Source organism: Monodon monoceros, unplaced genomic scaffold (genome assembly GCF_005190385.1).
Source record: "Monodon monoceros isolate NGI ecotype Baffin Bay Population unplaced genomic scaffold, NGI_Narwhal_1 Super_Scaffold_16, whole genome shotgun sequence".
Lineage (NCBI taxonomy): Eukaryota > Metazoa > Chordata > Mammalia > Artiodactyla > Monodontidae > Monodon > Monodon monoceros.
Window position 1 is genome coordinate 90785855 of NW_021703772.1, and position 144179 is coordinate 90930033.

The following is a 144179-nucleotide window of genomic DNA, read 5'->3' on the forward strand; positions in this document are numbered from 1 at the left end:
TCCCACACCGCCATCTTGACTCCGCCCTCTATTCTTCATCTTTAATTCCACTCCTCACCTCCCACATCCAGCCCAGCAGCAAGTCTTTTTTTTTTTTTAACATCTTTATTGGAGTATAATTGCTTTCAGTGGTTTGTTAGTTTCTGCTTCATAACAAAGTGTATCAGCTATACATATGCATATATCCCCATATCTCCTCCCTCTTGCATCTCCCTCCCACCCTACCTTATCCCATCCCTCTACATGGTCACAAAGCACCAAGCTGATCTCCCTGTGCTATCCAGCTGCTTCCCACTAGCTATCTATTTTACATTTGGTAGTATATATAAGTCCATGCCACTTTCTCACTTTGTCCCAGCTTACCCTTCCCCCTCCCCGTGTCCTCAAGTCCATTCTCTATGTCTGTGTCTTTATTCCTGTCCTGCCCCTAGGTTCTTCAGAACCTTTTTTTCTTTCTTTTTTTTTAGATTCCATATATATGTGTTAGCATACAGTATTTGTTTTTCCCTTTCTCACTTACTTCCCTCTGTATGACAGACTCTACGTCCATCCACCTCACTACAAATAACTCAATTTTGTTTATTTTTCTGGCTGAGTAATATTCCATTGTATATATGTGCCACATCTTCTTTATCCATTCATCTGTTAATGGACACTTAGGTTGCTTCCATGTCCTGGCTATTGTAAATAGTGCTGCAATGAACATTGTGGTACATGACTCTTTTCGAATTATGGTTTTCTCAGGGTATATGCTTGGTAGTGGGATTGCTGGGTCGTATGGTTGTTCCATTTTTAGTTTTTTAAGGAAACTCCATACTATTCTCCATAATGGCTGTATCAATTTATATTCCCACCAACAGTGCAACAACAGTGCAAGAGAGTTCCCTTTTCTTCACACCTTTTCCAGCATTTATTGTTTGTAGATTTTTTGATGATGGCCATTCTGACTGGTGTGAGGTGAAACCTCATTGTAGTTTTGAATTGCATTTCTTTAATAGTTAGTGATGTTGAGCATCCTTTCATGCATTTGTTGGCAATCTGTATATCTTCTTTGGAGAAATGTCTATTTAGGTCTTCTGCCCATTTTTGGATTGGGTTGTTTGTTTTTTGATATTGAGTTGCATGAGCTGCTTATAAATTAATCCTTTGTCAGTTGCTTCATTTGCAAATATTTCCTCCCACTCTGAGGGTTGTCTTTTGGTCTTGTTTATGGTTTGCTTTGCTGTGCAAAAGCTTTGAAGTTTCATTAGGTCCCATTTGTTTATTTTTGTTTTTATTTCCATTTCTCTAGGAGGTGGGTTAAAAAGGATCTTGCTGTGATTTATGTCATAGAGTGTCTGCCTATGTTTTACTCTAAGAGTTTTATATTGTCTGACCTTACATTTAGGTCTTTAATCCATTTTGAGTTTATTTTTGTGTATGGTCTTAGGGAGTGCTCTAATTTCATTCTTTTACATGTAGCTGTCCAGTTTTCTCAGTATCGCTTCTTGAAGAGATTGTCTTTTCTCCATTGTATATTCTTGCCTCCTTTTTGAAAAATAAGCTGACCATATGTGTGTGAGTTTATCTCTGGGCTTTCTATCCTGTTCCATTTATCTATATTTCTGTTTTTGTGCCAGTACCATACTGTTTTGTTTACTGTAGCCTTGTAGTATAGCCTGAAGTCCAGGAGCCTGATTCCTCCAGCTCCATTTTTCTTCTCAAGATGCTTTGGCTATTCATTGTCTTTTGTGTTTCCATGCAAATTTTGAAATTTTTGGTTCTAGTTCTGTGAAAAATGCCATTGGTAGTTTGATAGGGATTACCCTGAATCTGTAGGTTGCTTTGGGTAGTATAGTTATTTTCACAATGTTGATTCTTCTAATCCAAGAACATGGTATATCTCTCCTTCTGTTTGTATCATGTTTAATTTCTTTCATCAGTGTCTTATAGTTTTCTCAAATCAATAGAATTAGAAATGAAAAAGGAGAAGTAACAACTGACACTGCAGTAATACAAAGGATCAGGTAAGATTACTACAAGCAACTATGTGCCAATAAAATGGACAACTTGGAAGAAATGGACAAATTCTTAGAAAAGCACAACCTTCCAATACTGAACCAGGAATAAACAGAAAATATAAACAGACCAATCACAAGCACTGAAATTGAGACTGTGATTAAAAATCTTCCAGCAGGTCTTTTTGTTACAAACTCCAAATGCAGCTGGAATCTATATAATTCCCTCGAACACCACTGCATCACCCAAAGAAAAACAACACAGTAGGGACTTCCCTCATGGCTCAGTGATTAAGAATCTGCCTGCCAATGTGGGGGACATGGGTTTGAGCCCTGGTTTGGGAAGATCCCACATGCTGCAGAGCAACTAAGCCTGTGCGCCACAACTACTGAGCCTGCACTGTGGAGCCCGTGGCTACAATTACTGAAACCTGTGTACCTAGAGCCCATGCTCTGCAACAAGAGAGGCCACTGCCATAAGAAGCCCATGCACCATAATGAAGAGTATCCCCTGCTCACTAGAACTAGAGAAAGACCACAGCGTGCAGCAACCAAGACCCAATGCAGCCATAAATAAATAAATAAATTTATTAAACACACACACACACACACACACACACAGAGTAGCTATTATCCCTCATATCTTTTCCTTTATCTCCACAGAATGAGGTACCTCTATGCACCATTTGTTTTTCCAAGGTTTACACTTCAATACACTCAATAACAAAACTCTATCCAATCCTTTCTTTCCTGTTTTGTAACCTTATTTTGGGGGAAATAATTGCATTAGAAACATCTCAAAATTTACCCTGAAAAATCACATTTACACAAAGATTTGTTTCAAAAAGCATAAGAAACTATAAACATACGTGTACTACAACTGTCTTATACCCAATTTATGTATGCTTGATCTAATTTCTAATTCCTGTGGTTGCAAGTTTGTTATATTTAGAGTAAGCTATTCAGGCATATTTTATGGAAATTTGCCACAAAAATCTTTTGCTATCTGTTTCAGTATTTAACTTTTCAAGATTTGTTATCAAAATATATACCTCGGAAAATTTAATTTCAAACATTGGACTTAAACTGTATTGAACTTGTTTTGTTTGGACATAGTTTACTCTTCTTGTTATTATATTGGCATGTTACAATTAATGGCCTATTTGAAATTCCATTAAATGCTCTAGCATTAGAGGTTCATAACTGCAGCATAAAAAATTTTCTCCAGACTGAAACTTGTTATACAAGTCTCAGCCTAGAACCAATTAAAAAAATTAGTCATTAAATAGCTTGTCTTTGAATGCAGACTTGTCATTTTCAATTCTTTGACTAAGCCATTTAGACCGGTCTATACTCTTCTGTGCTGATGCTCTAAAAATTGTTTTTGAAGTGTTCATAGGAATAGTGATGAGACACATGAAGAAGAATATTTCTCAGTTTAGTCTGGGGAATGGAGTGGCTTCCCATGCCCTCTTCAATGTCCAGTGTCCTTCAGTCCAAGTATCCTTCTGGCTCACGATTTCTATCATGTAGACCTTTATTCCTCTTCCAAGGTTGCCTGTTTATGCAGGATGGAGTGTGGAATCTTAGTCAGACGCTCAATGATTTCTCCTGTTTTCAGCCCCACATTAACCTTCCATGTTTAGGGGTACCTGGTCCCACAAATTTGAGTTTCGTTGGGGTTCTACAATGAAAATCAGGTTGCTTCCTGCTTAGGCAGATGAAATAATACTGAAGAGCATCGTTACTTGAGTCCATCTTGTGTGCCATTCGCTGTCTTTTTAATCTTAGATCAGTCACTCCAATTTGAGCCTCAGTCTCCTCATCTATAACAAAGGGATGGCAAACTGCAATAGGGTTTTTGTGAGAATCAAGTGAGTTAATGAGGATAAAGTTAAAAACGTAACAGAAGAATGGATTGGGCAGGACATGATAGGTCACTGTAAAGAGTTGGCTTTTACTCTGAGTGAAATGGAGAATCACTGCAACGTTTTGAGTGGAGGAGTGAAATGATCAGATTTATTAAAAAAAAATAGAGGTTTTTGCCATTAGAATTTTCTGGCAGATTGAATGTCTTACAGATTAAAAGGGAAGAGTTAACGTTGATTCAAAGGATTTTAGCCTGAGCAGTGATGGAGTTTCCATCAAGTGAGACAGGGAAAGATATGGGTGGATTGGGTTTGGAGTAAAGGGAGATCAGGAGTTGTGTTTTGGTTTTCTATTGGACATCTAGAAAAAGTGTTGGGGAGTGAGTTGTGGGCAGGAATTGTAAATTTGAGAGTCTTTGTATAGAGGCTGGGTTTAAAGCCATGAGAAGGGATTAGATCAACAATGCAGTGAGTATAAATAGAGTGCCAGGGACTGAGCCTCGGGACAGTCCACCAAGAGCTCAGGGTGAGGGAGAGAATTGGAGACTGAGAAGGGGTGCTCAGTAGAGTGTGAGGAATCCAAAGGAGTTGGTGTCCTGGAAGGCAAATGAAGAAAGTGGTTAGAGGAGAAGGGAGGATTAACCATGTTCAATGTGGCTGATAAGATTAGGACTGAGAATTGACTGTTGGATTTAAACAGTGAAGGTCCCTGGCAATGACAAGCGTAATTCTCAAGAGGATTTGGGGAAAACTAAATGAAGTGGTTTTAAATGACAACAGAAGGAGAGGAATTGGAGACAGCAAGGTAGATAACTCTGTAAAGGAATTTTTCTGAAAAGCAAATAAAAGAAGTGGGGTGGTAGCTTGTAAGTATTGGAGGCAAGATCTGTATTATTACTATTTTTTTAAGAAAAGAGAAACAGTGGCTTATTTTTATGCTATGGGAATCAGCCTCTGTGCTCTAGAATGCTATAGTCTAATTCTAGATGCAGACTCTTTACATACAATAGCTAATAAATGAAATCTGTGGTCACAGCTGTGTTACCGTGTTTGTGAGAGAAAAGCGTTTGTAAGCACAAAGCATAATGGTTAAGTGCATATATAAAGTTTTCTAGTCAAAATGCCTAGCTTCAAGTTCCAACATACATATACTATATAATATAGCAATTATATAACATATATATATATGTAAAATTATTGCCTACTTAAGAGAGTTTTGGTGAGGATGCCTTCAGTCCACTGATATTTATTGAATGCCTGATATATTCTAGGCACCCTTCTAGGTGCTGTGGATATAAGCACTGAACAAAAAAGAGATAATAAATGCTCATGCTTTTTCGTAATGCCTGACACAGAAAGTATTCAGTAAACATATGTGCTTCTCATTATTATTTTCATTGATATTATCATCATCATTCTTATCAGCACCAATACCGACTAAGAAATATCTGGAGAGGGACCAAGGTCATGAAATACTTGGAAATATGGAATACAATAAATGCTTGAAAGAACAGTGAAAATATAAAGAGAAAAGGGCACAGAAGGAATCCGTTTTTTGAAGATCAGAACTAGGAACAGAAGGTAGAAGGAGGGATATTATGGCTTGATCTAAAAGTTTAGGAGATATAAATCTCCTAAATTCAATAGTATGGCTAACTGTGGGAGGGTGATTAGCTCTCACAGGTGCTATTCAGGCAGCAGTCTCAGGAATGTTGTATTGGGTATTTCGACTCGGCTGTGATATGTTAGGCTTGGGAGTTTCTAAGATCACTTATGGATCTAAAATGTAAGAATTCTATAAAAGTTCTATAGATGTAAATAATTTGTCCTGCTTGGAATTTTTTTTTTTTTTTTTTTTTTTGCGGTACGCGGGCCTCTCACTGTTGTGGCTTCTCCTGTTGCGGAGCACAGGCTCCGGACGCGCAGGCTCAGCGGCCATGGTTCACGGGCCCAGCCACTCCGCGGCATGTGGTATCTTCCCGGACCGGGGCACGAACCTGTGTCCCCTGCATCGGCAGGCGGACTCTCAACCACTGCGCCACCAGGGAAGCCCCCTGCTTGGAATTTTGACTCTTGTGTTCTTAAGTGAGTCATTTAAGCTCTTTGGGTGTTAGTTTTGGGTCTCATCTGTAAAAAGATGAGACCACTGACAATGACCTCTAATACCCTTTTAGCTCTAAAAACGCTGAGACTAATGAATGAAAGCCATCTGAGAAACTTTTCCCACTTGTTTTCAGTGTTTGTTTTTCTTGGAGCTAGGAATGTGGAGAATTCTGGTCTGTGCATGGTATATAATTCTATAATCCTTTTCTTTTTCCATTTGACTTTAAATATTAAAAAATACATGAATTATATTGGAAAGAAACTTTGTTTTGCAAACAAGCAGAGATGGCTCAGTAAATAAAAACTTTATTTCAGAGAGAATAACGTGCAGTTTAGGTAAAATCACTTATTCTTGGCTCTGAAACCTAAGTTATGAACTGAACAAAATTGCAAACAATTATTGCTGTGAGAAACAGCTCCTGTTTGTAGATCTTAGGATGTTGACTCTGATCTGCACTGAGGGCTGGTTCTGTGGTGCCTGGGAGAAATATTGAGAAGAAGACAACCTTTGCTAGCATTTGTAGTTCTTTCCTTTTACATCTTTTTTTTTCCTCCAGTGCTCCATCTTTCTTCCTCTTTCCTTATTTTCCTGTGCCTTTTTTTTTTTTTCCTTTCTAAATCAGCAGTTATTTGAGTGTCTATTATATGCTCAGCATAACTGATGTAGCATGGAGGCAAGGGAGTACAAGGAAGTGTAAGACTTTGCCCCTCAGTTTCAGGCATTTGTAGATTATTTAAGGAAGGAAGGAAGAAAGGAAAATACAATAAACTAAGCTCTTACAATGACCTTGCATAGTATTAAGTGCTGAGAAGACAAAGATTCATGCTTTCAAATGGTGTATAGTCTGGTGTTTGACAGACATTACTCATTTAATCCCCTCAACAACCCTTTGAGATACTTAGCCTATCCTCATTTTGCATATCAGAAGTTAAGAAATTTGTGTGTTTGAATCTAAAGCCGTATTTCTTATTCCTATATTGTGCTGCCTTGTAGGAGCAACAGAATATAATTGGACCAGGTGCACTGTGGAGTGGAGTTGGCTGTATTTATAACAGGCATCTGAGGAAAGGAAAAGATGCTACAGGTTGTTGGAAAGATGATGAAGACTTTATGGAGAGGTGGGGACTTGAGTCATTTTCCCCATTCATTTTTTTGTTTTTTGATGTGGACCATTTTTAAAGTCTTTATTGAATTTGTTACAATATTGCTTCTATTTTATGTTTTTAGGTTTTTTGACCACGAAGCATGTGGGATCTTAACTCCCCAACCAGGGATCGAACCACACCGCCTGCACTGGAAGGTGAAGTCCCAACCACTGTACCGCCAGGGAAGTCCCACCCATTCATTCTTTAATGAAATATTTATTAGGGACTTTATTGCCAATCACAGTGCTATATCTGGCTTAGCTGTTTGTGACACACAAATTTTAAAAAAGGTTGATGACTACAGACAAAATTATAACCAAAATTTTGTGTAATATGTTACATAGGGCACAAAAACCATATTTCATAATATCGAATATTTTTATTTTCCCAAGTTCAACTGACTTAAGTTAATTTCAATTTTTTGAATGAAGAGAACCTCTAAGATCTTACAAAAAGTCAACCAAGATTCCTGCTTTATATTTGGTTTTCATTTAAAATGAACATTTAACGCAATGTTCCCCAAATTTAGTCGGAGTGAAGTAATCACTTGGGGTACTTCTTAAACTTAGGGATTCCAGAAAAATCTGGAAATCCATATTTTTAACAATGGCCACAGTTTATTTTTATCATCAGCAAGTTTGGGAATCACTAATTTAGCCCAAAGCCACTTGAAATTTAACCTTTGATTTCTTGATAATCAACTCAGACTTGCACAGTCCAAGTTGGTTTGACACACACCTGCAGACGTTTGTCAGATCAGTGGGCCAGAGGGACTTGAAATTGGCCTTAAGTTTTGATGGGAAAAAAGCATTCCAAACCAGAGTTAGGTGAACAGAATTTGAGGTAATTAATTTTTTTTTTTTTTTTTTTTTTCGGTACGTGGGCCTCTCACTGTTGTGGCCTCTCCCGTTGCGGAGCACAGGCTCTGGACGCGCAGGCTCAGTGGCCATGGCTCACGGGCCCAGCTGCTCCGTGGCATGTGGGATCTTCCCGGACCGGGGCACGAACCCGTGTCCCCTGCATCGGCAGGCGGACTCTCAACCACTGCGCCACCAGGGAAGCCCGAGGTAATTAATTTTTAACATATTAATGAAGGGAAAAAATACCCTCAAATCAGTGCCAATTCAAAATTCCTAAGATTAAGCTTTTGAGGGAAGAGAATCAGATGGTGTAGGTAAAAAGATGGTGGCAGTATCATTCATTTTAGTTTTATACACAGATATTTGAAGCAAATCAAATATGATAGGAAAGACGGAATCTGGTTTTTAGGAAAAGATTATTGTTTTGTTTTCAGTTTTAACAGAGTTCAAGGTTGAATAGCAAGGGGTGACCAAGAATTTTAGTGACAAAGTTTTCAGATACTGGAGGAGGGATAGTAAGAAAAAGAATCTGTTTTGCATGTAAAATGCCTGATAAATATTTCTTAATGGTGATTATGATAAGCTTTCTCAAAACCTGAACTTTTTTTTTTTTTTGATTAGGCAACTCAGGATTGGCTTGTGGTACAGGGAAAAAAAGGTACTTTAGCTTTTCAGTCCTTAGTGGTAAAGACTAATGTGATCTGTCCCAGATGTTAATCAATATGCTTAAGTTTGGGTTAACTTACTGTGTGATTTTGAGAAAATTACTTAACTGTTCTGCTTTTCATTTAATCTCTGTCAAAGGAACCTAACAACACATACTCTATGAATCTTATTAGATTATTGTGAGGGTCAAATAAGATAATGGGTGTAAATACAAAGAGTTACTAAACTCCACTGATAATCAAAAATTCTGTGTACTTTGTCTCAAAATGGTCTGAAAAATCATTACTCTGCACTGTTTAAAAGGAGTATTTGATCAGGGAACCTAAGTCAGCCAAAGGAAAGGCCTTGAGATCCATCCAGGGCCCACATTCTCTCAGGTGACACAGTTGTAAGTTCACATCATCCCCAGAAATCATTTCAACATCAGAGAACACAAGAACAGTGGTACGGGAGCTGCTCGTAAACCTCCTTGTTTCCTGCTGTGCTTGTTGAGCAGGTCACTGTGTCCCGCTGGCCACTTCACATTGGGCCTGTAACTCAGCAGCCAGCTTGTGTTCCTTCCTCATTTAAATCCTGTTACTCACTTGGAATGCCAAGTGGGAAAATGCTGGCAATGCAAAGGTTAATAGAAGCACTGACAAAACCCTAATTGCCTCGCGCAGTATCTCTATAATTGTGGCTAGCACTCATCTCAGTTTCTCATACTCGTTCAGCCCATTGAGATCTGCCTCAAGCTGAGGATGAAAAGGGGGCCTCTGGAGTCGGCTGAATGAGCAGGGTCTGATAGAGTTATCAGGCTTTTGCAGATAGGATGCCCTGCCGCTGTTGGATGTGTTGTCATAATCAGTGTGTAGGCAAAACACCTGGACTTCTGCAAGAACCACCACTCCCCTTCCCACCTTGATTCTGTACTGGTGCCTAGTCCTTTCGCTGACTGGGAGGGACAGATGAAACTGAAAGGAATAAAGGTGCCAGTCTGAACTGGTCCTCAGATGCTTGACTGAACGTTTCCCATTAGGTCATTGTTTACCCTCATTTGAATATATGTTTATTTTCATACTTAGGGAGGCTTGGAAACATGCCCAACTCATCTACAGCAACTGACTGTAGCATTTGAAGCCCAAACATGCTGAGGCTTGTTGAGTGTAATTGGCCCGTGCTACATAGTGATGGCTTTGGGAGGGTGGAGATGCTAATGTTGCAACTTTGGGATATCAAGTCAGCTAATTTAACGAGGACCCAGACTCCTTATTATCAAGAGGCTAATGATATTGACCACCACCATTGTTTATCTCATTGTTAGCACTGAAATTTTACCTAAATATGGTGCTAATTAGACCAAAGTTGTTGGGTCAATTTGTGGAGGTGGAAAGATTGGCCTTGCATTTTTTAATTTTAATTTTCATACTCTGTGTGTTTGGTTCTGGTTAAAGATTTCATGGAGGTACATGTTTGGGAAATTACCTGTCATCTCTCTACCTATCTATCTATCTATCAGTTTATTTGGTTTGCCTAAGCCAGGTATGACACTATAGGTATGACACTACTATGCATATGGTTGGTGATATTTGTACTCAGTATTTTTACCCTGAATCTGGGTAGGTCATGGAGCTAACATTTTTCAGATGAAGCTGTGTATATACATAGACACTTCTGAAACTTTGTATTGATTTCCAAGGCAAAGGCCTTCACCAGCTTTTACAAAGGAATGTCTGAGGCAGAGCACAGAGTTGCTTTTGGCTCCTAGTCACGTATTGGAGAACTTTCGGTCCTTTCATTTTGTTTCCCAGCAGAATCCAATACACTCAAGATCCACACTTCTCTCATTCAGTCTGACTCTTTACACTGATGGTTGAATACGTTACCCATTTTCAGTAGCATTTTTGTTTGAAAGAGGCGGTATGGAGAGGGACGAGTTGATCTTGACACACTAGAATGAGTACTAAAAATGACAGAATTCCAGTGATTGGTGGCAAGGATACTTTCAGAGAAAGGGCCCTTCATAATGAGCATCAATTCTCTAATCAGCTTTGGGAAAGAGGCCCCTACTCTGGACCGTGACTGTAACAACCTGAGTCATGGGAATGAGTGGATGTATGAGTGTATGGTTTGTGTACTGGGGGAGACGAAGCACATGCAGAAGAAATAGTTACTGAAAATTAAAACAGCTCTATAAAACATTGTGAGGGATGACATAAGTGAAGCAGCCCTCTGAAAAAATGAATGATGTGCCAATGGCGGACGTGGAGATCGGCTGTAGCATTCTCACACGGCTAATAATAGCAATAATAAAAATAAAGATAAGCATTTACTGAGCTTTTATTAAGTGCAGGAGCTGTCTTAAGTGCTTCATTGAGTTATAAGTCCTTGAAACCACCCAGTGAAATAGATACAATTCTTATTTCCATTTAGATGGTGAACTGGGGCATAGGGAACCCACATAAAGTGTTTGACTAGTAAGTTGTTCAAGTTGTGTCAAATCCAGCTGATTCTCATGCCCAAACCTGAGTGTTAGATTTTTTTTTTTTTTTTTTTGCGGTACGCAGGCCTCTCACTGTTGTGGCCTCTCCCGTTGTGGAGCACAGGCTCCGGACGCACAGGTCCAGCGGCCATGGCTCACGGGCCCAGCCGCTCTGCGGCATGTGGGATCTTCCCAGACCAGGGCGCGAACCCGTGTCCCCTGCATCGGCAGGTGGACTCTCAACCACTGCGCCACCAGGGAAGCCCCAGAGTGTTCTTTAATTTTCATTCTCTTCTCAGAAAATTTTATAGGTCTTTTTAAGTCAAGGAAGGAAAAATGGCTAATGTCAGTATTGGGTAAGATAATGAGAAAAACGTTATTTTTAATACCCCAAAAAAGAAATTTTAAAGAAAGCACTGAATAAAATAAGTATAAGGCTCTACTTAGAAAGTCCTTGTTGATCTCTACATTTCCAGAGCAAAAACCATTACGTGAGTTTTAATCAAGAATATTATATATTTACTTCTTTGAACTTTATGTGTAAACTTATTCTTAAGAGTCTTTAAAATTCTGAGACTGTGAGGCTCTTCTGGGAACTGGATCCTTTTCCCTTACTGAATTTCAGTCTTGTACAGGGCTGGCCTTTTGAGGGAGTGGGAGAATGACTGACTCCCCAGCATGAGGAAGTGGGCTGCAGTGGACAGATTGGCATTGGATGCCTGGGTTCAATTCCCAGCTCTGCCTTTCCCATCTGTGTGTGATCTGGGCAAATCAAATTGCTTAAATTCTCTAAAGCAGTGATTCTCAAACTTTAGCACACTTGTTAAAACTCAAGAGTGCTGGGCATCTCCCCAGAGTATATCTGCAGTGGGACCACAAATTGGCCCTGGTGATACTAACACAGTCCAGGACCATACTTTGAGAAACGCCACAGTAATTCTCAGTGTTCTCATCTTTAAAGTGGGGACAATAGTATCTCCCTCACTGGACTGTTGTAGGGTTTGAAGACAGAACCTTAAGCTGACTTTCTTACCTGTGCATGTACACCCCACACTATGATCACCAGTTTGTTTAGTGCAGTTTGTTTGTTAAATCCACCATTCAAATTTTCCATTTGGATTGTTAAGAGGACATAGATAATTTAAGGTCTCTTAAAACATTTCAGGTACCAGATTTGTGGAGTTAACCTGCAAAAATCATAAGCATTGGGCTTCCCTGGTGGCACAGTGGTTGAGAGTCCGCCTGCCGATGCAGGGGATGCGGGTTCGTGCCCCGGTCCGGGAAGATCCCACGTGCTGCGGAGCGGCTGGGCCCATGAGCCTGCGCGTCCGGAGCCTGTGCTCCACAGCGGGAGAGGCCACAACAGTGAGAGGCCCGCGTACTGCAAAAAAAAAAAAAAAAAGATAAGCATCTGAGGAGGAGGGAGAACAGAATCAGAGATGGGTGCTTATTCAGTGTAGGGTGAAAGCTGGAACAAACCTTCCTCCCCTGCTGCGGACCATTGGGGAAGGTCTCTCCTGATATTCAGTATGTTCTAATGACTTATTAATTCGTTCACTTAGCGCTCACTGACTGTGCATTTCTTTGTCCCTGTGTTGTGCTGGATTCCTAAAATACAAGGATAAGAAAGATAGGATTCCTGGCCTCAAGAAACTTTAAAAACCCTTTGAATCTTTGTTTCCAGGCTAAATCCCGGGTCATCCACCGTGATTTTAGCGTATTTATTATTTTATAAGATTCACTAAATCAGTCAACTGTCCACATATATTGAACAGCACATTGTTCTCTGCCCTTCATTAGGTTTTGTGGATGGTACAAGGAAAGTGCAGTAAGGATCTCTGAGCTCAAAGAGCTGAGAGCTTATTAACCAATGTATACTTAAATATACACTGCCAGTGCTAAATTGCATATATTAACTAAAAGTTAATGAATGGTCAGAGAGGGAAGCCTAAGGAAGATTTCCTTGTGACTGAAAGTGCTTCCATCATGTGATGGGCCCCCTCCGCCCTACAATTCAGAGATGATTTAAGATTGAGTCATTAGAACTATGACTTTTAACCTCAATCCAAACTTGCAGTCTAACTGAAATCTAAAAATTGCTGAAGTATATGGCAAAGAGCAATTTGTTTGGTTTTTCCCCTATGAGTACTATTTTACACTTCTACGTTTATTTTTTGGGTTCTGGAAATTCCAATTCATCATGGCATTTACTGACCATACACATGAGGCTCTCTAAGTTTGTTTCTTGGCTCTGAATTTTAAAAGTGACTCTATCCAAAGTTGGAGAAAATCTTTACTTGTAACTAGCACTGCACATCAGAGAAAATGAGTGTACAAAGCTTTTTGTAGAGTTTAATTTTGGTCATAAAATCCTCTCAGTGAATCTCTGGATATTTAATAAAATGTAGCATCCTTCATAGGTAGTTGTGATATTATTGACATAAACATATCATTAATGTGTTCATTCAGTAGATGGGTACTTAACATCTATTATGTTTCAGCAGTCATAGAGATGGTTTTGTACTGATTTTTGCACATATTCTAGCTTGATCCCACTAGAATTGAGACTCATGTTTTAAATTTTCAGTTGGAACTTAAGAGACGAGCAAAAGGCACAAAACAGGAGATCTATCGTAAGTAAAACTAAATCTTCTAGGGACTTCCCTGGCAGTCCACTGGTAAAGACTCTGCACTTCTACTGCAGGGAACACAGGTTTGATCCCTGGTCAGGGAACTAAGATCCCACATGCTGCATGGAGCAGCCTAAAACAAAAAACAGAAAACTAAATCTTCTATAATAAACTAAATATAATTATATTTAATTATAGAAATATATAATATATGAATTATATTTATGTACAAATTATATATAACTAATATATTTTAATTTTAAAAGAATCATTACATTTATATAATTTAATATAGTATATTTATATAACATGTGATTATAATTTATATATTTATATATTATATATAATATATACATTTAATCATATGAAATTTATATATCATTATATATTCTATATTACATAATTATATTATATTTATATTGTATAAATTTATATATGATACAAATATTATAATTTTAATATAATATATTATATAATAATTATATAAATTACAATTACAAATAATGTAAAATATAATGTATTGTATAAGTTATAGTTATAATAAATATAAATATGATCATAAATCTGTCAGGCATTTTTGTTAATTGCTGATGTTGGTTTGAAAATTTATATAAATTATATATAACTTATGTCATATATATTTTATATTTTAAAATTGACTATATATTAAAAAATTGACTATATATTATATTGACTATATAATATATTAAATGTATATAATTTAATATGATATATTTATATAATTTATAATTTATATGTGATATATAATTATAATCATAATATTTATACTGTGGACAAAGAATGTCTTCTGCCATTCCAGTAAACAAAGGATGTTGTGGCCATAAAACTGTCAGCCACTGCAGCCACCCCCAGTGGTGCACCCTGAGGGGAATTCAGGAAGGAGAAAAACAAGATATTGGCCTTAGATAGTTAAGGTGCATCTCAAAGGAATGATTTCAATAAGCCCAGACTCTTGCATCTTCCCATATACAGAAAAGCAGTAAAATCATTAAGATGTTAGTTTTTGTGATTAGCAGTAATCTTTTGATGTTAGACTACATTTGTTTGGTTTTTTTCCAGCAAAAACTCCTCTATATCCCAGCTCCTCCCTTACCTCTTTGGAACAGTCCCTCAGGTATCTGAGAGGCTTCCTTTCCAGACTATAATCCTCAGTAATGCCCTGAATAAGACATAATTCTCAATTTTTAGGTTGTGCACTTGTTTTCAGTCAACAATATATAATTATTTACATATTATATACTATTTATATTTATATTACTGGTGCCAGAATCTTGGCTCTCTGTGCATCAATGCCAAATAGAAATATGGAGACAGAGTTATGGAGGAGAAAGAAAGAGTGGCTTTATTTCTTTGCCAGGCAGAGAGGGAACACAGCAGGCTAGCACCTCAAGAACTGTACCCCGTCACTGGGGAATAGGGAGAGGTTATATAGTCATGGGTAGTGGTCAGAGGTTTGTGATAAGGATCAGGGCAGTAACAGTCTTGCATTCTTCTTTCTTCTGCAAAGTTTCAAAAGGGTGGGGTTGCTGACAGGATTAGGTTGTGTGCAGGGTCTCAGGTGGTCTGGTTTCCTAATCTTGATGAGCTTCTCTGGTCCCTTTAATCTTGCCGCTGGTGGTTTCCTGGCTGCTCCTCCCTTGATTAGCAATTGTTCAAATCTGCTCTTTGGAACTCAGGGAAGGTCATGGAGGCTGGAGTCTTGCCTGCAAGAAACAGGGGACAATAAAAACCTCCATGTCGGGCTTCTCTGGTGGCGCAGCGGTTGAGAGTCCGCCTGCCGATGCACGGGATGCGGGTTTGTGCCCTGGTCCGGGAAGATCCCACATGCCGCGGAGTGGCTGGGCCCGTGAGCCATGGCCGCTGAGCCTGTGCGTACGGAGCCTGTGCTCCGCAACGGGAGAGGCCACAACAGTGAGAGGCCCGTGTACCGCAAAAAAAAAAAAAAAACCTCCATGTCCAGGAGCCCCACAGGGCCCTGCTCAGCATCATTATTTTATGATTTATATTGTTATACATTTAGATATAATTTATCTATGATAAATATAAATATAATCATAAGTCTTATGTCAGGCATTTTTTTTTTTGGTTAGAATATTCAAACCTGAAAGGGGAAAATAGTCAGGGGAAGAGTTGAGTGAAGCTAGATTATATTCCAGACCTGAAACTCTATGACCCCTTATGGATGGTTAAAAGATTACTAGCTAAGGAAGGAATATCATTTTTGTTAAAGGTCTTAAAAGTCCTTCTGAGTTTGTTTAATCTTCACTGCTTCATTTGCACTAGCTTTTTCTTTGTTTTGTTTTGTTTGTTAGTTCCTTTAGGAAACTATATTTACATGCTAGAAGAAATAGTCAGATTATGCTAGAAGTGAGTGCAAAGGTACAGTTCTTACTCTGATACCAGTTCAGCTTCTGATGTCAGATGGGAACCAGGAAGGACAGGAATAAGGAGGAGGTCCAAAATTGGGTGGTCTCCTATTTAGGGGTTCTTTGAGCATAATGGGTCAGTATGATAAATGAAGGTCCTGGGGAAACAGGAGAGTTAAGAAAGGATTGCCAATTGTAAAAAGAATTCAGACTAACCCTTTGATAGTTCTGCCTGGGGCGGTTCCTGTTCTCAGTAACTTACCCAGTTGAGTAATAGGTAACACCCTTAAACTTGAGGTCACACATTGTTTTCAAAATATAATTAAGAGCTTTTTAAAGTATTTCTGAAGATTTCACTCTAAAATTTTTGGATAAATTCCACTCAATTAATATTTGACTTATTTACTTAGAACAAAGGGAGAAAAATAAAGCCAATTTTTCTTTTTCTTGTTTTTAAATTTTATTTATTTATTTTTGGCTGCATTTGGTCTCCATTGCTGCGCCCATGGGCTTTCTGTAGTTGCAGTGAGCGGGGGCTACTCTTTGTTGCAGTGTGCCGGCTTCTCATTGTGGTGGCTTCTCTTGTTGCGTAGCATGGGCTTTAGGCACGGGCTTCAGTAGTTGCAGCATGTGGGCTCAGTAGTTGTGGCCCACAGGCTCTAGAGCGCAGGCTCAGTAGTTGTGGTGCACGGGCTTAGTTGCTCCGTGACACGTGGGATCTTCCCGGACCAGGGGTTGAATCCCCTGCATTGGCAGGTGGATTCTTAACCACTGTGCCACCAGGGAAGTCCCACCAACAATTCTTTTTGATATGTGCTTCTTTCCTTAAAGTTAATTCTGGATGCTTTAATCCAATCAGATTTTCATCAGGGAGCCACACCCTAAACCTGTTCTCCCTCTGCCTTATGTCCAACCAAAAGGATTTTTGTTTGCTCTTTTAATTGGTTCAGAAGTTTGAAAATGAGGTAACATTACTTTATAACATGTTTCATGTGTACAACATTATATTTTGACTTCTGTACACATTACAGTGTGCTCACCACCAAAACTCTAGTTTCCATCTGTCATCACACAGTTGATCTCCTGTACCCACCCCCGGTAACCAGTACTCTGTTCTCTGTAGCTACCTGTTTGTTACTGTTTGGTTTATTTATTTTATTTTGTTTGTTTGTTTGTCTTGCCTTGGATTTGCAAATGTAAAAGTATTATCTGCAATAAGTCAGATTGTACTCCATCACTTCAGTAATATGACTTCTATTTGTAGTCTTCATATACATTCTCTCCTTGGGGGTGTGTGTGTGTGTGCGTGCGTGTGTGTGTGTGTGTGTGTGTACGCACATGTGTGTGTATGTTAGGAATACGTAGGATGCTCTAAAATGTCGGACCTAGGGGGAGGCCTGGACTCTTTGGGGAGGAGAGTGTGAAATAGTAAGGTCCTTCGTAACATTAGTGCCCATTTTGAAGGCATTGGGTGATGGGCCTTTTAGGTGTGACTTTGTGGGGTTTTAGCATGTTGGCCAGAACCATCACTAATGTCTTTAAATTTCAAAAGAAGTATGGCAAGTGCTATAGACTGTGTGCCTCCCAAATTGATATGTTGAAACCTAATCCCCAGTGTCAGGCTGTTTGGAGGTAGAGCCTTTGGGAGGTGATTAGATCATGAGGGCAGAGCGCTTGTGAATGGGATTAGTGCCCTTATGAAGAAGCCTTAGAGAACTTCCTCACCTGTTCTGCCTTGTGAGCACAAGGGCTGTCTATGAACCAGGAAGCAGGTTCTCACCAGACACTGATGTGCTGGTGCCTTGAATCTTAGGCTTCCCAGCCTCCAGAACTATGAGAAATAAATGTCTGTTGTTTATAATCCACCCAGTCTGTGGTATTTTGTTATAGCGGCCCAAATGGACTGAGATAGCAGGTCTAAGGAAAACCCCTTTCCTTACCTAGTAGCCATTCCTCCTCTAAACCGTCCCCCTCACCCCTAACCCTGCACACTGCTGCTTGCCTTGTCATGGCTTCTTTTATCCTTCAAGGTTGTGACCAATGTCTATTCAAGTTTAAATCTAAGTACTGAGTAACAATGCTGAAACCCAGAAGACCTAACAAAAGGTTTGTTCTAGGCTTCAAGTCCTAGGAATTATTTTGAGTTCATTCTTTTGATGGAACCATAACCCACTTAGCTGGATTTTAAGCATCACCTATTTTTCCAACTAAGTTTCTAATGTTAATGATATTTCCAGAACACCCCAGGTCACATACAGCAAAGGATTAAAAAAAAAAAAAAAAAAGAAAGGAGTAAGAGGAACACTTCCACATTGCAAGATGGTGACATGGACCCCTGCTTAATCAAATTCCCAGGTAGGGACTTCCCTGGTGGCGCAGTGGTTAAGAATCCATCTGCCAATGCAGGGGACATGGGTTCAAGCCCTGGTCCGGGAAGATCCCACATGCTGTGGAGCAGCTACGCCCATGTGCCACAACTACTGAGCCTGCACTCTAGAGCCTGTGAGCCACAACTACTGATCCTGCGTGCCACAACTACTGAAGCCCGCACACCTAGAGCCCGTGCTCCACAACAAGAGAAGCCACTGCAATGAGAAGCACGTACACTGCAATGAAGAGTAGCCCCCACTTGCCGCAACTAGAGAAAGCCTGTGTGCAGCAATGAAGACCCAACACAGCCAAAAATAAATAAATAAATTTATTTTAAAAAAAAATTCCCAGCTAATCATAAATACCAAGGTCATCTGAACAAATTATTTGCTTTTGCATACTGAAACTCTGGTTTAAATTCCCAAGCCTCCATAACTTTAAAATCAATAAACATTTATTATTGTTCCTATTTGTTCCTCTGAATAAATCACTGTGTAATTTTACCTCTTAATTCTCAAAGGTATAATATAAAAATATTGATTTTAATAGGTTTTTGTGCTACTAAAAGGATATGTAATTTATACACACACGACCCTTTAGCACAATGCCTAAGGCATTGATATCACGGCTACAAGTAATGCTTGAAAACTTTTCTTTTTAAAAATCTTTTATTGAAGTACAACAGTCATACAGAAATGTGCACACAAATTATAAGTTTACAACTTGATGGATTTGTGCAAAGTGAACACATCTGTATATTCAGTCTCTGGATTAAGAAATAATAGAATATACCAGCCCCCTGAAAGCTTCCTTCTTCTCCTCTCCCAGTCAGTATCCCCTGAAAAAGATGACCACAATTTGTTTTCTAACACCATCAATTAATTTGGCCTGGGATTGAACTTTACATAAGTTGAATCCCACAATCGGAAAATTTCTGTGCCTGCTTTTAAATAAAAATGAGCAAGAAAGCCGTCAACGTTATCTTTAAGCAATTCATTCACATTTTTGCATTTAGTAATAATTTTTTCATTGCTGTGTAATATGCCTTTGTATGAATGTCACAATGACTTTATTCATTTTCTCTTGATGACATTTGTTTCCAGGTTTTAGCTTTTATGAATAGTGGTTATGAGCATTCTTAGGCATGACTTTTGATGATGCATGCATGACACATGCATGCTTTCATAACTGTGAATTGCTGCTAGGTCAGAATGTGCCCGTGTCCAGCTTTAGCTGATACAGCCAAACTCTTTTCTTAAGTCAGTATCAGTTTATACTCCTAGTAGCATCTTGTTTACTACCTTAAGCACTTCGTCAACACTTGTTTTTTGCCATCTTCGTAGGTTTAACCATTCTGGTGTACCTGGTCAAGTCTTCTCATTTTTTCTATTAGGATGTTTGTCTTTTCTTTTTGGCTGCGCTGTGCGGCATGCAGGATCTCAGTTCCCTGACCAGGGATTGAACCTGTGCCCCCTGCAGTGGAAGCGTAGGGTCTTAACCACTGGACCGCCAGGGAAGTCCCAGGATGTTTGTCTTTTAAGAAAAATTGATTTATATGGTTTTTTTTTTAAATGTCTAGGTTTGAATCTTTTATATATCTTACAAATATTTTCTCCAACTCTATGGGTTACCTTTTCTCTCTTTTAATGATTTTTTTGATGAACAGAAATTCTTAATTTTAATATGCTGTAATATATCCACTTTTCCTTTACTAGTGTTTTTTTTGTTTTCCTGTTTAAGACATCTTTGCCTGACCCAAGGTGATGAAGATATTCTCTAATATTTTCTTTTAGGTGTGAGATAGCTTTACTTCTTAAAAATAATTTTCTTACTAAGTACAGTAAAAGAATACAGTTAACTGTCATTGCTGTCTTTCATTTTTGTCCTTCTTAAGCAGTTGCAATTAACTTATGTATTTGCATTGTTATGCAATGCAATGTTTCTTGAAATGTTTCTTGAAATGCTGCCTACAGGAGAACAGGGAAGCTGATCTCAAGTAGCTTCACATCTAAGAGGGAGACAATATGTGTAAGTAAATGACTGTATAAAGTTAGAAAGGGATAAAAGGAATGAAAGATACAGATAAGAAAACATGGGATATATATATATATATCCCATGGGATAAGAATATATACATGTTCTTTTTTTTAGGTGGGTGGCAAGGAAGGCTGTATGGAAGAGATGGCATTTAAGCTAAACCTGGCAGTATGGATGGAATTTGGACATGATGAGGTAGAGTAAAGGTATTTCAGAGAGCAAGCACAGAACGAACAAATGACTAGAATTAAAAAGATGTGGTTTATTTGTATATATGTGAAAAGGTAGGAGTAATTTAACCAGATAGTTTATATAAACTATGACTAAAAAAATTACTGACCTTGACCATTGAAAAGCAAATACAACAGAAACCATACACGTAAATGAATGTCATGTCTTACAAAGTAGTTGTATTAATTAGCACATTCAAGTTATATTAACAGAAACCAAATCTAGCCAGTTTAAGCTCAAAGAGAAATAGGGTTAAGTGGGCATTTCATGGAATCTAAGGGTAGGGGAGCAGCTAGGCTTTGGGAACCAGTAGGAGCTAAAGGCTAGAGCACCATAGTAACCGAGGTAATTTTTTTCTCTCCTGATTTATCAGTTCGGCCTCTCAGAGCCTACCCGTTTCATTTTGTCCTCTTGCTGAAGAATGGTGTCTTGGTTGGCTCGGACTGCTACAACAAATATACCATAGACTGGGTGGCTTATAAACAACAGAGGTTTATTTCTCACAGTTCCGAGGCTGGAATTCCAGATATGGGTGCTGGCATGGTTGAGTTCTGATGAGGACCCTCTTTCGGTTTTAGACTGCTGACTTCTCATTGTGTCCTCACTTGGCAGAAAGAGAAATGAGAAAGCTCTCTGGAGTGTTTTTTTTTTTTAATAAGGACAATAATCTCATTCATGGGGGCTAAACCCTTATGATCTAATTACCTCCCAAAGGGTCCACCTCCTAATATCATCACATACTGTATTGGGTTAGGATTTCAACATGTGAATTTGGCAGGGGGCGGCGGGGGACAAACATTCTGTCCATAATAAATGACTTCCCTGCTTCGCAGGGCAGATATTAGAAAATAGATTCTAAGAGGTCTGAAGTAGATCTCCTCCATTCAAGAAATCAGACAGAAGTACCTGGAATCTCAATTTCCCTAAAGAAGGGCTCATTGGCTCAGTTTAGGTCAAATGCCCCTTCCTGGTCCAATCAGTTATGACCAGGCAGGGCATAGGATGCATGTGGTAGGAAGCATCACATTGGCTACTGTGATTCCCTGGAGTCTTCCCATTATAACTAAAGGGATTTGAGGCTGGGGAGGGAGTTCACAGAAAAGTGGAAAGTGGGTTGTTTAATTAGTTCAGGAGGTGTCACCCCAGAAGGCTGTGGTGATAGCTAGCAAGAGGGTAGAATATTGAGGATGATTTATTGAGCATGTATAGCAGGCCAAGTCCTTGTTTTGTTTTTTAACTTTTCTATTTTGCAGTGATTATAGATTTACAGAATAGTTGTACAGATAGTACACAGAACTCCTGAATAATGTTCATCCAGCTTCTCCTAATAGTAACATCTTACATAACCATGGCACATTTACCAAAACTAAGAATGAACATTGTACACTATTATCTAAACTGTAGACTTTACACCAGCATTCCACTAATTTCACCAGCGTTCCACTAATGTCCTTTTTCTGTTCTAGGATCCAATCCAGATACGAGACATTGCACTTAGTCATCACGTTGTCATAGTCTTTTCCAACCGATGACAGATTCTTAGTCTTCTCTTATTCTTTGTTATCTTGACACTTTTCAAGTGTACTGGTCAGGTATTTTTAGAATGTCCTTCAATTTGAGTTTAATCTGATGTTTTCTCATGATTAGATTGGGGTTATGGGTGGGAAGAATACTACAGAGCTGATATGTCCTTTTTTTTCACGTCATGTCATGTTATCAACGGTACATGATCTCAGCATAACTTACAACTGGGGTGTAAACCTTAATCACTTGGTTAAGGCGGTGTCTGCTAGGGTTCTTCACTGAAAAGTTACTATACATTTGTAAACAAATGCTAAAATCACCCTTGTAATTCATAAATATTTGGGGGGCAATACTTTGAGGGTAAGGAAATATCTGCTTACTCCATAAAGTTTCCCCCATCAGTTTGAGCATTCACCTACAGATCTTGCCTGCAGCAGGTGTTGCTGTGTCTAAATGGTGATGTTATATTCCCCTCATTCCTTCTCTATTTATCCGTTGGAATTCTTTTGTAAAGGACATTTCTTCTCCCAAATTTATTTATGGATTCAATCATCTGTGTAAATCATTTTGGGCTCATGGATATTTACTTTATTTTGGGGGGTCATAATCTAATACTAACTTTTTTGTTGTGCTGTTGCAGCTCTGGCCATTTAGAGCTCTTTCAGGTTGGCTTTCATGTCCTTTTGCCATGTAGTCATCCTTTATTATTTTTTAAAAAAGCACTTTCACATGGTCAGATTTATCTGTATTTTCCCTGCTCCCATTCTAGTATCCTCCATTTCTTCAGGGAATCTTAGTTCCTTTTATTGGAAAATGGTATTTAGAAACTCAGATCTGAACGCTAGGTGTGCTGATGGCTACTAGGAAATATCTGTATGTATGTTAAACTATGTATACACATATTTCTGTAGTTATTCTCATATCTATCTGCAAATATATTAAAATAAACATGAATTCATACTGATATCTCTGACTCCAGTCCAGTAACACAAGATTAGTTTTTGCCTTCCCCTCTTACGTATTTGTAATTTCATTCTCCAACAGTGAGGAAAGCCCCACCAGGTGCTTTTTCTGTGATGTTGTATTAAATTGCTCAGCTATGCTATGAGGGTTATCTCAATCTGCAGACAAGTGATTGTCTGCAGGCACAAAGAAAGCAAATGGTGGAGCCAGTGGATTCAAAGTTATCTAAGTGTCATGCTTATACATTGACTTATGGTTAAGCCTATATGCTTAATATGATAAAACTATCCTTGCACAAAGTATTTTTAAAGCTAGTCTATTTTTAATATAGCAGCTTTTTTGAGATAAAATTCAAATCCTATAAAACTCTCCAATTTAAACTGTACAATTCATTTCTTTTTAGTATATTCACAGAATTGTGCAACCATCAACACTATCTAATTTTAGAACATTTTCATCACTCTCCCTCCAAAAAAATCCATAGCCATTTGCACTAACTGTCCATTACGCCTTAACCTCCAGACCATGGCAAACACTAATCTACTTCATGCCTCTATAGATTTACCATTTGGGGACATTTCAAATAAATGGAATCATACAATATGTGGTCTTTTGTGACTGGCTTTTTAACTTAGCATAACGTTTTCAAGGTTCATACACATCATAGCAAGTGTCAGTACTTAATTTCTTTTTTTAAAATGTATTTTCTATTTTTAGGTTCACAGAAGAGTTGAATAGAAACTACAGAGAATTCTCATATGCCTCCTACTCCAACACATGCACAGCCTCTGTCACTCTCAACATCCTACATCAGAGTGTTACGTTTGTTACAATTTATGAACCTACATTGACATCATTATCATCCAAAATCTATAGCTTACATTTGGGTTCACCCTTGGTGCTGTATACTTTACAGGTTTTGACAAATATATAATGACATGTATCCACCATCATAGTATTATACAGAATGGTTTTACTGCCCTAGAAATCCTCTGTGCTCTGCCTATTCACCTATCGTTCCCCCAGATCTTGGCAACCACTGATCTTTTTACTGTCTCCATCGTTTTGTCTTTTCCAGAATGTCTTATAGTTGGAATTGGGTAACATGAAGTCTTCTCAGATTGGTTTCTTTCATTCAGTAGTGTGCATTTGAGTTTCCTCCATATGTTTTCATGGCCTGATAGCTTATTACTTTTTTGTGCTGAATAATATTTCATGTCTGGATGTACCACTCACCTACTGAAGGACATTCTGGTTGCTTTCAAGCTTTATCAATTAAGAATAAAGCTGCCATAGAGCACCTAAATATATAAAGCAAATATTAGTGAACATAAGGGGAGAAATTGACAATTATGCAATGTAAGTGGGAGGTTAAAGATGGCTGTTCAGAGTCTTTTGTGTTTCTATATAAATTTTAGAATTATTTGCAAGGAACACAACAATGACAGAGAGAGCCAGAATTCTGCCTTCATACACTAACGGAAGAGACCATTGTGTAAACAAGGAAATAAAAATAATTTTGGGGAGTGTTAAGTGCTCAGAAGAAAATCATAGAGCAGTGTAGGGGCATAGGGGATGGTGAGGCCTGGGAACTCAGTTTCAGGTAGGATGGTCAGCAAAGTACTCTCTGGGAGAGATATTAAGCAGAGATTGAAAGAGGGACGGAATGCCCTCAGGAAGAGTTGGGGAAAGACAAGTCCATATAGAAATGCCCAGTGGGTCGACTTGGCTTTCCTGAGGTACCATTAGAAAGTTGAAGCTGCTAGAGAATAGAGAACAAGAGGAAGAGCTGTGGGAGCTGGGATCAGAGAGGTGATTAGTATCTGTAATTACTTAGGGGGGTTCACCTAAATTTTATACATTCTCACAGTAATCTATATGAATAAGTGAAATCGCTGAACAATTGCATATTTTTGTTTGAGATTAGAGACTCATTTTGAAATCAGCATATCCTTTCTGTTCTTCGTAAACCTGTGTGCCAGTCTCAACTTACTCTTTGCCTTGCATACCTCACTTATTCTCCTGGAGTCTCAGAGACAATTTTCTTTACATTTATGCAGAACTTGATACTATTTGCTCTAAGTTCAAAATTCATTGTAACCCACACATGAAAAAAAGTCTATTTCTAATCCCATAGTTGCTTACACAAAACTGACTGATAGAACTGGAAAGGTCCTCTATGTAGATTGATACAAGTTGTGACTTTCTTACACGATCATCTGCTGTTAAAATTAGTCTCATTATTTTAAATTTATACATAATAAAAGTGACACACTTTGCTCTCCCCAAAATAGCACCACATTGGGAATTGGAAGATAGGAGTTCCAGTTTACCCACCACCACAGACTAACTCTGTGGTCTTGAGTAGCTCTTAATCTTCTTAGGACCAATTTCTAGTAATCGATTAAAAGAAAATGTCAGGAATGTTTTTAGAAGGATTAAATTATCATTATCATCCCCAGCACCAGTTATAATATTTGGCACATGGTAGATAATCAATATTTTAATGAAAGAATGTATTCAATAATATTGCTTCTCAAGGGTGCAGTTAAATGCCTCATTAGACAACGTACTGAGTGATCATGACATTTTCTTCCCTAGGGTGTTTGAAGGAGGAAGGAAGGACCAGAATGGTGTGGTTGACTCAACAAACATTAATTAAGCCTTCATATGTGCCAAGCTCTATACTAGGTACTGGAATTCCAGGAAGAAGTAAGAAGAATCTTTGCTCACAGGTATTTGTGTTTGGACCCATATATGGAAACCAACTACCTATTTATTGATAAGTTTTCTGTTCTTCATATATTCTGTAAAATGTTAGGACTATTCAGAATCATCTGTATCACTGGCCTTTGAATTCAGATAAACCTAATAACTCTATGATCAGTTGGGTTTTAGTTTAAAGTATTTCTCTTCTGTTTTTTTTTTTTTTTTTTTTTAGTATTTCTCTTCTTAATTCAATAAAGCCAGATTTGCAATGCATGAAGATCAGGATCTTCATTGGAATTATCTGAGAGTTTTTTAAAAAAATAAATTTATTTATTGGCTGCATTGGGTCTTTGTTGCTGTGCGTGGGCTTTCTCTAGTTGCGGCGAGTGGGGGCTACTCTACGTTGTGGCATGCGGTTGCGGTGACTTCTCTTATTGCAGAGCACAGGCTCTAGGTGCGTCAGTTTCAGTAGTTCTGCCACGTGGGCTCAGTAGTTGTTGCTCGCAGGCTGTGGAGCACAGGCTCAGTAGTTGTGGTGCATGGGCTTAGTTGCTCTGCGGCATGTGGGATCTTCCCGGACCAAGGCTTTTAAACATCACCAATTCCTGAACCTCATCCTGAGAGATTCTGATTTAATTGATCTGATATGGGCCTGAGTCTCCAGTAGGATGATCATTGATGATCCTCAACAAGCCCCCGATGTTAAATGCAGCATATTCTACGTAGGTACTTGTGGGTTTTTTGGGGAGGGAAGGTCTCTATTTTAAATCAGATATTCAAAGGGGGCCGTGAAATCCTCTAGGAACGTTACAAGAACCACTGCCCAATAGTGTAAAAACACATGGAACACTGTGTTTGGATAAGAAAGTGCCGGGTGCTTGGGAAGAAAGTGCTTGATGTCTCTCTAAAAACCAGTCTGATCAGAGTTTGGAAGGTGGTTCTTGACACTCCAGAAGAAATTTGAGAGTGCCTCCTACTTCTTCCCACTATGTTTCTAAGAATGACTCCACCGCAGAGGAAGGTGAATATGAAAGGCTGCAATATATCCAAGCGTCTTTCTTTTCTGGAAGTGAGTCATTACAGTTTCTTCTTACTGCACTTTCTGTTCCTTCAGAATTTAAAACTTTTTTTCACTTCCTGTGTTTTGAACGTTTGCCATACACTTATTGTTGTTTGACATTATAGTTACGTGTATTTGTTTCTTTGCTTATTGTCTGTTTTCCTCAGTAGACAAGCACCATGTAGCCTAGGATGGTATCTTATTACACTTACTTTAGTTTTCACTGGTGCTGCTTAGGACAGTGCCTGACATGTATTAGATGCTCATGAAATGTTTGCCAGATGAACTGTGAATCCTTGTTCAGTGTCATTTGCTGCTCTCCACTTCCTCACTTGGCTCTGGGGAAATTCTTGCAATGTCCTGTCACTGTTCCCACTCATGGATATTTCTGGCTGAGAATTCCAACAGAAGGGATATTTCAGAATATGGAATAAGCAGATAAATATATATAGCAGCACAACTGGCACATGGTCATGGTTGATTCCAAGGCATATATAGTTAGGTCTGGCATGCTTCCTAAATGATTGATTGCTTGGTTAACTGAATGACAGAGAATGCTTGACTTTTTTCCCGGGAATTTATGTATAATGGCTGGTGGGAAGCACAGGGAAGTTCAGTAGGAAAACCCAAAAATCATTCACATGGGAGTCCACATACTTGAGATCTAGATTTTGCTCTGTTGCTGTGAAACCTGGGAGCAATCAGTCTATCTCTGAGTGAGTGAGTTGAACCAGCTGATTTATAAGATCCTTTCCATATTTAATTTTTTTGTGATTCCAGCCATGTTTGCTTCCCAAAGCAAGGAAAGATATAATAAATACTGGGGATTGACATAGAGTTCACATCTTTTGGAAACCTTTATAATAGTAACAGAGAGCAAAGGAATTTAGCTTACTGTGATTGGGCTCATTTATAAGCGATGTATGAGAGTCTTTTATGATTTAGTCTTTAAACTACACAGCCCTTTTGATAGACTGAGTTTCTATTTTCTTATAATTCCTAAACTATGTCCAGCCCTCTCTGGGATGTTGTGCAAATTAACTCTTTTGTCTTGATACAGTTTGATTCATCCTCCTTGAAAGAGTGGAGCTAGGTGTTCTTTTGCCCTTTCATAGGTTGTCATGCTGCTCTGAGCTTACCCGTATTCTAACACGACCCACAGCACTTTCCACAATGTACTATTTCCCACTGGAGAGACTAGGAGTGCCTAGGGGAATGCATAGTAAGTACTCAGCCCACAGTAGCTGTTCCTTCAATTTTGGTTACATGAATGAATAACTGAATGGAGCATTTTTCTATGGTTACAGTTAAATAAATTAATAAATCAAAATTTCCCCTAATTTATTGATATTGGAATAAAGGTTGATTTTGTAATAACACTATTAACAGTGGGATTTTTATTTTTGAAACCCCACTCCCCATGATCATCAAAACTTGACACTGGGGCCTCCCTGGTGGCGCAGTGGTTGAGAGTCCGCCTGCTGATGCAGGGGACACGGGTTCGTGCCCCGGTCCGGGAAGATCCCACATGTCACGGAGCGGCTGGACCCGTGAGCCATGGCCGCTGAGCCTGTGCGTCCGGAGCCTGTGCTCCACAACGGGAGAGGCCACAGCAGTGAGAGGCCCGCGTACCACAAAAAAAAATAAAAAGAAAAAAACAAACAAAAAAACTTGACACTGAGGTTCAAATGGCAGCTGAACCATATGGTATGATTTTATACTTCCACGTAAAAGCACATTACAGTGTCAGGTAAACATCTCACCAAATGTTAAATAGAAGAAGCCTTGAATATAACTTGGTCATTTCGGTGGTAAGGAAACATAAGCCCAGTAATTAAGGTAATTTGCCCAAAGTTCCTGATAGGGAATCCACAAATCTGAGACCATAACCCAAGCTTTCTCATTTCCGTCTTGTCCTTTAACCCTACTGCACGCACAGTATCTACTGCCTGTGCTTGGATTCCAAACGAAATAGGAAATTCCTGTTGCTTTTCCTCGTTCTCTACAGACTGGCCACATGTGGGGAATTTAACACGTTCAAGAGTGTCCTCTCCTTTATGTGCCTCACAGTATTTCCGTGCAGTTCCCTTGCTGCCCTAGGCTTCCTCCCTCACCTCTTGCCCTCTTTGTACAGTCTCTGAATGGACCTGCAATTCAGGAGCTGACAGGGAGTGTGAAAGGAGTGGAAAGGCAGCTGATGGAGTGGAGGACGGAGGGGATCAGGGAGTCTGGAAACCAGCTGGAGGCAGCCACAACCTGGTGGCCTAAGCCTGCAGATGTACATCCTCACGCATATGCTCATATGGCAATAGCATAGCACAGTTGCAGAGCCCTTTGCAGTCATCTCACGAGAGATGTACTATAGGGTGCGAGGTAGCCTGGGTTTAAGTGTTGGAATTACTAGTGTAATGATTTATTGTAAGTAATCTACTGTGAAACAATTGTGACTTTTTGACAGGCTATTTAACCTCTCTAAAGTTCAGTTTCTTGATGTATAGAATGAAGTGGATGGGTTTCCTAGAGCTGCTGTAAAAAAAGTACCAGAGACTGGGTGGGTTAAACAACAGACATTTATTTTCTCGCAGTTCTGGGAGCTGGAAGTCCAAGATCAATGTGTTGGCAGGGTTGGTTTCTTCTTATGAGACCTCTCTCTTTAGCTTGCAGATGGCCGTCTTTTCCCTCTGTCCAGAGATAATTTTTCTGCTGTGTGTGCATGTCTGTGTCCAAATTTCTTCTTCCTACACGGACATCAGCCATATTAGATTATGAACCACTCTAAAGACCTCATTTTAACTTAATTACCACTTTAAAGACCTTATAACTAAATATTACCTTGTGAGGACTTCAACATATAAAATTTGGAGGGACACAGTTCAGCCTATAACAGAGAGTATATCTTATAACCTTCTTAAGGTTGAAGATCCAATGAGTTTCTATATACAGAGTGCTTTTCAAAATATAATTTTCTATATAAATGAAGAGCCTGGCATTTGGCAATAGGAATGTTTAAATCCTTATTTTTAGAACTCACAAGCTGGATGGTTCTAGTGGCCATGTAAATGTTCACTTTCATGGATTTGTTACAGGGTGGTGATGTTTAAACATCTATATTAACACACTTCTATATATTATGACATTTATTTTTTCTTTCTCAGTATTTTATACACCTCCTTTTTTTCTCCATCTTTCACCACTCCAACCTGTCCCCTGATGTGGGTTGCATAAGGTTGACAGAGTAGGAGTGGGAAGTGTGTAGACACAGATGGGATCTCCCTGCATTTTGCCACCCTAGTTGCAGAGAGCAAGTGAGTACACACAAGGTCTAGGCAGAAAGCACCTTGACAACCCCACAGACATCTCTGTCCCCAGTGCAGCATGGAAACAGCAGCAGAGAGAGTTACAAGACCTTCAGGGTGAAGTGGACAAACATGAGGGATGTCGCTGCGGAAACCTTGTGGTCTGAATACCAGGAACCAGACAGAATGAAAGGTGTCTCAGAATTGCTATGTGGACAGTGGACATCTAGGACTGTATCACAGCAGGAAACAGCTGGCACTATCACAACAGGATAATTTGAGGAGGGATTGTTTACAAGAGGAGTGATTACAAAGGTGTGGGCACAGGGTAGAGTGCAGGAACCCGGGGCTCACAGCTGCGGAGCTGTTATCACTGCTGGGCCCGATGGGATGAAGAGAGGGCAAGATTCTAGAAACTAGAAGAAAACAGAGCACAGAAAGAAGGCTGATTCCATCTGGAAGCCAGAGGGAAGAGAACCTTGTTCATGTGCTCCATTCAGTTTAGGCTGAGGAGACTGGAGATGGGTGGAGAATGAATCTGGAGGGGGCAAATGGAAGATTTTGGGGGGTGCAACTCCAGTTTCTTGGCACTACATGTGGCTCTAGAACTTTGCCATAATCCTGGGGAAAGGGAGGAGTGTGGACACACACTGGTTAATGTTGAATTTCCACCGTTATGGCAGGATGCAAACTTGAAAGAGAAAGTCAGCTGAATTACAGAAAAAGACATATGTTACACTTCTTGTAAAACATAAGTTTTGGACCGAGAATTGTATTCACCACATAAAATCCGTAAGTCCAGTGTTATATATACCATATATATGTGTACACACACACACACACAGAGAGAGAGAGAGAATACATGGGTTTTATCTCCACCAAATGACAATGGAAATAACATTTACACTGGGGTATAAAATAGACGAAAAAGTCTGGCAAAGAAAAAGGAAGACTGAAATGAGTAAGAAATCAGTAGGAGTGCATTAAGTCAGAAATGTCAAGCAAGGAACGAGGAAATGGAATTTGACATGGCAGGAGCCACTGGTATTAGGAGCAGGAGACTTCCTGATTGACAGCAGGCCTTTCCAGGCAGCAGCAGAGCAACTCCTCGCCCTCGTCCAGGATGAGGCCAGGAGAGGGTGCAGCACTCAGCCACCCAAGGAGAAGATGAGAAGCGGGGTCTGCGTCTCTCTGAGACAGAGAGAAGCCTCATTTTCCAATTTCTCGTTCTCCCTTCCAGTGACTTTGCAGGCTGGCTGTGCCTTTATTCCTCACAGTAGTCTCCTATTTTAACCTAATTTGAGTGGGGCTCAGTTCCACGAGTGTCTATCATAAATTTTACGATTTTTTTTTTGTAGCTTATTTAAGTTTTTGGAACTTAACCCCCATTCTTCATCATACAGAAAGTGAAATCTAAAAATTGAGACAAATTTATCTGACTGATCATTCAGTCACTTCATGTTGGAAACTGTCATAATCAGGATTCTTTTACCTTCTTCTTTCACCTGGGTTGAGGCTCTCAGGGCCGTAAGCTTTGATCACTGGTGGCATTAGTAAAGAGGGAATGTCCATTGTCAGTATTCTGTTTCACATTGAACTTGCATCCTTTAAGTTATATCTAGTATTACCTGGTCCTAATGTTGTCCTCATTAACCCTGGTGATCTGTTGAGATGTCGCATCCTCATCTAACCTGTTGTGGGACAGTCACACCCTTTGTTTCAGGGTTCCCTCATCTCAGCCATGAGAGTGTTTCCTTCTCATCACTTCAACTTCACATGCACTTTTATTCTTGAAAAGTATAAAAGCTCCAAATTATAGTCTATGCTCTAGTCTGCAATTATGAAAATAATATTATTCCAGGAAAGGAATGATCAAGAGAGAGAGGGAGAGAGAGAAAGAGAGAGAGATTGATTCTTTCCAACTAAGGGTATTTTTCAACAAACATGATTTTTGATTCAGAGTGACCTAGATTCAAACTCTATCTGTTTTGGCTACTTATCGATTATACAGTGGTGGGCAGTTTAGTTAACATTGCCCAATGTGTTTCCATAACTGCAAAGTTAGGAGAGAATGTCTATCTCATGGGGTTTTGAGAGGACAAAAGGACCTGGAACCCTGTAAGCCCTTGGTAAATGTTACCTCTCTTCTACCTCATTCCATTAGTGATGTAGGTTTATTGTGGGCAAAGTGAGAGGAAGGGACTGATGGTGAATTAAAATGTGGAAAATTTGTTTTCTGTTACTCTCTATCCTCCTTTGTGCATCCTTCTTTCTTGTCTTGGAAATCTCCACAGCCCAGTAGGTAAGGGAGACAATCTGGGGAGGGTTGCAGAGGGATCTTTAATTGTGACTCTTCTTCCAAAAGCAGACCAGGTACAATGGATAATATCTTTGATACATTTTAGTGCTTTGTAAAATTAAACTTTATTATGTATGAAAGTTTTATACATCATAAAGGAGACACTGTGAGTCGATGAGAAAGAGAACAATCATTTTATAAATCTTATTTGGGCAATTGTTTAGCTACTTGGAGAAAAACTCAACTTGGATTCTCATTGAACAGCATAAACCAAAATATCAGGATTAAAAAGGTAACTGAACAATGTCAAACTTAATAGACTTAAAAGAAATAAAAGGTAATTATTTTCCAATTTCTAGATAAGGGAGGAATAATTCATAAAGAAAAAGAATAATAGTTTTGACTATAGAAAAATATAAAATTTCTCAAAATCAGGAGTATTATGAACAAGTTTAAAACTAGAGAAACTAAGTTATTTAACTACGTATATGACAAATTATTAATAACTTTAATATTTAAAGCAGTTATATAAGTTGATAGGACTCCAACATGTACAAAAGACATGGACAGATAACTTATTTAAAAGGTACAAATGATTAATATATGCTTAAAAATGTATAATGTTACTAAATGCTCAAAAATTAAAGGTAAAATGAGGTAACATTTTCATCTATTGAGTTATACAATATGAGAACACCCAGTGTTGCTGAGGATCACTTCTCGTATAACACTGGTGAAAGCTTCCATTGGTGTGCCACTTTGGAGAGTAATCTGACAATATTATGAAAAACCTTATAAATGCTTAGATTGTTTAACCAAGAAACCCAATCCCAGGGCATATATGATAATACAATGTTTTGAAATTTAAAAAAACTTTATTATAATAATAGCTTTAATTCATTAATAGCTTACCATGTGACAGGCTTTACTTACGTCGTATAATTCACTTTTCAGCAAAGCTCCTAAGTAGCTGAGCCAGGATTTGAACTTACATCTGCATGCTTCAAATTCTGATTGGACTCTTCATTACAATTTTATTCTACTCATAGATATCTTTCATGATATAATTGGAAATACTTTAAATCTATTAATAATGTAATATTGTTAATTTTCTTATTAATTAATTTTCATAGTAAAATAAACTATGGTGGACCCACTCTATATATTGCCATGCAGCTAGAGATGGCATGGAAACTGCATTTTCTTTTTTCTAAAATTTTTTTATTGAAGTATAGTTCATGTACAATATCGTGTAAGTTTCGGGTGTACAGCACAGCAATTCAGCTATACATATATACTATATATATATATATAACATATGTGTGTGTGTATATATATATATATATATATATATATTCTTTTTCAGATTCTTTTCCCTTATAGGTGGAAAGTGCTTATTCTTAATAATTTCAAGTGAAAATAGTGTAAAACAAATTTGTGTATTTCTAAGATTGTAACTATTTAAAGAAGATAGATACAAGGAAGGAATACAAGTTAATAGTAGTTGCTTTGATTTGTGAGACTGTACTGGTCCATTTTGTCTCTGAACTTTTTCGGGCTTTTCAAATTTTTGCAATCAGAATCAATTATCTTATGCTCAGGAAAAAGTAAATTTGAGTTAAAACGTTTGTGGAAGCTTTTATGCTCTCAGGACATAATTGGGAATGTATTGTCTTCATTAGGTTAAATGCTTAGCTGGTCGCCAAAAGAAAAATGCTATAAAGATCGACAAATTCAATGAGAAGAGGCAATGGTTCTGAGGTTAGGTTATTATTAAAATGTGTAATTAGACAAAATTTGTTAGTGTCATGTAAATAAACAAGAATATCTGTATCAGTATTACAGAATGAAAACATATGACTTACCTCTTGAAAATACAGGTAAGGGATTGAGAAACAAGTTATAAATCTAACAGTTAAGTCTCCAACATAATCAGAAAACAGTTTGTCTTAGTAATGACTTGCCCTGTGAGTATATATGACGTCTAGGAAATTAAATATCTCAACAAATTGATTGAGAGTTTCCTTTGTAGACTTACATGGCAACACAAGGATAAATATTTTTTAGGTGCTATCATTAAAATCTGCTTAACCTGATTTTTTTCGGAAAAAAAATAGAATAAAGTTCTATCTTTTTTGAGCTCCATGTATTAGCTTTAGAAAATAGCTTTACCATAACACATGTAGAACAAAAACAGTGATTTTATAATTATTTTTAACCCGTATCCCCTGCACTGGCAGGCTTATTCTTAATCACTGTGCCACCAGGGAAGTCCCAACAATATATATTATATACCAAAGACTCAGAAATATTTGTTCACTAAAGTAATCTATTAACTTAATCATTTAAAGCATATTATAAAGCATATTTTGTTTTATTCTTACATCTTTCTTTCCTTTTGTTTATTTCAGGGTTTTTTGTTTTTTTCTTTTTGCTTCTTGAGTTAAGCACTTGATTCATATATTTTATTTTATTTTATTTTTTAATATTTATTTACCTTTTGACTGCGTCAGGTCTTAGTTGCAGCACGTGGGATCTTTCATTGCTGCACCCCGGCTCTTCTTTGCGGTGCATGGGCTTCTCTCTAGTTGTGGTGTGAGGGCTCCAGAGTAGGTGGCCTCAGTAGTTGCAGCACGTGGGCTTAGTTGCCCTGTGGCATGGGGGAATCTTAGTTCCCTGGCCAGGGGTTGAACCAGTATCCCCTGCATTGCAAGACCAATTCTTAACTGCTGGACCACCAGGGAAGTCCTGATGCATATATTTTAAATCTTTATTGTTTTTCAATCAATGCCTTAAGGTTATAAATTTCCTTCTAAAAAACTTTTGAGTTGTATCCCACAAGCTCTAAAATGATGTGATTCATTACCACATAGTTCTAAATATTTTGACTTTTGCATTGGGATTTCATGCTTAATCCAGAAATTACTGAAGATATTTTAAGAAGTATTGTATGACACTGTGTGTTCCCAAAGGACCATAGCTAATTCATCTCTTAGATATAACATGTCATGGCATACAATGGTTATTCCATAAAAGCTGGTTTATTCAGTGAATTGAATTTTTTTTCAAAATCACTCAGACTATGGCAGAAATGAAGCTAAAATATGTATCTCTTAACTTTCTTAGTCGGGTTTATTGAGGTATGATTTATATACAGTAAAATTCACCCTGTTTATGAACTTGATGAGTGTATACAGACGTGTAACCACTGCTACAATTAAGATTTAGAAGAGTTACATCCCCCCCAAATTCCTTTGCGCCTTCTTCTCCCTCAAGGCAACCAGTGAGCTCTCTTTTTGTCACTATAATTTTGCCCTTCTAGAATATCATATGAATAGAAGCATATAGTATATAGCCTTTTGTGTCTGCCTTCTTTCACTTACTGCATTTGTGATCCCTTCATGTTGTTGTGCTTAATAGTAGGTTATTCCTTTTTATTGGTGAGTAGTATTCCACTGAATGCCTATCATATAGTTTGTCATCCATTCACCAGCTGATGGACGTTTAGGTTATTTCCCTTTAAGTTGTTAGCAATTTTATGAATTGCTAGGTTGTTTTAGCAAATTTATGAACAAGACTGCTATAAACGTTTATGTATAGGTTTTGTGAGGACGTAAGCTTTCATTTCTTTTAGACACATACCTAGGAGTGATATTGCTGGCTGTTCTGATTGTTGTATGTTGTTGGTGGCAGTTAGGGGAGGTAGAGGAGGACAATGTAGTTTCTCTGCTGTCCTGGTGCGAAAGAGAGTTTCCTGGCCCTTGCCAACAGAGACAGCACACCTCTAATGGCATTAATATAGGATTCTGGGGCTGGCTGTCCTCCAGGGGTAGAGGATTTTTTCTTCTACATTCTTCTGTCAGCAATGGGTCTTCACCTCTGCTCTTCTCACAGCAGCTTCAGGCTTTTGCTATTTGTGAGAGGATGGTCTGGGCCAGGTGCCTGGAGTTCATGCTTTCCCCATAGCAGCAGCTGTTTCTCTCCTGCTGGCCCGCACCCCCCCAGGGGGACTCTCTCAGGGTGTCCACTGTGCCCTCATATTTGTCCTGAGCACCTGCTGGAATTTATGGGAAAGAACCTGGAGTAAGTATTAACACCTCTTGTGTCTGGGGCTGCCAGGGTGCTTCTATCCTGTCATACTACCCACACTTAGCCCTTTACTGGCTCTTTAAAGGGTCAGTTGATTTTTTTCTTACTCAGTTGCATGGCGGCCAGTGCCTTTTCTCCCACGTTCTGTTACCTGTGAGCTAGTCCACTGGTGCTTGATTTAATTCAATTTCTTTCAAATATAAAATTCAGTTAAAAGCAATTCCACACAGTTTAATTTCCTGTACGATAATTACTGTGGATTTCCTATTGGGGCATCCATGGAAGAGAAGTTAGATGATAGAGGAGGAGCAAAGTCTGAATCCAAAGAAATGTGCTTCTCAAACTAGTCTCCCACACGCCCATAAAACAATGGGGTTTTGCTACAAAATTTCACTAGGTTGGTATGTTCCCAAATACTCAGAAAATAGTTACGTTTGTGAGTAGAATTTTCTGAATTCTAAGTTTTTACCTCATAATTTGTTATTATGGTAAAACCTTGGCAACTGCTGCGGATTGTTTGCTCAGTGGCTCATGCAGCTGGGTAAACAATGAGCATGAAAATGGCAAATTGGACAGCCAATCAAGCTCTTTCATCACATCATAAAGTAATTGGGTTCATCTTATATGGTTTCAACTTAACAAAATGTTTTCCTGAAAACTTTTGTGTGTTTTGGGAATGCGGAGACCTATATCATTTTAGAGATTAAAAGAATTTGCATTGCCTACAGGAACTCAGAGTAGTCTTGTGGAGAAATACTGCAAAGCAAAGGAGAGGATGTAGCCAAAAATTAGGGTCAGCAAAAGATCTTTGATTCCAATTGCATGTTATTTCTGTTACTGTGTAAATTTTTACTGCGTGTTATTTCAAGTCATTTGAAAAGCCAAGATTTCAACCAAATCTATTTGAAGACCTACAGGGAAGACATGTCGATCCTAAATTACAAACCTTGTACCTAATTTTGAGGGGGTGGGGTGTCACATTTTAATTCATGCTAACTTTTATCTTGGAGAGGGTGTGGGAAGGCTTCCACACTGATTTGAAAACAGCTGAAACATATCCAGAAGAATTTTCAACTTTTGTAAAATTCAGTGAGTGAAATACATAATTCTGCAAGACATCGGGTCTGTACGTATTAGAGTTGAAGGCATTCTGGGACATAAGATCCCTCTCCAAAGCTGGAGTTGATTTATATATTACTTTTATGTTTAAACATATACAATATAAATATAAATTGGTTGGTACCCATATTATTTTATAGTAATATTTTCTGCTAGAAAATGTGTTTCTAGTTTATAAAATGGAGCTAAATATATCAATTTTGTGGCGTTCAATGAAGAGTGCTATGATTTCCAAGCAATTGCTCACCTGTCTAATGACCTCTAATGACCTCACCTGTTTGAGTTGGCTTTAGGGAGTTTTCACATGACTTACTTTGGATGTTGGGGCATAGTCTTGAATTTGGCCCTGAGAAGTGATCCTGCTTAATTTCTTCGTCTGTGCAATGGGAGTGATAATAGTGCCTCGTTCGTAGGATTATTATGAGGATTCAACTTAACTTGTAAACTGCTTGTTTCAATGCCTTCATTTAGAGTTTAGCTGTTATTAATATTTGAAGCATAGAAGTGGTCGTGGGCTTGTTTCGCAGGCCCTGTAAAAAAAGCTATGCATCATTGTAGAGATACCTCCATTTAAAATGGAGGAAACAAGAGTTATAATATTCCATGGCTTATTAACTTACAGCATCTATCGTGAGGATCAACTGAGATAATGCTCATTTTTCTATATTGCAACTTTAAAATACTTTACACACATATTGTTTTGGGGCTGCAAAATTAACATCCATTCACACCAAGAAAGAAACTGTTATTTTATACACTCATTACTGTAAGAGAAACTGTCAAGTTTTATTTTATTATATATTTTTTACTGTTTTATTCTCCTAGGTTTCATTTTTTTTTAAAATAATAGCTTTTCTAACCTTGAATAAGGTTGGTAAGAGATCTCTTTTCATAATGTCTTTCACATCTGACAAGCATGTGTATTAATGTGGGGTTTTAGGTCAGTTAAGATTGTATAGCAAACTCGGTCATTATGTAGCATCCCACACCCCAGAATTCCAAAATGGTCCTTCAGGTAGGCAAGCCTCCCTGCCCAGGGTGTGAGCCTGACTCTGCCAAGGGTTTTCTGTTATCATCTTTCTCTGTAGAACCAGAAGAGGGAGCACTGGTCTCTCTCTATCTAAACAATCATAGTAGCTTTTTAACATATGGTGGGCCTTTCATGATTAAATTTTTTTTTTAAAAAGATAGAGTTTGAATAAAGATGTAAAATTCAAAATATGAATGTCCATTAATTATCTTAATAATTCTGGCAAGTTTAACCGGATTCAAAGTGGAAATGTTCTTTTAAAGACTACACGTTTTCATGGAGTGAATCTGGGTGCTACTGAATAACTTTACCACAACATAATTTAGAATATATTAGTTGTTGGAAGTAGAGGGGAGGAGGAAGCTGACAATGAATGAAATCATTTAATAAATATTTATTGAGTACTTGCTATGTTTTGGATCATGAGCTAAATTATGGCGCTACTTAGATGAATCAGACTCAGTCTGAAGAGGCAGGCAGGGAGGAGAAGTTTGGGAAAAGTCACTTGAAGAAAATATTGTCTAATTTCTAAGTAAGAGGCTTAAAATAGAATGTTTGTTGAATGAATAAAAGAGGGACAATAGTAAGTATATTAATAATACAAAATTTAACATTTTAACATGGCACTCTAGAGTTATGGTGCTTCCACATGCATTACTGATGTAATTAGACTTAGTAGAGGTTTAAAGTTTCGCAAAGAGTAAGTTGCAAGCTAGGTCTCTGATTGCAAACTGTAGACCTTTTCACCATTGCTTTATTCTTACTATATAAGGTTTTTACAATTTGTCTTTTAAAAGTAAAAAATAGGGACTTCCCTGGTGGCACAGTGGTTAAAAATCCACCTGTCAATGCAGGGGACACAGGTTCGAGCCCTGGTCCAGGAAGATCCCACAGGCCACAGAGCAACTAAGCCCACGAGCCACAACTACTGAGCCCATGCGCCGCAACTACTGAAGCCCACACGCCAAGAGCCCGTGCTCCACAACAAGAGAAGCCACCACAATGAGAAGCTCGCACACCGCAAAGAAGAATAGCCCGCGCTCGCCGCAACTAGAGAAAGCCCACATACAGCAACGAAGACCCAATGCAGCCAAAAATAAATAAATTTATAATAAATAAATAAAAGTAAGGAATATCTGCTTGCAAATTAATTCTTATAAAATGAACATATTGCTTTAGTATTGGACAATAATCTCTTTCAGAAGTTATTTTCCCAATTAGTGGAAACTATTAAGTACTTATGCTTAGAAGATCGAGAAGGTTGACCAGGGGAAATATATCTATTTCCTGTAATAAAAAAGCCTACCAAGAGTTTCCTTATGGTCATTAGACAAATCTTAGTTGAAGGGAGCACAGGGTCATAACATTCAGAAAATTTCATATACTGAGAAGAAATGGTCCAAGAAATTTTAGTAGTAAGACTGATAGTTCAAATGGGATAATATACCATGTATATCTGTGTTCAAAAATTTTTTTAAAATTGGTTAGATTAGACAGTTTACCCAATATGCAGATCTAAGTTCTGGACCAGAAGAAAGTTACCTAAATAGTTAACTTTGAATTCATTAAACTTTGTGAATAAAGCAAGCTTTGGGATATTAAAGAAGTGAAGTAAATTGATATTATGATACATTTTGGAGGCAATAAATAGGCACCTGGATCTTTCAGACTTACTCTTACCAAGGATGGATAAGAACTCAAGATGGATCAAATGCAACTAAAGCATGTGAGGTTATGAGAATTTGATGTGGGAATAGAAAAACTACAGCTGACCCAGCTTTATGTTATTTTTTTTTAATGCTTTAGTGAATAATCTTTTATTTATTTATTTATTTATGGCTGCGTTGGGTCTTCATTGCTGCGCATGGGCTTTCTCTAGTTGCAGCAAGCGGGGGCTACCCTTTATTGTGGTGCACGGGCTTCTCACTGCGGTGGGTTCTCTTGTTGTGGAGCACAGACTCTAGGTGCGCGGGCTTCAGTAGTTGTGGCACATGAGCTCAGTAGTTGTGGCTCGTGGGCTCTAGACCACAGGCTCAGTAGTTGTGGCGCAATGGGCTTAGTTGCTCCGCGGCATGACCCAGCTTTATGTTAGATACAGGTTATTTCAATTTTACTTGAGACAGGACATGGACTTTCTTTTTCTTTTTTTTTTTTTGGCATAAAGCAATCATTTTATTATCTCTCTCAGTTCTGCTGGCTGCCTGGGCTCAGTTGGGAGGTTCTTGCTCAGGGTTTCCTTTTATTTTCTTAACATCTTCACCCATTTGTCCCACTCCCGCCCCACCTCCGGCCACCTCTGGCAACCACCAATCTGTTCTGTGTCTGTGAATTTGGTCTTTTTAGATCCTGCATAATAAGATCATACAGTATTTGTCTTTTACTGTTTGACTTATTTCACCTAGTATAATGCCCTCAAGGGCCATCTGTCTTGTCATAAATAGCAGGAGTTCCTTCCTTTTTATGGCTAAATTTTATATCTCTGTGTGTATATCTATATATGTATCTATCTAGTTATCTATCTATCTATCTCACATCTTCTTTATCTATTCAACTATCGACAGACACTTATATTGTTTCCATGTCTCAGTTATTGTAAATAATGCTGCAGTGAACACGGGTACACAGATATCTCTTTGAGACAGTGATTTTCATTTCCCTCCAGTATATGCCCAGAAGTGGGATTGCTGGATCATATGGTAATTCTGTTTTTAGTTTTTGAGGAATATCCATACTGTTTTCCATAGGGGTTGTACTCATTTACGTTTCCAGACCCTACCAATTTTTAACATACTTCAAACAATTAAATATTTTCTAAATGGGTATGGGTTATAACATACATGTGTATAATCACATAAGCTAATGTTCAGTAATCCCTGGGTTTCTGGATTATGGCCTTCTCATATGCTTCTGCCCCTCTCTGAGGGGTAGTATAATTCTTGCTTTATTTTTCTGTCCTGTCCCCCAGCTGCAGTGGGTTTTCACCAGGGCCCTAACATTATGGTTTTCATGCTCTTCGTCCTGCAGATTAGGCTTTCGTTTTGTAGGGAGACGGAGGTGATGGGTAGAGCCAGGATTCTGGCAGCAGCTACTGTTTCCTCGCATACCCAGCCTCCTAAGGAAAATTTTCTCAGGATTCTCCCTGATCTTCCCTGTGAGTGCCTGGTGGGGTTCATGGAGTCAAATCCTGCAAGAGGGTATGAAGGCCCCTTGTAGCTGAGATCCTTAGGGACTTGGCATTCTCATGCTAGCTCACCCTTATCCTCTAGCAATTTGTTAAAAAATTAGCTCCCTCTTCTTTCTGGCTAAGACGGTATCTAGTGTTGTCTGCCCCAGGTAAGCAAATACTTGGTCTTATTTCTCCCCAAAAGCACCCGTGTCTCCCCAGACTTAAGGTTATTTGGCGGCCCTGCAACCTCAGTTCTTTAATGGGTTCAAGAAAAGTCATCAATTGGCGGTTTGTACAGCGTTGTCCTTGCTACAAAGTTGAAGCAACACACTTCCGCTCTCTTTACGTCTCTGAGCTGAAAATCCTTATCTTGTTAATCATCATTTGTGCTCTTTTCTTGTCTTTATTCCCCACTACCATGTTTCTCAGAATTTACTGTGCATAAAGATCAGCTGAGAAGCACATTAATAATACATATTTCTGTGTCCCATCTCTAGAAATTGTGATTCAGTAGTCTGAGGTAGACCAAAGGAAGTTGAATGTTGAAAATGCTCCTCAGGGGGTCCCCGTGCTAATAAAGACTTTGAAAGGCAGTATCCTCTCAAAGGTAAACTTTCTCTGATTGTGTCCAGGTTGATGCCTTATATATGTTAGCCTCTCAATAAATATGTAAAACATGCATTGAATGTAAACTAGTTAGATAGGAGCAGAGGTGGGAAGAAACTTCTCTTGAATATCCTATCTTTTTCACATGTTTATGAAACCTAGCCATAATTCAAGGTTCAGTTGAAGTTCCAAATCTTCCCACCATCTTCTTGGAGTATATATAACATTGGAGGAGTTTGAGGGCAGTGAATCAATAAAACTGCTCTTAGCTCCTAGTTCTGTCAGTAACTAGTTGTGTGATTTGGCTAAGGCACTTAAGCTTTTCTGCAATTCATTTTTGTTTTTTTTTTTTGAATTTGATTAACAAGATATAAGAATGAAGTCGACTTGGATCATAAACATGAGCAATATAAAAATCCCTTGGAGAGGTGTTTATTTTTACCCATAATGTATGAATACTTGTATATACACACATACACACATTATACATATATACCTACCTGTATATATATACATATAAACCTGTATATATACACATACCTGCGTATATGTATGCACATACAGCACCTATGTGTATATATATAAATTGCAGATCTCAGTCCCTACAGCCTTGGAGATGTTGAATCAGTAATCTGAGGTATTTTTTTGTAACCTTCCCTAGATGATTCTAATGATCAGTCATGACTGGAAACCACTGGACTAGATGCTTTCTAAATTCTCAAGTCCAAACAGCTGTCTCCCTCAATGGAACTCCCTCTGATGGTCATATACCACCAGAGAGTTGTGACTAAAAATATAATACATTACATTTCAGTTTTTATTTGTATTATCAAATTAAAAATTCCTAGTACATTAGAGTATACTTGATGATAGATACTATGTGTTATCCTTTTCTCTTGAATAGACTTTCTAGTACAGTTTATAGAATACTGCAAGCAAATTAGTAAATTTTTGTTGATTGATTGATTGATTGAAAGTAGCCAGAAATCTGAAGTCAGAGAGGGAAGGGTGGGAGACATAGAGAGATTGGTAGGAAGACACAGCTGTCTTGGGCTTAGCTGTGTGAATAGCATATCTCGGCAGAAGGGTTTTAAATAGATTGGATAGGTGACAAAGGAGAACTGGGAGAGAAGAAGATGGCAGTAGTCAGGGTAACTAAGCAGTTGATGACACCTTAGTTGGGAGTTTCCAAAATGCGGAGGAGGAAATGACACGTGAGCATGTGAGGGAAGAGCATACAAGAGGAAGGGAGAACTAATGAGGGGAGGCAGCTGCATGTCTAAGGGCTAAGGATAGTTTTCAGACAGATAGAAAGTCTAAAGTTCAGGAAGGGACAAATATGTGTAGCACAATGGCTTCAGAAAGCTTTAATTCTTGGAGATAAAAAGTCGAGTTTTACATGGAGGGCAGCTGCCCTGGAGATCAGCAGCCATCTTTGTGAAAGTGAGAGATGAACTTCTGTGATTTGGGAATCAATGGCATAGCCCAATCTTATCCTATTCTCACTGATAAAAAACCTTAATAGAGTTTATATGGGATGTTATTTGATTAATCCTGATGCATGTCAGTTTGAGTTAATAGTAAAATATAACCCCAGATGTCTAAATGGATTTACCTGTTGAGTGAATTTGTGTAATTCTTTGATTGTTTGAAGAACACTTGCTCAGAATGAAAAGGTGAAGTTTTAAATTTTGACTTAGTTATGAGAAGTAAATTCTGTTCTCATCAGGATAGTAAATGTTTACTATCAAGGAAGAAGGTGGGATTTTGATTTACTTCATTGATTCTGTTAGTGGAATAACTTCCAGGAAAGAAGTGTATCCCATTTGATATTTTAAAATATTTGTGACCTAATCCTGAGGTCTCACTGCAAGGACGGGAGTGAACAAAGATCAACGATTTTGAATGTTCTTGTCCAGAAACTATCATTGTGTCCATGTTTCCTTGCAAAGGAGAATCAGTGTTCAGTTGTTATGCCAAAGAAGAGCTGATCCCCCTTTTAAAAGGTATATTGTGTCATGTACTTGCAGCCCAAAGATGACTGATCCTCTGAAGAGAAGGTAGCCATCAAAGAAAACACAGCCACAGACTTAGAGAGTGCCTGTCTGAGAGGCAGAGGGCTGCAGTATTATAAAGCTGAGTGCAACAGAATACTCAAGGGAAGGCAAACCTTAACAACTATCCACTGATAAAGGTGGTGACTTTATTTTTTAAAATTTTTTCTTTTTAAAAATTAATTAATTAATATTATTATTATTTGTCTGTGTTGAGTCTTCAGTGCTGTGCACCAGCTTTTCTCTAGTTGCATCAAGCGGGGGCTACTCTTCGTTGCAGAGCGCAGGCTTCTCATTGCAGTGGCTTCTCTTATTGCAGAGCACGGGCTCTAGGTGTGCAGGCTTCAGTAGTTGTGGCACGCAGGTTCAGTAGTTGTGGCTTGCGGGCTCAGTAGTTGTGGCTCGTGGGCCCAGTAGTTGTGGCTCGTGGGCTCTAGAGCGCAGGCTCAGTAGTTGTGGCTCACGGGCTTAGTTGCTCCGCAGCATGTGAGATCTTCCCGGACCAGGGGATTAAACCTGTGTCCCCTTGCATTGGCAGGCGGATTCTTAACCACTGTGCCACCAGGGAAGCCCCGAAGGTGGTGACTTTAAATAGGTGCAGGAGCAGAGTTGTGGGACCCTTAAGGCAGAAGTACATGTCCCAGCATAGAAAATATGGAGCCTGGAGAGAGATGCTGTTCGGGCCATACCACTCCCTTAGCCTCCCGGTTCCAGGTTTATCACAAGTTCTATGTGAGATAAATAGGTTGTCAGAACCTCCTACGTATCCTTTCTAGTTCGTTGTATTTTAACATATATCTGGGTAGCATTACCAAGTATGGAATTCTTTGATCTCAGTAAATCCTTTTGTCATCTTCGTGAAGTTCTGAATAAAAGCACCTCTCCAGGTGCCATTAAATGTAGATACTGAAACAGAATAACATACTGAATACTCATGATCAAGAATGTAGTACTGAAGTCAGTACTGTAGAATAGACCTTGCTGTGTTGTTTGGCTGCCTAACAACCATCAACCATTCTTAATTTTCCCGTGACTTTTGGGGGAATTTCTTCTTTATATTTGTGGGCAATTTAAGTATGTCAGTCATGTGTCCTGCCCTGTCCTAACTGAAAGCCAGACTAGCTGATTGCTCTTACCTAGAACTTTTGGCTGACTGAGTCAAGAAAAAGGTTATTTGAAACTCATTCATTCCAGCATTCGGGCCCAGGAGTTGGTTGACTCACTGAGCTGTCTTGGTTTGTGATTCTGCCTGTTCTGTCTTGGAGGCTAGTTTCCTTTCCTTCCTCCCTCCATCCCTACTCCCTCCATCCCTATTCCTTCCTTCTTCCCTCCCTCCCTCCCTCCCTCCCTCCCTCCCTTCCTTCCTTCCTTTTCAAATAAAACTGTAATATTTTTAAGTGTACAGTGTGATTTGATATACGTGTGCATTGTGAAATGATTCCCACAATTGAGTTAATTAGCACATCCATCACCTCACACAGTGACTTTTTTTTTTTTTTTTGGTGAGAATGCATAAGATCTATTCTCTTGGAAAATTTCAAGTATACTGTACAGTATTACTAACTATAGCCACCTATAGTCACCATGCTATATAATAGATCCTCAGAACTTATTCATCTTATAACTTAAAGTTTGTATCCTTTTATCAACCTCAAGGCCTTTTCCAGTTTCCAGTTTCAACACCTGGTATCCCTTCAATAAATTATATTTTTATCAAAATTTATCTTTGATGTTTGAACTCTCTGCAAATATAGTGCAAATTCTTTTAGTAAACACAGTGAGAAAAACCAGATAACTAGCCCCAGAATTCTCAAGAGGAGAATAATTTATCTTAGGCAGTACTTCATATCATAAAAGGTCAACAGGTAAAAAAAAAAAGGAGGTAAATATTAGAGACAGTTTTGTTACTTGTGGGTCCTCTGGGTACCTGGTAATGTTAGTTCATTCAGGGTCAGCTCGTGTTTGGCCCATCCTTCTGTTGTCAGCTTGTGGGATCAAGTGCTGCAAATATTATCTGGGCAGATTCAATGAGCATTAGTTTACCTTTAGTCACACAGGTCATATAGACAAAGATGGAGCCAAGGTAGGTAAAACAAGGAGGAGCAGTCAGGCCCCATAGGCACACAGGCTGCAGAGCTCAGGCAGCAGGAAATACAGACTCAAGATATGAGAGTGGGTATTAAAAAGGGCAGGCACCCAGGTGCACAGGTGATATAGAATGTACTCAAGAGTCTAAGGCAGAGCATCCGAGCACCATGTGTTACACGTCTAGGGAAAGGTACAGAGGCTGGAGTGTCATTTCCTCCATCTGAATCCACATTCCTCTACTTATTAGTTCTGTGACCCAGGCAGGTTATATCAATGTAACCTCTCATCCCTCTGTGCCTCTGTTTCTTCATGCATAAAATAGGGACAATTGTAATACCTACCTTACAAGTGTTTACTGAGGATTAAATGAGTTAATACAGGTACAGTGCTTAGAATAGAGCTTGGTGCATAGTAAGTGTTTAATGCGTATCAGCTATTAAAAGGCATTGGTAAATATGATTGGGGTGCAACTGTGAGCTTCTCTTCAGGCGCTTGACCCCGAGTGCAGGTAGAAGGAACAAAGAGCACATAGGTGAAATCAGCAGGGAGTGGGTGAGGATCCAGGAATGCTCGCCTCCCAAATTCAAGACTGAATTTGGAGACAAATAAATGTGCCATAGTATACCCAGAAGGAAAACTTGCTAATAAGCCCACTTCAAAAAGACCTAGATATAATTCTCATTCTTTCCCTCCCCTTTTTCTATTAAAAAAATTCTGCTCCACTATAGAGGCAGGCAAATCTTTAACCTTTGTCCCCTCATCCATAAAATAGGCACTTTCTCTGTGCAAAATGAAATTATCTGTATGACAGCATTCTGCACAGTTATAGAAAGTTTGTATTATTCAGGATCCTTTCAGTTGCAAGTGATGGAAACTCAACTCAAACTAGCTAAGAAGTTAAGTGGAGTTAATTAGCTGATGAAACTGGACAGGATACTGGGTATTTCATGGACTGAAGGACAAGCTGTAGGAACCTGGTCCTTAGAGACTGGAACTAGGTACTCAAAGTGACCGGGATTTTTTTTTTTTTTTTTTTCTCTTAGACTACTTTGTGGCACAACTCTAGAAAGCACTGTTCACATGGTATTGCAGGGGAGTGGCCCTCCATCAGGAAGAAGGGCAAGTGAGGGGTGAATGGTTCCCTTTGGAGATGTGACAAGCTCTCTTCTCCCCTTGATTTTGCTTCTCTTTGCACCTTATTCTCTTCTGCACCAGGTAGGTTTCCTGCCCAAGTCTGGGAAATATGGCCACATGCAACTGTAGCTTGTATCCTTCCAACACTGTAACAGAAAGAAAACAAAACCTTCCTTTCAGTTTCAGTAGAAGGTTGCCAAGGAGGACTCTGATTGGCCCGGACTGGGTCACGTGCCTATTCTTGATCCACTGTGGCCTCGAGGATGGAGTCTTCCGATCGTAGGAGCACAGGTCAGGTGCTCACACTTACGAGTATGCACAGAGGGAGATGGGTGTGTGGAGGGAAGGTTTGTGATTGAAAGCCCAAAGAAGGGAAATATGAAAGGCAAGCTAGAGTTACCACAGTCCACCATAAACAAAAGCTTTATTATTTTATGATGTTTGAGATTATTCCCCACCCTTCCACCCTGCATTAATGTGAAGAGTGTGTTGAGCAGTAGTAGTAGTTATGTGCCTATGTGATACATATTAAGCCTAGATTTTCCTATTGGGAAAACAGACTTCTTGCTGAATTAAGATATTTCACTACAGCTGTACTATATTTCTTCACCATTACCCTTTTGGAGCACTCTGACACTGACATGAATGAGAAATTATTTTCCATATACTATCATCGTTTTTAACAGTTCTGAAAAGAGCTGGTAACTACTTCTGTTACTATAAGGGCAGTAGGTGAAAGCAGGAATTCAACGGGTTCATTCACATAGTAAGTCTCCTGAGTGTGCTCACAAATACCAAGAAGTCAGCGTGACTTCGGGAAGACAGCGTGTGTTTATCAGATATTCTTGCCCAGGCACATAAACAAATAGAACTGGGACTATGGAAATGATATGTAGATATGTTTCTGGAAATTTAAACAGAAGTAGTATTCAGTAAGCAAAAGACTTGCGTTGGGAATTGGTAACCCTTTGAGGGTCACTACAAAGATGAATAATAATGTATATAAAAACCAAAGGTGAACTTTGGTAGTCAATTCAAGTTTAATATAACAATAGAGAGTGCCTCCTCTTTCCCCCCAAATTTCTTTACTCATTCTTTCTAAATTTCTGTCTATTTTAAAGACCATTCTTTCTAGTCTATATATAACCTTATTTATTGATAGAGTTTTAGTCTTCATTTTCTTCACATCCAGAATTTTTGTTGCTAATATGATCCCCGCCTTATACAGAATAAGGAAGCTGATGCACAGAGAGGTTAAGTAACTTGACCAAGCTTGCAAAGCTCCTTAGTGGTAGAGCCAGAATATGGACCAAGGCAGGCTGGCTCTAGAGCACATGCTGTTTATTATTCCACTTCGGTGCATTTTCACTAAATTCAAGGTAAATGTTTGAAATCTGGTGTATTGTCAAATTCTCTTGCAGGAGAGCTTTTGTGTCATCAGGATCATTGTATTCAGCCACTTGTTAAACATTAGCAACGAGATTATAATTCTTTTGAACATAGATGTGCTCTGAATACAGGGATAATCTGAGTGCTAGAACCGTCTCATCTTCTTACTAGCTGTGTGAATACAGTACACTCAGATTCTTCACTTTCAATAAAGGGAACATACTAGCTGCTTGACACTCTTTGAAAATTATTGGGAGAAAATGAGACAGGAAGTGTGTTGTGAATCCAGGAAGCATGAAGAAAATTGCCGGCATGAAAATGAAGCAAACTGAAACCAACACCAGCTTCTCACGATCTTCTGTCATCTCATTTTCCCAGTTTTGTCCTAATTTAGATCATAAACTCTCCAGATCATAAAATTTTTTATTTTAATAAAAATACAAGAAGCAGCAGCAAAAGTTTGAAATTAAATCCACAGACCTAAGGTGAAAATTATATTGAGTTCCAACTTTAGTTCGTTATGGCAAAGTTAAGGGCATGGATTTATTTCCTTAATTTTCCTATAACTAGTGTAATGTGGCAATTAAGAGAATGTGGTCCAGAGTCATATTTCCTGGGTAACAATTCTGGCTTGGCCTCTTAACAATTATATACTGTTTTGAACACACTATATTTTATAGATTCCAAGAAACACAATACTGTACATTTTCACATCTCAGAAATTGAGATGACTCATACAAAGAACAGTATTTTATGGTCACCATTGGCCTCATGGCAGCTGAGACACAGCTGGCATTGCCTGAGCACAGACACGTACTTGGTCATTGCTGTTCACGTTGTCATCTCTTTACCGTAGTTATGGGCACTGGTGTTATTGCACATGCTGAGTTAATGTGCCTTTTAAGTTGTTTTCAGAAAGATTACACAATGCACTTGGCTTTAAGACAAAAAGTTACTGTATACACGAAAACAGAGCAGGGGGCTTAAATTTGATATTTGTGAAGCAAATATTCATCATGAAAGGAATGACCATCTTGCCAGGTTTTCTTCCAAAGAAAACAATCAAGTGCTTTATGATATCCAAAAGAGGAAGGTACCCACATGTAGCTGAAACTGTGTTTATTTGTTGCTGAGGTGCAGCAAAAGGATTACTTATCACACACCAAGTCATGCAGCTGAACTGCACACAGGAGAAATTCCAAATCCCTTGGAATACTGGGAAAAAATTGCAAAGCAGTTTTTGGTGGTATGATACAAGAGTGCTTTCAACAAGTATAAAAGACAAATTCCAAGTGACAAGAAAACATTACATCATACTTTATTTGGCAGCATTTTCCCTATTTTTTATTGGTATATTTTAAAAAATCGTAATGTGCTGATGGCCTCCTTGAGATGATGAAATATAGAATCTATCTCATAGGCTGTGTGAGGATTCAGTGAAATAACATAGGTAAAGGGTTATTGCTGTGTTTGACACACGATGTGTGTAATACACAGTTGCCATTTTATTAGCATCATCAAATGACAAAGGTCTTCCATCTTCGTATCTGCTCTCTAATAGATTAATGGGGATTGGAAACAATTCAAGAGGGATACATTCCATTCGAAAACATGGTTTTGTGATCTTGGGGAGACTGGGGAAAATTTAAAAGGTGATGCTGGGGGAGCTTCCCCGGTGGCGCAGTGGTTGAGAGTCCGCCTGCCGATGCAGGGGACGCGGGTTCGTGCCCCAGTCCGGGAAGATCCCACATACTGCGGAGCAGCTGGGCCCGTGAGCCATGGCCGCTGAGCCTGCGCATCCAGAGCCTGTGCTCCGCAACGGGGAGAGGCCACAGCAGTGAGAGGCCCGCGTACCGCAAAAAAAAAAAAAAAAAAAAAAAAAAAAAAAAGGTGATGTTGGGAATCCTGTCAGGTGCTTCGCAAGTCAAAATGATGAGTGAAGCAGAAGACTTTACAGCATGCCTGACACCGGGTTGCTTTTCTTGTCTTTGGAGGTTACTCCAGTGCTACCTTAAGAAATTGCTACCCAGAATCCTGATAGACACAGCTTCAGCTGTGTTTTCTGAGCCAAGAAGATTGGAGACATTTCTATGTACCACCTTGGTGTTTTTATTCAAAAAGTGTAGTGTAAATTTCAGTGTACCATTTCACACAAAAGATATTCATAGCTTTAGAATTTGTGATTTTAGCAGCTCTTTGGAACTGCAAGCACATTATAAGACTTTATTGAAAAGTCCTCAAGTAAACAAATGTGGGCCTCAGCTCAGTGAATTTACACAATGTTCAAGTACACAGCTGAATTCAACCTCTGAATTATAATTTTCATCTCACTGAAGCTCTTGCATTCCTCAAAACATAAAAGGAAGACTTTATAAAGTCATGAGTGACACTAATTGGGCTGTGAGTTTTTTTCAGGATCCATTTCCTGGTTAGAAAAATCAACATTTTGAGAGACTTTTTCCCAAAGTGTCTCTTAGATTGTGTTCAGACATCTTTATTAAAAGTTAATGCTTTTTTTTTTAACAGATTAACTTCTGAAGTTGGAAATATTTATTTGACTATATTTGACTTTTATTCATCAAGATAACTAAATATAGAAAAATGGAGTAAGTACAAACACACCAAGTTTCTCTCACACACATGTTTAAGTTACTTTTTGTGAAAGACAAGCAAAGATGATGTGTACCTGATCTTTACAACTTTTATTATTTTGAGAGGGCAAGATGATAACATATGATATTTGAGGTCTTAGGAGTGAAAATCTCTCTTATGGCCAGGGAATTATTGACAATTCAGTTCAAAAATAATTCTGGGCTTATTCATTTGGCCAAATTATTTTGTCTTGTTTTTGCATTATAATTGTGATTGCTGCACTCCAGTTTTTTTTTGGCCCTGAAAACTATCTAGAAATGCTTTGGCTAATGAGTACCGTAATAACAGTGTCATGAGATAATTGCTCGAGTAGTCAAGTTACCAGTCATGATACAGTGCCTCTGGACAAGTGGACTTTTGTGCATGTGATTGAAAGTTAATTTGGTGTGTTCATTTATTGATATTTTTAACAAAGTTATCCTTTAAAGTGGGAGGGGAGAAAAATGCTGCTCTGAGACGTCTTTGCTGGCTTAAATTTGTTTCTCCATGTCCAAGTAAGAACAGCCTTTTTTAGTAACGTATGTACTCAAGAAGAATCTTCCACTTTTCACATTCAGCTTGTTTTCCCCAAAGGGTCAGATAGATGAAAGAGGAATGGACATGATCGGTGAATATGGTTTAGATCTTCGAATTTATAGGGTCGACCAAGATGGAAGAACTTTCTTTTTTTTTTCATTTTTTACTTTTTCTGTATTTCGTTTAAGCAAAAAAAGTGGTACAAAACTCTATTCCATGATGGTAAAACTTTCTCCAAAATGTTGCCTTTCACTAATAAATATTTGATATGAAGTACTTTGACTAGTGTTAGATAAATCACAGAATGGAAGGGAATTTTAAGAAAACAACAATTCAAGTGTTATATGGTCTCTCTGTGTTTGATAGTCTACTCTATTTTTGGAAGTCCTTTTTTTTTTTTTTTTTTTTTTGCGGTACACGGGCCTCCCACTGTTGTGGCCTCTCCCGTTGCGGAGCACAGGCTCCGGACGCTCAGGCTCAGTGACCATGACTCACGGGCCTAGCCGCTCTGCGGCATGTGGGATCTTCCCGGACTGGGGCACGAACGCGTGTCCCCTGCATCGGCAGGCAGACTCTCAACCACTGCGGCACCAGGGAAGCCCATGGAAGTCCCTTTTAAGCTCTGGGAACGTAAAACAATTACCTTTCAAACCACTGAAGTGCAACCTGAATATAGTTAACACCTCATCTGGCTTCCAGGGTGTAAATTAACCTTGTCTACAGGCCATCAGGAACATTTAATTATCTTTATTTGTGAATCATCAACTTTCCAAAATTTGACTAACTGTGATAAAAGCAATGTAATAAAAATTCTTGAATGCAGTTAGGAAGCAAGGTATTATTTTCATGATTTTATTATAATATGCAATACGCTTTTCCTTGATCCCCAGATTGATTGGTTTCTGCGTTAATTCCTCTTTAGAAAAGCTCTCTAATAATATAAGGAATTAGTACTCACCCACCTACTGTCACTTCAAATGCACACACATTGACAGGAAATCTAGGGGCCCCAAAATATTCCCCATCAGTCCATAGGTCTTCTGCTGGGAAGGAGACAGCAGTGGGCACAGAAGAGCACATCTGGAAGGGAGATAGAGTCTCAAAGACTCTGCACAGGAATGTCCCACCAAGATAATTTTCTACTGGAATGCTTGAACAATACATGGATTTGACCTTAGAATAAAGATACGGTTAGCCCTCTCTATTAACTGAAATCAAAAATCTTTTTCTTTCTTTTCCTCCCTCCTCGTGCTTTCCCTTCTTCCTCTTTCTTTTCTCTGTTCATTCTTCATCTGTCTCTTTCTACTTTTGGTCTCCTTTCCTATCTTGGTCTTCTACTATCCCTCTTCCCCCATCCCCTCTCCATCACTCTCCCTTTGAGAGCACAGATAATCTCTGACACATTAGTGTAGACATAATCCCAATTCTCCATCTCTAGCCCTGATCTCTTTTCACCTCCAATCCACTATTACCTGCTGCCCACTGGACACTGGCAGCTATGGTCATTTAAATCCCATAGATTCCACTTGTTTTATGTTGAACTCATCTTCCCCTCATTCCTCAACCCAGCTTTTGATCCCCTCTTTCCTATTTCAGTGAATATCCTCACCAACCTTTCAGTTATCTAGGCCTCAATCCTTGCAGTAATCTTGGACTTCTTTGCCTTTTCTTCCTATGTCCAATTAGACATGAGTCCTCCTGACTCTACTTTTGTTACATCTTTAAATCTGTCTTTTCATTTTTATTTCTAATATTAAGTAGTAGACCCTTGTCATCATTCATCTAAATTGGTTTTCACTTCCTTTCTCTGGTCCTTACCAATCCACGCTTCACACCATGTCAAGATATCTATGATACCACAGGATTCCAACATACCACAATGAGCCTTTCATCTCCTTATCAAAAACCTTACATTAGGACCTGGAATTGTAAGCCCATCAGAGAGATGAAAACCAAGTTGAGTACATATAATACTAGATATCAGTATGGATTAGAAGCGATTTATACTACAAGATATCAAACGTAATTCAGACAGTATGCTACTTGAGCAAGAATAGACAAATGGACTTGGAATAGATGAAAAAAGCTGCAAAGCAGTGAAGTCTGGTATGATGAAAGAACTCTTTCAATAACTGTAGACATAACAGAGATTCCAGGAATGAACTCACACATATATAGCTCCTTGATTAATGAGAAAGATAATGCTAGAGTGCAGTGGGAAAGGATGGTCTTTTCAATAAGTGGTGCTGGGTTAATTGTATATTCATATAGAAAAAAATGAAATGTTGACCCCTCTCTCATATATGTAAAAAACAATGGGGCATGGAGCTAAACATGGAAGCTAAAATAACCAAAGGGACACACACACAAAATCATTAGCTAAAAAGGAAAGTATTAGTTAATCAGACTGCATTAAAATTAAGAAACATAAAGAAGTGAAAATGCTTGCCACAGAGTAGAAGATGTTGGCAGTACAGCTGACAAAGGAGTAGTATAGAATACATAACAAACTCCTACAAAATAATAAGACAAAAGCAAGTAGCCTAATAGAGAAATGCACAAAAGACTTTAACAGGTACTTAACAAAAGAGGATCATGGCCAATAAACATATGAAAAGGTGCTAAATCTTATTAGACACTAAGAACTACAAACTAAAACCTCAATGAAATACCACTACATATCCACCAGGATGGCTAACATTTTTAAACGTGTACAATACCAGTGCTGGGAGGGATGTGGAACAGGTAGAACTTTTATAATCCCTGGCAGAAATGCAGAATTTATATAATTGCTTTGAAAGACTGTTTGGTAGTTATCAACTAAAGCTGAGTGTATGCATACCCTCTGATCCAGCAATTCCACTTGTACATAAATACCCAGCAGAAATGGGTAATGAGTGCATTTCAAGATGTGTACAAAATTATTTATAGCAGCACTATTCATAATAGTCCCAAACTGGAAGACCACCTCCATGTCCATCAATAGCAGAGTAATAAATACATTTTGTTTTACTCCTTGATATGCATACATTCTACCGACACATTTTGGAAACCGTTGGCTTCCATACTATACATTCTTTGTACTCACTTTGCATCCCCCTGAACTCCTATGCATGGTGAGCCCAGTGGAATTCCTTGCTCTTAGGGCATCATGAACACTGTATGCAAATGGGGTGGTAAGGAACACTAGACACACATATTTTGTCAGTCTCCTCTGCTTACACACATGCTCCATTGTTCTGTTGGACTTACTGACAAAACACAAGTTCAAAGATAAAATTATTAAGAATTTAACAGTAGAGCAATAAACTGGGCATGGCCCTTCTGAATGAGGGGCATTCCCATGAAACCAGCCCTTCATGTTAATGATACTTCAATACAAAGTTTATTAAAAGCAAAGTGAACAAATAAATATCCTTTGCTGGCTTCTTCACTGATGAGCAAATAAAGTTAAAATTCCTTAGGCTAAAATAAAGTTAAAAAAATTTTGTCTCAACTCTAGATTTCTCGTCCCTCAGTCCCCTCCCCACAAACCAATTTATCCTTCTCTAATACTGATCCATTTAAAAACCTGAGATTCTCTTACACCACTTTTTCAACTCCTGACAGCAGGTTTGGTTGCCTTACTTTCACAAATGCATCCACCTTCACCTAGAAATTGATCACTGTAATGTAAGCCCCGTGGTACCTGAGCTCCTACAATAGGCACCTAATCTAGTAAGCAGCAAAATGCTCTAAGCAAAATGAAAGCCAACACCAAACAGCCTGGTGTGGAGGGGAGGGGAGCTTCCAGTCACCCTTCCTCCATGACCCTCCACAGTCATTCCCCAACCAGCAGTCAGATTACCCTTTACAAAATGTTCGTCACTCCCTCTCAGTTCCTACAGGGGCTTCCCACTCTATAGAGAATGAAATCCAGACTTCTTACTCTGAACCATGAGGTCCTCCCTGCACACCTGTCTGTCCTTATCTCTCTCTCCTCCTCACTCATTTTGCCCCAGCTTTCCTGACCCTCTTAGGATTGATTCATGGCTTTTACATTTGGTAATTTCTCCATCTAGAATGCACATCTTTGCGTGGCTATTCCCATCTGTTAGTATTCAGATCAAAAGTATTTTCCTCGGAGAAGCCTTTGCCTCCCATTAAATATAAAGCAGCTTTCTCCCACCAGTCCGCATCGTTGTTATCATAACATCAGACTGACATATGTGCTTGATGTTTAATGTCTGTATCTTCTCTCTAGAATGTAAGCTCTAGGCTCTGTTGTTCATGGTTGTATCCCCGGATCCAAGAACAATGCCTGGTACATAGTATATGCTTAAATGTATTACATCTCATCACTTGCTTTTGGAAGAGCGATTGAAGGCTCTCATTCCCCGGGTTGGTTTGGCTTTGTTATTTATTTTTCCCCACTGATACTCCTCAGCCAGCCAGCAGGATTTTATTTCAGTGAGGGGTATTAAGAGGCATGTGTGGCAGGAAACCAGGGCTCAGGGTAGTTGGTGGGAAGATAGAGAGGAGATATGCTTATTCTGGAGAGAATTTTTTTCTTTTCTCTGGGAAAGAGAGAAGTAGGTTTTGGAAACTTCTGCTGTCTTGCCATCTAGCTCTCTCTACCTTCTCAGAAAACCATCACTAAAGTCTGCATGGCTCAAGTGTAGGTTTTGGGGGAGGGGAGGATTGTTCACCATGTGCTGATACGGGGTTCGTATACAAGGCAAGGTAGGGAGCCTCAGCAGCCTGGCCTCCTTCAGTTTACACCTGTTCTTCAACTAACATGGACTGCTAAGTTTGGTAAGAAAAATATTTTATGCTTTCTTTGGCTATTGCTTTTGTTTGTCACATTGTTGCCAACCATCCCTCTCTAGGCATCCTCATATGGAAAAGACCTCGTGGGTAAGAGCAAGGGTACTGGAGATTGACTTCTTTCAAAGCCCGGCTCTGCCCCTTTCTAACTGTGTGAACTTTGGCAGGTTGACTAGCTTCTCTGTAAAATGGTTGTAATACCACCACTTTTCTCATCGTCTGCTGTGGCGGTCAAATAAGATAACACATTTACACAGTGGCAGGCAACATATGCATACAACAAAGGTTAGTTTTGATTCTCCCTTCTTTGGGAGGCAAACACCTTGAGAACAGGGTAGGTGTGATGGGATTACATCTGTCATGATTTCACGTCTCGTGGAAGAGCCCTGTAAGTCGTTGTATGTGGCCAATTTCAACAAACACTTGTATGAAATCTAGGCTTTTAACATTCAAACTTGAAACAGTCTTGTTCTCTTTTATAACACCCCTTTAAAAGGACCAGTATCCTATTGTCATTTGTTTGAGTTTTATTCTTTTCCCATGCCTCTCCTCAAAAAGAATGTCTTGGAACACCTAACAAATCAAACAATAGACACATAAAATCTCAAATGAATTAAGATGACTTTGTCTTGAGAATATTAATGATACAAAAATAGCTTTGGAAATAAAATCTTTGGGTGTTATTCTTCCACCTTTCCCTTCTTTTCTCCCTAGGAAAACCACAACTCATTATCATTTACTGCTTAGTATGTGAGGTCTTTCTTTAGTGCCTTATCTCTCTAAGGCTCCATCACAGAGGGTGAAGACGTCTTCTACTTAGTATTCCCTACAATTCCTAACTCTATACATTCAGCCCTTTGTATCTGTGGGCTCCATATCCATACGTTTAGCCAACTGCAGATTGAAAATACTAAAAAAAAATTTTCCAGAAAGTTCCCAAAAGCAAAACGTGAATTTGCTCTCGCCCAGCAACTATTTACACAGCATTTACTTGCAGTAAACTATTTACACAGCATTTATATCGTATTAGGTATAATAAGTAACTTAGAGATGATCTAAAGTATGGGGGGGGATGTACATAGGTTATTCAAATACTATAGCATTTTATACATGGGACTTGAACATTCTTGGAACCAGTCCCCCACAGGTACCCAGGGAGGAGTATAGTTTGTACGTGGTGCGTGCTCAAGAAGGGGCTGAGCTGAATTTCATGGTGTTGAAGAGCTAGGAGATCCCAGTACCTCAATGTATTCTCATTTAAATACGTTGCACAGACCTCAAAAAAACTTCTGATTATCTTCTGGTTCTCTGAGGAAGAAGGCCCATTAATGAAGACCCTTTGCCTAGTCAATAGGTGTCTGCCTGAGGTCTCCTAGTGGCTGGAGAAAACCTTGCTCACTGTCCTCCCACCAGAGTGACAGGAGGTTTGCCTCTGTGAGTCTCTAAAGAGTCTCATTGTGCATGGACCCCCAGTGAGCTTTCTCCCGTCTCATCAGCTTCAGAGCTGGTGGGTGTTCATGGAACGCCTCTCCGGAGAGAGCTTCGGGGTCTTGGACTTTTGGCTCTGCCTTATTCACCCATTCATTCTTCCATCCACTTACACATTCCCCACTTTTTTACTGAGTGCCTCCTATGTGCAGGACTCTCTTCTAGGTGCTGCAGGTAGAGCAGTGAATAAGACACACCAGATGTCCGCTTTCTCTGTAGAGCTTACATTGCAGTGCAGGGAATGATGGTGGAGACAAATGATGACTAGATAAATAAGTCAACAAAAGTTCCAATGGGCTTAGGTTTCATGAAAGCCTTAAATGGAGAAGATTTTAAGGATGTGTCAGTGGCAAATTAGCTTAGGCAAGACAGAAATACATTAGCTCATTTGACCAAAAACACTACTGGGGAGGGCTCAAAAAATTGAAGGAGGACTTCCCCGGTGGCGCAGTGGATAATAATCCGCCTGCCAATGCAGGGGACACAGGTTCAAGCCCTGGTCCAGGAAGATCCCATGTGCCGCAGAGCAACTAAGACCATGCGCCACGACTACTGAGCCCACGTGCTGCAACTACTGAAGCCTGCGCGCTTAGAGCCCGTGTTCCGCAACAAGAGAAGCCACTGCAATGAGAAGCCTGTTCATTGCAACGAAGACTAGCCCCAACTAGAGAAAGCCCGCATGCAGAAATGAAGACCCAGACAGCCAAAAATTTTTTAAAAAATTGAAGAGCTGCACCCACAGAGGTCTCAAGCACTTGGATTTCCCCTGCTATCAGCTAGGAACCTGCTGAAAACCTGGAAGATTGAAGACCCCAGGTTCACATCTTCTTATTTTAGAAATCTCACTTGATAGAGAACTTCTTTCTCTTAGTACCTGTGCAGCAAATCCAGGAAAGGATTCTGATTAGCTTCCCTTGGGTAGCTAATCAGAGATGTGCCCATCTCTGAGTTAATCACTGTGTTGAGGGAAATGGATTTTGTAATTGATCAAGTCTGGATCATAGGCTGAATCCAATGGCGCTGAGGTAGAATTTGTTAACAGAAGGCAGGGCTCACAAAAGGTGAAGGGCAATCAAACAATAGATTTCATAGTCTCCTAGAGTTCTCTTTGCTGGGTCAGAAGATCTAGCAATCAGGGTACTAATGGGACAGACCACCAAATAGTATCTTATCAATAGCCTTCTAAAATTCTTGGAATTCTCAGAACTAACCTTAAGGCATAATTCCAACTTGGGGATGGATTTGCATGTCATGTAGCTATAAGGGACCAGGACAAAGAAGATGCTGAGCACGGCAAGAAAGACCTGGGATCCCGGTTCTTATTTCTACTCTGTGACCTTGTGCAAGTTATATATCTTGGGACCTGAGTCCTCTCATTTGTGAAGGATTTTTGCATGGATGAAGAACTGTAAGTTAAAAAGATTACGCAAATGCGATGTATTAAGTTTCCTTACCCTTGGTCCCCAATCACCAGGCTTAACCTTTCTGAGGCATAACCATTCAGCGTCTCTAGGATCACGGGACTGCAACTCCCAAGGATAAGTTTAGTGCTAAGTGTAGATCTAGACACAGAAAACCAGTCAGTTGGGAATCTTGGGATCCAGAGTGTAAAATAAAGTGAATTCCCCTATGCCAGCCAGGAAGGAGAAGGATTAGCAGAGCGTTGAGACTACCAAAAGTCAGGATGGGGGCAGCTCCCCTGAACCCCAGGTTGCCTGGGATCTTCTGTAAGCAGATCTTCTGTAAGCTTCTTAAACCCTTTCTGTCTCCATTTCTTGTTTTGTAGGGCTTGGTTCTCTGGAGGTTTAAAGATAGCTATTGATTTTATAGGATCTTATTTTATGATTACAGTGTTTCTGCCTATCACTGTTCAATAAGATTATCAAATCTTCAAGAATAAAAAAATAACTACCATTCATTCATTCATTCATTCAATAAAACTAAATTAGAAACAGTATGTGTAGACTGGAACCAGAGTGCCAGGGTTAAGTGCCATTTTACCACTACACCTGTGTGACCTTAGGCAAGTTACTTATCCTTTCCGTGCCTCAGTCTTTTTCTCTGTAAAATGAGGAGAATCATAATATCTAGCTCACAGGGTTATTTTGAGAGACAAAAGTGTTTGTGTGTTTTTTAACATCTTTATTGGAGTATAATTGCTTTACAATGGTGTGTTTGTTTCTGCTGTATAACAAACTGAATCAGCTATACATATACATATATCCCCATATCCCCTCCCTCTTGCGTCTCCCTCCCACCCTCCCTATCCCACCCCTCTAGGTGGTCACAAAGCACCAAGCTGATCTCCCTGTGCCATGTGGCTGCTTCCCACTACTTATCGGTTTTACATTTGGTAGGAGAGACAAAAGTTTTTTAATAGTAGGTTGTAAGCCCTCAATACATGCTAGCTATTAATAGGGCAACAATTACAATGTGACAACCGGTACTGTGCTATATTTATATCATCTGAGTTGTTCCTCACAATGGCTCATGATAGCGTTATTACTATCCCCATTTTACAGATGACATATCTAAGAGGTGGAGCTCTCTGACCAAGGTGTTATACATCTAGGATACAGTGGATCCAAGGTTGAAATCCTTGTTCATCTAACAAGAGCCCTTGTTTTCAATGACACCTTACCATTACCTCCTTGCTTGTGGAGTTCCTGCCTTCAGTTCTGGGCACCCAGATGCTCCGTTACAGAACCACGTGTCTGGAGCAGATTGATTCTCCTGGAGTTTCCAGGTTTGATTTCAGTCTTATCACAAGCCCGGGGATTTTTCCAGAGCTAACTCACATCGTGGTTTCACAATACATAGCTGAGGTACAGAGGCTGTGTTGAGGCATTTTTTTTCCTCCTTGTCATTTAAGGTCAGGATTGGGTACAGCATGTTGAAATATATACTGTTCACAGCCTTTTTCTGTTCACTGAACTTTCCAATTAGTGTCCACTTAAATGGATGCCGGGGAGAATTTGTTACAAGTCATGGTGTCATGTTGAATTGTGGTGATTATGAAGGCTACAGTGACAGGAAAGGCTTAAGATATTTTTTATCTCTCCTCATGCTCCTTGGTTAAAAACTGGCTGTGAAAAATAACCCTTAAGTTAAGAATTCCCTGATAGAAAAGGACATTAAGCCTCTTTTTCTTTTTTTGCCATGTTGTTTTATAAAAGTCCTTCTAATTTAAATGTTCCATTTCCTTGAGTTTTGTTTTAAAGATTATAGTTGTATATAGCGCCCTCGGGGTAATGTTTTATTGATTATCAAATGTCTCCAGTGCATTTCTGCTCTCCGTCTATTTAAGTAGAGAACAAAATAGTGTGGGTTTTCTGTCTTTCATTCCAAACGTCATTTGCTGTGAGCTATTTTCTTGTATCCGGTTGCTTTCTTTTCCTCTTGTTTACCTTCTTTTGCATACACTTTCCCTTTTTACAAAATTGGTTATAATATGGGATTATGCTGTGTTCCGAGGGTGAATTGGAACATTAGGACTGATATTTTATTTAGTGACAGAAAGATTAGGGTATTTTTTTTCCCTCTTTTATTCTCATTCAAAGAAAAAAAAAAAAAAAAAAAAAAGAAATGCTCCAGTCACTGAATAATTTAAGTCCTTGAATTCTGAAGAACATATTTGAGTATTTTATGGTACAGGCATCTTTATTTTATGTTTCCTTCCCCAAAGCAGGAGAGGTACAAGGCATTATAATATGAACTCAATCAGTCATGTCGTTTCCCCGGGCTCTGTGGTGATGAGAGTCTCATCTCTAAGAGGATTTAATTCATGGACCGGAAGAGAATTCAAGGAAGCTGCTGTCACCCTTATTTAATCTCCATTGCATTTTAGGTTAGTCTAGGAGTACAGACTTGCAGTTTCCCTTGTGCTAAAACCAAAAAGGTGGGTTTTCCTATGAAAATACAGCTGTCTCTGGAGTTTGCTCAAGGATGGCCAGGTTTCTATCAGAGGAGTAGAACAGGTTCTCTGTGTAGTTCCCTCCTGGCTCTACTAACAGCTCAGTGGGAGGTATGAGGGGAGAGGGGTGTTTCTAACCGTGCTTTGGTTCTGTTCTCCAGCTCAATTTTATCCAGATCTATTATGGCATTTCTGGCTATCTCAATTTTTAAAAAGGAGCCTGCAAACATTAAAGAAAAGTGTTGATTTTGCTTATCAGCCATTCAGAACATATTGGTAGCAGAGGACAATTTACGCTGGATTGTATCTGCTTCCAAGTTTCAAGGCCATTTCAGGGCGTGGCAAGTCACTAGTATAGCTAGTTTGCCTCTTAGAACTGAATTGGGCTTCTTTGTAAGTTGGTTGTTTGGAATTCAGGAGGATAATAATCTATACAAAGCATTATTAAGAATACGGACATAATTCCTAGGCTAGCCCTGCAACATCTGTGGAGCTTACAATGCGATTGTAGCGTGATATAATTGCACTGATGAAACCAGCAATCGTTTACATTTGGAAATGTGTTTGGAGTTTCAGTTACCTCCATTGTGGCCCTGGTTTTAGGAGCTAGTATTTTTCCTCCATCCCCATCAACTCCACCGCTTCCTTGGCTTACCACATAGAGACATGTACGTCTTCATCTCATGCCTTGGAACTCCTACGTTTAATCTTTCTCAGTTCTTTCAGGTGTTCAGTGTGCCATCTTTCTATCAAGTCAAGACCCTCATTTTTGCTAGCCCCTTTACTTAAAATCTCCCCCATTCATTCACCTCTTGACTGACTCCTATTTGTCCTTCAGTGTGGGTGTCACCTCTTTGCAAGAGGTGTCCTCCTTCTCATGCTTCACTTTGTCTTAAGCCTACCCATATTCAAACTGCCCAGGACTTCTGAGTATATATAGGTAACCCAAAGAAGAGAAGATGGCCAGTCGAGCTTCCATACTTACACGGAAAGACAACTGCTGTTTCCACTGGCCCTTGCTTGTACTTGTCCCTGATGAGCACTGGCCCTCCAGGTATGTCAGAAGATGCTCTTCTACTCTCCTGACAATGATGGCGAGATCCCTCCAGGGACTTCCATGTGTCTTTGAAGAAGATGACACCACCAGCACCAGTGCTAAGCTCAGTCACAGCTGCCCCATTCTTGGCTCCCAGGGTTTCAGATCTTCATGCTCAGCCTTTCAGTTCACATGGGTAGTTCCCTCCCAGGGAAACAGGAGGCCCCAGAAACACTGGGTCCTGACTGATTCTTGTCCTACACCCCACAGATCCAGGCTACCCTTTTTTCTTCTTTCCCAGAGATTCATACCTAACACTTGAGCAGTATATTAGTTTCCCAGTGCTGCTATAACAAATGAGCACAAAATGAGTGGCTTAAAAAAGAGAAATGTATTCTCTCACAGTTGTGAAAGATGGAAGTCTGAAACCAAGGTGTTGGCAGCGCTATGCTCCCGGTTAAGGCTCTAGAGAAGAATGCTTCCTTGCCTCTGGTAGGTTCTGGTTGTTGCTGGCTATCCTTGGCCTTTCTTGGCTTATAGATGCTTTATTCTAGTCTCTGCCACCATCTTCACATTGCTTTCTGCCCTGTGTGTCTGTGTCTTTGTGTCCAAATTTCCCTCTTCTTATAAAGATACTAGTCATATGGAATTTAGGGCATATCTTAATCCATTATGACCTCATCTTAACTTGATTACATCTGCAAAGACCTTATTTCCAAATAAGGTCACATTTACAGGCTCTTAGTGGACATGAATCTGGGGGGATACTATTCAACTCAGAAAAACAGTTTTCTCTTAAATGTTCAAAATCCAAACAGTCTTATTATGCCTCTTTCCTCACAATATGGGGATCATTTCCCACACTCCTAAGGAGGGTTACTCTTAGTAGTTCTAAGGTGACTCATCCTCATAAAGAAGATTCCCCAACAGAGCTGGGAGGTAAGAAGGAAACTAGAGTACAAAATTTAAGGAGGTGCTCATTCTCTGTGTCTTTCAAGTACAGGGTTGTATTTACATGACCCTGAGAGTGGGTGCCTCCTTAAACTTTGGGTAAATGTCTCTTATTGCCTCACCCAAGTTTCAACCCTGTGCCCAAGGTAATATAAGGACTATACCCATGAAAATGGCAGGTGGGATGAGCAACATTCCTGGGCCCTTTGTCAACAGAAAGAGAAGAAAAATCTACAGTTTCATCTGTGGTACCACACCCCGAGACATAATGATAACAAATGATGGAATAGTTCCTTAGCCCCGAGCTAAGGTCTCTATCTCATTTATTCCTCATACCTCTAAGAAAGTGTTACCATTGTTCCCATTCCATAGATGCAAAAACAGGTAACTGCACTTCTCTTTTCATTTCATAACACTTTGACTGCCACAGTTCCTGCCACAGCAAGTGTTCAAAAAATGTTTGAACCAGAAAGCCTGGAATTTTTTGAAGAAATTATTTGTTCATCTGACAGCTAATCAGAGTGGTTGTTCTGTGTATCAGTTCACTCAGGCTGCTATAACAACATACCATAGACTGGGTGACTTAAATAACAGAAATGTCCTTTCTCATAGTCTGGAAGCTGGGAAGTCCAAGATCAAGGTGCTGACCAGTTCAGTTTCTGGTGAGAGCTTTCTTCCTGGCTTGCATACAGCTGTCTTCTCACTATGTCCTCCTATGACCTTTCCTTGGTGCAGGCACAGAGAGAGAACAAGGTGTCTCTTCTTATAAGGACACTAACCCTGTTGGGTCAGGTCCCCACCCTTATCTTATTTAACTTTAGTTACTTCTTTACTCCAAATACAGCAACTCTGGGGAATAGGGCTTCCACATGTGAATTCTGGGGGGCCACAAACATTGAGTACATAGTACTCTGTGTCAGGTACTGTTATGAACGGTAGCATGCAGAGATGAATTAGACATCACCCTGTCCTTAAGAAGCTTAGGGCCCAGTGTAGCAGATCTCAACTCATCAGTGTGGAAGAGGGAAGGACTGTTAGAGTTACCTGTGGAGCTTCTCCCAAACTAACAGACAACCACTCTAGGAACCCTTAGGTTTCTCACCTTACAATTTGATTACTCTGAGAAGCACTTTATTTTCTGAGCCCCAAATGATCCTAGTGCCCACATGATGAAAATGCTGTTATGCAAAACTCCCTCCTTGCTCAGTAATTGAGCTGTGCCTAAGGGTCATGTAACTTTGAATTATGCTTTTTCCTTAATAAAAATAAATAAATAAAGAGATTTTAGGACATACTCCCTCTGAAATCCCTCTGCGTTAATTAGACTTAATTGTGTAAAGTGATTTGATGATTAATTTTTAAAAACTAATAAACTATTACTATTCTAATAAATAATAATATTTAATATATGCTAATGAGGGCTCACATTTGTAAACTATTCAATTTTTAACACCACCCCTATAATTTATTACAAAATCTCATGAAAAAATACTGCTTACAAGAAGCTCCGCACTTGGATCATGGTTCACTGTAGTCTATATCCCTGGTTCACTTTTTTGTTGGAAAAGAACTGGTAAGTATATTATATTGAAAAAATCACACAGAGAGAGAGAGGAAGTGGAACTTATTTCACATGTTGGAGAATCTTTTCAGGTCTAGGTGGAGTTGGGGGAAACGGTCTTCTTAAGTTACCACTTAGCTTCCTTGAATCACAAACTATTGCTTAGACTGTAAGTTTTCTACATCACAATGTGTCAGTGGCTAGCACACTGCCTGACGCAGAGGAGATGAGTAACAAATATGTGTTGAATGAACGAATAAACAGATTGAGGCTCTGCTACTTAACCCTCTTCTTTCTCTGTCCTGGTATTTCTCCAGTGTTGTTGGCTATGAAATTGGTTGCTCTCCCATCAGGAGAAGTATAAGGAAATTGTTCAATGGCTTTAGAAAAGTGCCTTAAATATGATTCCTTTCATCATATGGGGAGATCTAAAATGTGTGTTAATAAATACATAATATACACACTATAACTTAGATTGAAAATTAAATTTCTTCATGTAGAGTTAATTTTTATTACACTGTAAACTGGTTATCTGTTCATAATATAGTTCTTGAATGCTGTCCCAGCATGTTTTCCCACAAAAATAACTTTTCCCCTAACTACTGGACAGAAATGAAACATTTTGGCAGAAAATAACATGCAAGAGAAAAGCAAGACTTTTCTCTTTTGGGGGAATGGGGAGAGAATAGACGATAACTGGTTTAGATATTAATATAATGCAATTTGCAAAGAATAAACAATTTTATTTCCTTCTAAAATGTGGTTTTATTACTTGGCAAATTCAACCTGTATTTAATCAGATCACTAAATATTTCTTCTTATACGGTGTTAGAAAGATAATAATGTCCTTAAGGAATTTTCTTCAGGCAGTAATTATGCAGGCAAACATATGTAGTTGCATCATACCTTTTAGTAATGAGATAGGATTTTCCTCCACCCACCCCCAAGATACTAGAAATATTGTAAATAGGGCCATAAGATGGACTTTCCCTTAGACTTAACACCTGCTGATGAGAGGACAGGCCAGAAACTAGAAAGGCAAAATTGTTTTGCCAATCAGTGATGTTTCAATTTCAGCTTAAGTTGTTTGGTACAAGAAGTGCCTCAGTTACTACTAGTGATTGATGGGGGTTGTTTCTCAAGTGCTAAACTGTAAAACTATTTTATATAGCTGAAAGATATGGTAATTTTTTCCCACTGATTTGGGAAAAAGAGAAGTTTAAAAAAATAAAATCTGAACTTGCAGAGTTATTTCTGTGGAAATGAAGAAAACAACTTAGGATATTAAGTGTTAAAAAATTCACGCCCTGAATCTTGAAGCAATGATAAAAATGTATTCATATTCCTAGGTGGTGTGTTTTTCTTTCTCTCTCTCTCTTTTTTTTTCTATAATGAGATGCACCGAGTTTATTTGGGTTAGGTAAAACCCCACTTTCAAATGTAGGTTGGAAGGAAGCTCATCTTCTATGTTAATGTTAAAAAAGTGAGCAAATACAATTCTGTGTTTTGAGAGACCTCTCAGGGCCACTGTGACCGGTTTAAAGAAGAAGAGGAGGATATAGGTGATGATTTGACTGGGGGTGGTCCTAGCTTGCTGGGGAGGCAGTAGGGATCGTTACTCCTTTGTCAAACTGGACAGAATCACATCCTGTTCCCTGTTTCCTGACCTTCTGCTCATTCCCAGGATGCAATGTAGAACTCAGGAAAGCACTTGAACTATTTCAGTATCTAGTATTGTGTACCTTAAAAAAGCTCTACCCTTAAAGACTTACTTTGGAGGAAGCGTTGAAGGGTTTACAGTGTTGAAATCTCCTGTGAACATGCAAGTATTTTAAGAACACTCTCTAAGTCTTTTTTTGAGCCTAGGCTCTAGGTAGGGCCTAAACAGCAAGGAAGGTTATCCCTCACTTCCCTTTAGTACATACCGAATGCCTATGGTGAACCCAGTGTGGTGTGATGTGCTAGGAAATGAGATTACTAAGACTTGGTGTCTCATCTTCCAGGGAAGGATGGGGCAGGAACTGATCTGTGATATGTATAAAGCAGGAATAAGACCCTAGAGAGAGTTGGGGTTTGAGAAAGTGAAAGATGCCTGCCAAATCCTTCAAATTCATTTGTTTACCAGTATTGCGCTGGCCAAACAAATGAGTCAGTGGCATGATTTTTGACCCCTGGGATGACCCTTTGCAACCTTTGACAGAGGGGCATGGGATGAACAGTCAAGCCACTAACTCTAATACAGTACAATGTGGTGTGTGTTACAATAAATACAAGTATAAGATTAACTGCTATGGAAGCAGGGAAGAGACAATGGTTAGTTCTTCCTGGGGATATTTCACATGATCTCAGAAAAAAATGACATATGAACTTTGTTTCTGTTTTGAAACTAGTATTTATTGTGGGCTGACTGTGTTGACACTAGGCACACACTGTCACATATGATCGAAATGAGGTTATTCAAGAGGCAGGAAAGCCCAAGTAAAAGCTGGGGGATTTCGATGTGTGGAGAACGACATTCTTGGAGGCATGTTGCAAAAGTTTTTTATATCATTTGAGGCAGCACTTTGGTCACTCAGCAGCCTCGGGAGGTTACGTGGGGAGAGAGTATACAGGAAGAAGACAGTGAGCAGAGGGCAGGACTTTGGGGAGTGGTCACAGGGCTGAGGAAAGGAATCCATTTAAGATGACTGAGAAAGAACAATCAGCAAGGATAGAAGGGAAACCAGAAGACAGTTTGGCTAAGCTAGCTTCCATAGAAAGGCTGCAAAGAGAGAGATGACCGTAAGTCTCCCAGCTTTTCTAACCCTCTCTAAGTACTGGACATGAGAGTAAAAATGCCATCTTGTATTTTCCAGGGTTGGTATGGTGGCTCTGATCCATGAATCATCAAGAACCCAACATCCTTGCCTCACTGCCCTACTGTCCTTAGGGTGTTGCCCTCATCCTTATGGTCCAAGGTAGTGGTATGATGTTCCTGGCAGGAGGATGGGGGAAGGAAGGAAAAAGAAACAAAGGGTATATGTCAGCTGACTCTTAAGATAGGTTCCTGCAAAGTTGTGGTAGATTCCTATACCAAAATTATATGTAATCATATCTTATTGATCAGAAGTTAGTCACATGGCCTTACACTCCTGTAAGGAAGACTGAGAAATGTAATATTTATTCAGAGAGACCATGTATCCAGTAAAAACTTAAATTACTATTAAAGAGATATTACTATCTCTTCTACACCCAAACAATGATATTGGGGAGATCAGGATTTCACTGAAGTTCAAGCATTCATAGAAAAGAGTAAGGGTATAAGGAAATTTTAGCATTTTGTAAATAAAAGACAAAAAAGCACAGTTAGCCATTATCCCAAATTATAAGAATTTGAGTTCCCTCTCCACTTTACTGTAAAGCTTCCTAATATTTCCAGGAGTTTCTCTCCCTAAATATCTCTGAGGGCCCTCGGGTAGTATAAAAATATTCATGAACCATTTCTTACCATCTCTCATGCTTTTCCTGCTAGGGGAGCAGAAACTGATGTTCTTGAGGATGAACACCATGATGACCACCCTTTCTGGTCCTCCATTACCACCATCAGGGGATCCAGAAATCCACCTTGATGGCTCTGTATTCCTTCCTTTCATGGGTGCCAGTTGATTTATTGCAACAACAATATCTTCATGAGTGGTAAAATCTCTTTCAATTCAGAGCCTCTCACTCTGCCGTGGCCCATGAAATACACTCATATTACCAAAATTAATTGTGCTAGTAGTAATTTAATTTTCAGTGGTGTATGTGGGCAGAATTAGTACTCTCACCTCACCCATAGCTTTGATAGACAGACATATTCATGCTTCCAAACTCCTTCTATCTTCTATGGCAGGGGTCCCCAACCGTGCCCCCCAACCCTCTGCCGGGCTGCACAGCAGGAGGTGAGTGGCAGGTGAGCGAGCAAAGCTTCATCTGTATTTACAGCCGCTCCCCATCGCTCGCATTACCTCCTGAGCTCCGCCTCCTGTCAGATCAGCAGAGGCATTAGATTCCCATAGGAGCGCGAACCCTACTGTGAACTGTGCGTGTGAGGGATCTAGGTTGCATGCTCCTTATGAGAATCTAATGCCTGTTGATCTGAGGTAGAGCTGAGGCAGTGATGCTAGCGCTGGGGAGGGGCTGCAAGTACAGATTATCATTAGCAGAGAGGTTTGCCTGACCAGAGACCATAATAAAACAATTGCTTGCAGACTCATATCAAAACCCTATCAGCGAGTAGCAAGTGAAAACAAGCTCAGGGCTCCCACTGATTCTGCATTATGGTGAGTTGTATAATTATTTCATTATATATTACAATGTAATAATAATAGAAATAAAGTGCACAATAAATGTGATGTGCTTGAATCATCCCGAAACCATATCTCCACTCCCCCACCCCTGCCCCCGTCCGTCCGTGGAAGAATTGTCTTCCACGAAACCGATTCCTGGTGCCAAAAAGGTTGGGGACTGCTGTTCTGTGGTAAGCTCCGTCCCAGGCATCCTGTTACTCTTAGTTAGAATCTGCCTTGGGCCAGACCCTTATCAGCTCACTGACTTATTTTAATATCTTTGAATGTCAATGGAGAGGAGTCATTTACTCATGGATTCAGCCCCCTTTTTCTCGTAAACCTTACTTGTCCTTTATTCAGTTGATTTCACAAATAGTTACAAAGAAGAAGGCAAGTTGCTAGCCTGGCAGCATCCAACTATAAAATGAATGCACGTTAGTCTATTGGGAAAGGCTTGATAGAACTTCATGGGTGAGCAGAGTCTAAGCCCTGGGTTCAGTCTGTGCCCTATGACACTAGAGGTGGAAAGAGAATTCCACAGGAGTTAGAGCAAGGGACTAGGAAACAGCAGGCAGCAGGAAGTGGTGTGGCCAGGGAAGGAAAGGTCTGTGACAGGGGTGATGAGATGTGATGGATACAGACAATGGACTGGAGAAGTATCCCTGCTGGGTGGTGATTATGCATCACAAAAAAAGGGATAGCATTCATGAACGTGACCAGGGTCACCAGAAATGAGAGAATAAGACTGACAGGAAAATTGGGAGGACTCCTAGGTGATTTCCTTCCTTGGTTTTCCCCAAGGTCAGTAATATGTATGAGCATTTTGAAACTGTTTCCACAAGTATGTTTTGTGGAATGCTTATAATTTATAATTAGTTAAATTTTAATATGAGTTCTAAGGAAATGACAGTTTCCCTGTGGTTTTAAAAAACTATGCTGTTAATCAACTACTTTTGAATATATTTATCTGTATTCTGAAGGGATGTTAGAAATTCTCCCCACTCCCAATTATTTCTTATCTTATGTATTTGTGTATCTTCTGTATTTCTTATCTTCTGTAAGTGTACATTGTGTTTGTCTTGGGTCTTTAGAGTTTTAACGTTTTGACAAGGGTTAGTTAGCAAAGAAATTAATTACATTACATTCTGGAATAAAGGGATTGCATATGATTTCATTACTACATCCACACTTGGTAGAATGGTGGACATCAGAACCTACCGGCCTATTTTGTGGATAGAGAGGAGGGAGAAGGAGTAGAGTATTAGCAGCAAAACAGGGTGCCCCCAAACTTGATTACTGACAACTTGTTGTCATTGGCAAGATCACTACCACTCATGAGAGGTTTCTCATCAGGTCCGCAGAGCACAGCAACAGGGAATCCAGTATTCCCTTACATGGTGTGTCTTGGTCCAGGCAGGTAGAGAAGGGGAGAGCTGGCTCCAAGAAGGGGAACTAAGGATGCAGGTATCAAAACTATAGTCTCTGAGGTGAGCTGGTAAGAGCAAGGCAGGAGCCAGTCCTTGAAGGATACTAAAGCAGAGATTCAAGTGTACAAAGTAAAGGGGAAAGGATCTTGATAATTACAACTGAATGATGAAGTCAGGGGTTGAAAGAACCATGAACTGAACTCATCTGTAAACGTTTCCATCAGTTTTAGAGGACTCGTCATCAAGTACAGGGAACTGGAGTGCATTCCGGACCCTAAGCCTTAGGGGATTCCATTGTGCAGGACTGCAGCCCCTCCATATTCACTTCTACTGAACTAGGCACCCTCAGACTGAAAACAGAGAACACACTCTCTAGTGCCTCTTCTCTCACTACATGGTTGTGCAGCGGTGATGGAAAAAAAAAAGACTCATTAGTATAATAATAAGTAATATTTGAATACAAGACTATGCTAAATGTTTCATATGCTTTACCTCATTTAATGCTTAAATCCTAAAACCATTTACATATTAAGAAACTGAAATAGAGGAACTGGGATTTGGGTTTTTCGTGAAGGCTCTTACCACTTGAGGTTTCTATACATAAAAATATCCTGTGCACCCACTGGAAAATCAGGCCACCACTTTCTTACCCTACCTTCCTCAAAATCATGCAATTAAAAAATTATTTGACATTTTTGAGACTTCCTTTCATGTTGATTTTAGCTCATTAATAATTTTCATGGGGAAGTTCCCTTGTATGGCTGTGATTTTGGACATCTCCAGTGGGGAATGTTTGTGGAGGGAATGATACGGTATCGTAAATAACAATATAGCTCTCTGCTTCCAAGAGACCTTGGTTTATATCTAGTTTTTCATCATATCAGGTATGTGTCCTCAGGAAAGACTCATCTTCTCTTAAGTCATATTTTTCTCATCTGTAAAATAGGGCATAATAAATAAAATAGGGATGTTCTGAGTATTGAATGAGATCATGTGCATAAGGAGACATGGTCCCTGATATATGCAGCTTAAGGTCTAGTAGGGGTGGATAAACAGCAAACCAATAAAACCAAAGCAGAAATGGAGGCCACTCATATAAAATATATTAACAAATTATAATGATTTGTGAAAAAACAATGACTTTATTTGAGATGTAAAGGTGGCAAGGGATATGATTCAAATTGTACTCATACTTTATCTTAAATACAATATCAAGTCTTTGAAGGCTTTTAAGAAAAAGAATATCACATAATTTTCACTTTAAATGGATGATTTTGGCTGCTCTGTGGAGGATGGATGGAGGGAGGAGGGCAAAAAAGGGCAAAAGCAGGGAGACCAGATAAGCAATTAGAGTGAAAAGAGAGATGTAGGTGGATTCTAGTAATGTTTTGGAAGTTGAATTGATTGGATTTTATAGCGGACTAGATATAGGAGTTAAGGACAAGTGATAAAATATTAAGGATGATTCTCAGATTTATGGCTTTCCAATTGAGGTTTGAAAGACTAGGGATAGAACAGATTTGGTGTGGGAGAAGGATGATCAAGAGTTCAATTTTGGAGCTGTTGAATTTTAGGAACATTTGAGATATTTAAGCAGATGTATAGAATAGGCAGCAGGCTACCGTGTCTGAGGTCTGTACTGGACATATACATTCAGGAAGCACCAGAATTTGTATATGGTTTCATAGCCATGAGAAAGGATGAGAGAAGAAATGTGTAGAGAAGCAGGTGGAAAAATGAGCCTAAAGATATCCCATATTAGAAGGTAGAGGAACTATTAAAAAAAAAACTTGAGTGACAAAAATAGAAAGAAAGGAAATGAAGATCTATTGTCTATATGGCACAATTTTATACTTCAGTAGAAAGTTTAATTTTCTACTATTTCTTACCTAGTTTTATCTTATTTGTCTAATAAGGTGAACATTTCTCAATAGGGATTGAGATGCTTTATATTGCAAAAGTCCAATAAATATTTTTGATTGATTTGAGAAAAAGAGATGATAAAATAAAGATTCTGCCTTACATCAGAATACTGAAAGTCCTCTTACCTTCTGTATCAAATCCTTATAGTCTTTTAATAGACCATTAGGAAGATTTTAGCCCATCTCTTTGCGTAAGAGAGAAGGAAATTTTTCATAGCAAAACCATTTTCTTCCTTGTCTGCTTAAATAAGATATCTTATTTGTTAGTAGATTAAGGCCATTCAATTGCAATAAAGACTCTAAATCAGAGGTTGAAAAAATAGGCAAATATCTGATTATGATTCTGGACCTGTTCAATGGCTAATCAAAACTATAATCTTTACTTGATTGCATTTAAGAGTGGTAACACTTCAGGTTTGTATCAGTTAATCATGAAACCAAAAACTCTGTTAAAATACTTCATAGCCTTTGTACCACCTGCCCACTAGTACAGTAATTACTGAAAGGCAAAAAGAAGAGTAGGGAGGAAGATTATTTCTAAGAGGATTTTAGTTTTAATACTTAGTTAAATTATGGCTACATGATTGTCGAGCCAGAGATCTACGGGAAAAATGAGAGATTTAGTAGAAGATAACACCTGAAGTTTAAAAGTAAGAAATATAGGCAGTCATGTTTATCACTTGACTGTGGTGATGGTCTCCCCTCTGGTTTTTCATCTATTTTACCTGGGGAACTGGACATTCATGGGATGAGCCTTTTGACCGAAAACAAACAAAAACGGAGCAAACAGACAAAAAACAAATCCCCAAACCCCATTCTTTGGATAACATCTATTGTATTGCTCTGGGTTGGTTCAAGTAAACTTCAAGGCATGTGTGTTTTTCCTTTGATTTCTAACATTATAGAAAAAGTAGTCAATAGATAATGTTGTGTTTCTTAATATTTCTTAATATTTTAATGTAAGAATGTAAAGCAAATATGTCCTATAATACTGTTTTCTGGATAATTATGGTTGACGTGGAAAAATAAGCAATATATGAATACTGGGAAAAAATGCAAACAATACCAAGAAATATAAAGTGAAAGTAAAAGCCTTCATCCCTCAAACCCAGGCTTTCTATTGAAGGCTTTTTTGAACAGTGCTTGTGTAGCTTTCAAAAGCATATATGTATATATTTCATTCATTCATTCAACGAATACTATCAAAACATTTATTATGTGTTGATACATGCATAAATATATATGTATGTACACATATAATGCAATGTATTATATGTGTGACATACATATCTGTGTATACATAATGTATTGCATATATAGTCCATGCATATATGTATATGTAATATATCTACGAGATATAAAGATATGTGTGTGTATGTGTGTGTGCATTCCAAAAACTACTAAAAATGATTTTCAGTTACTGAGATTATCTGCACACCAAAGATTTTTCTGTGTAGATAAGCTTATGCATTTTTTTCTCTATTTCAAATACTTTTCTTACCTTCTTTTCTTTTTCCTTTCCAAACTTCCTTCCTTCATTTCCATATTTGCAAATGATACATGATATAATAGACATCATTGTTTTCTAACTAATTTCCTAATGATGCCTCTACTTTTCATCTTAAGTGTGATTTTAAAATATTTTTTATAATATTAATGATATCATAGTGGCTTTGGAGCCAGGATACCTGAGTTCAAGCCTCAGTTTAACGACTTATTAGCTGATAACTTTGAACAAGTTTTTCTGAGTCTTTGTGACTCGGTTTCCTTGTCTATAAAATGGAGATAATAATAGTGCTGATCCCAGAGGATTGTTGTGAAGCTTAAATGAGCACATAGAAAATGACTAGAACAAAGTGCTCAGTATGTCAATACAGGTAAGCTAGTGGTATTTTCCTTCCAGTCTCACTTGCTAAAGATCTTTTATGTTGTTGCTTGAAATGATGTAATATGGGTTTGAATTTATTAGTTGCTGTAGTGAATCTCTGCTTCCTTTTTATCTGCTCTGCATTTTTGCTTTTGGAAGAATTCTACCTTAAACAAAGCCAGTTGTCCTACTTATAAATTCATCTAGTCATTACTTTGCCTAAACTAAAACCCCCTTGATATTTTTACTTTTATATTTTTATTGAGGTAACATTGGTTTGTAACATTATATAAGTTTCGTGTGTACAGCATTATATTTCTGTTTCTGTACACACTACAGCATGCTCAACCACCAAAAATTTAGTTTCCGGCTGTCACCATACAGTTGATCCCCTTTACCCATTTCACCCTCTCCCTGCCCCTTCTCCTCTGGTAACCACCAGTCTGTTCTCTGTATCTATGGGTTTGTTTTTGTTTGGTTTGTTCATTTATTTTGTTTTTGTTTGTTTTTATATTCCACATATGAGTGAAATCATATGGAATTTGTCTTTCTCTGTCTGAAATCTTATTTCACTTAGTGTAATAACGTCAAAGTCCATTCATGTTGCAAATGGCAAGATTTTATCGTTTTTATGACTGACCTAGTATTCCTGTGTGTGTGTGTGTGTGTGTGTGTGTGTGTGTGTGTGTGTGTGTTTTGGCATCAGCTTTACATTCCAGCACCATTTTATGTCTTATACTTATTTTGCTTTCTTCTTTCTTACACACTAATTTATATTATTTTAATAAAATATGCATGTTCTTATAAAGCAAATTTAATCAATTTTGAACAGGATGAGGTTATCAATTAATTACAGATTAATAAATAAAAATAAATTAAACAATTTAATTTAAAAATTAGGGATAAAGTAAATTAAGACAAGTGATTAGGTTATAAATAACTTTGCAATTGGCAAGAGGGTTTTATCATTATTAAAAAGCAACGAACACCCCATGAAAGATAAAATCCTGTGGGGAGAGAACTTTGTTAAACTGGAAAATACGTCTTCATTTTGTTCATTTGTGGTTCAAACCTGTTCTAATGTGAATGTGGAGAGGAAGGAAAGGCAATGCCAAAGGAATAAATGAATAAATAGGTGGATAGCATTAATATAAGAAAGAGATAAAGATATTCAGGATAGTTTTAGCTGCCCACTGGGTGGTCCCCAGTGCATTCTGAAATCACTTGCATATCCCCAAGGGACTAGCTGACATCAGAATTAGGCATCCTAGGTAACACTTTCCAGGTCGATAGGAAAGGTGTTGAAAAGTTTTGTCAGAGCCACATAATAGCTGAATCCCTCCCCTGTCGGTGATTGTGTCTCATCACACTGGACTTTAGGTTTCTGAATTCTCACAGAGGTGACTCTCGCGGTCATCTGAAGAGCCCCATTATTCACTTTTTAATTACTTACCCAAATACCACCTCCTGGAATAGGGGCTCAATCTGAAGACTGCAGCCTGGGCACATCCATGGATACTGTGTTAGCCTCATAGCCTGTGTAGGACAGGTGAGGCTGGATATGAGGATTTAGAACAGACCTCAGGATAGTCTGTCTGCCTGAGTCAGCAGATAGGTCAGTCCTTCAGGCCCCAAGGGAAGGCTTAGCCAGGCAAGTGGTAAATGGCCAAGGAGATTTCTGCAGGGCTGTATTTCTTTGGGACTGGGAGGCAGATGACCTTTAGATTCCTGAGAAAGTTCCTCATAAGTAGTATATTATGACTTTACTGCACCAAATTCCCCTTTTCCTCCTAAGCACTCAGCTAGAAACTCCTCCTTTACTGAACTCATAAAATTTTCACTAATGGATGGAACTAATTGTCCCCTAGTTTCCGACCCAGGTTCTGATGCTTCTACTTTTTCCTATTACAGGTGAGATTGGGGCCAAATCATTATAGATGGTGCCAAGGTGTCCAGTCACATACTTGAGAGGTCAGGGAGTGTCTCTTTTCCCTTCTGAAACATACAAATCAATTTATATCTTAAAACCACACTTAAAAAGAGGTTTGTTTTGAAGTGCTACAGAAAGCCGCAGTGTTTCCTTTAAACACTGTTTCCTCTCAGTTTTATAAACTCTCTGGTATGAAGCTCTGGTATAATTAAGAAATAATATTGGTTTTATGGTCTTGGAGTCCCTAGCATAGAAAACCATTTCCTTGGATTTCTTCATTTGTTAGGGGTTTTTTTCCCCTCCTAATTTTAAAGTAGGAAAGAAGGGAAAATCATCAAGAATCTCAGCATTTAAGCACACCATTGCTCAAATTTTGAATTTTGGCATGAGGTCGAGCAGTGTCTTCAGGTAAGGGGGATGAAGGGGGAAGGGCGATATAAACATAATCTGAATTGCTTGGGGGAACTTTTAAAAATGTAATATCCATTTTTTCTATCCCTTATCATTTGAGAAGGAGAAATGAGGAAAAGAATAGTAGTGGTGAACAAGTACTTCTTGTGCACTCCATTTTTCTGGTTAGAAAGCATTTGACACTTTGAGATAAGATATTTGCTGATTTGTAAATATTGTTTGTGTTGGGCTCATTTGTGTTCAGATGCATTCATGCTTTACTTAATGTCACTGGATGTGGGAGTGGGAGGGGGGAGCAATCTGTGCAGGCTGTGCTTCCCAGGCTCTTGTGTCAGCTGATTCCCACTTGGGCTTGGCCAGTGAGAGGCACTGACAGGAGGTCAGAGGAAGGGTGAAGGGGAAAGGCCAGGGTATTTCTCCCCATCTCTCTGACTCAGGCAACATGGCTCTGTCAGTGACTGAGTCTCTTCCACCCCTCTCGTTCTCAATGGATAGATCTCCCATGGTTTTAAGTTCCTCCAGGTAATGCTGGCTGTTGGGCTTCAGTAACCTTCCTCCTCTAGGCCCCTTGCTGCTAATCATCAGGTTGCCACACCCTCCCCTCCCTGTTTGTCTTTCAGCTCTTTCATCACCTGGGAAACAATTCCCTGTATTGCTTCCACTGTTTTCAATACTTAGTGTCATTTTTAAATTTTCCTGCTTTAAGCTCAATGATATGCCATTATCGCACTTAACTTTTGCATAAAATAAACTGAAAAGTATAAGTAGACCTTCTGTACTAGTTAATATCCATTCAATCACAAGATGGAGAAAACCAACCAAAACTTCCTTAAGGCAAAATCGTACGTTTAATGGCTCTCATAACTAAAAGACCAAGGATTGTAGACTGATTTGGAGGTCTCACAGTGTTACCAGACTCCATCTCGCTGGGTTGATTTCTTGTTCGTTATGTACCCTCTGGATTGACATCATTCTCAGTCTTAGTCTCACTTGATCATAATACATTCCAAAAGGAGAAAAAATTTACTTTCCCAACAGCTAGCAGCCTCCTGGAGGTGGCTAGTCTCAGTGCTGGGTCGGGTCCTTGGGCTCTGCCCACTTCATTGATGAAACCTCTACCAGTCCCAGATTGCTCCACTTTCTGTCCAGCCCATAGAGCCAGGCTCCATCCTGTCCTGGTCCAGTTTTTCTGCTTATTGACTTCATCAGAATGATGCTTCTCTTTGAAGGTGCTGACACAGCTTGTCATGTGATTTGTGAAGTTCAAACAAAGCCTTAGGAAATGAAAAGAACTGCAATTCCTAATGGTCACTAATGGTTTGTAATGGAAACATAACCCATCAGGCAATGAAGTAAGTGAATAACCATTTTGTTTTGAAATGTAAATAGAGGCTTTGGTAATTATCCATCCCTAGTAGGAATCAAAGGTGTATTTAAACCTCAGTGTAATATGAATTTACCAAAAGAAAGTCCACAAATCTGGAAGCAGAAAAACCAGGCAATAAGACTGGTGACATTTTAGGGGGGCTTTAAATAGCACTCTTCGCTTCCTCTCTTGAGTTTTGAATAAATTTATGTAAATAGGCAAAAGGGAAAGACAGAGAATGAAATATTATTTTTATTATTGGAAAGCCTGGAATGGTCTTTCCAAAACAGACATACTCACTGAGGACTATTGCTTTATACTTTTGAGTCCCCAGATAGGGAATGAGATGGACCTTCAGAACTGCTTCTGGAAAATAGGTCTTGGTCTGACCCCTTCATGATTGCCCCCTGAAACAAGAACAGAGAAGAATGCTAGTTACCCCAGAGATAGGAGAAAGGTGAGCATACCCAACTGCTTTTCAGTTCCACTAATGAGATATCTATCAATCTTCCCTTCAGGAATGAGTAGAAATTATCAGGTGGGTAGATGCTTATATTTTCTGGGTGCAGGCTGAAATGCTGAGGCACAAATGAAAGGATCCCTCTCCAAACACCTGTGAAATATGCGTAACATTTTTTGATCTAAGAAAGTTTTACCATTGGATAAAGGCTTCATAAATGTAATACATTAAAATGTGAAACATGCAGCAAACGATTCCCAAAAATTCAGCATAATGACTGTCACTTAAGTGGGAATTCAATACCAAATCCTTAGTGGACTTAGCACAAAAATGATTGTGGATAATAGACCAAGCCATTAGTATTATTGTCTGGTGATTGTAAGAAGCACAAACAACCCTTTTTTGCAACTTTATTCTAGAAGCATGGTATATCAATCAAAAAAATTATTTTCACATTAAATGTTATGGTTCTCCCACAGGGAATTTAATGTGATTTTACATGACTAATGAAAGTGAAACCTATATTTATGAAATAGAGGGGCAAGTCTATTGGTCGGGTAAGTACAACAAAAACCAGAGAGGAAGAATCCTTAGGATCCTGCTTTCTTCCACTGGAATAATGAACAGAGATTAAGTCATTACCCCTTCAACTAAGACATTTTAATTTCTTCTCAGATTTCTGAAATGTGTTTTAATCCCTAGGAATGATTGCCATAAAATTAAATATGTTGGGTGGAGAAGTAAGGTGTATTTTGCAGTGAGCATGCCACATTTTCAACATGGCTCAGATCTCATTGCTTACAAAGCCTTGTCTACATTTAAGAATAGCTCTAGTTTGTGTTAGCCTTTCTGTTGTTGGCAGTCTTTTTAGAATAACTTTTTATTTTGAAATAACCTCAAACTTAGAGAAATTTTTAAAATAATATAGAGAACTGCTGTATAACGTTTACCCATATGCTTTGATTAACTTTATTTTATAAATTTATTTTATTTATTTATTTTTGGCTGTGCTCAGTCTTTGTTGCTGTGCGCAGGTCTTTTTCTCGTTGTGGCGAGCAGGGGCTTCTAACTGTGGTGGCTTCTCTTGTTGCAGAGCACGGGCTCTAGGCGTGTGGGCTTCAGCAGTTGTGACATGTGGGCTCAGTAGTTGTGGCTCACGGGCTCTAGAGCGCAGGCTCAGTAGTTGTGGCTCGCAGGCTCTAGAGCGCAGGCTTGGTAGTTGTGGCATGCAGGCTTAGTTGCTCTGCGCATGTGGGATCTTCCTGGACCAGGGCTTGAACCCGTGTCCCCTGCGTTGGCAGGTGGATTCTTAACCACTGCGCCACCAGGGAAACCCTGATTTTTAGTATTTTGTTGCATTTGTTTTATCATTCCTTCTCTCTCTCTCTCTTCCCCATCTCTTCATATTTCTTTACATATGCCTATATTTCTATGTAAAGTTTTTCTGTGCCATTTGAAATTTGCAAAATATGATGCCTCTTTATCCTAAATATTTCAGTGCACATTCCTTAAGAACAAGAACATTCTCTTATATACCCATAGTGCAATTATCAAAATTGGAAAATTAACTTTGATACAATATTATTATCTAACCTATGGATCTTATTCAAATTTTGCTAATTGTCCAACTACTGTCTTTTACATCGTTAGGCTTTCTGTTCTGACTCTCCCAGACTTTAGACAAAGTGTAGGTACAGAAAGCAAGAGGCACCACTTAGTGAGACATCGATAGCCTTTCCTATGTTTGAATTGCTTGTTCTCTTGTGTAAATACAAACTTTGACCTGCAAAGGAAGTCTCCTAAGACTTGCTTTCAGAGATGCTTTCCTAGCACGTCTTCTAATTCACAGCTAATGTTAAATAGCAGACCAAGACCTCCAGTTTCCTTAAAGAGTTTCCACCAACTTCTGACCTCCCCCACGCATGGTCCTGCAAGTACTTCCTAGCAATCACTCCATCCTTGTGTGAGGATTCTGCCATTATTCTTTTCGAATCATCTCTGGTTCCCCGGTGGTATCAGCCCTTCAACCTGCAACATCTTACTGCCGATGTTGGTCCTTAGATTTTGTTGCTTCCTATTAATGATGTTGAGAGATTTCACTGGGATGTGTGATCTCACAGAATTTGGATAAAACCTGATGTTATGTCCTCAAATTATCTTTCCAATATACAGTAAGTTTCCACAGTCTTTTGTCTTCCCAGTCAATCCTCCATCTCCTCCAAGGCATTGCCATCCCATTAGAGCTCTAAGCCAGTCCTTTGGGCCCAAGGCTCCTAATTCACTCTCAGCTTTCACCATCTCAACTTATCCTACCAGGATGAGGCTGGTCTCTTTCATCTTCTCAGGCTTGGGATGCTGATCATGGGGGAATGGCCTATGTGTCTGCACATTGTAGAAAATACATAAAAACTCATGTGTATACATGCACACACACATATGCCACGTGAATAGACTTAACTGAGACTCAGATTGCTAGCATCAGAACCTATCTTATATTTCATGTGAGGCAGGAGTTGGAGTCAAGATCAGACAGCTGGTCTAATCTTCTTGCAGATAGCCATGCCCAATCTCATGATACATATATAAAATTAAGCTATCATTTGACAGCAAGCTAGAGTGAGTCGGCTGTTAGCAGGACAGGCAGAAGATTAGCCTGCGAGTCACAGAGCTTGGAAAACTAGGTCCTTAATACTTCTCTGTTGAATAAATGATAGATAGGATAAAAAGCACTTAATTTAAATATGATAGGGCTAGCTCCAAGAAATTAGAGCATCTCAAACAAAATGCCTGCCTGAAACTTTAGTAAGATTCTTCTGAATGACCCTTGTTAGGTTAGCAAAAGTCCAGGAGATAAACAGAGAGTAAAGCTTTCAAATTACAGTATTTTTATTAAAGTCATATATTTATAACTATTAAAAAAACTAGATACATATTGACCACTAATTACCTATATTCACATGCTTAGAAAGGGATTTTTAATTGAGTACTACAACTTGGCCTAGATAAACACCCTCATTTCCATATACTTATTTTAAATTGCTACTTAAATTCCGCTCAGTCTGGTTTTCTTCCTAGAAGTCAGAGGTCTTACCTGTCATTCTTTTTCTCCCCCCCACAAGGGTAACTAGTTACACTTATTTTTATTTCTTAATTTTTGTATTATATAAGTTTCAAGTGTATAGCATCATAATTTGACATCTGTATACACTATGAAATGATCACCATCACAAGTGTAGTTTCCATCCATCACCATACAATTGACTCCTTCACCCATTTCACCCACCCCCAACCCCTATCCCCTCTGGTAACCACTAGTCTGTTCCCTCTACCTATGAGTTTGTTATTGTTTTATTTTGTTTGTTTCTTTGTTTTAGATTCCACCTATGAGTGAAATAATGTAATATTTGTCTTTCTCCATTTGACTTATTTCACTTAGCATACTACCTTTAAGGTCCATCCTCGTTGTCACAAATGGCAGGATTTCATTCTCTTTTATGGCTGAGTAGTACTCCGTTGTGTGTACCACATCTTCCTTATCCTTTCGTCCATCAATGGACACTTAGGTTGTTTCCATATCTTGGCTATTATCAATAAAACTGAAATGAACATAGGGGTGTATATATCTTTACGAATTAGTGTTTTGTGTTTTTCAGATTTCTTTTTCAAATACCCAGAAGTGGAATAGCTGAGTCATATGGTTTCCCTGTCATTCTTGTAGTAGGCAGCAATGCTACAGAGCTTTCTACATGAATGACCGTGCTATCTGTTTGGCCTTATCTATATCACTGTGTCTGGCCTATTTGGTGCTTCTCATGCTTCTGACTACTGGATTTCTTAGAAATTTTCTCTCTTTAACTCTCCACTTGACTTTACAGAAGGAACCACAGATCTCCTGATGTGGACTCTCTGGTTCTCTTTGATTGATTGATTTGATTTTTTAAAAATAAGATTTATTTATTATTTAAAATATTTATTTATTTATTTATTTATCTGATTGCACCGGATCTTAGTTGCATCAGTGGGCTCCTTATTTGTGGCATGTGAATTCTTAGTTGCGTCATGCATGTGGGATCTAGTTCCCTGACCAGGTATCGAACCCGGGCACCCTGCATTGGGAGCGCATAGTCTTAACCACTGCACCACCAGGGAAGTCCCCAAGATTTATTTTTTAGAGTGATTCTAGGTTCACAAAAAATTGAGGGAAAAGTAGAGAGAGTTCCAACACCCCCCCCATCATCCCCGCCACCAATATTCCAGATCAGTGTGGTGCATTTATTACAATCCATGAAATAGCACATATACAACATTATCAAACAATACCCATAGTTTACATTAGGGTTCATTCTTGCTGTTGTTCGTTCTATGGATGTTGACAAGTGTTTAATACATATACCTACTATTTTAGTATCCTACAGAGTAGTTTCACTTCCCTAAAAATTCCCTGTTCCCCACCTATTCATCCTTCCCTACCTCTACCCCCTGGCAATTACTCAACTTTTTACTCTTTCCATAGTTTTGCCTTTTCCAGAATGTCTCATGATTGAAATCATACAGTATGTAGTACTTTCAGATTGCGTTCTTTCACTCAGTAGTGTACATTTAAGGTTCTGCCATGTCTTTTCATGCCTTGATAGCTTATTTCTTTTTAGTGCTGAATAACAGTCCATTGTCTGAGTGTACCACAGCTTCTTTATCCATTCACCTACTGAGGGACACTTTGGGTGCTTCCAAGTTCTGACAATTATGAATAAAGCTGCTATAAACGTTCCTGTTCAGGTTTTTGTGGATATAATTTTTCAACTCAATTTGGGTAGATACCAAGGAGCACAATTGCTGGACTGTGTGTTAAGAATAGGTTTGCTTTGGTAAGGAATTGCCAAACTTTCTTCCAAAGTGGTTGTATCATTTTGCATTCCCACCAACAGTGAATGAGAGTTCCTGTTACTTCATATCCTCACTAGCGTTTGGTGTTGTCTGCGGCTTGGATTTTAGCTATTGTTATTTTAATGTGCAATTCCTTAATGAAGTATGATGTTGAACATTTTTTCATATGTTTATTTGTCATCTGTACTTCATCTTGGTTGAGGTGACTGTTCAGAACTTTTGCCCGTTATTAAACTGGGTTGTTCATTTTCTTATTGTTGAGTTTTGAGTTTATTGTATATTTTGAATAACATTTCTTTATCAAATATGTCTTTTGCAAATTTTTTTTCCCAGTCTGTGTTGTGTCTTTTCATTCTCTTAACAGTGTCTTTCACAAAATGGAAGTTTTTAATTTTAATGATGAACAACTTGACAATTTTTTCTTTCATGGATTAAGACTTTTGTGTACTATCTAAAAAGTCTTTGCCAAACTTAAGGTCATCTAGATTTTCTTTTATGTTATTTTCTGGGAGTTCTATAGTTTTGTGATTTACATTTAAGGCTGTGATCCATTTTGAGTTAATTTTTGTGAAGGGTGAATGATGTAACGTCTGTGTCTATATCCGTTTTTTTCTTTTTTGGTATGTGGATGTCGAGTTGTTCCACCAGTATTTATTGAAAAGACTATCCTTTCTCCATTGAATTGCTTTTGATCCTTTGTCAAAGATCAGTTGACTATATTTGCGTGGTCTATTTTTGGGCTGTTTATGCTGTTCCATTGACCTGTTTATTTATCCTTTTACCAGTACCCTACTGTCTTTGATTACCATAGCTTTACAGTAAATTTTGAAGTTGGGTAGTATAGTGCCTCAGCTTTTTTCTTTTCCTTCAATATTGTGTTGACTATTCTGGGTCTTTTGTCTCTCAATGTAAACTTGAGAATCAGGGAGCGCCCTAGTGGCCTAGTGGTTAGGATTCCAGGCTTTCACTGCCAGGGCCCAGGTTCAATCCCTGGTCAGGAAACTGAGATCCCACAAGCCACACAGTGAGGCCAAAAAAGAAAAAAACACTTTAGAATCAGTTTGTCAATCAATCCCAAAATAACTGTCTGGGATTTTTATTGAGGTTACATTGAACGCTTATATCAATTTGGGAAGAACTGATATCCTAACAATATTGAAACTTCCTTTCCATGAACATAGAATATATCTCCATTTTTAAAGTTCTTCTTTGATTTATTTTATTAGAGTTTGGTAGTTTTCCTCATCTAGATCTTGTATATATATTTTGTTAAATTTATACCCAAGTATTTTTTTTCTCTCTAATGTAAATGATATTGTAATTTTAATTTCAAATTTCAATTGTTCATTGCTGGTATATAGGAAAGCAATTAATTTGCATATTAACTTGGTATCCTGCAACCTTGCTAGAATTGCTTATTAGTTTCTGGAGAGTTTTCGGTTGTTGTTGTTCTTTGAAATTTTCTACGTAGATAATCATGTCATCTGCAAAGAAAGCCAATTTTATTTCCTTTTTCCAAATCTGTATACCTTTTATTTCTCTTTCTTGTCTTACTGCTTCAGCTTGGATTTCCAATACAATGTTGAATAGGAGTGGTGTGGGGACAGCCTTGCCTTGGATCTGACCTTAGTAGGAAAGCATCTAATTTCTTATCATGTACAATGAGATGTTAGCTGTTAGTTTTTTGTAGATATTCTTTATCAGGTCAGGGAAGTTCCCCTCTTTTTATAGTTTGCTGAGAGGTTTGTTGTTGTTGTTGTTGTTGTTGTTTTTGCGGTACGCGGGCCTCTCACTGTTGTGGCCTCTCCCGTTGCGGAGACACGCAGGCTCAGCGGCCATGGCTCACGGGCCCAGCCGCTCCGTGGCATGTGGGGTCTTCCTGGACCGGGGCACGAACCCGCATCCCCTGCATCGGCAGGCGTACTCTCAACCACTGCGCCACCAGGGAAGCCCTGCTGAGAGTTTTTATCATGAATAGATGTTAGATTTTGTCAAATGGTTTCTCTGCATCTATTGACAAGATCATGTGATTTTTCTGCTTTAACTTGTAGATGCGATGAATTATATTATTTGATTTTTGAATGTTGAACCAGGCTGGCATACATGGAATAAATTTCATTTGATCATAGTGTAAAATTCTTTTTATATATGTTGGATTCAATTTGCTAATACTTTGTTGAGGATTTTTGCATGTATGTTCATGAGAGAGATTTATCTATAGTTTCCTTTCTTGTAATATCTTTGTAAGGTTTTGGTGTTAGGACAGTGTTGGCTTTACAGAATGACTTAAGAAGTATGTCCTCTTCTTCTATCTTCTGGAGGAGATGGCAGAGAATTGGTATAATTTTTCCTTGAATGTTTGGTAAAATTCATCAGTGAACCCATCTGGGCTTTGTTTCTTTTCTTCTCATAGTTTAGAATATTCTTGAAGAGAGAGATGAAGGCCATCAATTTAGGGGTTCAGTCCTCTTCCAATTAATATCAATATTAACCTTTGTTACGTTTAGTGGCAATCTACTGATATGTCACATGCTGCTCTAAAATCTATCTTAAAAAAGAAAAGACCCTACATCTTTTGCAATTAAGTTCCCCCTCTCCTCTCATCTAAATGGACTTAGGATTTCTGTTTCAGGCTTCTGATCAACATGTTTACTTTTAGTTCATTCTGGACCTGAGTTTTTGAAGATGGAAGTTATTTATTTATTCTTCCAGTTTTATTAAAATATAATTGACATATAGCACTGTGTAAGTTTAAGATGTACAACATAATGATTTGAGTTACATACATCATGAAATGATTATCAAAATAATTTTAGTGAACATCCATCATCTCATATAGATACAAAATTAAAGAAACAGAAACAAATTATTTTCTTGTGATGAGAACTCTTAGGATTTATTCTCTTACTAACTTTCATATATAACATATAACAATGTTAATGATATTTATCGATTGTACATTACATCCCTAAGTACTTATTTATCTTATAACTGAGAATTTATGTCTTTTGACTGCCTTCGTCCTATTCCCTCTTACCAAGAGAAAGACAGAGGCTCAGCAATATTTTTTAAACCAATTACTAACGAAGCCATTATGGTTGTAAGTTCAGATGCCTTTGGGTGAGCTGTCCTTTGTACCAGGATAAATCCAGCCTATGACTGCATATGAGTGCTTACTGCACTGTAATTTAGGACTAATATGGTAGTTTCCTATTTACTGTATCCTTACGACATATAAGGCGTGTTATATACAACATCTCATTTACCCTTACAGCAACCCTATATTCTTCATTGTTCAAATGAGGAAAATAAGGCTGTGGTTACAAAGCTTGCCTCACATCACACGATGACAAAGTCAGAATTTAAACTCAAGTCTGTCTGACTCAAGCTCATGTTTCTAATGACTATGGTATATAACCTCATTTAGTAAGTAAGTATCAGGCACCTCAAATGCCAGATACTACTATGGTATGATACAGATTTTGCTAACTTTGTATCTATTCTTTTATGGATCTGTTCTTTGGATCTATTCTTTTATGATACTTATAATTTAATTAGAGATATGGAGAGATACAAATGAAGTACTGTAAAACACAAGGAAGGAAAAAAGGATAAGTCTGCAATGGTTAAAGAAGACATCATGGAGATCGTGATGCCTGGTCAAATGTTTGTATGGAGGACAGAGACATGGATATGGAAAGCCGTTGCAGGATGGCACAGAATGAGCAAAGATGAAAGTAAATGAGCAAAATGTGCGTTCAGCTGTATGTAGCTTCATGAGAGAAAGGTCTGTATTTTATTTCTGAATACAAAGTACCCGATGTAATGCGTAATAGTCAGGTATCCAATGAATGTTTGTGGGCTGAGACATTGAGGAATTGTGCCTAAAGGAGAAGGGGTTTGAGTTGAAGGGTGAAAAGAGAGAAGGTTGTAAAGGTAATTGGAATTAGACTCTAAACAGCTCTGAAGGTCCTTCCTAGCCCTAAAAAGTATGCTTCTCTGAATTGTCAGCTTATAGCATAAGAATTGACTGGTTATGAAATACAGAACCATTGACTATTTTGGAGGAGGGCATAATGAAACAGGCATTGGAAAAAATAGACTGAGATGGGAGAGAGGAAGACGACAGGGAAACTAATTAGTAAGACAATTGCAAAAATCTAGTTATGAGGCAAAAAGAGTATCTCCCAACTTAACAACAAGAAAAAGCCAGACAGACTACAAGATCTTAACTTTTGCTAATGCCGTCAGAGTGGTGAGTTCACAGGGTAGCTAATTAGTCTGAAATGTAAGAAAATGCAGGTGTCTCCAAGAAGCTCTAAAGTGAGCATTGGCTTACCTGTGGCAAAGTGTGGGCAGAATTAGGGCTGCCATACAAGTGAGTAAGAAGCATTCAGCTAAAATTTTAAGGAGTTGCTAAATAGACCCCTCTGAGCTGCAGACACAGGGGTGCTGGCCCTCACTTGTAGGCTCTTCTCCATGACTCTCCATGGGGTGCTCTAGAGAAAGATTGGATGGAAGAAAGATGAGAGATCTGGGAAAGAATCCCAGGAAAGGGTTGAATCCTGGATGAGACCTTTGTCTCCCATGGAACAAAAGCCTGAGGCCACTGGGGGAAAGGCAGCAAACCTTGCTGTCCTGGATGGGAGAAGACCCACTGCTGCTTGGAGGAATGTAAAAGAAAAGCCTGTCCCTGGGGGAAGGACAGAAAACTTTGCTGGGCCAAGGACATTTGAGACCTCCTTCTGCTGGAGGAGGGCAGGAAACACTGTTCTGCAGAAGGACCGCCTGAGACACAGGGCAGAGTTTTAGCTGCTATAGGTAAGAGATAGTATCACTAAGCCCCACCACCAAGACCCAGTGACACAGGACTTACCTGAGACTGAGGCTGGACCAGGACAACAGTGAGCCTCCTGGGCCTCTGTCCCCAGGTAAAAAGCAGCCTCTGTGCACCACAGGGAGAGAGCAGCAATGTGGACAGAGACACTCTCTGAGGTACAGGCAGGGATGGCTGAAGGCTGAGTGTAGAGTGGGAAGAGAAACCTTCTCCAGCAGCCCATGATTTTGTGTGCTGAGTGGAGGATAAACTGTAAGGAGGTGGGAATCTTGGCAGAGAGATCAGGTGAGCAGCTCTCGCAATAATCCAGCTGAGAAAGGATGGCGGCTTGGCTAGTGTGGTAGCAGTTGAGTGAGTGTGAAGTGATGTGGTTCTGATTATGTTTCCAAGCTAGAGCCTGCAGGGAGGGCTTGCTGATATATCAGATATGAGATGGGAGAAAATAACAGGAACCAAGGATGACTGAGGCTTTTGGACTAAGCTACTGGAAGGTAGTATTATCATTTACCAGGTTTGGGAGGACTGAGGTTTGGGGGTAAATGAAGAGTTCCCATTATTTACTCTAGACAGCTATTTGTAATCATTTAGAAGCTTCATAATTATCTCCACATTGCCCATCATATCCTGTGTATATGGGAGGCCAGCCCTGCATATGAGGTGCAGAAGAACTGCAGGCAGCTTCCTTCTCAGGAAGGTGCTTCCTCCATGGAGAACGGAAGTTTTTCCTCGTCCTTTTATATCAGCTGCCCTTGCTTTCTTGATTTGCAAGATGAGGAGCTTTTCTCTTTATCCATAGTCTTGATTGCCCCTTTCATAGGGTAGAAAATGTAACCTGAGACTTTAGAGATGATATTTACCATTGCGCTTCCAACCTTGTTAACTAGATTTGTAAATTTCATGGTTCCTTAGTCTTTTTATGCCATCCTCCCTTCTCCTCAATCTTACAGAGTCAGCAGTGCCTGCTGATTCATATGCTAACATGTCTTTGCAAGTAGGAATTACAAACTTTATTGGAGGAAAGTGGAGAATTTGAGGATCCTGTGAAGCAGTTGCATTATTTGGTCCCTCAGAACCCTTTAAGATGCACACAGTTGTGTTCCAAAATATAACAGGTCTGCCAATATTATTTCTCATTGGTTTAAAATGGAAGGGACAAACTGCCCTTTCTCAAGCTAAATTTTCATGGTGTTCTGGCTAAGCATAGGAAATAAAGTAGCGCTTAGTTGCTGGGGGTTGGGAGAGTGGTAGAAAGACTGTCTTCAAAGTGGGGACTGTTTAGGAGCATGGAAACTCACATACAGCAGCCTTCTAACCACCGGGACTGGGGTCTTGAAGGCCGAGCATCTCCAAGTGAGGGTTTGCTGGCAATACTCATCAAAAACCTGAAATGCATGTTAAATATTCAGCTTTTTGGGCCCCATCCTAGATCTCCTGCTTCAGAGTTCTGGTACTAGGAGAGGACTTGGTATTTTTAAAAAGTCCAGGTGGGCTTCCCCGGTGGCGCAGTGGTTGAGAGTCCGCCTGCCGATGCAGGGGACGTGGTTTCGTGCCCTGGTCCGGGAGGATCCCTCGGGCCGCGGAGCGGCTGGGCCCGTGGGCCATGGCCGCTGGGCCTGTACATCCGGAGCCTGTGCTCCGCGGCGGGGGAGGCCACAGCAGTGAGAAGCCCGTGTACCGCCAAAAAAAAAAAAAAAAAAAAAGTCCAGGTGATGACCCCAAGATCAGGTCTCTGCAGTGTGTCCTGCAGCTTCTGGTTTTCTATTTATGTCTCCCCCAAATAGTCATACTTGCCAGGCATTAAATGTTAACTGCATATCAAGCACCTTGCAAATATTATATCTGAAATTTCGCCCTGAGAAGAGTGTATATTCGCGCTTTTCAGATAGGAATCTGACTCAGAGAGGTTGAGTAGCTTGCTCAAGTTGACACAAGTGATGAGTAATAAAGTCCCCACGGTACATGTACTTCCAAAAACTAGAATACATTTAGAACATAAAATAGTACTGAATGAGTTTAATCTTCCTTTGATAATGCCAGAGGTACTCGTAGTACCTTAAGGCTATTATTGTAAACCTCAGTTATCATTAAATGGTACTGAACAAAGGAATTCTATTCATTTTAGTGTTCTTGTTCTTTGGATAATAACAGACAACACATAGAGTTGGGTATGACAAAATTGAGTGTTATGTTCTTCTGTAGATTCAGAGAACATTCAAATCTTCCAGCAGATTTAGAGAATTCCCTGGCAGTCCAGTGATTAGGATTCTGCACTTTCACTGCCAAGGGCACGGGTTCAATCCCTGGTCAGGGAACTAAAATTCCACAAGCCCCACGGTGTGGCAGAAAAATAAGTAAATAAAATTAAAAAAAAAAAATCTTCCATCAAATCTAGTCATTCTACAAGTAAGGACACCTTATTTTTCACAGGCTTTATGCTACCTGATGTTAGGGGTTTCCAAATCTGGCTTTAAAGCAGAATCACTCAAATGGATCATAGGTTTTAAAAGCCTGAAAAATTCTTGAAAATACAGATTCCTGGGTTTTACTGCTAAGGGTTTTGATTTGGTGGGTCTTAGGTGGAGCCAGAGAATCACTGTTTAGAAATCTTCCAAGTGATGCTCGTGGAAGCCACGTGTGAAGTACCTGGTTCATGAAGAAATTTGAAGATGATACTAGGAGTATATAGTCACTCAAAGTGCCTTCCATTTGTAAGTTCTAGAACTCTAAAAATTTGGCCGGGGGGGAACAGCTACTCATTTGGATTCTTCCCTTTAAAAACGGCTTTTACAAGGATCTCGACTTTGTGAATACGTGAAACTAGGGCATAAGGTATTGGTGGCTTCTGGTGCTTTCTGCCTGACGGGAGTGAGAATGCATAAAAGAGCTTGTGAGAGATTAAGGAAGTAGAAGACAGCAGGCATGTGGAAGGGTTCCGAAAATCAAATGAGGACTACCCCAAACCAAACTGGCCCATTTCGTATATGTAACTAAGGTTGGTGTTGTCTCCACATCAGTATTTGCTGTTTCCAAGTTAATCCACATATTTCCAGGATCCTTTGAGGGTAACTCCTTTCTTAATGTTCTTGGAAAGAAGGGGGAACATTGCTTCCTGCTATTACCTTAAACCATTTCCAGTGACTAGGAATTATGAGACTTGGCATCCTGTTTTGTGGTATCAATAACTCCTACTCATTACTTTTCAACTTCAAGGAGAACATGATTTAGGGACTTTGAGAAAGTAGAAAAAAAAAAAAAAGAGAGAGAGAAATTACGTTCACTAGTGAATGTCTCCCTGGTGTGATCTGAAATGAAGAGGCACTCCAGACCACTGATGAGGATACATTTTTAGAGGGGGAAGGGTCTTAAACTCCATAATATTCCAAACCAATAGCATTTTTTTATGTGTTGTATGGTACCCTGAATATTTTTTATCATGAATCCTATAGGTATATTCTTTCTGAATTCTTAATCAATGGCTCTGTTATTCTTATGTCATATCCCAGAAATAAAAATGTTTACATATATATTAGTCAACACACAAACCATTTTCCCCAATCTGATGGAAGTACTTTATCGATGAAAATTAATTTAATCAGTTTTTTTACCAAAGGATAGAGGGAAGTACTGGTGATCTGCAGCTTGGGGACTGTTGCTAGTTTCCAGTTTACCAATATGACTTAGAGACATGTTCCATCTTCTTATCAGATATCGCGTGAGGGAGAGCCAGCAGAATCCAGGTCCACCAATGACCCCAAAGCATCTGGATTCAGAAAGACTGACTTGGGAAGAAAGAAACATTAGGGACAACAGCAGGAATATTCTGAAAGGTACAGTTGTTTCAGGGCTGGTTTTTAAATATTTTGATAAAGAATGCTGCTCTTCCCTTTTCCCTCAGTATTTAGATTTTCAAGTAACAGGGGACATGGGAATAAAGAATAAAGTCTACACATCCCAGACTCCATTACGATCATGTGACTAAGTTCTGGCCAGTGGGGTATATGCAGAGTTACTTGTGAAGCTTCTGAGAAGAGTCCTTCAAAGAAAAGAGCTTGTCTCCTTTTTTTTTTTTTTTTTTCCCATCTTCTGGCTGACTGGAGTGGTTGGTACTAAAGCAGCCATTTTGGAATATGATTAGAAGTTGTATATAGAAAATAGTGGAACAACAAGATAAAGGAATCTTTGGACTTGGTAATTGTGTATTCACATATCAGTTTGGCTGGTCCTACATACCTGGAATTGTACGTGGAACAGACTACACTCTTATTTAGGTGAGGGAAATTTACATCATGGTAAAGAATAAAGGCTCAGAGACCAGATTGGGTTTGATTGAGTTTTGGGTCTATTTTTTACTAGCTATGTGACTTTGAGAAAATTAAAGGAATGAATTGTGCCTCTATATCCTCATTTATAAAATGGGCTACTGATAACACTTAACCCACAAGATTGCTATAAGAATTCAATGAAATAGTGTATATAAAATGCTTAGAACAGTGTCCGGCACATGGATTGCACTATATACATAGTAACTATTATTATTATTTGAGCCACCATTATTTTCACAGTTTTGAGATCACAGAATAAGCTAATACTAGTGAATGCAAATGTTTGGTACATATAAATAGTGCCTGGCAAAAAGTGGGTGCTTAATTAATATTTTGAATGAATGAGTGAACTATTTCTATTTACCTTTAAGCTCACATACTATAATAACCTGAAAAGTGACCTTAAGAACACTGCAGCTTTCATTCACCCTTGAATTATGAGCAAAGCAATTAGAGATTAAAGAGTATTATTAACCTTGTGTTCTGGTGACATCTAGATACAATAGTCATTCACCACTCTCTAGTTCATCAACTTCTCCAGAGGGTCACTGCTTTCAGTTCTCAGTCCTGTGCATCTGTCACAGCATCAGGCTATTGACCCATTGCAGGTTCCTCTGCTACTGGCATGTATGGCAGGCTACCCATGTGCCGCCAGCCATTGGCATACACTCAGAAAAGACCAATCTATTTAATATTACCCAAACAAAGACCACGGTTAGGAAGAAAGCCCACCTCCAAGAAAATGCCATAATGTACTGAATTAAAAGAAGTACTTAACTGGATTATTCAATAATTGAGGAAAAGGCTGCTTAGCCATCCTATATCTTTCCAAGCACCAATAATTTGGGGTCAGCCAAACTTTAAGAATGAGTTCTATTTTGTTAGCTCTGCCTATGTTTATACTCCATATGTATGACATACTTTTTCAAGTAGTGTTGAAAGGGACATATGATTTCCATTCTATTATTTCCCTAAGTGAAGAACATGCCAAACTTCAGGGAAAGCATGTGATATCTGCAATATTTATAGATTCCTATGAAAAGCTTTGCTACTATATAGAGCATACAGTTAGATTCAAGTTGCTCTTTTCTAACCAGTCCATATATTTTCTTGAAAGTTAACATAAATTTAGACATTATGCTACCTGTAATTCGAATGCATCATAAAGAAGATGGAAGACTTTATAGTAAAGGTATAAAATTGATAAAGAAATATATCTGATGCAACAGTAGTATCTTCTTATACACACAGTTTAAAAAATTTCATTACTCATTGGCCCAATTCTGCATTTAAATATGAATTCATTTAATTTTACTTTGCAATCAGGTAAATTAGTGAGAAGGAATCTAAACAATATGCTTTAATTGCATTTATAAATTATTCTCTCTGTACTTCATGAGCATTCTTTCTTTTTTAGATATTGAAATGTAGTGTCTAAATATAAAGAGCAGTAACATCTGGTTCTAATTGCTGGTTTGAATAATACAGACCTTCAACATTTCATGCTTTTGAAAGGATGTGTTTAGTAGGAGGTACCAAGTCAAAGGTTGTAAAAATTTTATACCACTAAAAATAGTTGAAATCTCAGATGCATTTACAATGGAAATTACCACTTTTTGAGCAAATAGTTCCTCTCTGTGAAAGCTGTATATACACTAGAAATTGTTCATCAAAAGAAACTTTTTGCCTTTTTTTATATCCCATATACCATAATTCTTGTAATCACAGTACTTTTATTTTTCACAGATTCCATGTCTTATTCACATCCTGAAGTAAACATTCAATAGTCACTGAACCCACATGTTGTGCAAGTTTTTATATTTAAGGTTGTCTTTTAGACCTGTTCTACCATAATAAACTGCAGTGGAAGAGTTCAGTTGTCCTCATGGGTGACAGGCAGATGGGTTATTGTACTGCTAGAAGTGTGTGTGTGTGTGTGTGTGTGTGTGTGCGCGTGCGTGTGTGTGTATCTTAGGTGTTATGTGACAGAATACTGTGTCTCACCAGAAAGTCCTGAGGAGTGTATGTGTATGTTAAAGGCTTTCTTCCTTCCCCTGACCATAAAGATCCTTCCCCCAATACTTGTCTGACTCACAATTCTTTTCTGAGTTCTGATTTTGTGGCTTTATTGGTTTTAACACGCTTGAGAAAAAAATATAAAAGCAAACAGACTTTTATCCGGTGGAGCTCAGTAAATAACTGTTGTCTTAATGCTTAAATCAATGGAAAAGTCGTGTGTCTTAGAACATTATACAATTATTCCATTTAGAATAAAATCTAATATATATCTGGATTCAAGATCTCCTTACAAAGATAAGCATTGCTCCCTTTCTTGAAAGCCAGTATCCCTGAGAAGGTCAGTGCTCTTGAGTTCTCAGAAAAGGTCTTTCCATAGTTTTTTGGGCACCTGAGACCATCTGGGCCATGAATATTCTGGGAAGTTGAAAGTTACCACTTCTGAAATAGTATTTTACAATTCATCTCGGCAGATTCCTGTTTTTAAATTATCAGTTGAACTGAAATTTTGATCTGATAGTTATGGACCCTTTGAAATGGACCATCCTCTCTCTGCATGGCAGAACAGCAATAGTGGGTGCTTAGTGCTTAGTGGGTGGAGAACGCACGTTTAAGCACACAGGCTGTGGAACCAGACTTCATGGGCTCACACCCATGTTTTGCTATTTATTAGATGTGTTGCCTTAAGCAACTGAATGAGCTTCTTTGGACCTCAGTTTTCTCATCTGTAAAATGAGGATAATAATAGTACCCACTTCATAGGTGGTAGTGATACCTAAATAAGTTAAATTACATTAACTGCTTATTATTACTGAGATTGTTTGGGACTCTTTTTTCATGACTTTATTGGAAGATAGGATCAAAGTAATCTCTCCACAGGCATAATCTAAGAAGAAAGCTTGGTCAGGAAGTCAGATGTGAAGGCGGAGAATTCAGGGAAGATTTTCGAGCCAACTCCAAGCCAGCACCCGCAATGACTCCCAGTGGGCCTTTTTTAGAAACAGGCCAAAGGCAACTAGTCATAGCTCAGACGTTTGACCCTCTGGACCCAAAAAGAGTGTGGATCTGCTCCAATGTCTAGAGGGAAAAAGAGTTTTCACCCACCAAGACCTCTTAGGAGCCATGTCTGCTAATAAGAGGTGAGCACAGGTTTTGTTTTCCCTTAAGGTTTCAGTGGACTCTGGACCCTGGGTTAGAGGAATACTCAGATTCTTCCCACCATATTAATCTTTCTCCTTAACTCAGTTTCTTCCAGAACCAGAGACAGTGATCTCGATTGGAAGAACTTCACAGTAGTCAGTGTTTATATAGCACTCAAATTAGTACCTTATGTACTGTGAAAATGCCCCCAAAATATGACAGTTAAAAATACTGCCCCCGATAATCTCAGCTATGGTTAGCTTAAATAAAATTTGTTGAGCATATAAATAAAATGAACTGTTATCACACTTTGTTAATTGTGATCAATGGCAACTTTAAGGAATTAACATATCTATTAAAGTTTTGCTCGATTATTCTTACTAACATCATCCTTCTGGAAAAGTTCACTTAAGAGGGAAGCCTTTGTCTTGGTAATGATTTGCAGGTCATGCCACTGCCTTGCTCAGGCCCTAATTATTTCTTAACTAAATTTGGAAAAAACAGCTTCTGCCTTTGGGGCTCTTCATCCAAACTTCCAATCAGATCCTTTATCACTGCCAAAGTTGTTGTTTTAAAAATAAAACTCAAATCTGTTCCTATGACTCATTCACTTAAAACTCTTCAATAATTCTCCCATAATCTCAGAAGAGAGCCCAAACCTTTATCGTCTGCATTTGGTCCTTTATGATCTGATCCTGCTTTTCTCCAGTCTCATCTACTACACCTTGGCAAAAAACTCGGTTCAGCTAACACCCAACTTTTTGCTATGTCCTAATCTCTTTCTCATTTCTATCTGGTTGACATGCTATCTTTCTATGTGGAATGCCTCCCCCTACGTTGTCTATTTGGTGATCTTCTACTCATCCATCTTGCCTTCTCCGTGAGGCTTACATAAGCATCTGTGATCTAGGCTAGATGATTCTTATTTTGGGTTCCCATAACAACGTTTCCATATCTCAATTATAGCTCTTATCATCTTGTGCTAAAATGGCCATTGCATGGCCAATGTAATGATTAATAGCCATTAAAATTACATACGTAAGATTATTTACTTACAAGGAAAGATGTTAATAACACATTGTTGACTGACAAAAAGGTTAAAATGTATGTACCCTATGACTCCAATTTTTGTTAAAAAATATATATATATCTACATATATGGATAAAAATCTCATGTGTATTCCCAGCCTAGATCTGTACTTAGCTTATAAGCAATATTTAAATAACATTGAATGAACCTAGCATAGAGGTTTGCCATTAAAGACAGTTAGGTGATGTGCTCACTGACACTGTGTCTTGGCCCATGAAGGGGTCATGACTACATGAGTAGGACTAGCTATTGCTTAACCAAGGTGAAAGTTTAGATAAGCCAAAGGGCTATCTGCCCATCCTGTTCAGTCTGACATTTCTTTATGCCTGTTTCCCTAAGTATGTTCTGTTGAATCCTTGTCCTAAATTATACTTCAAAAAAGTATATAAACTTGGTCATAAACTTGACAAATGCCACAAACTCTGTCTCCCTCTTAAGGCTCCACATGCACAAAAACATCTTAAAGTATCTGAAAAGTCATGCAATGCAGAAGTGCATTTAACTTTGCTTAACTAATAATTTCCTAGACTTACATGACCACAAGACTCTTGTGTTTCATAACTTTCTTCAACATTTTGTAGAAAGACTGTCCTATGGAACACGTGTTAGGAAACACTATTCAGTATCAAGACGTTTAAGTGTAGAAGCCATGGGCTCAACATTTACCATCATTCTAATTTCTCCAACTCTGACACTGCACCCCTTTCTTCCATTTGTTTTTCAACTCTTCTAAATATAGCTGCATAGAACTGCAGAGAGGAAAGTTATCATCTTGTCTACCTTTGTATTAGAAATTAGAAGATGGAGTTCCAGACACCTTCACTGGCTTGCTTAATGCTAATGAGCCTGGTACATGAAGGAGCCTGGTTGCTTGTATACCAGTCTCACCATGTTCCAGTGTATCCAGGCCCTCCCTCTCCATGCCCAGTGAACTGCCTCAGCACTCAATGCACTTCAGCTGTATGTCAACTTATGTATGTCCTGAATGTTTACAGTATTAACTTGGGTATGAGTAATCTTTGCTTTGTTTGCATGTTTGTTTCTTAAACTCTACAGTTATTTTTTAATTCCCCGATCAGGTACTAGTTTCTCAAAGGAAATAATTTTCAATTCTTTATCTGAAGCATTTTTTTTTTTGGCCACGCCGTGCAGCATGTGGGAATCTTACTTAGTTCCCCCACCAGGGATCGAACCTGCACCCTCTGCATTGGAAGCATGGAGTCTTAACCACTGGACCACCAGGGAAGTCCCTATCTGAAGCATTCTGATGGAAACAACTAAAAGTTTCCTAAGAAGTGGCCACTAACAATTTACATGAGAAAATCATTAGCAAATAGAAAAAAAAATACAAATAATGAATATACTTAGGAAACTATTTAATTCAATTAATAAGCAAAGAAAGGTAAAATATAACCAAACCAGATAGTATCTTTTCATAAAATTTGTCAAAAGAATTTTTTATCGTTATCCAAGATTGTCAAGACTGAGGTGAAACAGGCACTTTCGTATTTGTCCTAGGAATTATGCAGCTTGGAAAATATTTTTGTATGGAAATTTGGAACCTGTCTGAAACCTTAAAACCCTGCCTGACGTGTTTTTGACCCATTCTGTTGATACCTAAAACTTATATTTGATTATTTACCCAGTGTAACGTGCACAAATAGTATCACACAGATATTCATCAGGGTATTTTTAATGGAGTAAATTGGAAAATAGCTAAAAGGCAAAAAGAAGCATACTTTGACCTCAGGTCAAACAAACTACAAATACAATGTGTATTCCCAGCTTAGATCTATACTTAGCTTATAGGCAATATTTAAATAACGTTGAATGAATACATTGAAACAAATCTGGAAGTACATACGGCAAAATGGTAACACTGACTGATTGGTGGTGTGACAGATCATGTTTTTCTTTGTTCGTTTTTTATATTTCTTTTATACAATAAACGCACGTAAGCTTTGTAATAAGATTTTTTTTTTTTTTGCGGTACGCGGGCCTCTCACTGTTGTGGCCTCTCCCGTTGCGGAGCACAGGCTCCGGATGCGCAGGCTCAGCGGCCATGGCTCACGGGCCTAGCCGCTCCCTGGCATGTGGGATCTTCCCGGACCGGGGCACGAACCCATGTCCCCTGCATCGCCAGGCGGACTCTCAACCACTGCGCCACCAGGGAAGCCCAAGATTTTTTTTTTTTTTTTTTTTTTTTTGGTAATAAAACCAGGGACTTCCCTGGTGGTGCAGTGGTTAAGAATCCACCTGCCAATGCAGGGGACATGGGTTCGAGCCCTGGTCCGGGAAGATCCACATGAAATGGAGCAACTAAGCCCGTGCACCACAACTACTGAGCCTGTGCTCTAGAGCCCGTGAGCCACAACTACTGAGTCCGTGTGCCACAACTACTGAAGCCTGCACACCTAGAGCCCGTGCTCCGCAACAAGAGAAGCCACCGCAATAAGAAGCCCGCGCACCACAACGAAGAGTAGCTCCCACTTGCCGCAATTAGAGAAAGCCCATGCGCAGCAACGAAGACCCAACGCAGCCAAAAATAAATAAATTAATTTTAAAAAAGTAAATAAGAACACAGTTGCTCAGTTAAAATCATTTCCTAGCAAAGCAACAATCGCCATTTAACCCACTTGGTCTGAGGTATCTCTAATGTTTAAATGAAGATGCTCACATCTCATTCCTTGTTTCCTCAGGGCTGCTGTGGAATTCTACCTGTACCAGGCCCCCACCGACAGCCAGGCTTGTATTATTGACTGTCATTTTTAAGTAGCTCAGAGTCTATGCTCAGAATTTCCTGAATGCCTAAAGAATAACTGCTCACCTGCAAACCCCATCGTGCTCAGCTTGGCAGGGCTCCCTTGTCACATATCGTCTTTTCCAGGAACATTTCTGTAGAGAAAAATGGCCCCCAAGGAGCAACTGAAGCGTGTGTGTAGGCACTTAGAATTGACACACTGTGGAATGACTGGGAATTTATTTGGATAAATAGCCTGTAATATAGTCAGGGACTTCCCATAATTCTGAAGTCAATGAGGCCCTTGGTGGTTTTATTTCCCTCACTTCTGAGACAATGGGATTCACATAGACTATGGATTTATTCATTAAATGCTGAGTGTAAGAACTTGTCACCATCTTCTTTTGGGACAACTGAGCATGGTTCCTCTTGGTAAGTGATATGAACACAAAATAAACATTGCCAGCTATGTGTGTTCCAATCTTCCCTGTGAGCAACTGTAAGTTTAGCTGCTGCTGTATTCAAGTAAGCTTCTGCTCAGAAAGTAGTAAGATGCTTGGGCTGCAGTATTTCACTGTAGGATGCTGTAATGTCAGGAACCCGCACCAACACATTCCAGAACTCCTATACTATGTGCTCCAGAAAAAGAGGCACAAAATTCCTTCCAGTGTGTGAACTCTGGACCTAGAGAATTTTGGTTTCGATAATTGATAACTTTTTATCTTGAGTAAGTACCTTAACCTCTCTGAGCCTTGTTTTTCCATCTGTAAAAAAGGGAAACTGTCAGTAGCCATCTCATAGGGTTGTTGTGAGGAATAAATTCTATCATGTTTGAAATGTGCTTAAACGTGACTAGGAAAAAGAAACTTTCAAAAAAAGTGACCAGCATATCTTAAGTGCTCAAAATGTGAATTCCTTTTATTATCACAACTGTCATCATTATCACGATGATCACCCCAGAGAAGGGGATCTAGTTTTACTGTCTCGGCTGTGTTTCAGTTGACATTTCCAGCCTCAGTTAAATGCTGTAGGAAAAAAGAAACAAACCTAGAGAGAGGCAAAGCAAGGTAGAAGGAGGAAGTGAGGGGAGAGCTATGGGGAGGAAAGGACGGAAACAAAAAGAGAAATATCAACGCCATTGAAGTTGTCTCAGGTCCTTGGGTAGTTGACACCTACCTTAAATAAGTCAAAGGGCAGAATTTGGAGGGAGGGTGTTAACCAGCTAAACATTAGCCAGATGGCTACAGCAAGTTATTTTGAAGTGGGACGTATTCTCGCAGCGACGCATACCTCTTCAGCTGTGATTGTTAATCACGTAGCCAGATTCTCAGTAGCTCCACGTTGTAAGCTCATCTTCTTCACTGGTGGTGGGGGATGGTGATGTTGATGATGACGGTGGTGATAGCAGTAGTAGCTGTCAGTTACTGAGCCTCTATGTTGAGCCACACACCGCATTTTACAGGTGAAGACATTAAATATCAGGTGGGAAAACCAGAAATTAGACGGCCTCTGGAGAGACCACACAATGGATATACACGTGTGCCGGTATGTTTCCAGTCCTTGGATCTTTCTGCCGTAGCACTCTGTCTCTCTTTTCTTCCCTGCAGGTTAAAAAAGTAGTTGGTTTTATGGTCCTCAGAATTTGGTAGATTGTTCTGCTGTCAAGTGCATGAGAGCAGGGGAATGGGGCAATGAGGATCAGATTACTTTGATCTTAGAGGGCATGCAGGTTTCTTACCAGAAACTTCTCACTTATGCAGGACACAAACACTGCATTTTCCTGCTACTTCAGTTTCCCAAATATTAGGAGTTCAGTGGGGATCCTTTCAATGAGAAGCTTCTTGCTGCCTCTACCAGGTCAATTCTCTAGAGATTCATATAACCCAAGCTAATTTGTCTAAAACAAATACAATTAAAAGTCAGTGTGCCTAAGAGCATTTTTGGTTATAATAATTTTTACTGAATAATATTAATCACTTTCAGTATATTTCTCATATGATATGAGGTATGGAACCCCTTTTACATATTCTTCCCTTTTTAAAGTACTTTTCTGTTTTTTTTTTTTTTTTTTGCGGTACGCAGGCCTCTCACTGCCGTGGCCCCTCCCGCCGCGGAGCACAGGCTCCGGACGCGCAGGCCCAGCGGCCATGGCCCACGGGCCCAGCCGCTCCGCGGCACGTGGGATCCTCCCGGACCGGGACACGAACCCATGTCCCCTGCATCGGTAGGCGGACTCCCAACCACTGTGCCACCAGGGAAGCCCACTTTTCTGTTTTTCTTATCAAGGATCCCAAGCTTTAGCCCAACTTATACACATTTCTGGGATTTAGATGTCTGCACATGTCTTGCAAATAGGTTGAGAAGTACAAATCATATTATTTGCTTAAATCTTGAAGATGTTTCCTGGGAGAAAATTTATCCTGAAAAAAAAAGAAAGTAGCATGATTCAGGGACAAAAGTACTAGACACTGGGGGAAAGGACTGGCTGTTTTTCCACTTTGAAACCCAAATTATAAATCATTGCTTATTTAATTAGTGCTAGATACAATTGTTTCTAAAGGTCAATCAGTCAAACAAGTATTTATTGTGTAATTATGTGCTCAGTATGTAATTAGTGCTATAATTGGGTATGTGTAAAACGTGATAGCTAGCTACTCCATTTGTTCTTGGTTTTTGTATACCCAGAATCGTGCCTGATTTATGTACATGATCAGTAACTAATTGATGGATAAGTTAGTGAGTGAACAAATGGATGAATCATACCCTCGTTGTGGAGACAACACAAATGAAAAACAGCAGCAGTCTTTGGAGAAGAGAGAATGTAATTTAGTACTGAATTATGCATAGTGTGGTGGACTGAGCTGATACTTGGGTTCCATTCCTACCCTGTCTTGACTTATTCAGTGACCATGGATGTTACTAAAATATGTGACGCCTAACAGATTTCTAAGATATTTTCAAGTTGTAATATTTTTTGATTTCATAAAAATGTGTTCTGAAATACCCAAGATTTCTCAGGTAGGAGGAGACAGTGAAGATTGGAACGATAGGGGAAGTCTTCCGTGAAGAGATAATATTTGATTTGGGTAGGGTTTTGGTTGGGTGGAAGAACAAGAAACTAGTAGGTTTCCTTCTGTGTAGCAGGTGCTTATACAAATATCACGATGTCAAGAGGTAGCTTAAGCACCATTTTTGTAGACAAGAGAAGAAACCAGCATCTCCAGTTGAGTTAGAGAAATAAGGATTGGAGCCAGGACAGTCACACACTAAATCCTTTGCTCTTTCCTGTGCACCCCATTAAGGAGACCAGGTGAGGGTTTGTTATATAAGCAGATCCTAGAAATTTGGTTTTGTATTTGCATTGCTTTTGCAAATTAACTCTTAGCTAGGGAAGGTTTCTCACCAAAATGAAGTTTTGTCGAAATTTCCATCTGTGGCGGACAATGTTAGTTGCTTCTTCAATATCTGTTCTCTCTTTCTGTTTTACTAGAGGAAGTAAATATGCCAAGTTAATAATATATGATTCCCTAGGCTCACTTGTAGCTGGGGGTGGCCGCCTGACACATTTTCCCTAGTGTGCTGTAAGTGGATGTATACTAGTTGGAATGTCTGGGAAAGCAATTATTTTCCACAGGGATGAATTCACCTCGAATATTCTTTTTGTGGTTTGTACTTTATACCTCTTACTACTTGAAATTCAGATATTACCTAGAGGTAGAGCAGACATACTGTGCGCATGGTGACAAAAGCCACATGCTGAGAATTACAGTACAGAGTGACAGAGATTTAGATTGTTAGCAGCGTTGTGAAACCTCTGTCCCAGCCTTGAACTACCAACTGCAATGCTTCATGTTTTTGTTTTTGTTTTGTTTTTGTGGTACACGGGCCTCTCACTGTTGTGGCCTCTCCCGTTGCGGAGCACAGGCTCCGGACGCGCAGGTTCAGCGGCCATGGCTCACGGGCCCAGCCGCTCCGCGGCATGTGGGATCTTCCCGGACCGGGGCACGAACCCGTGTCCCCTGCATCGGCAGGCGGACTCTCAACCACTGCGCCACCAGGGAAGCCCGCAGTGCTTCATGTTACATGCGAAAACTAAGTAAGGATTCAGTAGCTTGCCACTAACTGTTATACCAGAGTGGAAGATAGTATATTCAGTCAATACAAGTTTCTGGTTATCTCCTCCAAATGTAACTCTGGAGATACTAAAGGAGTTGAAGAATTTTAGACTTTAACAAAAGAAAAGGGGTTAGGTACCTGTATTAGGGCCGCCATAAAAAATTTCCACAAACTTGGTGGCTTAAAACAACAGAAATTCATTCTCTCAGTGTTCTGGAAACTGGTATTGGAAGGACCGTGCTCCCACTGAAAGGCTCTAGGAAAGAATTCTTTCTTACCTCTTTCTAGCTTGATAGCACCCAACTATCCTTGGCATGTTTTTGGCTTGTAGCTGTGTCACTCTAATCTCTGCCTGGGTCTTCACATGGCCTTCTTCCCTTTGTCTCCTTGTGACTCTGTGTTGCTCTGTTCTTTCCTCTTTTATAAGGATACCAGTCATTGGATTGGTGTCCTTATAAAAAGACAAAGGATTGGTGTCCACTTGGTGGACACCAGTCACCCATCCTATTCAATATGATTTCATATTAACTTACTAATTAAATTAAGGCCCTCTGCAAAGAATCTGTTTCCCAATAAGTTCATATTCTAATGTCCTGGGTGGACATTATCTTTTAGAGGACACAATTCAGCTTATTACAGTCCTGATGAAGAATAAATGCTTAATTTAGAATGGGAGAAAGGCAGACACCACAGATAGGAGGTAGGTTGGGGGTGGGAGAGATTTCTAGTGATGGCCCCCTATTTTCTCCGTACTATCCCAAGTACAACGTCGTCAGCCCTACCACTCTGGAAGGGCATGAAAAGGGCAGTGCCTGCAGTACTCAGAGGTGTTGTAGAGCAGCAGAGCAATCCTGGAACCTAGGTTAAATGTGGAGCCCATCACAGCAAATGGAGGTGGGTTGGATGGGCCTCGGGGCTGCCTCTTCTCCCCCCCATCAATTCTTTGAGCCAGTGAATATGACACAGGTAGAAACTCTTCAAAATGAGCGGTTCCAGGGCAGAGGTATTGGGAGGTGCCTTAAGGGTCAAGGTCATCTGAAGTAGTGGGCAAATGAAGACTCACCCAAGACTGTAACATAAGAGGCTCTCTCTGGGACTTCCCTGGCGGTCCGGTGGTTAAGACTCCCCGCTTCCAAAGCAGGGGACACAGGTTCAATCCCTGGTCAGGGAACTAAGATCCTACATGCTGCGGGGCATGGCCAAAAAAAAAAGGGGGCTCTCTGACAGGCACAACACCACGCCTGATGCCATAAATTCACCTAGAAGAGCATTAACTGGGGCCTAGACTTTGCCCTTCTTCATCATGTAAAGCAAAACCAGCTTGTAACCCCTTTGTCTATAAACTCTTGAGGACAATAGTGAAGAGGGTACGAACTATGAGAAGAAGAAAACAAGATATTAATCTATGCATGAGAGCACAGAACTAGTAAGCCAGAGCGAACGAGACTCTTCTCAGGGAGGAGAAAACTGATGATTATTGGAAAGAGAAAGAGTATGAAGATTGTGAAGAGGAACCATTAGGAGAAAATGGGTATAAAACCTATAATTATTGAAATAAAGAAGTCAGTGCCTGGATTGAATCCTAGATCAAATACAGCTGAAAGATGATATAGCAAATTGGAATATCAAGTTCGGTATCTCTCCTGGAAGATACAGGGAAGAAATAAAGATTTGGAAAAAATGAGAGGGAAAAAAAATACAAAGGAGTGAAATGCATCACTATCTTTCTAAAAAAGCCCCAGAATGAAGAAAAAGTAGTTAAAAGGAAAGAATGCCTGAACTTTTCCTTAAATCATCAAGAGATGTAAGAGCTTATTGAAGGGGCTTATTGAGACACCAAGAAAAAACAAATCTAGACACATCATAGTGAGATATTTGGAGGAAGTACTCTTGGCATGTGTTTTGATTGGCTAAATTTATCCCTTTTCTCCCTCTTGTCAGTAGCAAACTATATATATTATAGAATTCGGCAAAGCAAAATATTCACCCTACCAACCTCTCTTGCAGCTAGGAGTGGCCATATAAGGGAGTTCTATATCATACTCTAAATGGCTGCTGTGGCACCAACCATCCTGTACAGCCCAGGAAGACAGTCAATAATACTGTAATATGTTCGTATGGAGACAGATGGTAAGTAGACTTATTGTGGTAATCATTTCTGCTGTATAAAAATATTGAATCTACAGTTTACACCTGAAACTAATATAATATTGGATGTCAATTATAATTTTTAAAAACTTCGGCTCTAAAAGAAAAAAATGATAAATTGGACTTCATCAAAATATAAAAAGCCTGTTCTTCCAAAGACACAATTAAGAATTTGAAAAGTCAAACCACTGATTGGAAAAGAAAATACTCTCCATGCATCTGTCTCAGAAAGATTTGTAACCAGATTATAAAGAACTCTTAAAACTCAGTAAAAAGACAAGCAACTCACTTAAAAACATGGTCAAAAGATCTGAACGAAAACTTTCCAAAAGACACACAAATAGCCAATACGCATGTGAAAACATGTCACATGATTGGTCCTTAGGAAAGTGCAAGGTAAAACCATAGTGAAGTAACTAGTTATTTTTAACTAAAGTTAAAAATATTTGAAATCTCAAGGCTGGCAAGAACATCCAGCAGCTGGACCATGGATGCATCACTGGTTAGAACGTAAAATGGTAAGAGCACTTTGTAAAACTGGCAGATTCTTTTTTTTTTTTAATTTATCTTATTTATTATTTATTTTTGGCTGCATTGGGTCTTTCTTGCTGCACACGTGCTTTCTCTAGTTGTGGTGAGCGAGGGCTACTCTTCGTTGCGGTGTGTGGTCTTCTCATTGTGGTGGCTTGTCTTGTTGCGGAGCACGGGCTCTAGGCACATGGGCTTCAGTAGTTGCAGCACACGGACCCTAGAGCACACAGGCTTCAGTAGTTGCAGTGTGTGGGCTCAGTAGTTGTAGCTTGCGGGCTCTAGAGCGCAGGCTCAGTAGTTGTGGCGCACGGGCTTAGTTGCTCCATGGCATGTGGGATCTTTCCGGACCAGGGCTTGAACCCGTGTCACCTGCATTGGCAGGTGGATTCTTAACCACTGCGCCACCAGGGAAACCCAAAACTGGCAGATTCTTAAAAGGTAAAATATACCTTTAACCATGTAATCCGGAAAGTCTACTTTGAGGTATTTACCCAAGGAAAACGAAAACCAAAACTCATACACAAATGCTCATGGCAGCTTTATTTGTTAAAGCCCCCAGAGGGGAAGAAATCTGAATGCTTGTCAGTGGGTGAGTTGATGATCGCTACAGTATATTCATTCAGTGGTACACTACTCAGTGATAAAAAACAAACTACTGATACACACAGCAACACGGATGTCTCTAAAATATCCTGTGCAGAAGAAGCCAAATGCTACAGAGTATACAGAGTGTGTTTCCATTTATATGAAACTCTAGAAGAGACAAACCTAATTTGCAGTGTCAGAGAGCACATCATTGGTTGTCTGGGGCTTACTCTGAGCCAACCCCTGATGGTACAATGGGGCACCAGAGATGAGCTTGACCAAAGCTGTTAGGTTTCCATTAATTTTGGGGCAGTTTCTCCCTTCACCCACGTCTCTGCTATAAAATGGGTAATGTTCTAATTCAGTGGGTCCCAACTCTTGGTCCATGAACTAGTGTGCTATGAAATGAGAAAAAAAAAAAATCAGACAGGTGGGAAGCTTTTCAAGGTGTTAAGTTTATTCAATTGTAAGTGACTATTCATTATTGTGAAATTACCTCCTTGTAATTTGGTGTTAAAATACCTATTTATTTATGCAATGGTGACAGTCAGTGATGAAGCTGAATTTTTAATTGTCCTTGTTTGGTAAAACAGATATTTAACAAGTTTGGATATTAAAAAAAAAAAGAAAGATGAAGATGAAGGGAATGTAGGAGAATGTCATGTTCTATCTTGATTTAGGGAAAGATATCTATTTTAAAAATCCATAAAAGCACAGGCATAAAAGTAACAGGAACAACAGCAACAGAGAAACAAAATAACAAAAACTAGAATTTTTAACTACAATCAAAATAAAAGTTTTATGCTCAGTTAGACATATTATAGGAAATTTTAGCATATGGAATTTACAACAGTGAGAACTTTAATATTTAAAACATTTAAAAAAATACAAGCTATTCAGCAAAATAAGTGACATCTATGAAGATGAATGTAGTATTTGAAAGGACAGTTCACATAAGCGTACAATAAACATGTGAATTGATTCTCAAACCCACTACTAATTACAGAAATGAAAATTAAAACAACAATAAAATACTACGTTATAATCACCAAATTAGCCCAAGTTAGAAGGCAGGTAGAGGTGAGGATAGGTGGTAGAGACATCTTTCTACATGGACAGCTAGTGGGAAGGTGAAATGTTCCAATACTGGAGAGAAGCTGATAGTACCTAGTGAAATAAGTGTTACTGGACCCTATGACCCAGCTTATGAAAATCACAAGGCATGGTGGAGGAGTTTCATAGCATCACTGCTGTATTAACAGGAAATGATAGGTAACCTGAGAAAATGGCCAAGTAAAATGAGGCTTATGCATATGTGGGAAAACAGTCAGCAACCATGAGCTAGATTTACACTGGACTACATGGAATGATCTCACAAATAGTGAGACGAAAATGGCAAGAAATGTGATATGTAACAATAGTATTTATGCAAATTAAAAGCACATGTTATTAGAGAAATGCAAATCAAAACTACAATGAGGTGTCGCCTCATACCGGTCAGAATGGCTATCATCAAAAAATCTACAAACAACAAATGCTGGAGAGCGTGTGGAGAAAAGGGAACCCTCTTGCACTGTTGGTGGGAATATAAATTGATACAGCCACTATGGAGAACAGTATGGAGGTTCCTTAAAAAACTAAAAATAGAACTACCATATGACCCAGTGATCCCACTAAAACCATAATTCAAAAGGACACATGTATCCCAATGTTCATTGCAGCACTATTTACAATAGCCAGGACATGGAAACAACCTAAATGTCCAATGATAGACGAATGGATAAAGAAGAGGTGGTACATATATACAGTGGAATATTACTTAGCCATAAAAAGGAATGAAATTGGGTCATTTGTAGAGATGTGGATGGACCTAGAGTCTGTCATACAGAGTGAAGTAAGCCAGAAAGAGAAAAACATTTCACATACATGTGGAATCCAGAAAAATGGTACAGATGAACCTATTTGCAGGGTAGGAATAAAGACGTAGATGTAGAGAATGGACATGTGCACACGGGGGGGGAAGGGGAGGGTGGGACGAATTGGGAGATTAGGTTTGACATAAATACACCACCATGTGTAAAATAGCTAGCTAGTGGGAACCTGCTGTATAGCACAGGGAGCTCAGCTCGGTGCTCTGTGATGACCTAGATGGGTGGGATGTGGCGGGGGAGGGAGGTCCAAGAGGAAGGGGATATAGGTGTACATATAGCTGACTCACTTCATTGTACAGCAGAAACTAACACAACACTGTAAAGCAATTTTACTCCAATTAAAAAAAAGAAAATAGCACATGTGAAAAACACTCTTCAGTTTCCAAGGATACAATGTATCTAAATAACCACTTGGATGGAAGGTTGGAAGGATGGAAAAGGGGAAGGAGTGATAAAAGGGAAAATAAAATAAGAGTATGAAATAGAACCAAAAGTGATCTTTAACATGATGATAAAAGTATGATGAATTGAAAAATACGATTAATCTTATATATACTTTAAAAATTAATTGAAGAAACCACAATTAATCAGTACCTTAGGGTTCATGTGGGAAAGAGAGGGAGCGAACTATGACCAAGAGCGACCCTAATCAATCCAGTGCTGTTGTAGATCACTACACAGTGCTGTGTATTTTTGTATATTGCTTACCATTAAAGTATGCAGTGATTTTTTCTAACACCTTCTTCAGCTAATAAACTCCCGCAAGGTAGAGTCTCTGGTTCAACTTTCTCCATGACGCTTGACCCATAATGTTGCAAATATTAGGCACTCAGTAATATTTCACTCTTTTGATTAATAGAACCAGAAAGTTGGAATTCTGCAGAATATGGCTTCCTTGGATCCATCCTTAAGCGATTGCCCCAGTTGTGTTGAAACTGCTGTATCTGCTATCATCCTTATAAAATAAATATTCTTGCCCCCTTATATGTTGTTGCCAGTTTATTTTGCATTTTGCTGGCGAGAGGATATTTCCTGTGCTAGGTGTTTTGTAGCACTTCTGCAGCTTGGTTGTGTAGTGATACATTTAGGCTCTAGTAAATTTTCTCATAAGAGTTTCAATTATTTTTGGAACATGAGAAAAAAAATTGTGGACTGTTTCTCTCACAGACCTCTTATCCGTCACCCGCCCACACACTCTGACTTTCATTTTTCTACTATGTCCTGGATGTTTTACTTCTGTGCTTCCTCTCTCTGTTCCAGCAGTGGTCATTCGAATAGTTGGTGTCATGTAATGAAGCAGAAAAGTTAGGCAGCCAGGCTTGCACAGAGTCAAATCCTGCCTGAGCCAGTTATTAGCTGTGTGACCTTGGGCAAGTCATTTAGCTTCTCTAGCTCAGCGTTATCATTTCTAATGTAAAGAAAATGACACTTTGTTGATCCAGTTTTTGTGGGAATTAAATAATAATGTTAATGTGGAAAGTTTACACTCTGTGGCTCAACTTTATTTTTAAGATTTCTTTTTGATGTGGACCATTTTTAAAGTCTTTATTGAGTTTACGGCAGCTCAACTTTTTGATGTACCCATTTTAACACTATGAAAAAGTTGATAGTCTCACGTATTTAGTGTCCTCTCCCAAAGAAATCATTAGTTTCAAAAATTTTTTAAAAATAAGCAGACAGACTTACCCTAATCCCCAGCTTATCCAATTATAAAGTCATATCATGCCTTGAGACTTGCCCCATTATTGATACCTCAATCTGTAATTTTTACTCAGATTTCTGAAGTAAGTTTGAAAGTAAGGTGAGGCTTTTGGAGAGGATGATGATATAGTTGGGCACTTTAGTGGGTAGTAAAACAAAGCTGAAAACAGAATTTATCTTTAGGATGTACTACAATGTCTCCTGAGCTAAATAAAATAGTGAGAGCTCTCAGTACAATTTCTGTTCAAAATGGCAGAGAGAGAATGAGAAACTCACTCTTAAAAATGCTGAAACTAAAGGGAGGTAGTGACAAAGTATACCAAAGATTTTGATAAACTTTTGGAAGACAGAAGGTGTGTAGAACCATATTGACAGATGAATCACAGAGGAGAGAACCGCTATTGACAGCAGGCACATGAGAAAATTCTCAGTTGAGGAGGAAAAGGGGAAGGAGTTGTTCTTCATGGTGGAGGCTCCTGGATTTAGCTTGTGCAGAGTTCATATGAGAAAAGGAAATGAAGTTGAGGCTATTGTTTAAAGAACTATTTAACAGAATGTACCTAGGGACCTCATCTCCTCCTTGAAATGGTCCTTGCCCAGCGCTGCTTGTGTTGTCAGGGTCTGCAACAGGCCAGAAGCTAGAGAGATGCTCTACGCAGGATATTGAGCCTTCCTTCTGTCCGGGAATGGCTGACCGAAGCCCCATTGTAAAATGAACTCGAAATGTGTGTTGGTTTCTGCTATTTAGATGTAAAGCAAGTGTGATTAAAACTAACATCACCACCGCCAACATTACTTTGCCTTTGCCTTTAATTCAGTCCTTAAAGAGACATGAAGGGCCTTCCCTGGTGGTCCAGTGGTTAAGACTTTGCCTTCCAATGCTGGGGGTGCGGGTTCAATCCCTGGTCAGGGAGCTAAGATCCCACATGCCTAACGGCCAAAAAAACCAAAAAACACCCCATAAAACAGAAGCAATATTGTAGCAATAAACACTTTAAAAATGGTCCACATCAAAAAAAATCTTTAAGAAAAAGTGAGACACGAAAAACAAGAAAGAAAAATTGCTCCCTCAACAAGAAATATTCATCCCTTTCTCCTTCCTAACCACTAGCAACAACTGACCTTCTTACTCTCTCCATAGTTTTGTCTTTTCCAGAATGTCATATACTTGGAATCACACAGTATATAGACTTTTTAGAATGGCTTCTTTCACTTTGTAATATGCATTTAAGATTCCTCCATGTGTTGTCATGGCTTGATAGCTCATTTTTTCTTAGAGATAAATAATATTCCCTTGTCTGAATGTGCCAAAGTTTATTTATCTATTCACTTATTGGAGGACATCTTGGTTGCTTTCAGGTTTTGGCAACTATGAATAAACCACCTACAATTACTATTGTGCAGGTTTTTGTGTAGACATACGTTTTCCATTCAATTGGATAAATACCAAAGAGCACAACTGCTGAATTATATGGTAAGAGTATGCTTGCTTTTGTAAGAAACTGCCAAACTGTCTTCCAAAGGGAGTGATGAATGAGAGTTCCTATTCCTCTAATCCTCACCAGCTTTCCGTGTTGCAAGTGTTTCTGATTTTCACCATCCTAATAGATGTGTAGTGGTATCTCACTTGTTTTAATTTGCAATTCCCACAATTCCATTTACCATTATATCAAAAAGAATAAAATACCTAGGAATAAACCTACCTAAGGAGGCAAAAGACCTGTACTACAAAAACTATAAGACGCTGATGAAAGAAATTGAAGATGACACAAACAGATGGAAAGATATACTGTGTTCTTGGACTGGAAGAATCAATACTGTTAGAGTGACTATACTACCCAAGGCAATCTACAGATTCAATGCAATCCCTATCAAATTATCAATGGCATTTTTCACAGAACTAGAACAAAAAATTTTTAATTTGTATGGAAACACAAAAGACCCTGAATAGCCAAAGCAATCTTGAGAGAGAAAAACAGAGCTGGAGGAATCAGGCTCCCTGACTTTATACTACAAAGCTACAGTAATCAAGACAGTATAGTACTGGCATAAACACAGAAATATAGATCAATGGAACAGGATAGAAAGCTCAGAAATAAAACCACACACCTGTGGTCAACTAATCGACAGCAAAGGAGGCAAGAATATACAATGGAGAAAAGATAGTCTCTTCAATAAGTGGTGCTGGGGAAACTGGACAGCTACATGTAAAAGAAACTAGAACATTCTCTAACACCATATACAAAAATAAACTCAAAATGGATTAAAGAGCTAAATGTAAGACAGAATACTATAAAACTCTTAGGGGAAAACATAGGCAGAACACTCTTTGACATAAATCACAGGAATGCCTTTTTGGATCCACCTGCTAGAGTAATGAATACAAAAAGATAAGCAAATGAGACCTAATTAAACTCAAAAGCTTTTGCACAGCAAAGAAAACCGTAAACAAAGTGAAAAGACAACCTACAGAATGGGAGAAAATATTTGAAAACAATGTGACAAATAAGGGATTAATTTCCAAAATATACAAATAACTCATACAACTCACTCTCAGAAAATAAACAACCCAATCAAAAAATGGAAGAAGACCTAAATAGACATTTCTCCAAAGAAGACATACAGATGGCCAATAGGCACATGAAAAATGCTCAACATTGCTAATTATTAGAGAAATGCAAATCAAAACTACAAGGAGGGATCACCTCACACCAGTCAGAATGCCCATCATTAAAAAATCTATAGGGACTTCCCTGGTAGCCCAGTGGGTAAGACTCCATGCTCCCAATGCAGGGGGCCCAGGCTTGATCCCTGGTCAGGGAACTAGGTCCCACATGCATGCCGCAACTAAGAAGTCTGCATGCAACAACTAAGAAGACTGTATGCCACAACTAAGAAGGCTGCATGCCTCAACTAAAGATCCCGCATGCTGCAACTAAGACCCGGTGCAGCCAAAATAAATAAATATTTAAAAAAATAAAAATTCTATAAATAACAAATGCTGGAGAGGGTGTGGAGAAAAGGGAACCCTCCTACACTTTTGGTAAGAATGTAAATTGGTGCAGCCACAATGGACAACAGTATGGAGGTTCCTCAAAAAACTAAAAATAGAGTTGTCATATGATCCAGCAATTCCACTCCTGGGCGTATATCTGGACAGAACTATAATTTGAAAAGATACATTCACTCATATGTTCATAGTAGCACTGTTTACAATAGCCAAGACATGGAAATAACCTAAATGTCCTTCAACAGATGAATGGATAAAGAAGATGTAGTACATATAAGCAATGGAATATTACTCAGCCTAAAAAGAATGAAATAATGGCATTTGCAGTTACATGTATGGACCTAGAGATTATCATACTAAGTGAAGTAAGTCAGAAACAGAAAGACATATATCATATGATATCACTTATATGTGGAATCTAAAATGTGACATAAATGAACATATCTATGAAACAAACAGACTCACAGACACAGAGAACAGACTTGTGGTGCCCAGTGGGAGGGGGTGGGGGAAGGGTTGGATTGAGAGTTTGGGATTAGCAGATGCAAACTATTATATATAGAATGGATACACAACAAGGTCCTACTGTATAGCACAGGGAACTATATTCAGTATCCTGTGACAAACCATAATGGAAAAGAATATGAAAAAGAATATATATATATATATATATATATATATAAAACTGAATCACTTTGCTGTACAACAGAAACTAACATGACAGTGTAAATCAAGTATACTTCAATAAAAAAATTTCACCCCCTCCAATTTTCAATTCCCTAATGGCATGTGCTGATGGACAGCTGTTCATATGCTTTCTTGCCATCTGTATATCTTCTTTGATGAGGTGACTATTCAGGTCTTTTGGCCATTTTTTTAGTAAAAATAATTTATTTTTTCGTTTTCCACAGTTACTTAAATTTACATTTTTATGAAAATATATTTAAATTTTATAGACTGAATACAATTACATTTCACTTTTAAATTACTGTCAACAGAACAGAGTGTTTGTGAAAAGTCTTGATTAAAATAATTAATGATTTTACTAAACTAAAGGCAAGTAAAATAAATTTTATGAAAAAAATATGTAATAGTCTATAAGTTATGTGAACCCGTATTTTATTATTAATCCAAATATCACTGGTACATGAATAGAACAACCAGATGTGCACAAAAACTATGCAGTTGTCTTTGATATTTTGCAAATATTCAGTCACTTAAAAATGATAACTTTAGGGAGTTCCCTGGTGGTCCAGTGGTTAAGACTGCGTGCTTCCAATGCAGGGGATACAGGTTCGATCCCTGGTCGGGGAGCCCTCATACCGCGCGATGTGGCCAAAAAGAAAAAAGATAACTTTACACACAGTTGTCATTGTAAAGGTACATTTTCAAAGCAGGACAATAAAATGTTTGTTGAACAGTTTGATAGCTTTAGTTATAGTGTTTGTATATTTCTACGTATGGTACGGAGGCTTCCATTTCTACTCTGTCCTGGGCTCCCTGAGTGTTATGGGCGGAACTAAACCCTATTCTTTCCCACTGGCTGACAATTTGTTGTGCACCAGATTCTCCCACCCCAGGGGCTTTGAAAAGAAAATTCCATAAGACTGCTCCCTGCCCGCCCCCCACCACTACACTGTTTTCCCCCCATTACACTCCTCTGCTGAGGCTGTGGGCACAGAGACCAACATCTGCTTGAATAGAGAGAAAAGGAACAGGAAGGATATAGAACTACAAAGTTGTTTTTAAGAAGGGTTACTATTTACAAACACTACCTTACCGCACCTGGATAAAGGTGTGAACAATATTCCCCCGGAGCACAGAGGAGCCAAAGTGGCGAACACTCCATACACAGGCAGTTTAAGGACAGCCTCCCTGTTGTGACTTGAAGTTTCTAAGTGAACTTCTAGATTATGGGTTGTGGGTCCTGAATCCTGTGGTGGCCTTGCACCAAAGAGGACGAAAGATCGATCAGTTATGATTCAATAATAAAATAATGAAGTGAAATATATCTATATGTATATAGACATGTTTCAATTATAAATATTCATATTTTTGAGGGTGTCTCCTTAAGCATATTTTACCTCTCCGGTTGTAAAAATCAAAAGAGTTTGGAAATCACTGCAGTGAGGCAGTGCGTCAGTATGTGGCCTGCAGACCACCTGGTGCCGAATGGAGGTCCTAGGGCATGCCGCAGCAGTGTGTGAAGGTGTGTCTTGGGAGTTTTTCTGTAACAAGCTGCCGAGTTCTTGTGCACACTAGTGTTGGAAAACCGTTGTGCATAAGGGCTAAGGAAGATTGTCCTGCTGCACTGTGGAGAAAGGAAAAGAGGGTCAAGAAAGTGAAGTTAAGAACAGGTACTGTGGTTTTATTTAAAAAAATTTTTTTCACATTTAAAAAAAATTGAAGTATAGTTGATTACAAAGCTGTGTTTCAGGTGTACAGCAATGTGATTTAGTTATACATATATATATGTATGTATATATATGTATATATATATATATATATGTATATATCTGTTCTTTTTCTGATTCTTTTCCCTTATAGGCTATTACCAGATATTGAATATAGTCGCTGTGCTATACATTAGGTCCTTGTTGGTTATCTATTTTATACGTAGTAGTGTGTATATGTTAATCCCAGACTCCCAATTTACCCCTCTTCCTACTGCAGTTTATTAATTCAAAACTTAGATGGTGATGGGCTTCCCTGGTGGCGCAGTGGTTGAGAGTCCGCCTGCCGATGCAGGGGACACGGGTTCGTGCCCCGGTCCGGGAAGATCCCACATGCCGCGGAGCGGCTGGGCCCGTGAGCCATGGCCGCTGAGCCTGCGCGTCCGGAGCCTGTGCTCGCAACGGGGGAGGCCAAAACAGTGAGAGGCCCGCAAAACTTAGATGGTGAAAGCCAGCTCTAAGGGGAGTGGCAGTGGGAACAGGGAAGAAAGTATGGACACGAAGAACATCTTGAAGGTAAATTATATAAACTTTATTGTCTAGATATAGGAAGTTTAGGAAGAGAATAAATCTTAGATTTCACATTTTCTAAATTAATTAATTTTATTTTTGGCTGCGTTGCATCTTTGTTGCTGTGCACGGGCTTTCTCTAGTTGTGGCGAGCGGGGACTACTCTTTGTTGTGGTGCATGGGCTTCTCATTGCAGTGGCTTCTCTCGTTTTGGAGCACAGGCTCTAGGCATGCGGGCTTCAGTAGTTGTGGCACGCAGGCTCAGTAGTTGTGGCACACAGTCTTAATTGCTCCGCGGCATGTGGGATCTTCCCGGACCAGGGCTCGAACCCCTGTCCCCTGCATTGGTAGGTGGATTCTTAACCACTGTGCCACCAGGGAAGCCCAGAGTTCACATTTTAAAGAATTATTTCTCCCAATAAACTATCTAGTTGCCCATTCCTCTCCCAACCTCCCACCTCCCAATTTGTAGGCTCGTTGAGAATAAGCGATTTGCCAAAGGTCACACATCTACATAGTGACAAACTTTGAATAGAGACCAAACCTTTAGGCACTAAGGCCAATAGTCTTGCCACCAAACCATGAGTCGCACGTTTCTAGGTATTGAGAAAATGGGTCTGCCATTCAGTATTTTGTTGAAGATCATCTACATGTTGAGCAATGGGCACTGTGCTAAGGGCTGGGATTAGAATGGTGAATAAATATGTTACCTGCTCCCCATTTAACTCACTGTCTGGTTGATAACACAGTGATGCTTTTGCCAGAGAAGGTTCAGGATGGGAGGCTGATGTAGTGATGGGGATGTGATGAGTTATTTTAATGTACGTTAGTTTGGGGCATGCTGGATTTGATGTCTACATTTCATGTACATACAAATTGCCTCATTCTCCCTGCAAAATACATGGACGTATTTATTTATGTATATGTGTAGGTTAAGCAAACCTTCCCTAGGTGTCTCTTGGGATAAGGGAAAGAGAGAAGTGTAAATAGTGAGGAGAAGGTTTATCACATCCGTTAAAAATACCCTTCCTGAATTTGTAGCAATGCGACCTCTGGCTTGTGGAAAAGAATATGAGGTTGTTTTACCAGATGGAACAAAGTTGCAGGTTTTTGATGTGATTTTTTTTTTATCATTACTGAGATATATCTTTCTTCTGTAAAATGTGTCTTGTCTCCAGGGTGGGTTATTTTTTTAGATTCTTCTATCCTTTGGAAAGAGACAAAGCACAAAGGCAGTATTAGCTGTTTGCAGCCTATACTCTGTAAGTTGGCTCTTAGCCAGCTTTCTTCACAGAGATGGGCAGCATGCCTTTGCCCTACCTTGCGTCGGGAACAGGAAAATGAATTAACTTGGACATACTTTGGATGATTTGCAGCATGAAAACTGATATCCATAGGTTTAAAATGAATGTACTCTCTAAATACTTGGACTCAGAAAAGTTTAGATGAAAATACTCTGTGACGATTCAAAGACAGAACATTGAGAAATAATAAAATTATAATCACTTCAGAGAATTTAAAGAGACACATTGAACAAACTACCTGTGGATGGAAGTGGACACAGCTCTGAATGTGACTGCTTGAATATACTTCTGAGAGATTTTTCTAGCTGTTAAAGAAAATTTTTATGTTGAGGAAGAGGTCTTGGGTTTTTTATATGCTCACGTGATACAATCTACTTCTTTTCTTCTTCCCTCAAGTAAGGAAGCATAAACATCAAGGAAAAATTTGAAAACTGTAATATTTAATAATTTACTAATAGCAAAATGTCTTCATACCTTTTACCATTTTGAGTATTGAATAATAAAAAATAGAATAGAGCCACGAAATCAAGTTCTGTATGATTACAGAGAAGTAGAAATATTTTTACTTCTTTTAGTTTATAACTTGAATTTAAAATGAAAACAGAAGAAACAGAAAGAAGAGGAAGAGGAGAAAAGGGAAAGGGGAATATTTTGATAGATTTTAAAAATTCTTTTGAAGACTTTTTGTTTCTTTAGAGAAACAGGCACAATTTTTCCTGATTTTGCGTACACCATATCAGTTATTGTTAATATGATCTAGAAGGCTTTCTTTTCCATATTTAGACATTATGTTGGTATAGCTAATAATTCCCATAAAAGAAAAAAGTACCCTCATATTAAATGGGGTTGAAGTAACTTACACAGTCACAAGTGGAACAGTTTGAAAAACGCTGCTTATATTTCTTAATTATCGATATTTATTTATGAGCGTAATTCTCTGTTTACCAATCGTCATTAATCCTTACAGCTTTATGGTTTATGTGCTCCCTTAGGCATGAGGTAATGACTTTGGTTAACAAATTTTACTATTCTTACAGTTTTCTGGATTTACCTTAGCAACTTGGCATTCTACAAAGTCATGAACTGAAGGAAAGGATTTTCCTGAGAAGAGAACTTACAACAGCCTAACAGAAGCATGAGCACACGGTACGTGATCAAAGACCCCAAAGAGTTTCTGTCAATAACTAGGTAAATGGGAATCTCAGTGGTACAACTTAAGGGTAAGAAGTTCTGAGCAGACTCAGTGAGGGCTTTATTGTCTGAGAGTTTGCAGTTCCAAGGGGAAATGAATATATCTCTTCATTTCACTGTTCCCGGAGCCCTAATCACTGGTGAAAATAGTATATTCCATGAATTTATCAATATTTAACAATATTTCTCAAAGCAAGTTCACGTGTTTAACAAGAAATACCCCTGAGTGCTGCTTAAACGTACTTATAGTTCTCTTATGAAGACAATTGGCAAAGACTTGTTATGCTCTGATTAGTTTATTAGTTCATTCTGGATCTGATAGAGAGTTTTGAGGCATTGTCTGTCAACTTGCAAGAAATTAGGACAGGAAATGCCTTTGAATTGTCTTTGCTCATTTAACCATGTCTCTGCAGATGTTCACTATTTTAATATGTCTTTTATTTGGAAAGTGCACTATTTGTGTAATCAATTAGAGATGTACAACTCTGAATAAATGGAGAAGTTTATAAGTAGATTAAAATGCTAAAGAGACATACTTCCCCTTCAAATGAGTGCCAACCTGCACATCAACATATGATTAATTCTGAGTGTCAAAAGATCATTTCAGGCTCCCTAGTTAGTTCATGCAGTGATAATAAAAAAATTACACGGTATAATGTTTACAAAGGCAGCCCATAATGATAGTTTAGCTTGTACTTAGGTTATTTACAAGTGATCATAAATTACTTTTTCTGTAAGAATGGAAATATGAAAGAGTTGTTGCTTTAAGGATCAAATTACTTAAAATAATTCTGTAGAAAATATTAGTGGTGTTTTCAAGAAGTGCAGTGCAAAACTCAACTCTCACTATTTTTTCTTTCCCCAACTCCTGTTTAATCTTGTTATTTTAATATGAATGAGTTAGTGAGATGGAAATACAGCGCAGTAAAGAGAGATTAGACTTTTGAGCTAGATACAGGGCTGTGGCACTGGATAGCTCCAAGGGGTACCATTCATGTAATAGGCTCTGTGAATGGCATTCCTGGAGTTGTGCAGTATACACCATGGCTCACCACACACAGTGGCCTTGTGGTAGAGTAATGTTGGAGACTTGATTAAATAGTGTTGGGCAAAGTTCTTGGCTCTCTTTGCACCTTCGTTTCCTCGTCTATAAACTGCAGATGATTTTACCTACCAGATGTGGTTCTTTTGTGAAGATGGGGTTTTACAAGGGTTTATTTCCATAACAGCACTTAACATAGTACCAAGCACGTGGTAAGTGCTTAATAACTTAGCCCTGAAAGTAGGTAAATGAGATGAAATCTGACAAGTTGATTAAAAGAGGGGAAAAGATGATATTCACTTAGGGTCTACAACTTAAAAGAAAGGAAAAATGAAATCAGTCTGGAAAGGCGGCCTAAGCCTTTGTGTGGCACCTGAGGTTTGCTCCTTGTACTGAATGCAGGCCTTTAAGAGGGCAGGTGACACAGAATGGATATATGCATATTATCAGAAGTTTGAAACCTTCAAATATTTAAAACTAGCCCTGCTTATGTATCATGACAAACAGCAAAACTAAATCAGAGAGTTGGTGGTGCTTTCCGTCTCAGTTTTAAAATTCTTTCAAAGTAATTCATTTCACTATTTCTGTTCCAACCCATTTTTTCTAAGTGCTTTAGCAAAGACTTTAATAATTAGCAATGCTACACACATGTGTATGCATGTACACACACAAATAAGTGCACACACACCCCCTATAGATTTTGGATACTGAATTTAAGAATGGTAATTTCTATCATATAAACTTTAGACTTTTACAACAAAATATAAAGCAGACATTGGAAATTGTATTTCAGAAAAAGACATTACAACAAAGAAAAAAGATAGAAGAGAGTTTGTATAATTCAATATAATAAAAATAAAAGTGTAATAACAATTACTATAGCTATCAATCTTCAATAATCTGTGAAAAATCTAGCCTCAAATGCAATGAAGCTTTATAAGAATTGTGATTACAGAGTGTAAAATATAACAGATGCTACAATATTTAGATGCCTGCTGGCATTTACCTTTTTCTCTGCACAGTTCATTTCAACTATATGAAAATTTTATGTGCTATATAAAAGTAGAGAAAAAGAAATTTATTTGTAAAATAACCACAGGAGAATTGATGGTGCTTCAGCGATGTGGTATTTGATTCTCTTTGACCAGATGAACTATGTGAGAAAGTGGAGAATTTGATGATACAGTATTACTTTCAGTTTTCATATGGTGGGAGATGCACAGGGCAAAAAATAACACTGGTGTTGAATTCAATTACTTTCTCTGTGGTGTTCAGAGCTGACTTTTTAAGATAGGAGCCCTATTGTTTACAGGAGAAATGGTTTTGCTTTGAGGATTGCAATGGAAAGGTATTGGCTTTGGTGACTTTGGAGAAATGGCCAATGTTATATTTCAGAGGCAAGATACTGGGGGTGCAACATCTCATTTTTTAAAAACACATTTTACAGGTTATTAAATATTAGTCGTCTTCTTTTAAAAAAAATCCTTTTGCTGTCTTACCTATGTTCACATTGTAAACATGATTTTAAATTCCAGATCCCCTAAAAAAAACAAAACCCTAAACTGTCTACTTTTGAAGATTTATGTTCCCTCTTTTAAAAGGTTTATTTTAAAATTTCCCATTATATCATATTTTTTTTTCAGAAAAACCTTTTTATTGAGAAAAAAAAAATTCTAGATCTGCAAACTAGAAACCTAGAAGTCATTCTTGGATACCTTTATCTCCATCTTCCCCCCATCCCCAAATCACTAACTTCTATCAATTTTTATCTTCTAGTATCCATTAAATCTGTCTGCTTCTCTCTGTTACCACTTGTACTACTCTTCCTGGAATGATGGAAACATATCTTATTCTCCCTGCATCTACATTTCTAAAGCAAATTCATTTTCCATAATGTTTCAAAATGTAAATCTGACCTTGTTCTACCTATATTTACTTCAAGGAATTCCCACTGATCTTAGAACGGAGACCAACATTCTCAGTAGGGCCCACAAGCACTGAGTTGGCTTTGAAACAGCCGACTCTCAGCTGCATCTCCCCTGGCTCTCTGCAGTCTCCAGTCCTCTTCTACATTTCTAGGATCTGAAAGCCTTTATTATTATTTTTCAAAATTAGGAACTTCCACCCTGCCAGCAGTACTTCAGATTGAAATTCATGCAACCTTGGATGTGCATGAAGGTGTACCATGCACAATGGTAGTTTTATTTTTTATTTTTTTTAATAAATGTATTTATTTTATTTTTAATTTTGGCTGCATTGGGTCTTCAATGCTGCACGCGGGCTTTCTCTAGTTGTGGCGAGCGGGGGCTACTCTTGGCTGTGGTGCACAGGCTTCTCTCACCGCAGTGGCTTCTCTTGTTGCGGAGCACGGGCTCTAGGCACGTGGGCTTCAGTAGTTGTGGCACGCGGGCTCAGTAGTTGTGGCTCGTGGGCTCTAGAGCGCAGGCTCAGTAGTTGTGGCACACGGGCTTAGTTGCTCCATTGCATGTGGGATCTTCCCGGGCCAGGGCTCGAACCTGTGTCCCCTGCACTGGCAGGCGGATTCTTAACCACTGTGTCCCCAGGGAAGACCCCACACTGGTAGTTTTAAAAGAATCGGTTTCCAGGTCCACAACATCCACATGTATTTTTCTCCTATGAACGATCTGCCTCAAGAACATCTGCAGGTGAGGCGTCCAGCTACTTCTCCCCTCCATTCTCACTTTCACAGTCACTCTTTTGCTTTACAAACAAACAAAAGAAGGTGGACCTTTCATTCATTCTGATTCTTATTGTGGAACACTGCATCTCACTGTAGTTTTGATTTGCATTTCCCCTATGATTAGTGATGTTGAGCATCCTTTCAAATACATATAGGCCACCTATTGGTTTGCCTGTTTTGGAGAAATGTCTATTCAGATCCTTTGCCCATTTTTTAAATGGGTTATTTGGGTTTTTGTTTTTTTTTTACTATTGAGTTGTAGGAGTTCCTTATAAATAAGGAAAACAACCCCTTATCAGATGTATGGTTTGCAAAATTTTTCTCCCATTCCATAGGCTGTCTTTTCTCTCTGTTCGATTGTTGCCTTTGCCACACAGCAAAGTTTGATATAGCCCCTCTTACATATTTTTGCATTCCTTGCCTGTGCTTTTGATGTTGTATCCATCTCTGAGAATATTGATAGTAGTATGTGTTTGTTTACATTTTCAGCTCTTTGCATGGTCTACTGCTTCCAACTTGTTTTTGTTCAGTTCTTTCATTTCAGTCTTTCTTTTTCCTCTCAAAGTCTTCCTCCACTGTTTTGTAACCCTTGATTCTCTGCTATATTTAAGACTAGGGGAAAGCTGTAGGAAGTTTTAAATGGGTGAGTGGGACTCGCTACAAGAAAATGTGGTTTGGCTGCTTTCTTTTTTTTTTTTGGCCCTGCCGTCCGGCAGGCAGGATGTTAGTTTCCTGACCAGCGATCGAACCCATGCCCTCTGCAGTGGAAGTGCAAAGTCCTAACCACTGGACCGCCAGGGAATTCCCCATGGTTTGGCTACTGTATTGAGGAGCCCCTTATATTCATCTCTTTAGGACTTTTCTCTTGTGCTGGTCACATTCCCCAGGGAAGATCCATCCAGTCTCCTGCCTGCAGGATAAAGTCATGGCTGCCAACGTTCCAGGAGCTGATGAAAAAAGAAGAGAGCTAAGGGGAGGTCAGCTTTCAGTAAAAATTCATCCCTTTAATATCCGTTTCCAGTACTCTGCCTTAGAATGCATGGTAACACAGAGACCCTCTGTTCAAGGCAAAAGCAAACTTCCAGCCCTCTGCCGGGGTGGGGATGAGGCCAAGTGGAAGAGGGGATCAGCTTCTGCTTCTTATGGAATTTTGGAACAGTTCTCCTTATTTTAGTTCCCACTCATTCACTTCCACAATTGGAAGTACCTGATGCCACTAATTCCTGAGACTTTGGCGGTCGTGTCATTTAAAACATTGCCTTAATTTTTAGCTTTCAAATTTAGCAACCAGTTTTTTGTTTTGGCATGTTTGTTTTCTGCTTCAGTTCTCACACTCATTCTTCTGATTTCTAGACTGAAGAAGTGTATTGCCAGTTCCCCTTCTCTGTCACCCTCCTCATCCTTATGAAATTAAACATGTTAAAATATATCTTTATGGTACTCTGTTGAGGTTTCAGGAGATAGTGCATTTATATACGTATGTATTCAATCTCCTGACTATTCGGAACCTTGCTTGTTTTTAAAATCCTTGTTTTTGTTGTCTTTCAGGGAACAAAAGTGTGTGTGTGCATCCAAATCTGTCCATTGTTTTCAATGTTTCTGAATTTTTTTTGAGAAGGCCTTCCTTATATCAAGGTTAAAACAATTCTTTTCTTAAGCTTTTACTCCTTCTGGAGCTTACTTTCGTCTATGAAATGAGGTAGAATCCAATTTTATTATTTTCAAAATGTCTCAACTCTGTTTTTTAAGCAGCTAATAATTTCCCAACTGATTTATAATGACATCTTTACCTTTAGAAAATTTTTATACAGTTTACAGATCCAGTTTTTGCTTTTTCTCTTTCACTTTCTATTCTTCTGCCCAAATTGGATTTTTTTTTTTTTTTTTTTTTTTGGCCTCGCTACATCTTGCAGGATGTTTGTTCCCCAACCAGGGATCAAACCCGGGCCCTTGCAGTGTAAATGTGGAGTCCTAACCACTGGACCACCAGGGAATTGCCTGGAATATTTTAAATTATTATGGTCTTATGGCATATTTTGATATCTGAAAGATTATTCCCCACATTTTCCTTTTTCAAAACATTTATTTGGTCTTGCTTATTTCCATTAGTTGTATGGTTATGTATTTCCATTATTTAAAAAGTCATGCTATACTGTCTGAAATTAAAGATTATTTGGTCAAACAAGGAAATTAATAATCCAGAAGTATTGTGAGTTTTCTCTATTTATTGTAATCTCCTTTCATGTCTTGTTTGGTTGTATAAGACCCTGTATTTCTTTTTCTTTATTTTATACTTTCATTGCTATTGTGAACATGCCAGAAAATGGCATAGAAGGAGACACAACCTTGCTTTGACTTTTCTTCAAAGTCTGGGCTCTAACATACTTCCCAGCCTCGTCTATACTGGGGTTTCTCAAACTTGACTCTTATTAAAAATCATAAGGCATGCTTTTAAAATACCTTTATACCTAGTCCCACTCCCTTGAAGTTCTGATTTGATTAGCTTAGTCTGGGTCTGGAGTATTAGGATATTTTTAAAACTCCCTTGCAATGTCTAATGTTTGAACAAGCTTGAGAATCACTCCCCTGTACCAGTAACTCTCAAACTTTGCATACATTAGAATCATCTGGAAAGCTTTTAGAAAAGCAACGAAACAACAACAGCAATAAAAAAAACAGATGCACACACTACACACCACAAAAATTAGTTTAGAATTTTGGGGGTGGGTCCTAGGCAGCAGGAATTTAAAAAATCTCCAGTTGATCCCAATGGGCAGCCAGGTGTGAGAATCACTGCCCACCTCTTGCAACTCAAATGGTGGTCCAAAGACCAGTAAAATCAGCATCGCCTATGAGCCTGTTAGATGTATAACATCTGAGTCCCAACCCCAGACCTATGGAATCAAAATCTGAGCGTGAATAAGACGCACCAGGTGATTTGTATGCACCTTCAAGTTTGAGGCACACTGCCACATACAATACTATCAATAAATGTGTTCCCAAACTTGCCTGAACATTCCACTCAATTCAGGAGTTTTTAAAAACGCTGTTGCAAGGCCTTAGACTAGATTAATTGGATCAGTACCTTCAGAAGACGGGCCGTAGGCATAAAAATTTTTAAAAAAAATTCTTCAGGTGATTATGAGGTGAAGCCAAATTATACCCGTGGACCTATGTATTAAGGCTACCCCGTTTGATGTCATTTATCATTTAATAAAAGTAACATGTATGTGACTCTTGTGTGCACAATCAGTCATTAAAAAAGGTGTTTCTGGAGACTGCAGCCAAGAGAGCTCACCTCCTCTCGTGAGCACACCAAAAGCACAACTATCTGTGGAACAGCCATTGATGAAAAAGACTGGAACCTACCAGAAGAGGTCTTCTACAGCTAAAGACATAAAGAAGGAACCAAAACGAGACAGGTAGGAGGGGTAGACTCGTGATATCCTCAAATCCCATACCCCCCCAGGTGGCTGACCCACAAATGGGAGAAAAATTCTGTTGCAGAATTTCTCCCACAGGAGCGCAAGTTCTGAGCCCCACGTCAGGCTCTCCAGCCTGGGGGCACAGCACCAGGAAGAGGAGCCCCCAGAGCACGTGGCTTTGAAGGCCAGCAGGGCTTAACTGCAGGAGCCTCACAGGACTGGGAAGAACAGAGACTTCACCCTTAAAGGGTGCACACAAAATCTCATGTGCACTGGGACCCAGGGCAAAAGGAGTAATTTGATGGGAGCCTGGGCTGGGCCTACCTGCTGGTCTTGGAGGGTCTCCTGGGAAGGTGAGGGGGTGAGGGAGGCTGCAGCTCACTCTGGGGATGAAGACACTGGTGTTAGACATATGGGGGAATATTTAGCCACGTGAACACTGCTGCTGACATCTTGGATCATTAGCTGCAAGACCTGGCCCTACCCAACAGCCTGCAAATGATAGCGCTGGGACGCCTCAGGCCCAACAACTACCTGGGCAGGGACACAGCCCCACCCATCAGCAGACAGGCTGTCTAAAGACTAAAGACCCCGTAACCACCTCTGGGCTCTACCCCAGACACAGCCCAGCCCACCAGAGGGCCAAGACCCAGCTCCACCCACCAGTAGACAGGCACCGGCCCCTCCCACCAGGAAGCCAGACTCTAGACCAGCCTCATCCACCAGGGGGCAGACACCAGAAGCAAGAAAACTACAATCCCACAGTGCAGGCCAGACCCTAGCCTAGGACCAGTTGGGCCCTGGCCCGGCCCACTAACAGGCCCAGGCAGCCTGTGGGACACCCCAGACCCCAGACCCAGCTGTATCAGGAACCGACCCCTCCCCGCATTCCCCCTGCAACAAGCTGAAGTGAGCTCTGGATCCCTGGGCCCTGCAGCCAGACTCTAGGAACCAGCAGTCTGCACTAACCCCAGGATCTGGCTTCACCAGCTAGTGAGTGGGCGACAGCCCCAGACTCTTCGGGGCCCTGACTCTGCTCACCAGTGAGCTGGCACTAGCCCCTGGGCTCCCTAGGATTCTGCAACCAGCCACCTCGTGACCAGGCCCCACTAAACATCAGCCAGAAGCATCCACACAAGGCAGGGCCTGGCAGCCAACCAGGCCAGGGGCTTACCAGCCTGACCAGTTAGCCCGCTACAACAGAAGGACCCATGTAGCTCTCTTAGGGGGAACCCCCAGAGCATATAACTTGGGGAACGAAAGGGGAGTGCACTGCTGGGACGCAGAGGATGTCTCCTCCAGAGGGCCACTCCTCCAAGGTGGAGAAACGTAACTAACCTACCACATACATAAAAATACAGATAGAAATCTAGACAAAATGAGGCCTCAGAGGAATATGTTTCAGCCAAAGGAACAAGATAAAACCTCAGAAGAACTAAGTGAAGTGGAGAGAAGCAGTCTACCAGAGAAAGAGTTCAGAGTGCTGGTCATAAAGATGATCAAGGAAAGTGGGAGGAGAATGGATACACAGAGCGAGAAGGTAGAAGTTTTGAATAAAGAGAAGATATAAAGAACAACCTAACAGAAATGAAGAATACAATAACTGAAATAAAAAATACTCTGGAAGGAATAAATAGTAGACTAAATGATTCAGAAGAATGGATCAGTGAGCAGGAAGACAGGGTGGTGGAAATCACTGCTGCAGAACAGAAAAAAGAATGAAAAGAAATGAGGACAGTATGAGACCTCTGGGACGACATCAAGTGCACTAATACTTGCGTTATAAGGGTCCCAGAAAAAGAGAGAGAAAGGGCCCGAGAAAAATATTTGAAGAGACAATAGCTGTAAACCTCCCTAACCTGGGAAAGGAAATAATCACCCAAGTCCAGGAAGCAGGTAGAGTCCCATACAGGATCAACCCAAAGAGGAACACACCAAGACACACTGTAATCAAAATGACAAAAATTAAAGAGGGAATACTAAAAGCAGCAAGCGAAAACAACAAATAACATACAAGGGAACTCCCATAAGACTTATCAGTTGATTTTTCAGCAGAAACTTTGCAGGCCAGAAGGGAGTGGCACAATATATCTAAAGTGATGAAAGGGAAAAAGCTACAACCAAAAATACTCTACCCAGCAAGACTCTCATTCAGATTTGATGGAGAAATCAAAAGCTTTACAGACAAGCAAAAGCTAGAAGAATTCAGCACCACCAAACCGTCTTTGCAAGAAATGTTAAAGGAACTTCTCTAGGCAACAAAGAAAAGCCCACAACTAGAATTAAGAAAATTGCAGAATGAAAAAGCAGTAAAGGCAAACATATAGCAAAGGTAGGTAATCATCCACAAACAAAGCTAGTAGGTTAAAAGACAAAAGTAGTAAAAATCATCTATATCCACAATAAGCAGTTAGGGGATACACGAAACAAACAATTAGATGTAAAATATGATATCAAAAACAGTAACCGTGAGGGGAGGAGAGTACAGATACAGGGTATTTAAAATGCGTTTGAAATTAAGAGATCAGCAACTTAAAACAATCACGTATGCATATAGACTGCTATACAAAAACCTCAAGGTAACTGCAAACCAAAAATCTGTAATAGATATAAAAAAGGTGTTTCTGTACTCTTAGCATGGTTTCAAATTATTTTTGAACAATATATATTTAAAAAAAAAAAAGGATAGCTTTATCTAGCACACATGCCAAAAGTAGGCTTGCTTTACTTGTAAGAGACACGGGCAAATTGAAGTGCTCTAGAGTACCTGTGACACACATGGAAATAATGAATGAAAATAGCATTTGAAGCTCAACTAATGCATGCTGAGATGATCTGCATTTTAAAAGAGTCTACAGGCCACCTTATGGACCCACACGACCTACCAGAAGTCTCATTTTGAGGCCCCCTGTGCTAGATTATAGATGCTTCACTTGCAGGAGTACTTACTTGATGGCTGTATTTTAATTCATAGAATGGCATTGTCGATTGAGTACCCTAAGCCAAATAAATGAGCCACTTATGTTAGGCACTTGTTCACATTCATAAAAACAGCAAATAATATTATCTTCATCAAGCCCTTCCTAAGAAATAGTGATTGAATGATATCTGGTGTTTTCTTTGTGTGCAGTTCCTTTCCAAGAGGTGGAGGAAACTGATTTGCTTTTGATGAACCTGTGTTGCCTCCAAACTGATGTCCACAGATTTCCTACTTCATTAATTGTCCCAGCAATTTAGCAAGCAATGATTTATAGGAAATATCCCCTCTTGTTGCAGGCTCTACAGTCAGCTAATTGATTGCTGTATGAATTATGCATCCTAAACCAAATGCAAGGGTGCATGAAAGATGCAGCCAAGGTCATTTCCACCGAAGGGAACGACAGTGACTAAATGCCTTTTTAAGACAGGCTTTATTACTTTAATTTTGCTGCTTTCTTCATGTATACATCAAGTCCAGAGTAGTGAGCAAACTCTAAAATCGTACCTTTAATTTATAAAAAGATGCATGCACCCACAGTTCAGTGCTCTGCCTGACAAAGGCGATCACTGAATTAATTTGGTAGCACTAAGGAAAGAACCAGAAATGGCATACAGGTGCTTTTTATCTAATTCCAAAATATGCCAAATCCCATCAAATTTGCCTATAGTTTATTAACATTCAAAAGTGCCTGCTCCCAAAATAAGCACTTTGATTAGATGAAGGCCACGTTGGGACTAAATACAGATGATTTGGCATTTCAGCAGACGATGGACAGTTTTGAAAAGATATTCATACTAAGAGAAGTGAATGATTTATACATTCTAGACGCTGTATAAAGGAGAAGAATGATGCTTTACTAAAGCTTTCAGGATTAAAGAAATCAAATTGGAATAATGAAAAGATCTTCATGTTTGCTGTCTCCGTGGCTTGGTTTGAATTATCACTTAGCCGTTTATTAGTTGAGTGACTTTAGGCGATTTAACCCTTCTGGACTTCAGTTGCCTTCTGCAAAAATGGTCATTGTAATACTTTACTTACATAGTTATTATAAAGATAAACATGACTGTAAGAGTCATTAAAATCAATAACTTAACCTTAGACAGTACCTTGTTGCTTATACAACAGAGCATACTACCAGGTATAGTGTTCCTCGAATTACAAGTTGCGTGTGAGGTTTGTAAAGAAAACTTCCAATTTGCTCTTAAAATCACCCCCAGAATGGCCATGAGACCATATCAGTGTATGCCCCCTAAACCAAACAAGCATCTTCTGATGTGAATGTTTCCGTATGCTCAAAGAACTCTTCTCGGGCATTAATCCACATAAAAGTACATGTTTCGGGACAAACTACAGATACCTGAGGCATACCAAATGACACTCAGGCTGTGCTGGATAATGTATGTGCTATGATTTCACATTTGGGGAACAGACACCTCACAAGAGAGGAATCAATCACAAACCCTTCAGACCAGCACTTCGCGCTTTAATGCACTTAGCAGTCAGCTGCGGGTCTTGTTAAAATGCTGATTGTGGTTCAGCAAGCTTGGGTTGGGGCCTGAGATTCTGTAGTTCTAACAAACTTTCTGATGACGTGATGCATCTGGTCCATGAACCGCAATTTGAGTTGCAAGGCTGAGTGCTTTTCAAACCCAGCTGCATGTGAGATTTGCCTGAAGATCTCCTTAAAAATAATGATGCCTGGGCTCTTCCTCAGATTAGCTGAATCTCTGGAATTCAATCCCTGGCTTAGGTACGTTTTTAAAGCTCCCTGAGTGATCTTTATTTGTAGAGCCATGGCTGAGAACCAGTGTTTTAGACGTAAAGGCAAGTACTTCCATCACCTCATATCATGTGATCTTTCTAAAATCATTTATTAGCAAAGCCCAGACTGTGTAACATAGAGAGCCCAGGACTTGGGCTTCAGAACGCGACAGTAAGTGTAGCAGGGCTTCTGCTTCTCACAAGGGCCTCTAGGAGGGCTCCACCCGTGTTCCACTTCCCTAATCTGGAATAGAGCTGTCAGGATAGCTTTTCACCAGGCCCTGGGACAGGATCAACACCTCATCGCTTCCCAGTAGAAAGTATCACCCCTATCAGTGATTCTGGAGCTTTGACTTGAACCTGGAGTGGAAGGAAATGCCATATAGCATTGAAGGACCATAAGATTCACGGATTATACTTACAGAGTAGAAAATGCACATGATGGGGAAGTTTTGCTGCTATGGAAGATATGGGTTCTACTTCCAACTACCAGTGACCTCATGCCTTTAAAATTAGCACGCATAATATGCTGTCTGTAAGTTAACTCTACTTTCTCTAAGTTCCCACAGTAGGTTTTTCTTCTTGCTTGTTACATTCCCAACATTGTAATTTTAATTCAGTACCTGGTTTCTCCGTTTCAGTGGCACCTGCATCTGATCAACTGGAGCCTTTTAAGACCATACTGATGTGCCCATCTACTATAGTTCCTGGTTCAGTAGGTCTGGGGTCAGGACCGAGAAATGGCATTTCTAACAAATTCCTATGAGGTGCTCTTGATATTGGGCCAGGAACTACCCCCTCCCCCATCCTTTGAGAACTACTACTTTATCATTTCATGAGCTTCATGGGAAGAGGTATTGTGCTTTTATATTCTCCATGTACCACCAGTGCCTAGTATGTAGATGGCATGAACAAATATCGTTTGAATAAAAAGTGATCACCAAGCCCCATCTCATTCATAGTGAAAACACTTATGGAACGTTGGACATTTCATCCAGCCTGTTAAGGATAATGCTTTCCAAAGAAACTCAAAAAATAACGTTGACTTAGGGATTTCTGCTACTGTGGAATCTAGAGCATCTGGAGTCACTTTCTATGAAAGCTTTCTTTTTTTTTTTCCTCAGCCACTAAGGTATGGTAATGAAGTCAGCATGACACACAGGTGTGTTGACTGTTCAGGCTTCCATTCAAGGTGCTTTGAAAGCAGAAGCAACAGAATCCCCTCCTGTAGGGCCATCTGCTTTCAATTTTTCAGCTGAACCTCCTGAAGACTCACCAGGTGCTAATTTTGTATATGATTCCACTGGAATTCTATCACTTTTCTTTAGATTTTAATTCCCAAAGGAAGGGAAAGATTCACTGAAGCAGAAAAGCTCCCTGACATAGAGAAGATCGGGAATGATCTCTAGCTGAACAAAGGCCAATTCTACAAATAGTTGACAAATTGTCTGAGTTTTAGTCAACTCAATTTTTGAAGTCACCTCCTGAATGTGTAGGCTTTTGCAATCACTGGATCAGCCATGCAGTCAATCCAATTCAGTCTCAGAAGGAGGAAATAGATTGTTTTTAAACCTATAGTTTTTACTTTCCTAACTCGGGCAGTCGATACTTTGGACAATTTCGAACACAGAAACCATAACTTTATGAAAAATCTGCGTGATTTCCTTTTCACATTCAAGTACTTAGAAATCTCTTGCCCTTGTTACTAGAAAAACTAATGTTGGGCAAGTGATTAGAATCTCTTCTAATCCTCATGTTTCCTGAATTCATATTAACAGAAAGGAGAGAGACCGACAACCTGACCTGCAGTCATTCCAAATAAAGTCTGAGCTTCATCTTCACATCTGAGCACTAAATTTAAGAGCAAAACTCATGACAGAGCAGAGAAAAGGGGCACATTTTAGCAGTTAAGCTTTAGGCCGGCTTGATCCGAACTAAATGCTTTGTAATCTCTCTTTAAACAAAAGCTTTAGCTTCTGTAATCCTCCTTTTTATCTATCCCTATGAAGCCTCCTGAGGTTAAAGCTGCTGTTCATGTAATTTTTTATAAACAGCCTAGATCTTTGCCCACAAATTGCTTTCCAAGGGTGATGGCAGCAGTGTCAACTTAGCTCAAGTGTCATGAGTCATGTTCCCTTCCCTTTGGAGACACCTGCCCAAGCAAAGCCCGAGCATCCTTTGCTTGTATTCTCACTGCACAGATGTCCTGCCACTGAGCATCCATCCAGCCGAGGGCCCTGGCTCAATAAAGCATGGCTGAGAGACTATTGTGTCTATCTGCACCTTCTGTTCTTGAAATCCCAAGGAAAGCTTCCATTTGTCACATTGAACCATGCCACGTTATACTCTGGCTCCACCCAAAGTCTGGTGTCTTTGATGGCGTTCTTCAGTGCCTGTGAACTTCCACTGCCTTTCCTGAGGGGAAACAGCAAGGGAGCTCAGGCTCCATGATAGACTGATGCCCTAATGAAGCAGCCTAGCCAGGACTGAAATGTCTCACGCTTGCCATTGTGTGGTCACTGTAACTTTCCAACAGGTATCTTTAACGCTGCTTGTGAAAGCCTGCATGTAGAGACAATGAAAAGCTGAACTTCATAGAAATGCCAAAAAATAAAAATACCTCACTATGCAGAAACATCAGAGAGAGCATACAGCTTTTGCTGCACCTATTATAGTAGGACCATGTGTTCACATGTGAGTATAGACGCACATGCGTGCGCACACACACACACACACACACACACACACAGACTCCTCCACAAGGGAGCAGCTGTCCTATCTTCTCACAAGCCCAAGCTCTAGCTATGTGTGTAAGAGAAACAATCTCTAGATAAATCCTCATAAGATAAAGACCAATTTTGACTTTCCCTTTGACTTAGAAATCTAGGCTCAGACTGCTTGATAAGAAAGTTGCTATAACTGGGAATTTAAAAATAATCCTGGATTCTCAAGAAGTGGCCTAGTTTAATGGAAGGACTATGGGCTTTAGAATTAAACAGACCTGGCTTTAAATCCCTCATATTCCATTTATTAATGGTGCAGCTATGAGCAAGTACCTTAAACTCTCTGAGCTTTGGTTTCCTTAAATGCATAAAGCTTCTTGGAAGCATTAAAGATGATATGTGTGATGTGGCTAGAAGAGAGTAGGGAGCTTCTACCACTGGCCAACTCATTCTTATTGGACAAGATGCGTCACCTTTTAGGGCCCTGGTTTCTTCCTCAAAGAATCAATTCTAGTGCTCCAAGATTCAAAACTTAGTGCTTATACTTTACTTAGGGAGGGAGGATGGATGTAAAGAATCAGGATTTTCTCAACAAAAGCTGATGAATGTCCTTCTCCTTGGTGTTCCTGGGTGGGTGGTGGATGGGCAAAAGTTCGGTCTCCACATATGTACAGGTGTTAATAAAATGGGGCAAGATGATGATACATCCTTAGGGAAGAAAGTGTAAAGCCTCCACTTTCATCTTGTCATCTTGGCTTTCTCTCTCTTTCTCTCTCTCTCCTCCCCTGCTTCTCTCTCTCTATTTCTCTTTCTCTCCCTCTCTCCAAATGAAAATAATGTAGTATCTTAGCCTTACCTTTCAAAGGTCATTAACACAAAACACACTTATGAAACTGTGTATAAGCATATCAGTTATTATTGCTATAGCTGTGCAATCACCACTGCAGATACTTGCATCACAACGTCTCCAGCTTTCCTTGGCTAGAAATTATGTTCAACTCTGGACTGTCCTAGCAAGTACTATCTGAAGAAAAGTTAATGTTCCTAAAGTTCTCTACATAGAGGCTACTAGGTAAGAGTATCACACCTTCTTGCATTTGGTGAGTTTTCTAAGAGTTCTCTTTTCTACACCCCGTATTTGATTTCTATTAAGCAATGTCATGTGTCATCCAGGACTGCTACTTACTCCCTACAAAGGGAACTCACGCAGCTAGACTCAGTGTCATCATTTCAAAGATGTGTGCACATACAAGGACTCTCTTGATCCTTTATTTAAAAGGTAGGTAACAAAATTGAGATGGGATTAATCAGTGTGCATAGATGATAGATACTATTTTGAGGTGACTAACTGGCATTTTCCACTTGCTTTTTTCAGGGGATCAATCTATTTTAAAATTGCCTTCAAAAGACATGAACTAGTCTGGCTCCAACACTTGAATTTTCATGCTGTCTCATATTGACTATAGTAACTACAATAACAAACCAACATCCACAGGGTGAAGCTACCCTCTCTCATGCTGGTGAACAGGTGATGAATTCCACTGACCCATTTTTCTTTAATGAAGTAAAGTATGTTTACTCTTTAAAGGTGCCCTCATATTGCCTGAATCCCACTTGTTTTTCAGCTTGGAGGGGCTCTTATAAGTTAGTGATAACTCCCACAGACCAAAGCTTTTATAAATGAATTGCGGAAAGCCATAAGCCCCGACCACAGAGCAAATGCTACAGATAAGATGGAGTGTTACAACTTACACCTAGTCCCAACTTGACTCATCTTTATCGTCATTCTGATTTGTGTTTCTGGATGATGTAATAGTTTTCTCTTGCTGTGTAACAAATGATCACAAATCTAGGAGCTTAAAACAACACGCATTTACTATCTCATAGTTTTAGTTTGGGCACCTCTTTACTGGGTCCTTTGCTTAGGGTCTCACAAGGCTTCAATCAAAATGTCAGCTAGGCTGAGTTCTCAGCTGAAGGCTTTATTGGGAAACCTTTCACTTCCAAACTCACTCTGATGGTTGGCAGAATTCATTTCTTTGTGGTTGTAGGGCTGAGAGCGCCGACTTCTTACTGGTTAGAGGCTGGAGGCTGCCCTCAGCTCCTACAAACTTCCTGCAGTTCCTCGCCATGTGGACTTCCCAACATGGCCGCTCATTTTAGCAAAGCAAGTCTCTAGAGTAGGTCTGCTACCAAGTCATAGTCTTATTACATGTGAATGTTATTGCATTAACAATGTAATCATGGGGGTGACATCCTTTACTTTTGCCATATTCTATTGGTTAGAAGTAAGTCACAGGTCCCACCCACACACAAGAGAAGGGATTATACAAGAGCATAAATACCAGGAGACAGGAAGCATGGCAGGGTGAACCCACCTTAGAATCTGTCCAACACAACAGGTAAAGAAGGCAAAATATTGGGAATGGACTAAAGGAGCATTCAGGGGCAACCCACATGCTTCAAGAAGGTAAGATTCAAGGCAGAGATGGAAATGAAAGTGTGGCCAGCCCAGGAGGACTAACATTTGACACATTTCTAAGCTCATGTTTTAAAAACATTTACTCCGTGTTTATAGAGAGAAGAAATAAAGAGCTGTGAGGAGAGGAAAGAGGTAAAAGAATGTCGAAGACAGCAGTCTAGTTTGGAAACTCACTCATTAACATCAATTCTTGCGTTTAACTGCCAGAACCTTCTTTAGAAGGTGGTCTCCTGACCGTCTGTTGTCACTCGGTTATGCTCTCCATGCCTTCTCATCCGCCAACAGACATGACAATATTTCTTTAACTACAAGTAATAGTCACCTTAAGATGAATTTTGGTAAATTCAATTTCCTGTAACTCTCTTCAATTTCCTGTAATTCCCAATGATATTATGTCAGAGTCTAACAGATCAGCTCCTAAGTAAAAGACTGTACTCTTAACTGAGCTATGCTTTTATGCTTTAAACTTGGCAATGCAAAGAACCAGGGTGGGTAGTAGCCTCGACTACTATTAGGTTTTTTGCAAATACTACCTGGAATGGCTTCTAACAATACAGGTGTCTCTTTCTAATTCCTTGATTTAGGATTCTGGAGACCTCATTTTGGTAGAATTCAGGGTTGGGGAATTTACCAGCCTTTATGGAAATTAGGGTGGGACATTAACATTATGCAAGTGAAACTATAGAAGGACTTATAAATATTTTCATATTCTTTGAAACAAAACAATACAGATGAAACAACAAAGAGAATACCCATTATGGTATATTATGATCAAGCTACTTAAATTAGTTTTAAAAAAAAAAGTACAGAAAAAGAAACATACAATCTTTCACTTACTATCACTTTCTCACAGGGTACTTTTTGGAAGTCAGCACTTTGGGCAACAGAGCTTCTGAGGTAAGGGCCCTACATAAGGGGAGCCTCTGGGCCTTCCCATGCCCAATAAGTAGTTTTACCACCACTTGTGCTACCTACCTGGGCTCTGTATGCACTGAACGGTAACCTAGGTTTCGTACCTCATTTAATTACGTTAGTGCTTTCTCTCCTTTAGGAGAGACCCGTGAGGAAAACAAACAAACAAATAGAAAACACCTCCTGGCCAAAACTTTGTCTTTTATTTTTAATTTCTGAATCCCCTGTTTCCCTTATTTCTAGATATCACCAAAAGAATTACTTCAAAACTCACTGAAATTAAAATATTCATTGTTCCCCAAAAGCTATCCAAAGAAACCTTCATGAACTAAAGCAGAACTTAAAGTAAGGGTGTTTGTGGTGGAGGAATTCCTATACTCCCAAACCAGCCCCAGCCTCTACCTTCTCAACAAGGAGGCACTAGCTTAGGTCAGGCCCTCTCCTCACAGCCCAATCTGGGGCCATTCTCAAGTTCAGCTGTTTGTTCTCACACCAGTCTCAAGCCAGGTTGCCATATTTACTCCTCCCATGTATGGAGATCGGGGCAAGGCTTCAGGGTTCATCTTCAGTCCCTGGGACTCTCTTCCTCTGCTCCAGTAGTTCTCACCCCTGGCTGTGTAACAGAATCTCCTGGGAGATTTAAATGGAAAAACAAATTCCAATGTCCAGATCCCAAGCACGCTCATTTACTTGGTCCAGGTTGGAGCACGGTCACTGGAATGTTTAAAGAGGTCCCCAGGTGAGTCTCATGTGCAGCAGGATTACACTTAGTTCCACTCAACTTGAATCATCACATTCCATTTCATAATTTAATTACATTTCCCATATATTTATGTTTAAATGTCTCAGCTTTGAATGAAAAAAGTCTATTGTTCCTCCAGTTGCGGTTCTTTCTTTGCTCATCTAGTCAAGAAGTCCTTATCTTTAAAATATAAAACAGACTCTAGTTGTCTTGAGCTTATAAGAAAGGAGGAAGAGTGCCACTTTGGGGCATGGGGTTGAGAACATCCCTGTTTAACAGTTACCACGTGCAAAGAATATCAAAGTCTTGGTTTCTGGCAGAATAGGAGTTAACCATGTGCTGGGATTTGAGGGGTTCTTCGCATGGCTTTTGATTTAAATATCTGTTTTACTCTTGGTGCCACATTAACCGAACTTCTGCCATTAGAAATTCACTTACGTGGATTGAGCTTTCACCTTTTCAGGAGTTTTTCATTAGTTATGAATAATCCTAGGAGGATTCATTAAGACCTTTGTGTGAAATAGCTCATGGGGTCACTGTTGCTTGTGACAAAAGGAGGCACATAATTACCTTTTGTAGTAGCCTTTAGTCTGCTTCCTTCTCTAGGCTGTACTCTCCATAAAGGCAGGGCTGTGCCTCTATTATTTCCTAGCACCTAGCTCAGTATCTGGCACAAAGCAGATTCACGGTAAATATTTTTTTGAATGAATGAACGGTCGATGAATAAAAGAATGAATGAATAAACACACTTGAGCAAAGCAGTGGCCATAATTAGTCATGAATCCTGGAAGAAGGAAAAGAAAAACAGAGAAAAAAATAGAATTCTTAGAGGAAAAACATTACCATGTCATAGTTTTCTTGGAGGTTTGAGGCTTTGCACACATCATAGAGAAAGTGAATTAAAGACAACTCACTAATAGTTCCATTTTGAGGCTGTTGACTTCTTTGCTGGAATTTCCCCCTCATCTTTCTTCTTCAATAACAATAATAAGAACAATGAGAGCTACCATTTATTAAGCTTTTACTGAGAACCAGACATCATACTAATTGTTTCAGTGTTTTTACTGATCCTCCCAATAACTCTTTGAAGTGGGTATTTTCATTACCAATTTACAGATGAGGAAACCTAAGCTTACAGAGGATGTAAATTGTAAATGTAATGTAAATGTAAATTGTGACAATCAGATGGCAGACATGGGATTTGAGCCACAATCTGTCTGATGCCATGTGGTTTCATTGGCTCCTGGTGTGCCTCCTTCCATCTGTTTGCCCTGCCCCAGCACACACTCTCTCTCCTCTGTTCTCTTTCATGTGGCCACATATAAACATTGGGGATGAGGATGCAGTTGACCTGGTCTGAATGTATGGTGGCATAGAGAGGTTTGAGTTAAGAGGATGAAAGCAATACTCCAACAATAAGGATCAGCGCAGCTTCTGGAATTAAACATAAAACCCACAAACTTTCTCAGGCGCCAATATGCAGAGGAAAATATGGTGAGATCTTAATATATTTTGTTCCTCAAGGAGACAAAGTTTTTCTTCCTATCAAACTTGGGAAGAGATTTCCTGCATTGAAAAGGGGACATATATGGTCTAAAAGTAAAAATTCTCAGCCCCTATGTCACATCAAATGCAGAAGAATCGTATGACAGTGCTTACAGAGACCTTTGATAACAAAGTGCAATTTAGTAACTCTGATTCAGATGGTAGGGTGTACATCAGGGTGGTCTCATATGGTAGCACTTGCTGAGGAAAGAAAAAGCACAAGTAAGCCTCTGTGAACAAAGCTTGCTTGAAACTCCATGGAGAAAGTGGAGTATGAGGGTCCAAATACTTAGAATATAGAGTACACACTTTTAATATGATCATCTCTAAATATCACTTTGTACAATTAGATTTCGTAAAGAAGAGGTGTCTCTTAGATGAAGATTTTATTTTCTATTCAGTGACTGGAGGGGTAGTATTCTGGGGCCCAGATTCTGGAGATTTTCTTTTTTTTTATATATAAATTTATTTATTTTATTTATTTATTTTTGGCTGTGTTGGGTCTTCATTGCTGCGCGTGGGCTTTCTCTAGTTGCAGTGAGCGGGGGCTACTCTTCGTTGCAGTGCACGTGCTTCTCATTGCAGTGGCTTCTTTTGTTGCAGAGCACGGGTTCTAGGCGTGTGGGCTTCAGTAGTCGTGGCACATGGGCTCAGTAGTCGTGGCACACGGGCTTAATTGCTCTGCGGCATGTGGGATCTTCCCCGACCAGGGCTCGAACCCGCGTCCCCTGCATTGGCAGGTGGATTCTCAACCACTGCGCCACCAGGGAAGCCCTGGAGATTTTCTGAAGTTTTGCAAACCACATAAGTACTTGCTGAAGTAACGTTCTCTTGTGGCTTAAACAATTTTAACCAACATTTTTACACAGATGGGAAGATCAAGCCCCTTCTCAGGACGAGGCCCTGCCTGGATGGAGTACCTGCAAGACAGAGCAAGTATTTCATCTTAGAGAGTACTTAGGAGAAAGACCCCATTTCACTTTACTGAGGTGGGCAATATAAGTCTGGAAAGTTCTCAGAAGTAGTATTCTACCTGCTCTTTCTGTTGACCATGCTTATCCTCACACAAGGACCCAGGCTGATGGATTCACCACTGCCTGATCATACCAGTCCCTGTGGCAGTGGGAAGAGTATACTCAGGAGGGTCTCGTAACAGCAATTACGTGCTCCAACTCGATGCAGCTGTAATTTTTGCTTACACCCTACTGGCCACAACAAGCCGTAGGAGCCACGCACCCACCAAAAGGCATACCTTCGAGGTCAGAGGGCGCTGCGAGCTCAGCGCTGAGTCCTTCACCAGCTGTCTCGCATCGCGCTCACGCACCACGTGCAGAAGCGCTGGAGGCCCCACCGAGTGTTCAGCCCGCAGTACTTCTGCCGCCAGGCCACCGCCTCCCGCATCCCTGCGCACCGCCTCGACCAGCTCCCGCGGCCCGCCGCCGTCAAAAGCCTCGCCGACTCCTTCTCCGTGGCCAGCGGCGTTCATGACGCACGGGCGCGCCTACTCGCGGGCCAGTGGGAACGGGGACGGCGGCAGCAAGGGCGGCAGCCTCCAAAACGTCCGAGTCGACCCGCCCCCGCCCCGAGCACGCCTTATCCCCGCCCCCCATCCAGTCCACACTCCCTTCCAGAGGGCTCGCGCTGGGGGACTGCTCCCGGCCCGGCGCTGAGGCCGGCTCTGGTTGCGGGGAAGACTTTGGCCACAGAGGCCCTCCTGCGAAGCGTGGGGACGCACCTCGGTGGCCGCAGCCAGAGTGATGTCCACGGAAGGACAGTGGGCCGCGTGGGGTACTGCGGCGGTCTTGGCAGGACAAGGGCGGACCCCGTGGTGCGTGAAAAGCCGTCCGGGGGTGCTCTGCCTGTTCCGAGCCCCCGGCCTCTCGGGAGCCGTCCCTGGGTAGCTGAGAGGCCTGGCTCCCTTTTAATTTGTAACAGAAGACTTTTCACCCCGTTGGTGCACTTCTCTGGGGCCGTCCGGGAAGCCTCCAGACGGCCAAGCGGTGAGCCGACATCAACTGTGGGGACGAACTTGATACCTTTGGAGAGGGAGGGAGTTTAAGGCAAAGATGGGAGAGAATTCGCCTTCAGAGTTGACTCTTTCACCGTGTTTGTTTTGTTTTGTTTTAATTGTGTCTCATTTTAAGCTTAAGCACACACAATGTCGGTGATGGATTGGGAACGAGAAGTTTCAAGGCTGAGTGCTAAGTTTTGGCCTGCGCACCTGAGTGAATTAAGCTGTTTATTGCTAAGTAGAATATTAGTGGTAACAGCTGGGTTAGAGACGGTGCTGAGAATCGAGAGGTTTCCTTTTTTTTGACATGTTAATTGTCAATGCCTAGGTTTACCAGACTGAAGCCCAGGGGAAAGATTTAGGAGTCATCACCTTAGAGATGATGTGTATCTCCGTGAAATCACCACGAGACCTTCTAAGAAGTGGGTTTCGTAGAGAACTTGAGACGTCAAAGGACTGAACCCTTGAGTAATGTGAGTAAACGGTGTGTTTTATTATTTTTTAATCTTGGAGACTAACAATGCATTGGTATTATGATGGGAAACTGGTGAAGCAGGGAAGATGTGGAGTGACTGCAGGAGCAAATTCCCCAAGAGGGAGAGAGGAATTAGGACACAGTGAACGCAGACTCACTTTAAAAAGCGTAAAGTACCAATTCAGGGAAGTTCTATTAGTAAACTGTGTCCTCTAGAAAGAAAAACTCAGTTCTGACTTTAAATTGTCAATGATAAATGCTGAGGGGAAAAAAACCCATAGAAGTGCATTAAAAACTCTGAGCGACGACTTAAGCTTTCTACAGCTTGAGAGGCATAGCACCAACACAATATAATTTGGATTAGGAGGTCCAGCTGATTTAGTGAACCTAAAATCACACCAAAAGAGTGCGGACTTCATTGGTAATGTTCTTGTAAGGTTCTCCTGCCTGCTTCAAATTAAAAACTCTCCCAAGACTTCCTTCAGTTACAAAACAAAAAAATATGCTCTCATCAATATGCATAATTTTACATATTATATTCTGTACTGTATTATAGTATGAAGATGATCAGCTTGTCTCTTGGAAAGTTGTGGTAACCACATTTTAGTAGTGCTGTCCTGGGGTTTCGACAGACCCCCACTGGTTCCTGGGCTATTTCTCTCCTCCCACATAGCTACAATTCTATACAAATGGGACTGTACTCACCCTCCAGACCCCATTTCACTCTCGACCCTACTGCTCTATGGTATCAGCCTTTACTACTTCTGAAAATGTTGTTATTCCAGTGTCAGTAATGACCACTGCATTCATCTGGTAAGGCTGTCATAGCAAAATGCCACAGGCTGGGTGGCTCAAACAACAGAAATTTATTTCTCACAGTTCTGGAGGCTGGAAGTCCAAGATCAAAGTGTCAGCAGGGTTGGTTTCTCCTGAGGCCTCTCTCCTTGGCTTGAGGATGGCTGCCTTCTCTCTGTGT

The 144179-nt window shown here is 39.5% G+C and overlaps 2 long non-coding RNA genes across 2 annotated transcripts in view; both read left to right on the plus strand.

The window, feature by feature from the left end:
• Window positions 1–25677: 25677 nt before the first annotated feature.
• On the plus strand, window positions 25678–97161 carry LOC114896633. Its single transcript, XR_003793854.1, has 3 exons — window positions 25678–25978; window positions 93322–93443; window positions 96834–97161. It is a non-coding gene; the product is annotated as an uncharacterized LOC114896633 (long non-coding RNA).
• A 45321-nt stretch (window positions 97162–142482) lies between these two features.
• The window catches only part of LOC114896632, a 368479-nt gene continuing 366782 nt past the window's right edge, over window positions 142483–144179 (plus strand). The window contains exons 1-2 of the long non-coding RNA XR_003793853.1: window positions 142483–142717; window positions 143057–143201. This is a non-coding gene — a long non-coding RNA (uncharacterized LOC114896632). The remainder of the gene's footprint in view (window positions 142718–143056; window positions 143202–144179) is intronic.